The following is a 113,753-nucleotide window of genomic DNA, read 5'->3' on the forward strand; positions in this document are numbered from 1 at the left end:
GGGTAAAAGATGGTTTATTTGTCTCCACAACAGAACCAGTCACACACCACCAAGGCCTTCAGAATAAAGAGATACAGAGTACTAAGAGAGTCCTCTGGCCATGACTGAATCAAAGCTTTCCCTTAAATCCCTGTCAAGGTTAATCCTTTTCCTACTTAACAGTCACCTTTCAAATGCTCTCCTAGAAACAGAGGCAGAAACTGCACATGCCAAGTATTGATTCAACCAAAGACCTTGGTGGACTTTATCACTCCAGGCTGGAGTGAAGAAAACATGAAGGTGTGTTCATACATTTGAGCACTGCCCTAGCTGACCCAAATCAGGGTCGGCTAAACTCATGTTACCTAAAGGAAAAGAAGAAAATTGGCTTGACTGATTTGCAAAAAAGGGGGCTGCTCCTCTCTGGAGAAGGAAGGGCCAAGAGAGATGGAAGTGACAGAAGCTGAGAGCTCCTTTCTGATGTGTGCCCCAGCAAAAAGCAGGAAAAAGCTCACACTGGGACAGGTAAAAAATAAAATAATCATCATTCAACTAACCTGCTGGGAGAGCAAAAAGTGCTGCTGGAGGAAATGGCAATACTGGAAATTTGTACATTGCTGCTGGAAATAAGGCAAAAGCAGTATATTCTGAGGGTTAAATCAAGGCAAGGGAAGCCATAAAGACACATGACAGTGACAGGAGAAAGCAAGAGGGCAGTGGGACCCGAAGTCTGAGAACACCCATAGTGCTAAGGGAAAGCCAGACAGCTTCTGCTAGTCCTTAAAAAAAAAAAAAAAAAAAAAGTCAATTTTGAGCAACTATATGCATGTCTGGGTTCATCCCCATTCTCACATCTCTCCAGACAAGAGAAGCTACTGTACCTTTAGAGAGAGTGGAAGAAAGACTCCACTTAAGTCTCCTGGGCAGCTGGATCACCAGTCCTGAGCTGTCTGGGACAGTCCTGGGGCTCAGAACATGGTAAAAAAGTTAGCAGACTTCCTGAGAGAGCTTCACAGCCCTGTACCACAAATGAACTCACCTGATGCTTCCAAGTGACCCTTTTTCCTCCTGGAGCACATCCCTCTGACACCTCGCTCAGTTTCACAGGTTCCAGGGGGGATTTACCCTGCCAGTGCTTGGCCCCACTGTTCCCACAGCAGTGGGAGCAGTGAGCACACGGTCCTGGGGTTGCCCTGGGGCAAGGGAGTCCAACTCCCGCTGTGGCTATGGCAATCCAAAGGGTGAAGGATGGGCAATCCCTGGGCTGCAGCAACAGCACCAGCAGGTCAAGGCAGGGGATTCTGCCCCTCTCCTCTGCTCCAGTGAGATCCCACCTGCAGCACTGCAGCCCTGGGGGTGCCCAACATAAAATGAATGTGGAACTGCTGGACCAGATCCAGAGGACGGTCATGAAGCAGGTGAAGAGGACTGGAGCAGCTCCCCTATGGACAGGACGGGAGAGTTGGGGTTTTTCAGTCTGGAGAAGAGGCTGCGTGCAAACCTCACAGCAGCCTTCCAGTACTGAAGGGGGCCTCCAGGGAAGCTGGAGAGGGACACTTTGCCAGGAGCTGTAGTGATAGGACAAGAATGGGTGCAAACAGAGATGGTGAGTTTAGGTTAGGTATTAGAAACAACTTCTTTGCTGTGAGAGTGGTGAGGCACTGGAACAGGCTCCCCAGGGAGGTTTTGGCTGCCCCATAACTGGAAGTGTTCAAGACCAGATTGGATGGGGCTCTGAGGTGTCCCTGCCCAAGGCAGGGGGTTAGAACTGGGTAATCTTTAATGTCCCTCTCAACACAGGCCATCCTGATTTTATGATTAATCCGACTGAGGACAATTTACCTAAAATAGCCTGTATAATTTATAGGAAGTAGAGAATCTTTAGCACCATAAGCACTAGAACTCTGAGCATTACGGCAAAACTGCAACACCGTCACCATTCCTCAACAAGAGAACTGGCGTACATGCCCATCCTCAGGAAACACCTTCAGCTCCAGTGAGTTCCACAGGCTCCCAGCGCCGCAGGAGCAGCTCCCAATTCCTTCCCGCTCGCCCGGGGCCGGCCGCGGGCGCCGCCTGCCGGCCGCTCCGCTCGGCGCACAGCGGCTGCTCGGGGCGCAGGGTCACTTCACCACGCAGCTGCACCCCGAGCGCTGCGCCGGCCCCTCCTCACCGCACCTCCGTATTCAGCCTCGCAACCGGCCGGAGGAATCCCGTTCTTCTGTGAAATCCAGGTCACACTAATTATGAGCTAGGAAGTAGCCACGACATTGTACAAAAATGACATGGCTTGGATCAATTTAGTAAACTTCTCAAGTAATGCACCCCCACTTAGAAACAAGTCAAAACAACTCACAGTAACTCCATTTAAAATTTTTCCTAGAAAAGAAAGAAGCTGTCAGTCTGTTTTAAGTGTTTCTTCAACAGAAAAATGACTTCAGGTTAAAGCTATTAGAAATCTGGAGGCACAACATTGGCAACAATGATGATATAATAGCTCCTGCTCTTTGGGTTAGGAAAAACTCTTTCAGTGAAGACACAACATCTGAAAGCAGCTAAAACTGCTGTCCACATTTACTCTCAAATCTCAGATTACTCTTAAAATTACACAGAAATGACAGCAAGTTAATGCCAGGACCTCAGCCAGCTCCTGGCTCTTGCTTAAGCTCTCTGCATAAGCAAGAACTCCACATGACCTGTGATGAATTAATTAACCTCTCCAATTCTGTTTTAACCCCTCACCTCCTGCATAACCCCTTCTGCAATTTTTGTATTTCTTCGTCTTTCTGCTGTCACTGCTTTCTCCACCAGTTCTGCAGGACACCAGAGGCACAGCCCCGTGTGAATAAAATGCATTTGCAGTGAATGAGTAGGGCACTTCACCAACTTGAGGCTCTCGGGTAAAAGAAAACCAAACCAGTTCAAGCACAGACACCAACATCCAGCTGGTGTACAACTGCAACAAGCATGACCCAGATTTGATAGTGCAGGACAGCAATACAGAAACCACAGCCACATGCCTGCTCCACCTGGAAAAGGTCCTGCTCCTAAAACAAGCAGAGGCTTCTAACGCACCATTTAAGAGACCACACAAACTCAGGTAACGAAAATTTATTCTTTCAGTTAGTCACAGCCAGCTCTTATGCGACCAGGGCAGAAGCTGTCGATGATTCACTAAAAAGAGAGGAGAGAAAAAAAGATAATTGCAGAGGCAGTTTTTCAAACTAGTTATCAAAAACAAAGCTTCACTTAAAAGTTTTAACTATCAGTCAACTACTACCAGCAGCTAAATCACTATTAAAAAATGTTCATGGCCTAAGACTTCACTCTTCCTTTTACAATAAAAATCCTAGGATGACAGCATAAACCCATGTATTTAAAAACCAGGCCAGCTGCACTTGGTCTCCTTAGATAAACAAGGCTAATCCTAACGTCTGTGGGAATTCTATGGTGGCTACCTCTCCTAGAGAAAAGCTACAAATTACTTTCCTTTTTGTCACAGCTACAAAGCTCACTAACTTTGAAAGTGACATGAACTATAAAGGTACCTGAGAACCCAGACCACAGTTTGGAAAGTGTTATAAAAATCACCTGGTAGTGATTTCATATAACACATGATTTTTATCCAAGAGTCATTTACAACAGTCATTTAACCCAAGTGCAATGGATTTTCATGGATTTTTCTGTTGATTATTTATGAAAATACTTGTTCTCTGCTGCCTATTGTGTGTACATACCTATCACAATGCACTCCTCACCCTCTGAGTAACAGCCCCAGCACAGTTTACAAGACCTTGCAGTATTCAGTGCCAAGAGGAATGCAGAAGACTTACTACTTCCAGTTGGGTGGCAGCACTCTCTTGGTTTTATAGTAGCGAGCCAACCTGTGGATCCTGCTCTCAATCAGAATCAGGCGGAACTTGGCATCTTTGTCCTGGAAAACAAAGTTACATTACAGCCCCAACATTACAACTACTTGGCACTTCTCAATACAGAATTCAGATGAGTTTTAGCAAAGCAAATAATCCACAGCTACTGCTAAAAACTTCACATTTCCATTACCAAACCTTCAGTGTAAGTCAGAGCAGGACCAGAAACACATGGTTTAAACACTGCTGTTAAAATCCTTTTCAAAGACCATTGTCCTTGATCAAAATGACTCCCCAACCTCAGGAGTTTACTCAAAGGGGGGCTAACATCACACAAAGAGTCTTTGCTTTGTTAAGCTGTACACAAACCACTCTGTAATTGAAAATCACAGACACTGAGTTATCTAATTCACCTTTCTGTTTCTCTCAAGATGCTTGCGAACAGCAACTGCTTTCTTGATCAAGTGATAAAGATCCTCTGGGAGGTCTGGAGCCAGTCCCTTCGATTTCAGGATTCTCAGAATCTTGTTGCCAGTAACAAAGCGCACCTGGGCAACACCATGGGAATCCCTCAGGATCACACCTGAAACAAATATGTACATCTTTCAATAAAAAGAAGAAACATACACCAACAACCCTGTGAAACTGACCCTACAGTTACAAGCTATCAAAAAAAAAAAAAAAAATCTTCTCCAAGTTAAAAGCCTTTCTAGTGGCAACTGAAGAAATGGCAGACAATGAGTGAGCAAAACACAGATTATAGAACTGAATCACTTTGGGAAACTTAAAGTAACACATGAGGTGCTCACTTTTTCCAATACTACTGGAAAATTTTCAACAGGACTCATTAAAGCAACGTATTCAATCATTCTATGGATCCCTCTAGAAGGATCTAATACTGCTTTCAGGATTACAATAACTAAAAAAACCTCATTTACACAGCACCTACTTACACTGCATACATAGCTCATGTCCAGTGTCTTGCAAACACTTCAGCTCTGGAAGGGTTCAAACCCCAGAACCAGTCCATGGTGCAGCTGTAATGCCTGTCTTAGCAAACCTCATAGAGCTGAGTGTATTGGAAAATTTCCTCCAGGAATCTGGGCACACCCTACTTTCCTATAACACCTATTAGTGGCCATTCCTAAGGACAGGCTATAAGATGAAACAGTTTTCCACTTGGAAAAGAAACAAACCAAAATAAAACAAAAAACCCCACTGCCTCAGTATATATGCTCCCTGCAAGAACAACACACAAAACATCTCAATGTTTGACTTGCTGATCCTTGTGGCAGGCTATTATCCTAGGACTCTCTGTGGTATCCACAGTGAACAGGTACACCAGAAATGCTGTGTTCTCTTACCACCTTATTTAATATAGGTTGAAGGAACAATTACAGTATTACAGTCAGAAAAAATGTGGGTTTGTCCCCATTCAGGAGTGGTTTATAATCCTTACCAATTTGAGAGGGAGTCAGGCCTTTTTTAGCCAACTTGTAGATCTGTTCCTTTACATCATCAGAAGTAAGTTTCAGCCACTAAAGAAAATTAGAAAAAAAAAGCCAAACTATTTAACAGCTGCTTAATACAGAGGCAAGCTACAGGAAAACTTATAATAGATGGTAGAAATAGATGCTTTGTAATGCTTGAAAAAACAATCAAGATCTGAAATTGCACTGACAATTTTCAGCATATAATAAACCCATAGTGCTAGTGAAATGTCTCTGGGGAAGGCAGAGGTAAAGAGGAGTCTCCATTTAAAAATCTCCATAAAGCCTCCAACTAACTGCTTTGTCATCATTTCACTTCAACTGCCACACCAGAAGCACAAATCCAATGTTACAGACAAAAAATATATAACTGTCCTTAGGAAGGAATTCTTCACCTAGGTCCTTTCATAAATACAAAATTGAGACCAATCTAGCCACCTCTCTGTAAAGGACCTACAGAGATAAGTAAAAAAATCAGACTTAAAATACACTAATTAATTAAAAAATTAAATTAACCTTCCAAGATAGGACTGTGCCTTTTCTATTAATTTCATGTTAAAGAGTACAGACAAAACCACTGCTACCATGATTATTAATGAGAAAACAACACCAACAAGCTATGTTATCCTGACTTGCCATGAGCTACAGAAGCTCCTGTTTTTTTTTATTTTACTACTGTCAGAGTATGAAATAGAAAAGCACAGCAAAAATAACATGAAAGTGCTCAAAAGATTACCATTTAAGACAAAATATAAATAAAACTAAGCAAAAAAATCCCCACAGGATTTTTTTAAAACCAATATAGTATTTTATCATCCTAACAGATACGTTTAACCATTAGTAGGACTGAAAGCAAGTTCATATTACTTTATTTTTAATTGCATCTATTTAATTACAGATTTTGTGTTTACGTTCTCATATCACTATTTTTTACTCCATGGTTTTCCACATGCACCACAAATTGTTCTTTCTGCCAACAAAGAGATCTTCCAAGAAATAATCTTGCAAAGGAGGACAGAGACAGCCTTTTAAAGTGGAAGTACCCTTGAAAGAACTAAGAGCCCACCGGAACTACCTTTTAGTCCCCTGACCTACAAACTGGTTGTATTTTTGAAGGCAATCTATTTATTCCGTAACTGCAAACTCAAGTCTGAAAACAATAATTTAATCTCCAGGAATTACCCAGCCTACAGACTCAAAGTATCGGAAGAAATACTTAAATAGAAGATGAAAAGGGACTTCTTTGCCAAATGAACCATCTGGCTAGGAAAAGACGCTTGCTTCCTTAGTATCCTAAGGATCATATCAGAATTACGGAATTTTTAGGGTCGAGGGACTTCTGGAGATCATCTAATCCAACCCCTCCCCAGGGCAGGGTTATCTAGAGCAAATTATAGAGGAGCGCAGCCAGGTGGGTTTCGAATGCTTCCACAGAGGCAGACGCCACGACCTCTGCAGGAAGCCTGCTCCATCACATGCCAAGGAACCATTTTCACAGGCCACAATTTGAAAGCGATGACGCGAAACACTCCAGATCTCGTTTTGTTCGCCTCCGTGGGCACTGCGAGCTGCGCTGCGGGTCCCGGGCAGGGAAGGCTCTGCGGAGGGTTCTGGGGAAGGTTCTGGGGAAAGTTCTGGGGAGGATTCTGAGGAAGGCTCTGGGGAAGGTACTCACCGTGGGCACGCTGCGCCTGTAGGGCAAGGCCGACTGGGACAGGCCCTTTCTGCGGGGAGAAGCACATCAGACACTCAGCGCCCCTCGGCCGCGCCTTCCCCACCCCGCCGCCATGTCCACACGGCCGGCCGCCTCCCCCGCCACCCCCCGCGCGCCGGAGCGCTCCCGCAGCGGCGCTCCCGCAGCATGGCTCCCGGCCCGGCCCGGCTGGCGGTGCCTCCCGGCCCCCGCTCGGCAGCCCCGGGCCGCCCCCCGGCGCGGCCCCGGCGCTCACCCCGGAGCGTGCATGCGGCCCATGATGGCGGCACGGCGGAGCGCCCAGAAGGAGCGGCCCCGCCCGCGCGCTTCCGCAGGAAGCGCCGGCCCCGCCCCGGCCCCGCCCCCCGCCCGCGGCAGCCAATCAACGGCGCCCGCGCCGCGCGCGCGCGCGCCCCCTCAGCCACCCCCCGCCCTCTCCCTCACAGAGCCGCCAGGCGTGGGGTTTATTCCAGAATAGTGTTTAATGCACGTACAGGGGTTACGGAGTCACAGCGAACGCGCCCGACGCGGGGCCACATTGTACATCTTTATTGTGGTTTAATGAAAGTATTTGGTTCTCAGGGAGGCGCCCCGCTCTCGCTGCCCGCCGGCCGCCCCAGCGAGCGCCCGGCGGGCCCCGGGGGAGCCCCGGCCTTAAGGCGGGTGCCGGCGGTTCTACACAACCCGACAGTTGTAAAAATAGAGAAAAGAGCGTTTACCAAAGATCGCACATGCGTCCAGGCAGCTGTCGTAGAAAGGCAGTAATAAAAAGTTCAGTGCAAAGTTGGAGGTTAGTAGAGGAAGAAGTCCTAGCGCAAGCTGCTGCTCTCTGATACCAACACAAGGTCTGGAGGGACAATTACACTTCTGGCTGCAGGTCAAACGGTGCATAAAAGAATTTTTTTTTCTTTTTCATTAAACAAGATATAAAAAGCTGTTAAAACTACATTTTCAAGCTACTTAGCATACTGGTAAATTCTGTCCCAATCAAATTTATTTCCCTCTTTCACATCCATCTTGGTTTTTCTATGTAGCACAGTAAAATTCTTATTGCAACAATCAGCTTTTTTGTAACTGAGAATAGTGCAAAGAGGTGCAAACTTGGTGCTGGTCCTCTACACGTGAGGAGAGGCCAAGGATAGATCCCATAGACAACATAAAATCCATGACCATAAAAAAAGCTCCAGCCAGTGACAATTTTGAAAAGGAAGGGAAAGGCACAAAATGAGTTAAGCTATGAAGAAGATTAAATCAGAAGTCAGGACATGTGCTAACAATAATACAGTACTATACTTTTTTTTTCTTCAGTCCAGACAACTGCTAAAACTGCAAATAATTTTTAAATGATCTTAGTTTAATTGTATTTTGTGCTGTAAGACACTGTGCTTTAATAGCAAACTGCAAAAAAGGCAGTCCATATTGCTTTCATTTTATTTCACAATGGAACGTTTCACAAAAACAGTAGTCTACTTTCCTGTGTTTAAGTGACTTGTGATTCTAATGATGGAATGGAGTAAGTCTCAAAAGCAACAAGTGAGCAGGAAATATATCTAGTTAGTTATATTGTTTATTATTTACAGGCTATATACTAAATGAAAAATATGCAGAGGATGCCTACTACAACTGTGATTTATTAGCGCCCATTAGTATTGGCCCAGTTTCTAACATTCAAGGTATCATTAGCTTTTTAATTGCAGTAATTCCTATGAAATTGGACCGTGAATCGTTTAGGCACCAGGAGATTCAAGTTTACTTCTCTCTTCTGTATTGAAGGGAGATTGGTCAGTAGCAGGGGAAGGACAATTGGATTATAAAATGGGTTTTAGTGTTGGGTAGATAGAAGGCTTTCCCTGTATTGTGTCCTCATTCATAGTTGCATATTTCACTTTAAAAGTTTGCTTCACGATTTTGTACTAAAGAAGTGTGCAACTTTAGAGCTTTGTTTACACAGAACATGAGCATCCTAAATCCCAAATAAGGTGAATAAAAAGGTGACACCTGTAGTGCAGAAAGGTCTAATTTAAGTTACCAGTGGTATTAACGGGAGATAGTGACATTTGCACTCCACTGTCACAATATATTCAAATCTAATGTTCCTTGGAATGAAGAATTTTAGTGGGAATAGCTCTTATTGGGAGTGAGAAACAGTACTGCTGTGAACTGCTGAAGGAAAAATAAAAACCAGCCATGCTCCTCTCTCAAAGCTATTGATATGAACTAATTTCCAGCCTGCAATCAGCCAGCAGTGGTGCTTTTCAACTAGAGGCCACCCTTTCCCTGGAAGCACAGATGCAAATGCCACTTAGGATTAGTGTTTAAATCTGTTCCACACTTAATCACTGCAGTATTGAAAAGTTCTAGAAAGTACAACAAAAATCCCCACTGAGAAGCTGGGTACATTTCCTACAGTACCACATACAGCCAGTCTTCGTTCAATTTTTGGAGACCATGGGTAGAAGATGAGAATAGGAAAAATTATTTCAGTTGAACAAATTGTGAAGATCAGTTAAAGTCATGCTATTTGTAAATAACACATTCTGGGGAAAGGCTTCCAGTAGGACCTGCAAGGTATCAAATATGAGAATGTTCCCCCCTTATAAGGAGCTGAAAGTTAATATGTATACATATTTAAATACCAGAAATGAGGTAAAAGAGAAGCATTTGAATTATAAGGCACCATTATTTACAACTTCACTATTGGCACTCACTCCAATAAGTCTCAGAGAAGTATGAATCTGGAATTAAATGTGTTTAAGGAATTTTTCCAGCCCTTCAACCTTCATTTCTACAGGTGTGTTTGCAGACACCAATATTTTACCTGTCACTGTTTCTGTGATGTCTCGTTAGCAGTGGGAATGTAATCTTAAAATATGCAATTTCTTTGATGTTCTCCAGCACTGTGTCATGGATGACACAACATAGGCAACAAATTAAAAGCAAAAATGCACTGCATCCACAGGCCTAATGATTGAGTTATGATTCAACCAACCAGTATGGTCAAACTGCTCATCTCACTTTCACTGATGGTTTAAAAACCCCTTCCTTTACCCACAACACTTAAAGGTTTACAAACAAGCCTTTGATAACATCACATGGGTATAAACCAGTTTTTTTTGCAATCCTCCAAATTAGGCTACCTGAACATTGGTCCAACATATCTGTTGAAATGGAGTCTCTTGTTTTAGGATGTACAGGTTATCTTCAAGTAGGAAGATGCACAAAGCACAAGTGAATACAACTGTTCTGGTCTACTGAGTTCACAGATAGGGTACAGCAGTCAGTCGATACCAGTTAACAGTCTCCTTGCTCAAGTTGAAGTCCTTTAGTGGGAGTGTAATTCCACCTAGGAAGAAGTTCTCACGTAACGATTCTGCGCTCAGCACGCTTAACTGGAGCTCCCTCTGTTTCAGAGTCTCCATGCTGTATCCGCTGTACACCAGCTAGGAAGCGAGAAGTCAAGAATTTTCTGGTTAGCCAGAAGAAATTACCCAGACTGCCCTTTCTTCTGCCTGCCCAGCCACTGACAGATGTCTGAACTACACACTGTGACCATTCAGCACATCCCTTTCTCACAGAATGGGCTGAAGGACATCCCTGTTTTATTTTGGGCTCCAAATGTTAACTGTTTAAAACTAGTGAAGTCCTATTTACACACCAGGACTTCTGAATTCATTTTTCTCCACAACATCAGTCAGTAAATCCAGGGCAAGGGCAGTTTTAGTTTAAGATTCCTTACCTTCTCCCCATCCCTCCTCACACTCAGTCTGTGAGACATTTCTGCTTCCTTGTAATAGTACACTGAACCACTAAGTTGCTTTATATTTAAACAGGGCACAAGGTTTTTGGAAACAGTTCCTTTTCCATTTATACATATTCACATATTTTTTTTAGACAACATTTTAATTACTGCTTAGAATAAGAGATTATAGTAAGCTATAGGAAGTTATCACATAAATTTTAACTTGCCATTTCATTGAAAGTGGGGTTTCTTGTCTTCCGGGAGATTTTGGTTTTGCGTTTGGATGTTTTGTGCGTGTCTGGAAGTAAATAGGTTTTCACATAGGGATTTGGATCTGCACCATCTTCTGTAACCTACAGCCAAAGAAACAAGACAAGTCAGAAAACTAATTAGTGCATAACTGCATATTTATTTTCAAGTGTGCAGACTCTGCAATCAAGCTAATCAAAAGCAGCAGTTAATTAAGCAGGCAGTTGGAAAATTTAGAAGAAAAGAGAGAGTTTCACCATTTCTGCATCAATCTAAGACAAGATGGTAATTGAGAAAATGGCAAGTTTTTGGCAGTAAGTGCAGTATCTCCACTTACCAGGTCTTTGATGTGCATCACCATGACAAACAGAGTGCTATTTCGATAGGATATGGAGAGCTTCACTTCTCCTCCCACTTTGCCTGAGGTAGGACTTGATGGACTTGTATCTGAAATAACAGACAATTATTGCTTCTGTGATACTGGTACGTTTTTATCACTACTACACTGACTTATCATATGGGAAAAAATACAAGCCTTAGACCAAGTTCACTTCCTGATTTTATTTCAAGTTCTCTAACAGGGGAAAGGCTACAGGCTTTAAAGGTTTTTGCATTCTCTTGCAAGAACCAGCTTGGAGGTTTGGAGTGAAAACATGAATAATTCAGTCAAGACATAAACAAGCCCAAGTCATCACACACATTTTTGCAATTTTTGGTATATATGTCCTTGAAATTGTATGTAGGCACAGTTGGAAAGACAGTGATGCAGTTTTCAATGAGAGAAAACTCCAGGTGAGTAAAAAACATTTCAAAAATTCACACTGTAAATGTGTCATACTATATCATCCAATTCACAAACATCCCTTACCTGCAGGTCTGGCTATTCCATCTATTCCTTCCACTTTGTCATCACGAAGTAATGGATGGAAAAAAGTATAAACAAGATCACACTAAATTTGGAAGAAATGTTACATGTTAGTTTAAGCATTAAAAAGTGCCAAAACTTGCATTTGATTTAAATTATGTGTACTCACTTCTGCCACCTCTGGAGAACTGTTCATCAGGCTCTGTATGTAGCTGTTGAGCTCCACTTTTCTTTTGGCTGCTACATCTTTGATATGTGTTCTTCCCAGAACCATCTTATTAGGAAAGCTACATGAGAAGAACAACACAGAGTTTTCAGTTACTTTATCAGAAGCACGTACAGTAGGATTCCATTGTAATTTCCATCCTGAAGTGCTGACATCTGTTGGTTTTTTTGTTTTATTATTATCAATCCAGAGTAGAAACACAGCATGCCAATAGCTATGACACTCCAGAAAGGCAAGGAAATATTTATAGGTATATTATTATATGTGATATGACACACAGATCACAACACTGAGATGCTCCTCTGGATCTCCTCCTTAAAACTGAGAGACAACTGTTTTCTCCCTTAATTGCCAAATTTGAGGTCTAGTTTGCCCCTCAGCAGTTTCGTCTCCACCCAGCTGGGAGCAGTTTTGTTGCTTTGGTAATAGGGATGAGTGAGGAACATACCCTGGTAACTTCCAAAGAGGAAAGAGAATGCCAAGTTTGTTGTGGAGCTCCTGGAACTCATCAAATGTTCGGAAGACAAATGTTGGCTCAACTTGCCCTTCTCTCAAAACTCTCACTACATAGATCTGCCCAAAACACAAAAATAAAAGTAGTTGATATAAAAACATTATAAAATGACTTTACAATATAATTTTCTTTACAATCAACTCTTTCTCCTATAGTAATCCTTCTCCTGAATACATATCCCATTATTATATCCCTTATTCCAACACTGGCATTTCATTGTAGTTAGAATTATAAGTAGCCCTTAATGCAAAGGAACATCACATGCTCTTCCCATAAGGTAGATCCAAAGCTGACAGATGAAGGATGATGATGAAGGCTGAGCTGTGCACACTCTCCCTTTGAAGCCTCATTGGCAGCTCATACCAGGTATATAAAATGTTAACACTGGTGCAGGATTACATTGAGACATGGATTTGTGGGGCCAGAACTACTACAGAACCTTTCAGGTGTATTTTTTACAAATTAATTCCTCCTGATTCTAAAGGATTCCACTTTTAAAGTGATAATTTGGTGGGAGGATGCAAGTGCACTGGATTATACAAAAATAATTTTTCAAAGTATTGCGAGTACAGTCACAGGATACATTCACATTATTCAAGGGAAATGAAGTTTGAGAGCTTCACAAAAAATTCAGTTCAGTGTCCTCATTTTATGGGTAGAGAAGTTAAACTTTTAACATATAATTTAACTTAATCTAGACAGAATCTAGACCATCCTAACAGTTTCCTGGAAGAAGCGAGGCTGTTTTGACTTAGACTAGAATACTCAAATACATTTAATTATACAGTGATTCAGTACAAAGCTCATCACCTCCAGCATTAGTCAGAATTGTTCTGTCTTCCCTTGCTGGTGTCTTTCCAGATTAAGACATTTACAGCAAACACAGCATGGAAAGATATGTACATTTACATCTCAAAGTGTAAACTAGGTCTACTAAAATCCTGAGGGCAAAATTGCAATGGTTGGTGTATCTAGTAAGGCTAAGAGTGTAACTGCATTAGTACAGGAAACAATGCCTTTACTTAGGAGGAACAAATCAAACTTCAGTAGAAGGTCAGACTAACACCAGAGTGTCTGATTTTACAACTCCTACTCAGGAAGGAGCCATTTTACAGAAGGCAGCTATATAAAAGCCCATCAACATGACTCAAATTTCTGTATTTTAAAATAATCTCCACCAACACTACTTCTGCCCTTTCTACTTCCTTCTAGATGCTTTTCAAGATGTGTTTTCATTTTGAAGGATATTATGGGATGCTAGAAATGCCAGTCTGTACTCTAGCAGTGCTGTTGCTGGTTTACCCTGGCCAGCAGCTCAGCACCCACACAGCTGCTTGCTCAGTCCCACCCCCTCGCCAGTGGGACGGTGGGGAGAACAAGAGCAGGAGTGAGAAGATCTGTGGGCTGAGACAAAGACACTTCTGGGGAGAGAAGGTGATGCAAGGCAATCACCACAGCCCACAGGCAGATCAGATCCATGCTCAGCCAGCTCCCAAACAGCCACCTTGGAAGACAAGGCTCTTCCATCTCCTGCTTTCTTCCTCTACGCCCGCTTTTTATTGCTGACAGTGATATTACACACTGTGGAATACCCCCGTGGCTGGTTTTGATCAGCTGGCCCTGTCCTTTCCCTGTGTCTTGTTGGAAGAAAAATACACCATTATCCTCCCTGAGTGGAAGCAGCTCCCACGTACTTACGTAGTGTTTATCTGGGTTGTATCTTTTCTGATACGTAAACACAGACACTTGTTTGATTCGGCCGTCTTGTTTGAGAGAATACGTTTTAGCAGAAAACGACAGGATGGGCTCATCATTAGAAGGCAGACCTGAGAAACGCAGCTGAGCCAAGTTGTGAATGAAGAAATTGAACTTTGTGGCAACACTCCCCAGACTGGATTCGATCAGCCTAGGAAAAGAAAACATCAAAACACACAAAAGTGGTTCTGTCAATGCATCAGACTCAAGCTGAAGAAAATTAAACCCTATTTCTTACTGACAAAGAAAAGATTTCTAAGAGTGATCACTGGGGTATATAAATAGTATCATACCAACATTTAATAGAAGACTCAGCATCCAAATGTGGAATAGGTTTTTAGTGAAGTCATGAAGGCATGCATCCAACTCTGGAGCCCTAGAAAGACATGGACCTGTTGGAGCAGGTCCAGAGGAGGGCCACAGAAATTATCAGAAGGATGAACACCTCTCCTGTGAGGTGCAACTGTTCAACTTGTACAGACACGTTTGTGACCATCCCTAGTATGTTTTTTCCTAACAGAAATCTCCCATTAAGAGGATGATACTGGCAGATATTTTAGTTTTCCCTAATCCAGTACCTCGTAAAGAAAATGGTGGCTTCTGCATCTGTTGTTTGGGGCTGGAGAGCATCCTGGACATACTTCAAGTCCTGAACTCCACTTAGTTCTGGTAGCCCAGAAGAAAGCATCTACAAGAAATTGAAATTGAATTTTAATTCAATAAACCAAATATGATTTTATACTGAAATGATTAAGACTTTGACCTTCAAATTAATTTGTAGCTGCACTAATTTGCTTAATACTAACAGCAATAGACACCAATATAAGCAGCTGTTATTCACTATTTCTGCTGAATTAAAAGCGGCTAAAAACTCTTTGCAGTGCCATTTGTGGTAGTATATTAGTTTTAAATTTTCAAGGAAGAGGTAGGCGGTAAAAAAGCGTAAAAGTTTCCAAATGAAGCTTTCCCAAAAAGTAGACAATATGTTTCTGGCTTTTAAAAAAAGCCTGCATTATGAATTTCTGCAGCATAAAAAGCATAGTTTTTAATACAACCCAGCATGACAGATCTATCAAGTTTCAACTGAATGTGAAAAATGATTACCAATGAAAGCAGGTTAAGGAAGAGGCTGGCATGTTTCCTTATCAAGTTGTAAGCTTGGCAACAGAGATCCACAAACAGCTGAAAGCGAATTGTGGGCTTTTCTCCACCATTAATGACATAAGCCATATCTGATGTCAGCACAAAAGGGGCTCGATCCCTGTTCAAAAAGCACAGAATTCACGAGTTCATTACAAGGTCTCTTCGTTGTCATGTGCTTCCTGCTGCCCTCCATCCCCACCCTAAGGTCATGATATTAAATATTCCATTAATGTCATTTCACATGTTTGGGATGGGTTCCTCTCCCAGGTGCTGGCCCAGGTTACACAGCACATTCACATGGTACCGGACCTACAGCAGATCTCCCAGAGCAACACTTGGAAAGAAAATCACTTAATTCTCTACACTGCTTAGGTACAGAAAATACCTTTTAAAGCTACCAAACATTTGTGCATGTCCCAAAAACTTTCCAAAGTCAATGTGGAACATATGCCCGGTGTTCCGGAGCATTATGTTATCATTGTGGCGGTCACAGATTCCCAGGACATAAGTGGCTACACAGCATCCTGCACAAGAGTAGATGAAGTTTTCTGAAGCCTGGGAGGGAGAGAAAAGAAGTGAATTGAGATCAAATATCAGAGGAAAAACATAATTCATGTATTCAACAGTAGGTTTCTATGAGTGCAAAATCCAACCCAGGCAAAAAAGCAGACCCTAAATTTGCTTTTTTTTTTCTCAAATAGTGTTCTTCAAACAGTTAGGCTTTGCCAAAATCTCTTGGCATCCCACTTTCCAGCAAAAATGGTTATTTTGTTTTTTACATAAATCAAAGAGAAAAGAGGAGTTGAAAACATATCACAAAACAATGTTAGCGAAGAAAAATACAAGACTTGTATTTGCAATGTATTGTAATGGCATTAAAGCCCAAAGAAACATTTTAATTTTTGAATTGCATGCGTACAAGAAAAGGCCACTGCTCCTAAACTACAATTAAGAGCAACCACTATTCCCCTGTCTTAAAGTACATTTTTTCTATATCCAATAAAAACTCTTAATGAGAATCTTGAGAATCCATCTGGCTCCTTTTTATAGGGAGATTTTAATTTGCTCTTTTTCAAGTATAGAAAAAAAATTAAGTTTCTTAAATACACAAACCAAAAATTTCAGTGGAAGACCTGGAATATGATTTCATTCTTTCATCAGATTGTACTTAGCCCTTTTAAAAGATCTAAAAAAAAAAAAAAAAACCAAAAAAAACCCCCCAAAAAAACAGTGCTGAAAAGTTACCTTTTCATACTCTTCCTCTGTAGGATTATACTTCCGCAACCATTCAGCCAGAGGCTTGTCTTTAAAAGAACCTGTCACTCCATATTCCACTTGAATTTTCCTAAGTGTGTCTGAAGCAGGAACAAGCTCTACCATGCCTGGATATAGAATAAAGTGTATTTAGCCACCTCCTTTAAGTTATGCTGCATTTTTCTTATTCATTCCTATCAATGGTGAATCTTACAGTATTAGATCAACCTCCTTGAAAACCTGGTCAGGTGTAAAAATAATTCTTTTAGTCCTCTAAGCATTTCCTCTTCCATTTCCACTTTCCATTTCTGTATTACAAAGTAAATCATAAAACAAGTACCAATGCAACTTAGCTTACTTTACTACAACTTGTTACAGTTGCTAGAATGCACACTTAAGTTAAACTTTGAATAGTTAGTTTCTACCTCATAAACTTCTTTTACTCTAAATTTGGCAAAATACTTTGATGCTGACAATTCCCACACACTAACAGTGAATTAATCTAGTAACTTTATCTGCTGTCAGTGTTGAGACAGACCAGACAGTGGGCTTTATATGTGGCCTTACTTTGGAGATATAATTTACTAAAAATATTTGTACAGCTAAATCATAGAAGGAAAACATTTAGTTGATTAACTGAGTTTTACTTCTATTTTGGCAAGAGCTAATAAAGGTGCATCTGTAATTTACATCCATTTGACTTTTCCCCTTCAATCTTTAAGGACACTAATATTAGCAGCAAGAAAAAAAAAGCTACATAAATCAAGTCATCATTCAGAGTAGGAGGAAAAGCCATCTGTTTCTCTAAAAAGCCAGTCTTACATAAATAGAAGCTTTTTGCCTAGTTTTGCCAAACTAAATGTCCATCTTTTCCATGTATTTAAGAGTTTTGGTCATGCTGTTCATCTGACTAAAGATATATTTCAGTTATTGTTTATCCTCTTAAATATATTTGGGTTCCATTGGCAACCTCTACAGAATTAGCTAAAACTAGCAAAAAGCATGCTCAAGGTGCAGGGCACAGTATTTGCACTCAGCGCTCTGTGACCTACTTTCAAACCCCAGAGACAGCTTCATATTGCCAAGGAACTTTCACCAGAATATGACACAAATTCTGGGGGACAGTGTGTGTGTATGTCAAGGGCTGGTTCAAATTTTTCTTATTTTCACATGTTTCAGTACCATTATGATACTCCCTGACTCAACTGCAGCAGATTCCAAATACTTCACCATTTCGGTTTGCATTGGAATACTTTCACCATAATTAAACTTTCAGAATAAGAATTGCTGTAGCAACATTATTTTCCTGTGTTGCACTACGAGCATGAAAATCAACCTTGATTTTTATCACTGTATTTGTCCCATTGTTCACTGACAACAGAACACTCAAGAGAACAAACACATTTGGATGCCACTCAGCCATCAGGAAATTCAGAACAATCTAACTTATTATACTGTCAAGTACTGAAGTGCCTTGCAGTGGAACTGTTCCTTGGCACCATCTGCCCAGAGGTTTTTCAACATCAGTGTGACAAGAAATTGAAGAGGGGAAGCAAAGATTAAAGGCAGCATCTGGTTTAGCACCTCGGTCTTTTCCTGTTGAGAGACACTTGAAGATAACCATCCTTAGATCCAGTCTCTCCTGCAGCCAGATCTTGTCCATGATCTTAATCATTTGTAAAGCCAACATATCTTGCCTCAGATCTTCTCCAACCTTAAATAGAAAAATAAAAGTTAACCAGTGACACAGTAAACTTCAAAGAGAAACAGACTACAATTCAATTTTCACATGTGGTGGATTTTTATATTTTATTTTTATGTTTTACATGTTGCTTTCCAGATACAAAGGAGCAAACTCACGGAATAACTAAGCTTATTGGTCTATGCTAAAATTAATTTATACCAATGAAACAGTGATTATCATTCAACTTCTTTTCTCCAAAACACATGTAAGGCCTACCTTAAACATCACATTAATTTCTTCTCCCAGGGGGTCTGCATTTATCAGTGCAACTTTCAGTGGTACTGCATTGGAGCTGAAGAAAGAACAGGCCTGCAAGTAGATTTAGTGTCAATGGGCAGAAAGGACTATTCCTGCTAGCCCAGAAAACAAGACATTCTGACAGCAAGCAGGTTTGACACACAATGTGTCTATTCAGACTTTAAACATTTCAATTGTGGTGAATACGTGCTTCCTTTGAATAACAAGCCCTTTGGCTGTTATTTGTTGAATTCTTGTACAAAAGCCAACAGTGCTGCACAGTGATGTTTCAAACATTCTGAAGGGAAGAGTGAATAAAACATTAATAAATATTTTATCAGCAGCTTTTTCTTGAAACCTAGAAGATGTATTAAAAATGTGTATTTGTGTGTTTCACAGTATCTTCTCATTTATCTGCTTTCAAGTCCCTGCTCATGATATAACAGTTACAATAGTGAAGGAAAGTGAGATGAGCTCTCAAACACAGGATTAGTTCAAGCATTAACAAACCTTTAGGTTTTCAGTCATGCATGATTATATAATCAAGACCGTGGTTGAGCAGATATTGTCAAACCTTGCAAAGTTCTGGAAAAATAATGAACCTGCTTCTCCTACATTATTACTTGCCGGAACTTCACAGTAAAATAAAGCTACTGCCTACCTCCCCAGCGTATCTGGACACAATCAGTATCAGGTAGTTTCAAGTGTTTGACAGTATTTACTCACTGCTTGAACTTTATATTCTTGGTCAATTTCCTCTTTTGATTACTAAAGCACACAGGACTTTTTCATGCACTTTCAGGATTGCTGGTCTCGGGAGACAGGGTCTGATGATGTAGTAAGTTATTACAGATATATATCTATTTTTTAACACAAGCGCCCTTGGTTTTACACTGTATTTGTACACATTTTATCTTTGCTCACTGAATTTTGCTGCCTTATTCCATTAGCATTTTTGATTAATCCCCATCTCCACAGTATGAAGAGCTTTCAAGCACTTGAAGTGGTTTTTTTTTCCATTTGTAAAAGCTTTACCTAGACGTAAGTTTTACAAAAAGGTTTTGAAACCCTTCATGTGTAGTACCTTAATATTTAGCTCCTTTGCCACAAGACTGGGATTGAGAGGCAAACGGCATTTGTTCTTCAAGAAGAATAACTGCACACGCTCCATGCCATTTGTCAAGGCAACCTGCAGACAAAAAGAAAATTCAGCTGACATTTTGAAGCATCTACAGAAAGCTTCTGGACAAAGTTACCCTTAAGGCACTATTTTAACTCCTCAATGTCAAAGGAATGCTAGAAACTAGAGCTGCTGGCTAAGCTATGAAAAATACCTAAGCCTAGCAATGTAACACTCATCACACATGTTTGTGGGGTTTTTTTTGACTGAACCTGATGACAGCATCCCACTCCATCAAGTTCTATCATCAGCACAAAAACAGATATCCCATTCTTTTGCATGATGAGATAATTCTTCAGCAGTAATAGGTTTAAATTAATTTCCAGTTGATCATATACAGAAACCATCCTATACCTTCTTGCCCTATCACCTCACCACCACATGTTTCAGGTGACAAACTTGACAAAAGCATCAGCTTCATTAAACTTTGCAAAGCAATGGGTTCATAAAACTTCCTATACATTTACATAACCTTTTGAATTTAGACTAAAAAGACAATTAAGTGGATTAGTTTTAAATTAAAGTAATATACACACCTGCCGAGCAGATCCACTTGTTTGCTTTACTCTTTCTGCTACCATTCCAAAGAGCTGCACTAGCCGGGTCTGCTTCTCCAGTTCTTCCCTGAGCCTTTTTCCACAGACTGAAAGAAAAGCTCCAAGAATTTGCTCATACCTTACACCAAACTTTGTATCATACAGTGTATCCTTAAGAAGCCTGAAATAAAAGATATAAGTTAAATTTTCCTATGGAAAATACAGCAAACAATGCAATATTAAGATGTTAAAATACATATGTCTGAAGTTACTGATAGACAGAATAGAAAAGACAAGAAATTTGTGCTTTGTAGAGGCACTATCTTTCATTAAAATAACCTAACCAACAACCAGGATCTACACTCTGTATAATCACCATTCATCCCAGTCATTGTTATGTTATTGAATGGTGATGTTAAGGAGGATTTTTTTTATCTGAAATATTAATCTGGTGGCGCACACAGTACATAAGAAATGGAACAAAGAAACCCTCACCAGTACAGGTAGTGTGCAATCCGAATGCTTCCCAGTGCCCGAGCCAAAAGAAATTTCACAAGAGCACTGTCAAGGTAGGTTTCATACTTCAATGCCTAAATAAAATGGAAATTACATAAATCAGGTCTGCATTTAATTCTTGATGAAGATATATTTTGTGACTAATGCACACACAGAGTTACCATGAATACTTCTGATGGTCACAAAGTGGTTATTTATTCAAATTGTTTCCCCTACTGTGCCTTACAGTTAGAGGCACACAACTGCATTTTTGCTACTAGTCAGAAGCAATTCCTCTGGGTTTTCAAGAGCCAGAAAAATTCCAACTTCTGTGTAGGCTGAAAGTCTTACCTGTACAAACTGAGGGAGGAAATCTGTTAACTCATCATCACTCAATGTCTCTATCCAGTTCACAGCTGTATTTCGTACTTCCTGATCAGCAAACCTAGAAAATCACCACAAATCCACATTAAGTTTTCTCTGTTCATGTAGGATTTTTTTCTTATTCTTTTTTTGAGATCAGCTAGATAGAAAAGCAACCATACAAAGTCTTTAAAAGCTCAATAAGGGACCTAACAAGTCCCTTCATCACATAAGATGCAACCACATGTGCATGTTTAGGACAAGCACATTCAAAACCTCTCAAAACTCTGGCTGTATTAATTCCTGTCCTGCTGCATGTTAAACTTCAGAACCCTAACCACAGTTGCTGTGCTTTTGCTACATGACTTGGTTAAGCCTACATCAATAAAGTAAGCATGGGGTTCTTTAAAATTTTTAAAACATTTAATTTTTTCTGCAGAAATTCAGCAGTACTTTCCCACAGAACACCATTCCAGAATCTTCTACCAAAGAAGAACAATTTAATGTTGAACAAAACACAAGAGAGTCTATTTGCAGTTTTCTTACTTTGAATCAAGTAGTTCCAGGGCAGCTAAGGGTGATAAAGGAGGCCAGCTCTGAAGTAATGAATATATTTCTGGAAGACTTGCCCAGTCCCAGTGAGGGGCACTAACCAGTATTTTTGGTAGGCTATTAGGATGGCTATGACAATAATGTCTCTTCTCCCACAAAAATTCTTTATCTTCTTTTGACAGCCTGCAGACAAAAGCATTTCAGTTTATAATGCTGTTTATACATTCAGTTTATACATGACAAACCATCACCTGAATAACTCCAGTGCACTGATTGTTGTATTCAGACATATAATTTAACACATAGAATAGAATGACATTGAAATTACTCTTTCCTCCAGGAAAGTCAAAACGAAAAGCCAAATAAAGCCTCAAACATTAAGGAAACATTTGTTCAAATTTATAATTTGGGCAGGACAAAATTAAGTTTAAGTATAATCTGAAATAAACCAAAATCATCAATGTTTGTTTGGTGCAGATGAGTACGAGAGGCTGCCAGAAAAGCTCCCATGGCACATGAACCTCCACTGCTGGAACTCCCTAGAACTGAAAAACTGCCAAGCAGGAACAGGTGAATATAACAGGCAGGCAAAGGGACAGCAATCTTGTAGCAAGAAACTAATAGCACCAGCCAAATAAAACAGAAGGAAACTCATTAAGTATAATGATTTCACATGCTTAATTCAATCTCTTGTTTAAGTCCCTATAGGTCTTCAAGATACATTTTTAAAAGAATTACAGAAACTTAAGAGTATGTAAGCATTCCATGCCCTAGTTACAAAATTGTCACATGCAAAAAGAGCCCAGCTGGAAAGATGGACGTACCCAATGGTGCTATCCTTGGAGAGAATGGCAAGGAGACGTTCTCTCACTGGTTTTTCTAATGTTTCTACAGAATGATGCACAGTAGTCTTTGCAGCTTGAGGAATTTTATATTCAATATCAAAAGCATGGGATGGGAAGTCAATCTGAAAAAAAAAAAAAAGAAAAAAGATAAAAGATGATGTAAGTCCTTAAGTAGAGACAGCTCTCACCCTTCCAGCAATCTCAGATGTTTAGGAATCTGAACTCTTCAGTTCTATAAGTGCAACAGTCCCCAGATACTGCTTGCTGAGTATTTTTTTCCATCTCAATTCTTCTACATGACGACAGCTCCTAAATGTACAGCTGTGTTATTGCACAATGCAGTGGCTGGAGCACTCCTCAGCAGAGAAGTGAGAATGCTTGGAGCAAAGATAATCACAGAGCTGTTCAAACCCACACCAGTGGTTTCCACCCAGCCACCCACTCAGGCTATGTTTTGGGACTGCTGAGCCATGCCTAGTAAGGCATCCTCTCATTGGAGAGAAAACTGAATTGAGAAAGAGAGGTACTTATGTTCTGTAAAGGAGCTGGAGTTGCTACTGCTTGTGTCCAGACAACTCCCATCTCAGCACATTTCTAAGGATTGCTTTCAAAAACATTCTCTCCCAGTACTGACCACATGTCATGCAAAGCACTTCTGATTTCTCTTACTTCCAGACAGTTATTTAATAACAGATTTGTAGACATTTCCAGGAGCTTCCCATTCTTTGCCCTTACAGTTTAGTAATCACTATTCTATAATGACTTTCAAATATTACTTAGCTGTACTTTTCCCCTCTCCAAAACATTCACCTAATATGACTTACAAATCACAACATTCAAACAAAGCACAGAGTAAAACAGAACTATGTATAACCTGCAATACTATTCTTTCCATATTTCCTTTCTTACTGGCCACCCCTGACACATGATGTGGATGTGATGATGTCCACAGTTGCAAAAGTTTCGTCCCACAAGTTAACAATCTGAGAAAAGAACACGTACAGGTTATTAATATCACAGTCTGATTACTTCACCAAGATATTAGTTGTCAAATTAATTTGCTGATTTTCACTGGCTGTTGTCTGTTCTTTAAGTGCTTTAAAGTGATGCACACAACTTTTAGGTGGAAAAGGCAAAAGAAAAAGTTCAGTGTTCATTTAGTTGATACAGATTAATTAGGTGCTCCCTGTTCTTTAAGTCAGAAAAGGAGTACTTTTGCCTCTGAGAAAAAAACTGAACACAAACACACATGCACATTCTTCTTAGCTTCTAGAAAAAAGGCCCAGGCATATGAATCTTACAGGCATCACCATTTGCTTGGACTTCTCCCATTACCAGATTCTGCAAGGGCATATCAAATGACATTTCCATTTGCCGGTGTATTCCCAATATTAATACCATTTCCAGCTGTAGTAAGGCACAACTGAAGACACTTCATAAATCAATAAAGTGTTGAATGTTAGGTACAGAAAACTTCCATCAGTCTTTTGGAATCAAAATGTTGCTCAAAAGGCTGCTTGAAGTCCAAGCCTTAAGTATATTTTGAAAGACATTTTAGGGTTTATAAGTATTTCAAATAAAGAACAGGTTGTTATATGTAAATATTGATTAACTAGGAGCTTGTCATGCCAATAAAGATTACCATATCGTATCACTAAAGCACACCTGAAAAGCTCATTCTTTTTAATAATTCTCCATTTAATACAGTTGCCACAGCCTTCTGTCCCATCCACATGTAATGATGATTTAAGCCACTCCACATGCACTTCAACAAAAGGAGTTCTAACTTTGTCATGGACTCTCTTCCAAAACACATTCATGACCAGTTTTGTTCTCCCTATATTTCAGTTCGTTTCAGGTTGTAGCTCCTGCCTGCCATTGATGCTATTTTCAATCGTAACTGGAGTATTTGACTAGCAGCTTTAATTACCTAGGTCTGGATTTAATTTGTGTGGACTGCAAGTGGGTTAGACCACTAAGCATCTCTAGAGCTTCTACATACAGGCCACTCAGTAAGCTCTGGCACAGCACATACCATTGTAGTGCTCTGCATGAACAGAAAACACAGTTTTCACCCCAAACTCCTGTGAGAACACCATGAAAACAAGATAAATTTGCAATTCAAATCAGAAGCTGTATTTTCAAATACTGTGAAATGTGGTATTTAGATAGGAGACTGAAATGCAGCATTTAAATAGAAGGCTAAAATAATCATCGTTTATGAAAAGAAATCCAGGCTTTGGTAGAGACTGAAAGCAGCTGCAGGCCACCTTTGCAATGCAGGAAATCCTAAACTCTGTGACATCCTCAAGCTGTTGGAATCATCACCAGACAACAGAGAAACAAGAACAATTAAAAGTCAAATCCAGAACCAGAGGACACAAAGCATAAGAAACAGCCACAAGCAACACACAGCAGTAACTGGCCAGGAAAGATCTGGCTGCCTTTTTGCAGCCTTGCTTGACAATTTAAACTCCCAGTAAGACCTAGAAATCAGCAGCACACATAAAGAGGAAACCTTAAGCATGAATACAAAAACTGTTTCACAGTGGTGTGATCACTTCTGCAGCATGATGTCTAATTTGAGCACTGTGGGTCAAGCCTACTGGTTAATGTCTCACTGAGTAGCTGCCCCAGTGATAAGTGTTTTGGAATGAGCTTCGTAATCAAACTTGGAAGAACAAAGCAACTTGAACCAATCCAGAAACACTCAGCTTAGGGAACTTACAGCAGGCTTTTCATTCTTTGTGAAAAACATATAATAGCATCCAGAAGCTGTATTTGAAGGAAAGCCAGTTCACACTAGAAACATGCCTCAAGTTTAACACACTGGCTAATTATCTCTTTATTGTAATTGTTTTAAATAAACCCATCTCTGAATCAAAAGGAATAATTTTAGAATATTCTAGGGTATAATAATTCAAACAATATTCAACTTCCTCCAGCAGTGAAGTTTTTTTAGCCAGTTAGATAGAAATCTTACAACACAAGATCACATTTTATCCTCTATTTAATGAAATGTATTTTTTTCTGTATCAGAAGAGTTTACAGTTCCTACCTTTATCATGGCCTACTGTATTCAGTATCAGAGAGGCAATTTCTATAGTTATGGGTGTGGAGGAAGCTCTAGACAGAGCAAATCATATTGATAATCTTACCCATGTTTTGGACACTTACCTCCTAAAATCAAATAGAGGTAGAGAAACCTGACCCAAATTTTCTGGGCCCTTTCTCTGCTTATTTGAGTCAGGAGAACTCCCACTACTTTGATTTAGGATTCCAAACAAAGTCAGACGTAAGACTGATTCCAAAGGCAACTGTGAAATCTGGATGGGGAAAATTATTCTATAAAATAAAAGTATTAAAAATAAGTCAGTTAGAAAAAAGGCAGCAGTTAGTAAGTTACAGGCTTATCCATGTAATCCATTTATGCCTTTTGCTTTCAAAAAGTCAATTAACATTGAAGAACAAGTGTTAAATATCCATGCAATCATATTTCACTCTACTTCATCTCCCACACCAATGGTTTGTAAAACCTGCTAATTACACTTCTGTACTATAGTCAGATGTGGAACAACCCTTTTAATCTCTGTCTATAAATCACATTCCTTGCACAGAATTGACTGTCCAGCATAACCAGTTTTCCCACTCCACTCACTAGGAAGGGCACACAGAATGTTCCATGTTAGCCACCTCCTAATTTTTCAGATTGAAAGGGTCAGCAGACAATAGTTCCCCATCCAAATGAAAGAATCTATTAAGTAATACTGCAAGTTGAATTCTAAATGGTACAAAATCTATAAAGGAAGCAGCTGAGGAGTATACACTTCACTGAGCTATTCAAGCTTCCACTTTTGTTTACACTGTTTTTACTGCTTAAAAATGTTCTTTTAGTTTGATTTATCTTTAAAACAATTGCACTATAAAGGACCACACTGTTGACAGCAGCTTTTAGCAGACTTTTCACTGTAATACACTAGTACTTGCCAGCAAAAGATCTAACAATTAATCCCATGCATCACCAGAAAAAAAAAGGTAGCTGGAGTACTCTCTGAAGGCAGGTGTTCTAAAAACTCTCAATGCTGATCTGAAATAATTTGTTCACCGGAAACTTTCAGGGAATTCTTTCGGGTCTATCTCTGACCTTTAAAAACAGTCAGGAGAATAGATATAGGGCACCATGGAGCTCAGATGATGCTTTAGCTATGACAGGCTGCCTGATAACTCAAGTGGCAGAGCTTAAGCTGTGCAGGGATACTGAAAAATGTTCCCCTTTCAGCTAGCAGATACCACCTGCCATTATCTCCCTGTCTTTTCTCTGTATGCTCTTCCTTTCTATCCTCTATATTTGGGATAAAAACTGATTAAACACTCATGTTAGTAAAAGTGAGACACTGCTTTTCCTCTCCATTTACATCAATTTAGCAGTACATACAAGCAAGCTTTATTCTTTAATCCCTCTTACAGCAGCACAAGCCATTCCCATTGCAAGCAATGTTATGACCTTCCCAAGTCCCAGTAATTGTATGCTACAAACACATTAGCACAGGGCACTTGTCCAGCATTTTCATTCCCCTTTTTACAATGAGTACTGAAATTCCATTTGGAAAAATATTTCTGATTTTGATCAGTAAATTGTTTTTTGGATGCTTGAAATGGAATTAGAACCACAAGTTGCTTGAATGACTGCATTCAGCAGCTAGATGAAACACAGCATTTTATTGAGTTTTAACAGACTAAAGTCACTTACAGTTCATCCCATTTGATCAAGTAGAAGAAGTTCTTGTATGTGCCAACCTTCTTGGACTGAACAGGTTTGAAGAGATCTTTTCCATTATGAGTCAGAGAACAAATCAAGTAGTATTTTTCATAACTGGACAAGGAAGTTAAACAAAAAAACATAAAAAAAACCATTAAAATATTTTAAAAAATATATAAAAGGGGGAATTTTACAATAAGTCACTTACTTTGACACCCAACCAGAAGAAATTCCATGAGCAGCAAATATTGTGAATTGGAGATGTTCTGTGGCAGTCCAAGCTTCCTTGGTACTCTTACTGTCTTCTGGAGAAATTGCTGCTGAACTGCTACAGGAATTCGTGTGGAGCTGCAGAAGGGCCTCAACTGCTCTTGTTAACTGGTCTATACTCACTTTCAGAGGGTTTAAAGGCTTCAGTGAACCTAAATGATAATTTATTTTAATGCATTTCTTTCTAAATTAGCCACCTCAAAACAGTTTTTGAATAAAAATTTAAGAACTTTACTCACCAGAGGGGCTCTTGCTATTATCATCACCACATTTTAAGGATACCTACAGAAAGAAAGAGGAAATTTCAATACTGAAAATCCGTATTAATTTTTCATGGCTATTAAGTATCTTCTACAGAAATTATCATCTATCTGAATGAGGCTTATATTTAAGTTTATGTAAACACATTTTCTCTCAAAGTTCCTCAAGAGTTAACAGTATCACAATTTCCATATAATGCAGCAACTATTCACCATGTTCAAAAGCTCATTTTTTGTCAAGTCAACTGCTTTGACGTTCTTTATATGAAGTCCAGAAAGACACAGTACGTTGGAATATTGCTCAGAATAATCTAACTTCTCTAGGTAGAGACAAAACTTGCTCAGGGCTGTTATAGATGAAAGCAGAGGTCATTAGCTTTTTGGCCAGTAATCTAAATCTAAACAGCTGCTTTTTTTTTTTTTTTTTTTTTCTTTTGTTTGTGGCATTTGGTAAGATACCTTTTGCTGGCAGTTATAAATTTACTGAATAAAAAAACATTAAACAACTGAGAAAATGAACAGTAAGGACTGTTACTTTGTACTATCTTTGTTTGCTTCTTGGTCTGCTAAAATGGAAGTCTCAACATGTTGCAACATCACAGCAATGTCTAGTCTCAACAAAGACAATGTTGAAACCAAGAGGTGACAAACAAATCATGGAAATTTACTCCCTTCTAATCAGGAAGGGTTTCATGCCAAATTCAAGTCCTGATAAAACTAAAATTTTTAAAGAAAAGTAAGCTTGTGGCTTAAAATCAAACCCCAGTGAATTTGTAACTTCTTAAGAAATTTGCCACAAGTGCTGCAGAAGAATGAAAGCTCTCCTTACACTTTTAGTGTACTAATTGAGCATCTTCAACTTAAAAGTTTGAATATTAAGAAATTTCACATTCTTACAAAAACACGCCCACTTTGTCCAACCACAAAGAATTACTTTGGAAAAAAATAAAATCAAATAATGTCTTACCAAAGATTACAATGCAACAGTCTCCAATATTTACAGCATTTTTGTTTCTGAAAGCAGTCCTACATGTCTTCATACACAATACTGTGTAAGCCAATGTCCATCATAAAATAATCAGAGGGTTTTATTCATAAAATCCCACCTTTTTCAAATTCTGCTGGAGCAATGTTATTTTTGGGAGCTATTTGTAGACTGTAATCTAGTTATTTCTACAGCTTTCTCCTATCAAAAACAAACACTGAAAAAAATATTTATATGCTGTATTTCATGATGTTGTCTTAATGTCTTCTGCACTTCCCTGTAGAATTTTAGTACTTGTGACAACTACATTTATCTGTCTTCTGCTCAGTATTACAAATATATCACTGAAATGATGAAGCTAAAAGCAAAGAGACCATCACGTGAGTTGCCACTGTAATAAGGACAACGAAAATAGCATGTTATTTAGCTTTTTTATTTGCACACTTCTCCACTTAATGACTGTTTTCGACAACATGACTTGAGACTGTCCTGCTCAAGTGAACCATTTATTATAAGGCAGTTGCATCATGAAATTCTGTGCTGTTTGAGAGATTTTGGGTTTGTCCTTATGCTCAGGAATGCAGGAGCATGAACAGTTAAGAGTTTTAAGATGCTATTGCTAGTCACAAACACTACTGGGAAAATACATGATGTCAATTCCTCCTTTAAAACATAACTGCATTAATTTTAGACAGCATGAGCTCCTGTCAGTTCCCCTCAGTCAGATTTAGTGGCATCTGCTGTGACACAACTTTCTAGTTACAGAACCAGAAAACAGTACTTTAAAACCAGTTTTTAAACAGTGACTATTTAGAAAAGGAAAATATTCCCAAAGCAAGCGATTAATGCATTAACAGCAGAGAGATGTCAAAATAAATGGAAGGTGTCAAGTAAAATAAATAAGTAAAACGCAACCAAAAAAATCCCAACAGAACCCTGACGAAACTGTTGCTGGTATTTCCAGCTACTAAAGAATGAAAGAAGATTTATCAGTTAAAACATGCAATTTATAGAGTGAAAGTTTACCTCAGCATGTTTAATCCTTGGGAGATTAACAGCCCTCCTGAGCCTCTTCACTGATTCCGTTACCGCAGGAGTCTCTACACAATCCAATGTGGAACAGATTTTTCTGACAGTCTTAATTACATGATCTACTGCTTTATGCTGGTTCTAATAAGGAATGTATGAGAGAACAGATTGATCCAATCACAATTGTGAAAACCAGTATTGCTTTAATGTTTTTTAATGAATTGCCAAGAAATTGTCACTATTAGATGCACATCTCCTTTACATGAAACTGTGGTCTAATGACAGGAATAAAGAAAAACCTCAATATTGAAAACTTCCTTATGAATGCCAAAAACAGTAGTACAGATCCTAGAATGGGGTGCCAGGAAACATTAGGATGTTCCCAACCATTTTTCTATTAAACTGTTGACAAATAATTATTTTCTGATGAGATACTAAGCTCAGTTTCCCTCATGGCCTAAAAAGTAAATGCAGTTCAAAGAAGAACTGTGAATTACACTGACACTTCTATTACTTACACTACAGTACTGCTTCCATGATGGAACTAATCTTTTTTATTTCACTTTAATTTACTTTCGTAGGCTACTTAAGACAAACTTGAGCTGCTCCTAATATTCTTTTCTCTCTACTCTTCCAACAGAAGAAAAGCCACTCAAGTGAAATCTGAATTATCCTAGGTTTCCTGGGGTTTGTTTTTTAATATAAGGAAAGTCTTCACCCAATTTTAAAGAGCATATGTAGAAAATTAAAATATCTTCTTAAAAATAAGTTTACTTTTTAAATGTCTAATGTATAGGTTTCTTTCACAATAACTTCTGAGTACTTACAACTAAATAAGAGGAATAATTACTGCAATATTCTCTCACTAAGATGTAAATTGATTCCCAACCACCACTCTCCCAGACTTATACTCATGGTCTTCCTACAAATGGTAGCAAAGAAGCCATTTAAATCAGGTTTTTAAATTGAGATTTACCTGGCAACAATTAACTATTCTGGTAACAAAATAACCACAGAAATCAGAAGACACTGTAAATATTTAAGCCATTCTTCCAAAGCTAACAAATTGAAAGTAACAGCTTCTTTCTGACATGGAAACAGACATTTCCACTGCTATTTTCCTCACAGGCTCTCAAATCCCAATAAAAAGACAATTGATAACTTCCAAAGTGTGAACAATGTGAAATCAAAGCCTAAGTACAAATGATTTATGGATTATCGTTCTTCACTTGGATTAGCAATCTTCAACTACTGAATATGTAAAGAAATTCACTTCATGAAGTAAAAAAATTCAGATGCAGAACTGCTGCTATTTGGACCTAATAATCACCATCTAAGAACTACATCTCCCAATCTCAAAAAGCTTAATTTCCTACAAGCTCAACAAAGACTAGAACACAAATCTGAATCGAGATGTTTTGCATTCCTCATCTCAGTCTGTGAAATCACTGCTCAACAAAGAAGTTGAAGCAGCTGCAAGAGGAAATCAACAACTCCACCACCATGGCAGGGAGCAGTAACAGCTCAATCTTCTACAAAAAGGTTGTGTTCAAAACTACCCTTGAGAACATGGTGAATCACCACCAAGGGAATTAAATAATATTAAGGGAGTATGGAAATAGTAGACAGCAGCTTGTTCAGACCTGCATTCCTGAAGAGGCAAACAAACATAGTGGAAATGCAAAGTATTGCAATTAAGTAATTAATTTTGAGACTGGTTAAGAAAAACAGTTATCTAATGTTGATACATTTAAGACTCCAAGTTACATTACTATCAGCAGTTAAATGCAGCTTCTCCTTTGAGAAATGAGCAATGCAGATTATATCCTTAAGCTTTTGCAGATGGAATATTACTCATAACTATTCAACATTCAAGCTGCTTTAAGCTACCTATCATACACTGAAAGAGACAATTTTTTTGACAGGGTATTTTAAATTAATTAAATAATGCAGAATAAAACATTATTATGCTTTTGTAGAACTTACTTGCATGTTCCAAACACGCTTCAGTTCCAATTTCCATTGTACACAACTTTTCCTGCTTTTTATTATGCAGATTTATTTCTGCTAGTATTTTTCTGCTAGCCATTGGTCATGGCTGTCAACAACAGCCATAGTCAGAATTCAGACTTCTTCCCTGTTCTCCTGAATGTATGAGGTAGAGGCTATTTTGCACCCCAGGACTTGGAAGATACATTTCTAGTTGTGATAATCAGGTAATAACTGGTTTGCAAGAAAATCCAGGAAGAAGAACATCAATCTAAATACCCATGATTATAATTTCCCATTTGACAGCTTGCTCAGATTCTCAGTTTCCCTGAGAAAACCTGCAAGTCTTTTTGCCAGCTACCTTACCAGTGACTTTGGTCATGCTACTTTTGGTTCAGCAATAAACCTTACCTCATTCTTAAGGGCTATGTTAACTTGCTTGTGATACACCTCAAGAAGCTCTTCAATGGAAGACCTGCAAGAAATAAAAGCTCTTGAACACAAGAACAAGAACAGAACAGAACCTTGGTCAGGAATTCAGCAGTGATCAGCACTTGATTATTAAAATAAGCACAAAATATTACCTTATGATAGGTTCTCTGAAAGGCTTTTCTACTTTGTAGAGGTGTTTGGTTAGATGTACAGGTGTCCTGTCATCATCTTCCTGCAATAAAATATTAGGTACTAAATCCAGTTCTCATTTTTATGTAATATGCATAACGTTTAGAAAATTAATTACTAACACCTGGGGTGTTGAAGGGGAAACATATAATGTGATCTCTTCAGAGGGGAAAAGAAACTACTATTTAATAGCCTGTGAAATGTGTACACATGGGGACAGAGAGAAGAAACAGCCATCAAGTGCCCAACTATGCAGATACCAGATACTCCTTCCTTCTTCCTTGATGGTCTGATACATATTTAATTAAACTCAAAAACTGTTCCCAACTTCTGTTTAACTCTGAAATTTGTTCCTTCTTTTTCAAGCCTCAAGTTTAGTCCAACTGCTAGCATACCTTTTCTAGGTATAAAATGCTTGGTTCTAGTAAGAGGCATTATCCACATTTATGTAATTTGCTTTGAAAAGATCAGTTAGGTATTTCACTTCCTCGCAGGATAAGAGGATAGCACTCCCAACAGCAGGCAGGCATGCTCATGTGTCAGTCACACAAGGAGGTCACAGCCTGGGCCCAGCCCTCTCCTGCAGCCCAGCAGTACTCACTGTCCGAGCCAGGTCGCTGCACATCCCGCTGTGGGTCAGCAGCTGCAGGCTGATGTCCGTGTCCCACTTCCGGCAGCTCTGGATGTACTCGTGACTTCCTATGCAGTGCTTGCTGAGAAACAAAAGCAAGCACGGTCACAACTTGCCCAAAAACTCACACCAAATATTCCAGGCAACCTGTTGCCATGAAGTAAAGAAATGGTGAATCAACCTCCACGCCAACCTTGATCTGATTTTTTACTTCTGCACAAGTTTTTATACACTGCTGCAGACACCTGTACTTGTGCTAAAGCTCTTAACCACAGTGGTTAACACTGCAACCAAATATTCTAACCCAGAATGGGACTTTCTTAACCTCTGGTTTAGGAAAAAAATTACAACAAAAAAAAACAGATCAAAAATGAAACCAAGAAACAAACAAAACCCTACCAAACCACAACTCCCTCAGTTTATTAGAAAACAGTTGATCTTTATTTTTTTTCAGTTTCTGAGATTTGAAGAGTGCTCAAAAGCTACAATATGGAAATGCTCTAGAAAATATGCATCTATATTAGAACAGAGGTGATGACAACTTACTTTGCTATGTCCCAGAGCCAATTCCAAAAACTTCTGATCTTTGTGCAAAGAGTGACTCCCTTACATTTTAAAGGTTTCTTTCACACATTTAATCACTAGAGATGCACTTTCCAGTAACTGTGTCACAAAAAACCATGAAATTAAGTATTAATGAAAAAGAGTTTGCTTACTTCTGTAAAACTTCTTCTTGGCCACAGACTTTGAGTATATAGCTGCCAATGTCCACTTCATTCAAGTCATCATGCACCCAGCAAAGTGCCTGCATTATTATAAGCTCAACAGGGGAACTCACTGTTTAAAGAAATTATATCTCAAAGTTAAATACAAATCTATAGCGAGTGATATTAACTACTGCTCACTTACAAATTGTAGGTATTTAATGAAATTGATTTTTGTACTTGTAGAGACTTTTACACTTCTATTATCACCTAAATTTTATTGTTTGAGATCTTCACTTCTCTCATGAAGAAAGGTATCTCATGAAACCTGACTGCCATTATAAAAAGCTCCAAAAAATTAAAAATTAGGATACAGTGGAGTCACTGAACCAGAAGCACAAACACTGTCTGCAGAACTGAAAATAGCATTTTTCTTTTTTTTTTTATTTTATTACAAATTTGCCCTATTTAACAAGGACTTCAAACAGGTAAGTGATCCCAGAAGCACTTTCAGTTTAAAAAACACCATCTGAAGAGTTGGAGATTGAACTACTCTATTTGTTTGGCTTTTGAGGAACTGAGTATCAGCTGTTGCTGAGATAAATCCTGCTGAAAGCCCTTTTCCCCTTTTTTTTTCCACTTAGGGAAGTTTGTACTTAGTACAGACCAGATCTCAGTGATCTCAGTAAGCATCACCAAGCCTTTGCAAAATGCAACTCTTAGCTAGCAGTACTTCTGCATCAGGCTCTCAATGCTTTTTGGAAAATAGTCTCTCTTCCATCCTGTATCTACAGACCAAAAATATAATCCCAGTCAAACCCAAAATCCATTCCCCCAGAGCCACCAGCTGTCACTGTCTAAAAATACAGATAAGTTTGAATGACACAAATGTTTAAATACAAAATGCTCTCTTAGCCCTCCCTACCTAGTTTCAGGTGATCTCCTTCAAATCATTTGCAAATAATATCCAAGTGCCTCAAAAATTTGTAAAAAAGCTACTATATAAAAGCAATTTTATATTTTGTCATTACCTTCAGAGTGGGGTTTTTCCCCACTCCAGGGACCTTCCTGATTTTATCCTTTTTTTTTTTAAGAAAGAAATATTACCTCTATGGCAGATACAGAGGTAATGCCACAATATTTTCCAAAAGATAACACATGTGCTTGACCTTAACAAATGATTAATTATTACAAGCAGAGATGTATACAAGCACATGTGAAGAATGACTGTGTGAAATTCAAGAACAGGGAATGATGGGAAGTATTAATTCAGAAACACTTTAAGTCATTAAGACTGTTTAACTTATTATTGGGTGGAAAGACTGTACTACTTTCAGCAGAGAATATATGTGGCAGTTGATGAAGAGAAAAGATGTAGTGATATTTCACACAGGGATAGTTTCTGTGCTGTAGCCACAGGCTGCCTTGCCAAAGGTCTGCCAGCCCTGCAAAGATGTTACCACCTTTTCCCTGCCCTACATCTTATTCAAAGACATTAATTTCTTGCTGACAAACAATGTTTGCTCAGATAGAGCAAGCTTCGATGCAAAGTCTAATAAATGAATGCAGAATTAATCCAAATAAGCCCTAAAGTTCATCCATTTCCCTCCTGGGCCCTTTCTACAAACAGTTGTCAGAGCACTGAAAGCCTGCAGCTCCTTCCGAGCAAGACTGAAAGCCACAGCAGCTCTAACATCAGGATGCCAAGGAATGTAACAATCTGACCAAGAAGAGAAGGAATTAAAGGTAGAGAATAACTTTCAATACCTCCATTACAAGTCACATACCCACCTTTCACCAGCTATGGAAGACAAGTAGTTTTAACTAAGATCAGTTTCAGCCTCATAAAAAAGGAAGGGAGTAGAAAGTGCAAAGGAGAAAGTATGTCGGGTTAGAATGCAAAATGCATTCCAAGCGAGTCACAAAAAATACCAGAAATAAAGGGCTGAAGCCCTAGCATTTTAGTTACCCTGCCAAAGCCTTCTGTAGGAAAGGATTAAGCCTGTAATACTAGCAAAGTATAGTCTTAAGGATTAAGTGCAGAAACCCTTCCTAGGCTATATTTACAATCCACCTCATTTCTTAACAAAAAGATTCAGTTACCACAGAATAAAATGTAAGGCCCAGCTACTTAATATAGAATGAAAACACTGATGCACTGAGAGCTTGTTTTTCCAAGAGAGCAGCAAGTTCATGTGAGCAACAGAATAACTCCAGATCTTTGGAGAACCAGCTCTGAAGCATCTATGCTGTTAGAAGTTAAGATCCAAATAATAACCCTCACAAGTGACAAGAGACTACAGAAGTATAGAGGCAAAAAAATTTATTACCAGTGACTTCATCAGCCAGAACTGCCAGAAGTTGACAGCATGCAGTTACAAATACAACCACTGTGCAGTCAAGACTGCACAGAGAATATGAATGTATGTAGTACAGCCAGGCAAACCTCAAAGGTCCACCCCAAACCAATATCCTTGGTTACCCACAAAACTGGGACAGCCAGTTGTGGCACATCCGACAGTATTATTTTAGTGTTTGTGTTCATAAGCATGTATTAAGGCAAGTAATACATAGTTTTAGTGTTTATTCCTATTCTCCAGCAGCAGTTTGCCTGAATTTTTAGACAGCCTACAAAAATTTATTTTAAAATATGTTAGACTGTTGAAATTAAAAATTAAACACTAAAAATCTCAGTCCTGGTGTCATTATCCCCTCAATAACTATGAAGTAAAAAGTCTTGGAAAACTGTTTTATTCTATCCAGCTATGGACAGAATAGTGCTTCTGGTTTGCTGGACTTTTCTTTTTTTACAGACAATATTTCAATTTGTCAACTTCTAAATATTTTCTGATGGAGGCACTGACCCAGAACTAGTCCTTTCCTCAGTTACCTCTTCCACATTTCCCATAAACAACTCATGCCCCAGAGACCCAGGAATTACAAAAACTGAAATTTTCCAGGGCTGAGTGTACAGTCTTTCAAAAGCAAACTCCAACTCAAGAAGCAGGAACATACCATCACATGTGAAAGTTACTGGTTGCTGGAATTCTTCGATTTCTATTGAAACTTTGATACTGGCACTCTCCCCACTTATATTTCTCTGCAGCATGATTGGACTCAGCACAAAACCTGGGTTTGTTTGCTGATCAGTATAAGGAAACTTGGTCCTCAATCTGGAAGAAGAGAAGGTTTATGAAACATTGCAATGGAGAAGAACAAGATGAAAGCAAAATAACATGGTAATAACCACAAGGCAGAACAGTAAAGACTACCTTTGGCTCTCTACCTAAATTGCATGTGCAAAGCACCATTTAATTTTTCTACTCTCAACAGAACATTGCCCACAATAATTACCCAACCAGTAGTTAGACAGGAGAAAAATCTTAAGTGTATAATTAGGCAGGTTTTCCACATAGCTTAAAATATTTAATAGGTCAATTCTTACAGGACATATACAACTTCTGCAGAAGTAAAGCTCTAAAAAGAAAAAAAAAAAAAAAAACAAAAACCAAAGAAACCAGAAACCAACAAGCCTCTTCACATGTTTCAACTTTTAGAAGTCTAATCTCTAATCTGAATTTAGATACCATTCAGAAGGTAAGCTATTCCAAGCTATGGAAGTTGAGGAAGAGGCCTTAATTGAGGTAAAGGCTTTTATTTAGGACATAAGCAGTATAGAACTGTTTACCTACAAGTGAATAAACCATACTTGGAAAGCTGCTTTTAATCTCCTGCTATTTAACATGTATAAAATAATTTAACCTTAAAATTCTGCTAATATTAAAGTAATATTATAGGAGATTAAGAACATAACTACTCTGTAAAGATCATTTATTTCATCATCTTGATTCTGGACAATAGCAAGATCCTCCAGCAAGAGTTATCCAGTTGAAAGCATATCAGTATTTTAAACACTGGGTCTTGAAAGAAAGGGTAACAATTAGATTTAACCAGAAAGTGTTTCAACAAGCCTATCCTATATGAGCTTTGTACTAATCATCATCAGTAAGTTTCCCATATATATGAATTTTCACTATTTTTGTGGAGTTTCCTTTTCCTTTCACAAACATTCCTGCTTTAAAAAAACAGATGCTATCATTGAGATTCAAAGATCTGTATTTACTCCATTATTTCTTGAATTTTGATATCAAATGGAAAAAAGGCAACAGTAGTTTGTTTCCTCTAAGAGCACAAAAAAATAATCTCTCATTAAATTGTGGCAGTAAGAAAAAAATCCCACATGATCTTTAAGAAACTTTACTTGATCTTTAGGGATCAAAGGAGAGAGACAAGTTTAAAGACTTTATGCTACAGAATTCCAGTTGTGGAAGCAACAAAATAAAAAGCATTTAAAGGCTGGAAATCCACAGAGTGTAGGACTTCGTGAGGTGTCTCAGCTAACAAGAAAAAAAAAGACTTACAACTCTTTCTACAGAAATTGCAATAAAAAATTGAGACAAAGAAAAATACTTTGAGGATAAAAAGGTTATCACAAAAACAAGGAAAAGTGAAAGCCACAGAACCAAAATAAGAAGGAGGACATAAGATAACAATAATCTTAGTACTGAAGATCTTAACAATTCTGTTGCATTCTTGAAAAAAAATAAACAAACCAGGACAAAACCAGGAAAATCTGAGATAAGAAAAGGAAAAAGGATACATACTGAAATTTGTCCCATCAAGCAAAAAAAATATAGGACTGTTCCTGTCAAGCTAACAGAAAATGAATCATTTAGCTTTTTTTTTTCTCTTCTGAAAGTTAATTAATATTTAGTCATTCCTTACTTTGTAACTGCTTCAGAAAAAGCTGAGAGCTCTTGATTCTGCCCTTCAATTGCTTGGAGAAGCACGTTTTCTGTCAGCGTGCCAGTGGTCCCATTGTCTTTCTGCAACTCAAAGATAACACAGGATTTAAATAGCTGCAAACATATTCCTAATGCCAGCAAAGCCACATGCAGCTGACAGATTTTCATGAGTTCAAGTTTTACATCTACTGCTACATGGAGATAACCATGTATCAGTACTAACTTGAAAAGTATAGATTCACTGGAGCAGTGACTACTTGAGAGCAGGTCATTCATTTGCCAGTATCAGTTATTATCAATACTATCAGTTATTATCAATATTATCAGTTAATATTAAGTTGCAAGCAGTTCCTGAGCTCTCAGCAGTGACCTGTTGTATTCGGATTTGACTAAATTCAGCTGAACCACAGATGGAAGAAAAATGTACTTTTTCTCCAGTTCTGCAATTCAAATTCAGTGTAGTTCCAGAAACATCCACTACATATCACTGGTGCCCACAATTATCTCTTCCTACAAAGCACGAAAATACAAGTTGAACACTGGAAGGAAATAGCATTCAGAACATGAAACTTACAACTAACCCCATGGAATCAACTTAATTTTAATTCCTTATGCCAAATGTTCCCATCATGTCCCAAAACTGTAAACCACAATCCAAATCAAAGAACAACTGCTAAAAGAGACCTGTAGTTTCAAACAGCAAAATCTAATAAACTTTAAAAACCAGCAAAATCAAAATAATAAACACAGAACTGCAGCAGATTTTAAATTCATATCTGTTTTCTGATCCAATTCACAATACATCCATGCAAATGCTGGAGTGAGGAAAAAGCAGAGAAAAGTTGGAATAACCAGTGGAACTCAGTTGACCATAGTATAATAGCCACCACTAGCCTGAAGGATTCATGAAGCTCCTACCAGATCCTCCCTGGAATAAGTTACATGACCAGTTTTCATCCAAAGCTTTTCCAATGCTTATAGAAATCTTTAATCCAACCACAAGGCCAGGAACAAAGCAGACTGCACTACAGTTTTTCTGAAAATCACCACAATTTATTAATATTTGAAGTAGTGAGTAACCACTTAACAAGTATGTGGGTTATTTATTATTAGCCAAAGCAGTCGCCTAATTTCATTAGAGTGTATCAAACAATATAGTTCAATTAGACTCTCAGAAAAGGGGTCAAATCTCAGAGCCACATACTATCATTTCTTTTAAGCACTTTTTTCCCTTCAAATTAACTTCTTTAAGTAGTACAGCATAAACTTGGAAGAGATACAACCTATAATTGCCGCTTGATTTGTACTTAAACCTAATTATTTCAGCTGAAATATTGGTTGCATGAACACTGATCAGTCAAAAGGACAAATTCTGTGTAATTGGGGATTAGCCATACTACAGGAGACAAAAAAGCCACAAACCTAGAAAATGAGCTGCAGGAGCATGCATAATATCTTAAATTTAAATAGGTTCTTCTATTATAACATCTCAGACAAGTTTTATTACATAAAAATACTGGGCAACCTCACAAGACCTGCCAACCTGTGCAACTGTGTCTAGTAAACACACTCTCTAAGCAATTGCAGAACACCACCACCAAAAATCCCAAGGAAGAAGGCAGGGAACACACCCAGGGAAGGCAAGCACCTCTGATGAAGGTTCATCACCTGCTGGTTGGCACTCAACACAAGACTCAGCCACTGCAAATCAAGAAGCTCCTCTACAAATGCTAAATTCAATTTAAAAACTCTTTAAGGAATGCTACAAATAAGTACACAAAGCACTATGCAACCATAGGATAAAAGCACTAAACAAGGGGCCTCCTTCAAGTAAAGTCACACCAATGATGAAACACCACTTTATGCCACTATGTGACACTTTTGAATTCTTTACAGAAAAATTTGCAGGTTGTTCTACTGTTAAATTCAAAGTTTGGGGAACTAACAAGGCATGTCAACACATGCAAGCTTAGCCAGGGTAAATAACAAATTCTAATCTAATGAGCAAAGAAAAAAGATTTGGTTATCCATGGTTCACCTCGGGGTCACACTAGGCTAAGGAAAGAAACCTCATGTTATTACAAATACGTAATAATTGAAAAGACCTCCTGGTGGAAAATTAAGAACAATCACCTCTTTATTTTTAGCTGAACTTCAATATTAATTTTTGATCACTTTTGGGAAAATAATGTCAGGACAATAAGCTCTGAAAAACTAAGAATTCTATTAAGAATTCTATTTAAACCCACTGGATTCAGATGGGTTTTGTGCAACAAGTAGAATTTTCCTTTAACTTCCACTTGGGTCAATCTAGGAGGTGCAAAAGCTATCAGTCAAACAGGAAATAACTCAAAAGAAAGGACTTCAGGCCAAATGAGATAAATAGTTCATGTCATCACAGGCTGCAAAAATAGAAGTGATCTGTAAATACAATTAATCTGAACAATGAAACACAAAACCAAACCCCAATAAATTAACAAAAGTAAAGTTAAATCAATTTCCATGAGTATACAAATACTCAGAAGCTCTGGAAAGCAAGAGAAAACAACACATAAAAGAGGACAAAATTATGCCTTATGCTTCTGCTTTAAGAAATGAGTGACAAACACAATTATTTAAAGGAGAATACTAAACTTAGTATTACTTCAAATATTAATATATACACAAAATAGGCAATCATAAGAATAGATACAAATACATACTTCACCAAAACAAAGCAATCTATTGATTCAGGGATTAAACAGATAGTCATAACTTTTGACAGAATCAAAATATTAGTATTTTTTCTAAAGGGCAGCAAGACCGAGTTTTTCAAGAAGGGTTTGGGGGGAATGATCCTGACTTGTTAAGATGCAAGACTTAAAAGTATACTTTGAAGAACATATAAACCTGGGTAAATTGGGTAAAATGCAAGAGAACTGCCAAAAATAGAGGCTACGTAACTCAGCTTCCTATCATACTGAGTGGAAAATTATTTAAAGTAGAAAATAAAGTAGAGGCACGGGACAGGCAAAAGAGAGACTATCCAGGTTATATTTAAAGGACATCCAATTGAGAGATTCGTCTTTAAATCTATTTATTTTCTCCTTTAATAACTCAGCAGAAACAACCCTGCTAACTCAATCATCACCTACCTTCGTAACACAGGCTAGAACTGGAGTGTTCTGCCAAAACAACTCTGCAGGAGCACAAGTGGAAAGTAAATCTCAAACCTGCAATTGGGCATTCACTGCAGAAGTTGGCTACAAATTAAGAACTTGTTTGAAAAAGATGGTGACTTAATAAAAATTAATTGCCTACAGAATTGATGTTGTGATGCTATCACACATAGAGCAAATGCAATAAAAGAGTACTAAGCAGGATGGTCCTGCCTGTAATGAGGGTTTATTCATGCTGATGTACAAGGTATGTGGTGCACTGTGCTCTCACACAGAGAGCTAAAATTCTCGTAAGTCATCTTCAAAAAAAAAAAAAAAAAGGAAAGAGAAGCTCTCACACAGAGCTTGCAATGAAAGCTGACAGAAAGTCACCATCTCTTGTGACATGTTGAAGTAAATATCAAAATTATTCTTTCATCTTAAGCACCTGCTGTTCCATCCTGAAAGAAGAACATTTCCTAAGAACTAGTTACAAATGTGTTCTGCTGAAAATCAGATCACTGATGAGGAGGAGCTAGAGCAGCCTTTAAATCAAAAGTGGCAGGAAGAAGAGACCACATGTGAAGGCAGAGCTTGAACTTAATTTATGAATCAGTAGTCAGTACATGACATGCAAACAGCAGGAGACTGGACCTTATCAACAGGAAAGACCCTTTGAAATCCTACATTCTTGAAAAACCTGGAATGTATAAAGCCAGATTTGATTCAGTAACAGTCAAACATTACTTCCTACAGACACTACCTGAGAAGCACTGATCCTGTGTAGCCCAGTAATTAGTCAGAAGTTAATTACAGCCAACCAAGCACCATTCAAAAACCGACAAACACATCACCAGGTGACATAGCAAACCGAGCAGCAAATTGCTGTAGAGCCCAAATTTACATGTCTCTCCAAATACTAGGAAATAACAGAGCTAATGTATCACAGCTCAACAGCAAGTAGGGAAAAAAATGTTAAATCAGACCCAAGATCTGCACACATGGCACAAAACCAGAGATAAATCGATTTTTTGGGTTTCAGGGTGGTTTTTGCCTTCTATTGAACTTTTGCCAGAATACTGACACCTAACCCAGAAAAAACAGGAAATCCTTCAAATGAGGGGCCAAAAAATTCACTTCAGTGGAAATTTAGACAGCCTTTTAGGCCACAGTCTAGTAAATATTCCTATTTATGAGGAAAAAGCCATCCTCCAGTTTGGGGGTGGAGAGGGAAGATATAAGGAATTATTTAGAAAATATCCTTGAGTGATAACAGTTGGGTTTTTATGGCATGTCCTAGCCTATTAAAAACACCTAGAAAGACAACACCTAAGATTTAAAACATCTGTAAACCAAAGCCTCCAAAGCAAACAAATAGTTTACTTTCCATTCTCCAACCGGTTCCTACAAATACAATTTTTTTTTGGCTATTATCACCCTTGCCAGGGTGATAGTGGCTTTTCCACTGAAAACTTCTCCACTTCTCTTTTAGTCTTTGTACTCCTCCAAAAAACCCCAAAACCCAGAAGTATTCATATCCACTTTCTAGTGAGCTGACTAATATTTTAAAACACAATGTGGGTTTTCTTGTGGTGGAATTATCACAGAAAGAACTAAAAATATAGAAAAAGTTAAATAACCTACAGTTCTTTTACTGGGCTTGGGAGAAAGTAGGATGCCCTAATGGGGCATAATTAAGCAGGTGAGACTATGACACTATTGATCACCTGCTGCACAGTTTGCTTTTGACACAAACTGCATGTGCTCCATGTTCAAAGATAGGAGTGCCATAAATAAAGCCCCTGTTGAGAGTTTGGTCTTGAATGTTTTGTTAAAGTGATCCTAGAGAAGAACCTCTCAAACATGTTTTTGCCCTGTCTGATAAAAGTAACACCACACAAAGATGTTCTGCCTTCTTCTAGAGCAGAAGTACAGTGTTTCTGACCCAACAACCACTACACCACCCAGCACAAAACCAAAAGTTCTGTCTTGCATTCCTACACAGAAGAAAAGCTTTCTACCCACAAAAGAGAATTACTGTGGTCTTGTAAAAGGCAAGATAAAACTTTCAGTGCTTAGCTTGACACTTTTTTATTTCACAGTATCATGTGAATTGCTCATAAAATTGAAATATTTATCAATATGATTTAGACAATTAAGCTGAGTATTACTGCGATTTCTTACTGGAGTGTTGAGTGGAAAACCAGCAATTTCCTCAGTAAATGTGGAAGGATTACACAGAGGCAGAGGTATTTTGGGAGATAATTCAGTAGTAATGTTCAATTTTCTGAATAGCACTAATACATATGCCATAACATCACATTATTTGGACACTGCTCGAGCCAAGTAATACAAAATAAATAACAGACCTTAAAGTGTCTTTAAATACTGTCATTAATCTTTTCTGTTATACTGCAATTTCAAGATACTGATTTACATACCTGTGATGTTTGGCCCTGTAACTTTGCAATCTGAGTTGTTCTCATGTTTAAGGACTGACTCCTTGTGACTGTGGCTCCAGAAGATTTCCCATTAACCTTTCTTTCTAGATGACAAGTTAGTAACAGCTTTTCTTCTAACAGAACAGCATCCCACGGATCTTCAGCAGTCATACTTGAAGCCCTCTCTCCATCATCCTCTGCCATGTTTAGAGTCTCCACAGTGTCCACTTTTGGTTTACTCAGAGGATCCAAATCCAGCCAGTCGAATTTACTGACATCCCCACAGCTCCCTGAGGCCGGCAGGTTGGACACTGCAGACTTTATGGAAGTCATTTCTAGGTCCGTGCTCGACTTCCCGTTTCTCAGGAATTCTGAAGTGCTTGCAATTTTGTCAAATACTTTTGCCATTTCAGGTGTGAGTATTGGAGGGTAGAAAGGTAGGGCACCATGTGGATGGAAAGGTGTGGTAGCTGCCACGGGGTAGGAAATGTATTGTGACTGTCTAGGAAGACCAAGATAAATAGGCTCTCTAGGGGGATAGGATGACATACTTGGATGGAATCCATTCTGAAATACACCAGTCTGTTTTGTGTAAGAAGCTGAGGTGTAAATAGGAGGTAAAGTGCATGTCACAGGTGCTGGTATTCCAGGTGTCCACTGTCTCCTCTGACCCGCAGGCCCAAGATAAAATTGTGAAGACACAGATGGGCTCAAAATAGGACTTGCTGGTAACACAGGTACTTTACTAGATTCAAAATTGTCATCCAGCAGCAGTTTCTCTAGTTCAGCATGAGTAAGCTTCTCGATGTCAATGGTACTTAGTTTATCTTCCATGCTCTTGGCATCAGACTCTGGAAACACCATGAGATCATGGTCCTGCTTGTTATGAACCTGTGCTTTTTGTCTGGGGCTGCTTAAAGAATGAAAGGTTTGTTTATTACCAGCTACACCTCTTTCTTTCTGCATCTTGGCTAATGCCTCAGCTTCCATCTGCAGTGCCTCCTCTTTGTCCACATCTTTTGACCTTGGGGCTGACAGAGAAGGTGAGGAGCGCTGTTTGAATCCATTGCTGCTGGATATCTGGGCCATGCCGCAAGAGCAGATGTCCATGTAAAGCAGCAACACTTCCCTTGGACTGGTTATCTCCCCTTGGCTTCAGAGTGGATTTAGCAGACCTGAAAAGGAAATGAAACATTAGAAACACACACAACAAATCACATGTGGACAACTACTAAGTCCCACACCACCGGCTGACAAAGTTGCACGTGTCCTTCAGAAACCCAGGATGTTAAATTCTGAAGAGGCCAATTTTTGTTTATTTGGGGGGAGGGAGTGTCAAACTTAAAAAGAAGCCACACAAATTCATGGCTTTTGAATTACTCTGCCACTTGGTTTCTTTTTGCACCACTAGACCCAAGACACACAAAAGACACCTTCAGGTACGTATCGGTTTTCAGACTTGAGCAACTACACAGGTGCAATCTTGGGAGTAGAAGTCATTCTAAAGACTATACAAATATAGCATTGATAAAGCACATTATCAAGAGGACTTCCATCTTACCTCACTAGATTACAAAACCAGACCTTTCAAACTGCTGTACCATGATTGTAAAGGCCATAATGACACTGAAGGACCTCTCTTCCTTTGGAAAATATTGTACTTAACCTTCTTAACAAGATAAATAATGCTTATGAAATGATATTTCTTGGACAAGCAAAATAAGCTATTTAAATACAGCTGCTCATTGACTAATCTCTTTAACAGCCCTTTACAGGATGTGTCAGTCACTACTAGGTAAGAAAAGAAACTCCAAAAGGGCATTTCTGCTTAAGGCCACCACCAAGAAAATGGTATTTTGCACTTTCTCCAATTCCAGTCTTGTGTTTAGGACTATGATACAACTTCCCATATTCACCACAATCTCTATGCAGACTCTTTATTAAAATAATCTTTCAAGAGATTACTACAAGAACTGTGTTATTTTTCAGCATTACTTCTACTTTATTCTGCAGCTTTTTGCACACAGCTGGGTCTGAGCCCAGGAGATAAGATGTCTTCCAGCAACAGCCAGTATGCACACCCCAGCAGCAAGATAAAAATCATGAATAATGAGTTTCTGCTAGGAGGGTTACATAATCAGCAATCCTCATTAAAACCCAGTTTCACTGAACTAGATGAGCCTTATAAATGGAAATCATTCTGAGTTTAAGTAATGCAAATATCTACAAAGTAAGAATTCTCTGCAGCAAATAAGGCAGGTAATTCAAAATTATTTATACTCTCTTTCAATTCATACCCATTGGAAGGGTTTGGATTTTAGACAGGTTTTTTTTTTTTCCCTCCTTGAATCAAACCAGCAAGATGTGCTTCAAACAAAGTGATTGTATTTCTCTGGACTCCTCACATAGACAGCAAGACTCTTAGTAGATTTATAACAGATTCTTTAAATTCTTTAAGTCTGGCCAAGCTCTTGTTTTATCTACTTCATTTCAATGGCCTACAGTGTGAAGGACAGACATCTTTATAAGTGGTTCTATACATTTCAGCTCAGTCTGAAGACAAATCCAAGTGAAACCCTTCACAAAGCAAAATTAAATCAGAAATGATGTTACAGTTACCAAGACAAGATTTAAACAAAAGAGGATGTCTGCAATTATTTACTGTGCTCCTGTTAGCAGGACAACCATATTAAAACTTCTGCTGAAGATGTACTGAGTATTTTGTAGACAGCCTAAGCCTACCAGCCACAGATAACATCCTAATGAGAAGTCTCATATATTTGACACCACCTTCTCAGACTGTCTAGAAAGCTAAGCTGGCTTTAATCTCTTCATTAATTTACAGCTGGTTTAAACTGCTATGTCAGATTTTTAGATGCAAGAACACCCTGACTTACAAAGTCCTATCAAGAATTCTTACTTAGCTTTTCCAAGAAGCAGCAGCCTGAGGTAAGTGCAGTTTTCAGAGTCTTGCTGTTGCCTAAGAATTCTAAAGAGCAGTTGGGCATTTTCTGAACTTTATTAAAAAAAAAATAAAATAGAATCATGCTTTCTGAGACTATTCAGAACTGCTTGGGCTACAACTTACAAGATTATGAATCCATTCAGGTGCTGCTTGATAATTGCAAGTTATTTTTTCTTTAGCAGATGAAAAAAAAATTTATATGGTCTTCAAAGTATTTATATATAACAACAGCCAGCTCTTTAAAAAAAAAAAAAAAAGCCTTATTTGTCTGCTGAAATCGACGGCCTTGATCTCCCTATCACCAAGTAGTCTCCTGTTGACAAGGAGAGCCACTGTTCCACGAAGTCACAACTGCAGACAAACACACATTGCTCAGCTCTCAGAAACACGGTACACAGCTACCACAGCACCTCCATTCACAACATCTAGAGAATCCCAGACACGCCGTAACTGCTTATTTCACAATTTCACATTACAGTACTGCATTTTGGTCAGTTTATGACAGCACACTTGCACTGACAAATCCAGTGACTTCCAGCATTCAAGATAAAAGGTTAGTGATTATCTGAAAAATTGAATTTCAGCCTTATTCTTTGTAAGACAGCCTCAACAGCATACATACATGTAATACGATTGCTGTATTTAAGTCCTGTCCTTGGGAAACTTCTAAAGTCAGTGTACAAACTTCTATCAAATTTCAAAAGCAGACTGCTGGTTTTTTAAATAGTTTGACATAAAAAAAGTGATACAAAATATTTTTTGAAATTGCAATAGTTTTGATGAAACTTTATACTGCATGCCAGTTCTAAGCAGTACATTCATATAACACATCAGAAGAAAAGCTCCCTAGGCATAAGCATGATTGAAATACTGATAGACCTTCTTTTAAATGTTAACCATGCAGCATCAGTTAACTTTTTCACTTAAGTTTTGCTTCTCTTTGAACCTCTCACTTTGCAGTCATTTAAGTTCAAAGGCAGAGAGTGAGCAGAATTTAAACTTCTCCAACATTTACAAAGAGAAGAGCAAATTCCATTAGGATCATTTATCAGTAGGAAATTCCTCAAACACTCAGAAAAACAAGTTCCAATTCAAATCCTAGAATCCTGAACCATTAGTGACCAAGCTATAGGAACTCACCAGAAGTTTGTAACAACTGGAGGTCATTGAAGACCCAGAAGTGATCTTTACAGAGCTAGGACTGCTCTCATCTGAACTGCTGCACACTATTTTAAGTAACAGTAATAATCAGTTTTCAGCTGTCAATCTGTTCACCTTCAAGAGTGCTCCTCTTGCCAAGCACTCAAAAAACGTGAGAAACATTTTATTTTATTTTTAAAGGAAAGCCAGAAGCAATTGAAGAGATTGTAACAGAAATTCAGAAGTGATAAAACAATCCCCTACACCACTTACTTGTCCCCTAATTTTGAAATTAAACAGACACATTCATATTTGGGTGAAGTCACCATATTTCCACTGCTCCAGCAGAACCTCACCTGCTTCCTTTAAAAGTGGGTCTTAAGCACAACATTTATCTACAGCCCTCACCAAGGGAAATGTGTCTCTTGCAGTCAGATTTTGCAGTATTTTCCTTCTCAACCAGCTGTGATCAGACAGGAGTATGCAGACCTCTTTGGCTCTGGTCTAGCCTTGGTAACAATCACACATAAATGTGTTTAGAGTCTAAAGTTAATATGACCACTCAAGTACCTGTGCATTGTTATATAATTTTGAGTCTTGCACATCATTCATTCTTTCAGATTAGTAAAATACTCTTAAAAAAAAAACCAAAAAAAACCCAGCAAGAAAACGTCTTAATAATCAAGAACCAAGACACTTCAAGATGCCTGACCATCTCCTTCAGATCAAAGCCTCTACACAGAATGGAAATTAAATCAGCTTTTCACTTAGGCTTAATTAAAAAAAAAATTATAACTAGCCTAGCAAATACATAAAATGGAACCAGGAAAAAAATTTCTTTCCAATAAAGAATTTATAGTTTTCTGGTAAGAAGCTTTGAGGAACCAATAAAGGACATAATAACATCTCCACCAGGACGAAGACTCCCAAAATCCAAATTAGTTTCCTATCTTAATGAGCAAGGGATGACTGCATCAGACATAGATTGTTTTACCTTAAACAGAGGTACTCTCACCATCTGCTCACATCCATGTCAACGTTCTTCTCTATTTCAGATGAGTTGCACAGCTTTCTTTTCAAAAACACCCAAGGATTGTAATACCCTATTTATAATTTGTTCTACGCAAGCACAGAACATATTATTTGGTAATTTCTTTACAAGAAGTACTTAATAGCTATCAGAAATCAGTGCACATGAACTCCCTGGAGTCCAAGCACTAAATACAGAAGCAATGATAACAAGTCAGGCCATTTCCTGCATTCCTTATAAAGCAAGGCCCTGGCATACAGTAGCCAGTGCTTCCTCAAAACAAGTGCAATTTTCAAAGCAACTTTGAGGTTATTTTGCCATTAAAGAAAACAAAAATGAAAATACTCTAAGTATTTGCCTCACATTGGATCATAGCTAACTTATGAATTAACAAATCTTGCCTGCATACCAGAGACAGTTGCAGTTTTATGGGAAACCAGGGAAAACTTAGCAAAATATAGCAGTAATATACTGTGGAAAATACTAATCATCTGCAAAGGAATTCATAGCCAGACATTTGCCACAGCAGGAAAACTCCTTAGCAAAAAAAGAAAGAAAAAAGTCACAAGAACTTTGATGTTCAGAAGCCCTCTCTGCCAGATGCATTCAGATTGCTACAAACTGAGAAAAAAAAACTGAGTACATACTCATGACATGTTATTCTTTTTAAATAATGTTAGGTTTAAAGTGGAGGTTTTCTCAAAAACAAACAGTTCTGAAAAGTCAGTGTTAAAGCTATACAGTTCTATCACACTATCTTTCCACTAAAAACTTAGTAGCTTCTCTAATCCAGTAATTTTATTAAAATTAGCAAGTGCCTCCTTACAAATGAGATAAAGACAGTTAGCCAGAAAAGTGAATCCATTTTGTTTCAGCTTGTATCTACAGAACCTTCAAAGACAATTTCTCTAGCTCAAATACAGCTGCAATTTTTAACTGGGCACAAACCCTGAACCAACACTCATCTGCTGGTGAACCAGAACCTGAACCAGAACTTCATCTGTTTTGCTCAAATAATTCAGATCATAAATACCTAAGCAGGAACTGCATCTCTTCACTCTGATTTTGAAATTTCATTTATGCCTAAAAAGTACAATTTCATCACAAAACCTTTGATCTCAAGGGCTAGACAAGAATAGGACATTTCTAGCACTAGAACAGGAAGTCTCAGCCTTTAACATCTTTCAACATCAGCAACAAATCCCTTGAAAAATCCAAACTCAGCTGTTTCGGTGCTTATAAAAATTTATGAACTACTGAAATCAATTTTCACCCAGGACACTGTGCAGAGGATCATTAGTAGACATTGCACACTTTGTAGCTGTTGTTAAATTTGAATTTTCAGGTTTTGATCAATGTTTCAAGAGAGACAAAGCAAGGATGCATCTGTCAAGATGTTCCACTCAGATCTCAGTGAGGGCAGCTACAGATACCTACAGATCATGTGTTTCCCATGATCTTCCCTGCAATGGTCTGCACCACTGGCCACTGCAAGCCCATCCATCAGTAGATGTGGGTACATGCAAATTTGGTACAGCAGGTTTGCAAGCTTACTCAGCACATTTCTGCTATTATACTCCTCCCCCTCGAATTTTGAACCTAGCCACCACTCCATTTAGCTCTGTAAAGAGTTGGGGGTCATGAAGATAATTGAATTCCATTTAAGTTTCATAAAAACAAAAACCCTGACCCTGCCAAGAACACTGGGTGTCACAGCTAGATGAAAACTGTAGCATGAGCTCATACAACTGGACACTGCAGATTTATCATTAGGATAAACTTTACAAATTATTGAATCATGGCAAGAAGTCCTTAAAGCCCATCAGTGGAAGACACAAATCAACAGGAAGCTTGGCATCCGTTTCATCAGCTGCAGAACTACTCACCACACTTTGCACCCCTGTGTTTCTCCCAGCCTGTTCTCAGCTCTCTAACAGCATTCTGTCCCTGCCCAGTATTTTCTGGATGCAGGTACCAGAAAAGAGCAAGAATGAAACTGATGGCATCCCAGGCTGTTTCCCTCCGATGCACTTGGCCAAGATAGTTTTTTTCCATGCCTTACAGCCAAGCTTATTACCCTCATTGTTTGACAAAGGCTAGGAATTCTAGTTCTGTTGCAATGTTTCTCCTTACAGAATAATCCTTTCAATTCCTATCCTCCTGTTTCAAAAGTTTGCTTTTAAAACCTCCTTTGCTCTACAGACACCTCTTAGTTAAGTGGTGCTTTTCTCCAGGTCAGCCTGACGTGCACAGTCCCTCCACCAATCTCACTTTTCAATGGTTACTTGAAAACACTCAGGCAACACAAACTTTCACACAGAATCACCATTAGCTGCTGGCTTAAGGGGAGCCTTTTTCCTATTCCTTAAGTGACGTCATTGTCCCAAATATTTTGATTTGCCAGCTGAATAATTGGTGCAGTAATTCCTGACTTGCAAAGTAATTTTATTCTGGAATACCACTTTCATGGAACAATTAAGGCTGGAAGGGACCTTAGTTATTCATGCAGTGTGGGGCCTGACCCCAGCAGAGCATGACAAATTACCTGAAGCATGTAGCTAAACTAGTACTTGCATTAATCCCAATCCCAGTAGTACTAAACAGAAGACAGACAACATTTTAAACTACATATCCAATTTTATCAAAACCATATAAAGTGTCTAGTGTAGGTAGAACAGAGAAAGGGGAAAGAAACATCTGTGCTGTCTGCTTTAATTACCACAACAGAGATGCCCAAACACCTTCCATATAGTTCTATAATATTCTGCAGCATAGATAGAGAACCATGTTAAAATCCCAGCTTTTCCTAAATTATGTGCCTGAAGTAAGCCCTGAAGATGTCACAAAACATTGAAAACACAGCAAAATGCAGGAGGCTCATGATGTAAGGTACAGAGGCTGTTAGCACAGGGAGATGAAAACAACCCTCCCCCACAGAGATCCTATTTTACTCCCTGTGCAGCAGGGCACAACATACACCTTCTACAAAGCATCATCAAAAACATGCATGAGGAGGAAACACTGACACCTCAGCTCAGGCCCACACTTAACTTTCTATCACTGTATTAGTATCACCCTACCAGTCTAACCTAATGCAATTCTGCTGCAGTAGCCAAATTATTTCCACCACTTGCTTCAGCAGCTGAGTTTCCCCTCAGGCAGGAAACTTGCACAGTTTCAGATATAACCAGCAGATGCCTCTTAGTCACACACTTCATATTCATAGGAGATCGAGCAGAATTGCTTATTACTAATTGACAGAAGAAATGCACCGTTCACATGTACCTCTGTGCTTTATCCATTAGAAAATATTAATGCTTATCATACGTATTGATTCAACAATTGTGGAGTTTGTTTGGGTTTGGTTTTCTTACAGTACACAGGTAGAGAACTGAACACGGTGGCTACCCTCAGACCAAAGGTTCATCTCACCCTTATCTTGTCTCTAAAGGTGGCTTTGGAAATGCAAATAGGAAAAAGCTAAACCAACACAAATACTTCCTCAAAATACACTTCTAGTCTCCACTAATTTGGCACTCAAGTACTTCCTGAATCCTGAGGTAACTTCTCTAAGATTAAGACTCTTGATGAACTTTTTTATCAGGAATTTGTTTTCAGGTGGATGCTGAACTCGGGTAAACTTCCAGCTCTTGCCTTGTAACAACACTGTCACCACGCTCTGCTCCTCTGCTGTGACTACAACCTAAGATCAGATCAGATCAGAAGATGAGATCAGTTACTGATGACCTGTTCTTGATCAGTCCCTTACAAACATCAACTACAACACTGATGCTTATTTCCTCTGGGTCATGATGCACTAAACAACCTCCAGATCTGAACCACTGACATTCCCTTAGCACAAACACCACAAGGTCCTCACACACTACACACTGTAAGTTCCGGTTGGGTTTTTGTAACTGATGTTTTGTTTGTAACTCCAAATTACAAGTTACATGAAACATGCACACATACCTTCTCCTTCTCACTTCCATTTCTTCCCTCTGAAGTGACCATCACTTGGACAGCTTAATCTAAGGAAATACTTTCAGGCTGCATTTCTACAAAGTTACAGATTGAAGTAATACTTCTCATAACTTCTTTTTATGTGAGCATTGACGAAAGCATTTCATTCTAAAACTTTATAGCTTAAGTGAGGTTTATCATTACTGGCATGCTTCGGAACATTTCCTTCTTCCCTTCCCTGTCCAATCTGGAAATAACTTCACCATTCTTCTCACAAACTTACATCACACCAACCTCCTCACCTACTAAGGGGCTGTATTAGATGACTAATTTTATTGATGATAAAGACTGAACCCTGGTTCTGGTAATTACACATCCACATCTTCTACTTAAAATAGAATGATATGTTTACACAGTCACACATCCATAAAGCAAACAACTTACATTTGTGTAGCACTCTCTCATTTTTAAGCTTGTTGTATTATCCTAAAAACAAATAAACACCAAATAATTTCTGTACTGATTGCAGTCACTAAAAGGCAATACTTCTAAACAAAAAAAAAAAAAAAACAAAAAAAAAAAAAAAAAAGGAAATAAGGGAAGATCTTTACCTGAATGTCTTTAAGGCTTGATGTTCTATTTTATGAATTTTAGTCATGTCAGTTTTGGACTTAAACTGGCCTACCCACCGGTGCTACTTCACTGCAATTTTTGAAGCTCTCATAAGGCAGCCTTAAGAGCTGTTCAAGAGTTTAGAAGACAAACAACATGCAATCCTGCTCTAATAAAATTCAAATCTAGCATTCATTTTTCTAAATAACACCATGCTGTCTGGTTTTGGTCCCACATCAAAGCCTAAGACAACAAAATAAAAAGCCCTCCAAAACATCACCTCAGCATTTTTATTCCTTAAACAACATTCTAATCCAAGTGTCTCCAGCTAGGCAGCAAATACAACAGCAACACTGAGTAAGAAATATCACCAGTTTCAATTTAGTTTGAAAAGCAAGAAACAAAGGAACACAGAATCAGAAAGTAATTTTTTTTTTTACTTGACATTTTGAAATGCATCACTTTCCATTTAAGGCATTCAATTTTCTTTGTTAGTACACAGAGAGCTACTCAAATTGGATAAAAATCACTAATTCATCAATTTCAATACAATGATTATATGTCCTGATGAACCTTTGAGTTCTAAGGGATGACAGCAACAACCCACAGGAAAGAGAAACCTCAAGTACATAAATCAGGGTTACTAATGCACTGAAATAAAAACAAATCTATTTTATTAAATCAATCAAAATATTAAATATTTCCTGAGATCTCCTTTGTATTTTTCATAAACAAGCATCTCTAAGAAACATAAAATAATATTCAAATACAGCAGACCATTTAAGAAGATGAGACTCTAAATAACCTATTACTTGTCCGATTTGAGATCCTCTCCCCAAAAGATCATTTAACTTCCAGTATTTGCCATTTCTGCCTGTGTTCTCTCCCTCTGCCTTTATCTCCTATGCAGCTTTCTTTCGTTGTCCCCTTACTCTTACTAGTTTTGCTCCAACTTGCTTTTACAAAAGAACACAATCCCAAAAAACAAACAGAACTTGGTGGGAATTATAATCCCTTTCTCCCCCTCCCATAAATGTGCTAAGTGAGGCCAATTTAAGCACTTCTATCCCAGATACATAAAGTTTTTTACAGGCCCACTCTCAGTGTTGGGAGAACGAAGCACACAACTGCCTTCAAAGCAAACAAAGCCATATAAAAAAATACTTTTGTCTGTCTGATTTCATTTCCCCTGCCCCATTTCTGCTTCCCCTTCGGATTCTTCATAAATCATCCATCACTACTACTCCAGAATACAGCTTATATTCAAAGCAAGTATTGCACAACATCTTGTACAAACATTAGACATTCTTTCTTACATTTTCAGTTCCCTTTGGGAAGAGATCTGCATTAAGCATGCAATGTTATCAGTTAAAACCTCTGCATCTCTCCTCTACCCCAAATCAGTTTAACTGTGCTATGCTCTGCAGTACTACAAGTATCAGGCATGTAATAAGTAATACAATAAGCAAAAAGACTACCAGAATCTCCTTTTCTTACAAATGTTTTTCTTTTGACTACATCTTGCTACCACATCCTTCCCCCGACAACAGCATAGCTGAAGTGGCAGGTTACTTGTGCTAACAAAGGTGCAGGAATACCTTTTTTATTGCGTTGATACAGAATGATAAACTAGATCGAGTCAAGAACAGCAGGGCGGTCACAAACTTCCATGCATCACTAGAAATACCGGCAAAGCTCCCGGAGGAAACAGCAGAGCTGTTTAGGGATCAGCTTTGTAAACATCCTACTTTTCTGGATCCACAGCAACGCGGGGCGAAGGAACCCCGTCCAAAGCCAACAAGGTGATGAACAAAAAGGAAACGTAAACCTGGTGGGTCTCTGCAGCGACCGCCAAGGTGCCCCCTACGCCGGGCACCTCCCGAGCGGGTGACAGCTCCCCGCCGCCGCGGAGACTTCATCCCCGGTGCAAAAAGCACCTCCGGCACCTGCGGAGCGCGGCAGCGGCTCCGGACACGCAGCTCCCGGCTGGCAGCGCCGCCGCCGCCCGGCTCGGGGAGCGGGACGGGCCGTGCGGACGGCGCTGCCCGGGCCCGCCGCCCGCAGCACCGGGGCAGCCGCGGGGCCGCGCCGAGGCCGCGCCGGCGGCGGGCAGCGCCCCGAGGCCGAGGGTCGCGGCGACCCGCGGGGCGGGCGGGCGAAGCGGGGCACGGAGGGGAGCGGAGCGAGCGGCCCCCCCGGCAGGGCAGGGCCGGGCCGGCGCGGGGCCCGCAGCTCGCCCCGACCCCCGCAGCTCCCCGTGCCTACCTCGGCCATTTCCCCTCGTCCCTGCTGCTCCCGGCGGGAGCGCTCCAGGCTGCGGGCAGCTCCCCCCGCTCCGCCGCGCTGCGCTCACTTCCGCCCGGCCGCGCGGGGCGGGGCGGGGCGGGGCGGGCGCTGCGCCGGGCCCGGCCCCGGCGCCGCCTCACCTGAGCCCGCCCGGGCCACCGCCCCCGGCCGCGCACGGAGCCCGTCCCGCCGGGGCGGCCGTGGGGGGGCCGCGGGGCTGGGGCGACTCGCCGTCATTTCCTCCCCTTATCGCCCGATCTTCCCAAGAATGCTCGGCATGACTGGGAGCTTGCCCGGCGCGCCAGAAACGTCCGTCGGGGGGGCCGGAGCCGCGCGGCGGACACAATGGACTTCCTCCGCCCGGCAGCGGGGGAAGGGCCGGGAGCGGCGGGGACGGGGCATGGGCAGCACCGGCGCTTGCCGGCGACCCCGGGGCTTTGGAACAACAGGTTCCACTGCACAGAGTTGTGCTTAACTAACTTCAGAAACTCCTTGGCCGGCAAGGGCAGATTCCTGTTGTCAACTCCAACCTTCCTGACATACCAAGACGTTTCAGAACGACCAAATATTTTGGTTTGGCCTTCACAATAGCTTCAAAAGAACGAAATGCTTTGGGTATGCCCTAAAGTATTGAGTGTGCGATTTCATGCAAAGTTTAGACAATAGGCCTTTCATAACATCGCATTAAAAGCTGTCATGGACATTTAAACGTAGCAGTATTATTTTTAATGTAGATGTAAAAGAATTCCAGACAGAATAACTATATTCCATCCACTGAGGGATTACTTAAAATAAGCAAAATATCCCGTTTATGCCTGTTGGTACTTTATTCTGCGCTTTTAGCACACTGATATTCTGAAAAATACAAAACACTTAATGAAGCACAGAAGACATGAAAAGAAGACACATCTGTTTAGAAGCTACAATATAAATGAATTATCAAAAATTAGTCGGGAATACATTGATGGCAGTCACATTTTTACTGTAGATATATATAACCATCAATTTAGCATCTAAGCATTTTCTACCGGATAGATCTTGACACCATTAAGGTCAATGAAAGCCTTTTCAGGTGATTTCAACATGAGCAAGATGGGAACTTGTAAGACTGACACAAAATGTGTTCCTGGAGAATCATCACAGACATGACTGTAATTACATAGATTTAAAAAAATTACCAGTGTTCTTACTACCCTTGTGATCTAAGCCATCAGGAATTTATCAGGCTGACAGTTATTAGGAGTAGAAATCAATCCTTTCAATGCCATTTCAGTTTTGACAATCAATAAGCAAATTCTGCTCCAATTTTGAACACAGAGTGGGGCATCGGTAGAAGAAATCTACTCAAAAAAAGAAAGCTTCAGGCTCCTTTCTAGACAGCCTGTCCAAATACACCTTATTTTTAGATTGCATTTTAGACTTTTTGTCCTGGCAGTCGTGTCTCCTGGCCACCTCCTCTGCTGGGCTCCTGTGGTGATCCCGGCCAAGGAGAGCTCTGTACTTGGAGCAATTAGTGACCCACATAAATGATGCTTTACAGAGGCACGGCGGCTTTCTGCCTGGATCCTGCTGCAAACCAGTTCCTTGGTGTTTGTGCTGCTTTCCCCTTCACCTACACGTCATGCAAACTGCTCCCAATTGCACCTATGACTCACTGGCCACAGGGTTTAGTCCTGGGATAACCATTTGTCGATGTTTCATCCATTGCTAAGTAAAGGAACATTAACCTGCTCAGTCCGAACAAAAGGCAGTTGCCACACCCAACAGTTTCAACAAGATCATGTTGGAATGAGATATCTTTAAGGTCCCTTCCAACCCAAGCTATCATGTTATTACATAATATGTGACAGTAGGTCAAATATGAAACTTACTAGTTGAGATAGGAAAGATGATTTGGTTTATTCTGTGGATTAGTGAAGATTTTTAGACCATTATTAAGCCTGCCTATCAGTGTCACTATAACTGTAAGAACTGTCTATGCCTTTACTTGGAAATTATTTCCTTCATGTAAAAAAAGAATTCTTGCTATTCCACATTTTAAAAAAATTAAGCCCATCCTTTTTAGCACTATCTCATTTTTGAAAGGTATTCTGAATTTATTTCAAGTTAAATAGGCACTGATTTCAAATTATTATCACACGGGATATAAACTGAGTGTGCTATTCCTTCCTTTGCTTTCCCAGAGTCACAGAATCATTACAGTTGGAAAATACTTCCAAGATCACTGAGCTCAACCTTTGACTGAACACTGTGCTGTCAAATAGACCATGGCACTCAGTGCCATACCCAGTCATTTCTTTAACACCTCCAGGGATGGTGATTCCACCACCTCCCTGGGCACTCTGTTCCAGTGCTTGACAACACTTTCAGTGAAGAAATTATTCCTGATATCCAGCCTGAACCTCTCCTGGCACAACTCCAGACCATTTCCTCTCATCCTGTTGCTGAGAAAAGAGGGCCACCCTCACCTGGATATTACCTCCTTTCAGCATTGTAGAGAGCAATGAGGCCTCCCCTGAGCCTCCTTTTCTCCAGGTTAAACAACCCCACTCCCTCAGCTGTTCCTCATTCCCTTCACCAACATTGTTGCCCTTCTCTAGACTAGCTGCAGCACTTCAATGTCTTTCCTGAATTGAGGGGCTCAGTACACAGGATTCGAGGTGCCATTTCACCCATGTGGGCTCCAGGGGGACAGTCACTGCCCTAGTCCTGCTGGCCACACTGTTTGTGATACAGGCCAGCATTTCCACTGAAGAGCAACTCCAACACAAGCACTTTTGCCTCTGCTTTCATTGTTTTTCAGCTACATCCACATTACCCAAGTACCAATTATCAGGTGCACTCTGGAAGTGGTAACAGCCAGTTTTAGAAACACCCTTTGTATGTCACAGCAGTTCTTCTACAAGAAAGACAACTGGTTGTTAAAATTACACTATTCCCTAGAGAGCTGAGTCAAGAAGAGAACAATGGCATAGCCTGCAGACCTGCTTAGGAATGGAGGATTACAAGTTAGCCATTCCCACATGCAGAAATGATGCCAGCTTTAAAGTATCTCTCATACAGGAAGTTACTAATGTGCCCATGTAAAAGCACTGCACAAGGTGTGTGTCTCACAGCCTCACTGTCTTGTTCCTGTGTGTCTTTGTGATACACATATCAAATGCCACAGTTGCCCTGATGGTTTTCAGGAGATAAAACTATGATAAAAATAATGATATTTTCACTTGATAAAACTATGTCTTGTAAAAAACACTACAATTTATTAACTAACATTTTAATGACAATTTAAATTGCATACCACAGACAGAATAAATGAGAGAATTCAGTCAAATATTTGGAGAGAGTAAGTCCTGTGCTTGCTATGCTGATAGTCAAACATTCCAAAAGAACTGACACACAGCATATGCAAAGACCAAATCAGTTTGAGCAACTAACAATATTGACACTGGTACTAACTGGAAATATGACAAGCTGTCACTGGTAGATGCTTTTCTAAACAATATCTTGGATACAAGGAAGTCTGAAATATACCTAGATCAAAAGGACGCCTACACATAACAAAGCTTAACAAATGTGTTGTGGTGACTACAACACATGGGAAGTAAAAAACAAAACAAAACCAAAACACACAAAACCCAAAAAACCAAACACCCCTATCAAAAAAAAAAACCTAAAAACACCCACAAAAACAGAACACAAAAAACACAAAAAACCCAACAAATTAAAAACAATCACTTTAAAGCCAAAATTTCCTTGATTTTCTTCTCAGCATAAAATGAATTTATGTGCCCCCCAAATTTAACAGGTTTTGAGCTACTGGAACTGCTGCTTGCCTTTAACTAACTGGAAGGAATAAACTTGATGTCTTGATGTCTATTGTTAGAGTATTCTTTCTGTAAATGACAAATTGTTAGTAGGAGTACAGGGATTATTAAAGGACAAATGCACTTCCTGTGACAATAGGAAGACAGAGCATATCCTACCAAGGACAAAGACCTCTTCAGAGAATCCATGCCATGTACCAGAACGTGGTAAAAACCCCACACCCATAAAAACCCCGCACCCACTTTGTGCAGCGTGGAAATTCCCAGGATTTTGTTCACTGGGGTGTGGTCTGCAACACAAATTTTGGATTTGAAAGGAGACCAACTCAGACTATTCAGGAAAAGAAAATCATGCAACTCCATCTACAACTCCAGTATGAAGCTGCTCTTAGCATAGCAGCTAGATTCAGTGATGTTTGAATTAAAGACAAAGCAGCTTTTATCTTGTTATATTTATATTTATCTTCTTACATTTTCTTAAAGAAATAATGTTAAATATACTGAGAAACTAAGCCTAAACAGATTAAACACTAAAAGATCTACCAATCCTTAGCTAATCAAGACACTGACAGCCTCAAGGTGACCTCATATATTTAAAGTCAACAAGTTTTGAGAGCTAATTTTGGAACAACTGGTAATTTGTAGCAAAATTGTAGCCGGGGGTTTTTAAGTATCTATAAACTTTTTTTTTTTTTTTCCTCTGAAGACCAGCAGAGGGAGACAGGTTCTGTTTTACTCTGCAAGAAAACAGAAGATAGTATTACTTCAAAAATAACACCTTCTGAAAATTCACTATCATTTCCTAGTTTAGGCTTGCAATGCCTTTTGTTGGTCATTTTGAACTCTATTATTAATATTCACTTTTCTTTCTTTTTAGTGCTTATCCAAACATAAAAAGCTATTGCTTACATCTGAAGATGTTTGGTCAACAGCATTTTCCTTTTTAATACTTCCCTATGGATTTCTCTCAGGGAGAAAGGGTATATCAGTATTTGTAATGACTGAAAGAAAAAATAGGCTGTGGTTTTGTTTTTGTTGTTTCACTCTCATGCAACAGCTTGCATGTGTTTGTAGCATGTCTGAAGTCTGGCATATGGATCTCAAAATCTAAATAATTTCAGCTGGCTTTACATATGAGTTACATATTTAAGGACTAAATAGAAGAAGAAAGTTCTGTTCTAAAGTAAAAACCACAAAAACAACTCCTGGTGGTTTCAAGTGCAAGTGAAATGTTCTCTTGGGCTAATTTCTTAGGACCCAGGGCTCACTTCAGGAAATGGGAATTAAGGTATTACAAGCCAAAATATTCCTACAGATCTTGGCACAGAAGCTTAGGTATGTCTCATATGGTTTAAGCAGTATTCTCTACAAAATGGCATAACAGGACATACATTTGAAATTAATAAAATATTTTTCATATTTACCCATAGTGTTGCAGATAAGTTATGTCCAGAAGCACTACTTGAACATGGACCTGAACAGAAATAATTTTACACGTCACTACTTGTTCCACTGTAAATAGTTTGTGATAGTCTATTTTTTTTTATAAACTCACTTCTGCAGATGGTTGATTTACTCAGAAAAGAAACTGTAAGAAATGCTTTTTGGATAGAATGTGTTCTAAGCAATATGCATGACTGCTATAATTTTAAATAAATCTTAAATAAAATTAAATTTCTGAATATTCCTAAAATAGAGTGAAAACAGAAGAGTTAGAAGATGCATGCAGAAAGTGTGTCAGTGCTGCAGTGTATTCAGGAGGTACTATGGGATAGTTTTTAGTCTGCAGTGTGCTGTGCTAAGGGCTACTACTGTAGGAAAGGTGCCAGAAAAGCCTGTGGGCAACAGGATGCGTGCCTGGAAATAGCAATCATTCCTGGGGCAACGATAATTGAGGTAATGGGAAGCCTGCTAGTATTTAAAATCTCAATCACAACCAGTCATGCTTAATCAGACATCCAAAGGCAGGGGATGATAAAACTGCATATTGAGTACTCACTTGAATTATGCCATATCAAGAAGTTCAGAAAACCAACCAGCTCTACCAGTAGGAGTCCAACACAGGAGAAAAATTCCCAAAGGCTAAGAAAGGGATTCTAAGGTCTTCTCCCAGATGCCCATGTTTGTGTAGCTCCATGGAAGATCAAAGCCCTTCCCAGCAAAATCTGGTTTGTCCTTTCTGGTACAAGCTAATTGTAATTAAGCTTCTTCTAGCTACCTTATGTTCCTCAGTAAAAAAAACTTCACAGTTCTTTAAGCATTGCAAGCCCGTGGAAATATGCTACTATTAAAAAGGTATTGAACAGTTACTTATGTCATGCTTTTACTTGTAGTCACACACTGTATATGGTAAAATGAAATTATCCTGTCAATTACATTCAGCTGAGGTGTTTTCATATCCCTGTCCAAGTCTATATGCCATGGCTTTGACTCTTAATCCTTGTATTTTGGTATACAATTTTTTTGTAGTTTTCCTAGGGGAAGTTAAGTACACAATGTGTTCCCTGGATGACATTTGTTAAGCCAGTTTTCAGGTTAAGGGTCAATGATCCAAATTCTGGAAGCAGCAAAATTATTTTTAAATGCCTTAAATCCTTGCCAATATTCTCTAGTTGGTAAATAGGCATCTTAGGATGATAGTTATGTAACAGTAGAGCACTGGCACATTATTCAAAGGGATTTATTGCTTTCCTTTGCTGCTTGCATTCATGAGTAGAAAGACACTCATGCTTGAGGGACTAAACTGGAGAGAGCTTTAATGAAAATTATCTCAGAGTTTGGTGAAAAACTTTTCAGATAGGATTGCTGTGGTCAGCCCCAGAAAAAGGAACCAAATAAGATTAGAGGCCAACAACTTTTAATACGTGTCACAACTCACTGAACAGCTTACCACAGAGTTTGTGTGCGTGGGAGGGAAAAAAAGCAGCGTGTGGTCATGTGTGCACAGCTCACTGAGAAACTTCATGGGGGGAGGAGAGCTGATGGACTTACCACAGAGTTCTGGCCTTGTTACAAGCCCCATCTTTGTGGATACACCATCCAACAGAACAACTCCACCAAACATAGCAGGAACTCTGTCTGCATTGAGTTGGTACACCCAAGTGTGGGTGTGCAGAGCACACTGGGAATGTCCCTTCTGATCTTCTAGGGTGCCAGAGAAATCACCTGTCAGATCACCTTCTTGGGCCCCATAGTCATCCTCCTGCAATGTAGCAGTGACACATCAGGCTGTGGAGAAATATAGCCCTTGTCTTAAGAATACAGGCAGTAGTGAAGCATTCGGAAATATTAATATTAAAAAGATTACTTATTTTCCAAACATAAATGCAGTGTTAAGCCTTAAATAGTAATGGCCCTTTGCTTGAGATATTTGCTGAAGAGTTGCTGAAGGATGTGGAAGGATAGGGATAATGGAATGACACCACAGTATTGGCTAATTCTGCCTATGATACTATACCTTCAAACTAAAACCTTCAAGCTGAAAGAGAGTAGGTTTAGATCAGGTACTAGGAAAAAGTTCTTTACTGTGAGGGTGGTGAGGCACTGGCAGAGGCTGCCCAGAGAAGCTGTGGATGCCCCATCCCTGGAAATATTTAAGGCCAGGTGGGATAGAGCTTTGAGCTGCCTGGTCTGATGGAAAGTGTCTCGGCTCACTGCAGGAGGTTGGAGTTAGATGATCTTTAAGATCCATTCCAACCCAAACCATTCTATGATTCTATGGTACCTAGTGTGACACAGTGAAGCAAGTATTCAAGATTATGTGTGTGTGTGCTGAAAGTATAGAGTGGTCTAACAACTCTTAGAAACCTCTAAATCAAATCAGTTTTATCTACCTTGTTTTAACTAAATCCCAGGCCTTTTAGAAAAAAAATAATTAAATTGTGTATATGTCACCTACAAATGTTACTTCTACTAGAATATTGCATAGTGTTTTGGGAGAGCAGAAATTCATTATCCAAGTCAGGAATCACATCATCAAGCATGATCTTGGTTTTGTGTTTAAATCAATGGAAGTTGTGCTCTTTTTTTTTTTTTTTTTTTCTTCACTGAAAGAATAGCATAAAAAGAACAAAACTATCTTTGCTTTATTCCACAAAAAACAGTGGATGGATCCACTTGCAGTATTCTGGCATCCCCAAAGAAACCTGTCTGAATAGTTAACCCATGGAAGGTACATATTAAAATACCACACTAATGAAAAGTTACATCTTCCAGCTATTCATTCTCTATTAGCAAGGGCATCCTGTCCTCCATCATTAAAAACAAGTCCAACTCCTGGTCATTAGGTTATGATATAAAATGCCCACCTCCCATGTAATATTTAAAACCTTTGAAAATCCATAAGGTTTAAGCCAGAAAAGCCAGAATTTTTCTAAAACCTGGTAGCGTTTGTGAGATTTAAAACCTGAATATAGATTAACTACATTTTCCTGAAGTAGCAGAGAATACACTGATCACCCCTCACCTCTCTCTTAGGTTGAGAGATAATTTAACAGCTTGTTCTAAGGACAGACAGAAGTATACTTTTTTCAACTCTGAAAATATATGAAACATTCCTAGCCTCTTAGAGAATTCCCTGGATATGTTTGAGGATGCACACAGCTTTCACTAAAGGGGGAAAGTACAGATTGGAAACAGATGGGGCTCTTTTTTTTTTTTTTTTTAAATAAATTGATTGCTACCACAAATCCTACAATTTAGAACAATCAGGCTAAAAATCCTATTCTCAATTATACCACTTCTACATCCTTATTTTTTAATAATATCACAGTTTCATGAGTTCTGCAGCCACTGCACAGTTTTCTGAGGAAATGGACAGAAAGCCTGACAGCTGTAGAGGGCTTACACTGAAAGCATTTAAAGAATCCTTCTTTAATCTGATTTTGGTGGAAATTAAGCTTTACTCATGTTCTATTTGCACTGAAATTAACAGGATTGATCTCAAGGATGACTAAAACATCCCTGGGAACTTGGAATCTGAGGGAAAGGAAAGGAAAGGAAAGGAAAGGAAAGGAAAGGAAAGGAAAGGAAAGGAAAGGAAAGGAAAGGAAAGGAAAGGAAAGGAAAGGAAAGGAAAGGAAAGGAAAGGAAAGGAAAGGAAAGGAAAGGAAAGGAAAGGAAAGGAAAGGAAAGGAAAGGAAAGGAAAGGAAAGGAAAGGAAAGGAAAGGAAAGGAAAGGAAAGGAAAGGAAAGGAAAGGAAAGGAAAGGAAAGGAAAGGAAAGGAAAGGAAAGGAAAGGAAAGGAAAGGAAAAAGGAAAAAGGAAAAAGGAAAAAGGAAAAAGGAAAAAGGGAGGAAAGGACTATCTGTTTCTGTGACTGTGTATCACAATACAATTTGTTGAGATTCCATCCAATCCCTAAATAAATGGGGTTTCCAGCAAGCCCTGGAGTATTTTCAGCCACTGAAAATCAGACCACATGGTGGGATGTGGTTAAGACCAGAACTGGAGTGTCCAGCTTACCACAGGCTTTACCATAATTACGAGATTGTTTCCAAAAAGTCCCTTTTAACACTAAGTTACTTTAGAAATACTAATAAAGGTTTAATTTTATTTCAGATATCAAAATTCAGAGAATTCGCTAACCTTTTGGAGTTAGTGAATAACAGTCTTCCACTGCTGCCCTTTCCCCCCCTTTCTTAAATAAGCATATAGGTTAAGGAAACTCAAATAAGCCTGATAGATTATGCCACCAGATACAGTTTCAGTGACACAGCCCAAGGTGTTTAGGGCAAAAACAGACTAAGACCCTGGAACTCATTAGAAACGACAAATTTAAAATTAAAGAACAAATATTGTGCTACACTCTCAGCTAAGTGCACACATGGAGATTAGAGAGGACTAATAGAGCATGACTGGCACTTTTACAAACACAGGACTTCAAAGATAAATACACTGCCTACTAATGGCAAAAGGCAGACAGATGTGATGACAGAGGTAAAGCTTGTATTAAAAGCTTTTTTTTTTAAACCCATGTTTAAAGTGGATATTCCTCTGTAATCATTAGCACTGGAAATGTTTCAGACTGTTGTAGTAAGGCAAGATTTAAAAGAATCTGACACCAATATCTTTGCTTGCTTTTAAAACTCTGAAATCATTAAATAACTTGACTGCTGTCTACTACTCTCCAATAGTGGTACATAAATCAGAATATTTTGATGCAAGACATCAGTTCTGGCCCCAAATTTGAGTCCTATGAGGGACCCAGTGTCTGCAGTTGTTATTGTGAAGGGAGTTTTGCCTTGACCAGATGATAAAACCTTAAGACTGTGAATATCTGAGAAAAATTTGTGCAGTCATTTCAGTGTGTAAAGTTCCTTAAAAGCTCAGAAAATTGTATCAATTTTAAGATATCATGGGTAGCATTATTTGTTTCCATCTGTGCAAGTAAAGCAATCCATTCAACTTGGAGACCACATGCTTTGTTGGGTAGGCTGGGGAAGGCTGACTCTTCAGGGAGGACTTGCAGGGTGTCCATGTGTTCCTTTGGACAAGAAGTTTTGGGAAGAGGCTTAGATGGAGAGATGAAAAGGGACTGTTGTGAGACAGGCCTTCCAGTTCCTTCATAATGAGACAACAGAGCTTGCCCTATTTCTAAAATGCAATTATACACCTGCAGCCTGAGGCTCATATAAAGACTCTGATAACACTTATACTACAAGGAACAATTGCAGAGCACTTTCAGATAGCCTGATAAAAGCTTTTACTTCGTATATTACACTTTTATTGGAGGAGGATATAAAATATGGAAGGATGTGGGAATTAGGCCAGGAGGTAACATTACCAAAGAAATAAGGTCCAGAAGAACTGTTAGGAATGGAAGAATAAGGAACAGAAGAACTGTTGCTGTCCTGATCTGTTTTATAACTCAGTTTGTCCCTCATTTTCATCTCCACTACGTTCCATGACTGCAAACACTGCAGCAATTGCAGCAAACACCATAAATAAAGGCAGCATTAGCTACCTTTCATCCAACATCAACACCAGAAAAGTAGGCAGCAAGTGGCTAACCAGTTCTAGAAAGCTCTTAGCTGCTGGCTCACAGGGCAGTTTTTCACTTCTAACTTGTATCAACATGTTGAAATTTGACTGGCTTTTTATTTCCAGTGTTGTTGCTGCTCCACAATCTGGAAGAACTTCTCTGCTTCCCAATCTATGGAAACCTTGGCTTAGTATTTCCCTATTTCACAGAATTAGTATGAACACCAACCCCCATAAAATATTTAATATTAAAACTGCTTTTAAGAAAGAGTGTCTGAATGATTATAATGTGATGATAATTTAGTTGCACAATTGATTTGATGCTGGGCTTCCAAAATTATTTCAAAGGTATTACTTTGCCTTTCATCCTGCTTCTGCAAAAAACATATTCTTGAGAATAATTAATCATAGGATTATGTGGCAATCTTGGTCTTCTTCCTGCACAAGGTTTACTGTTTCCTTTGCTTCAAACTGTCCTTTCCCTGCTTCCCCTCCATTGATCATGGCATGAATCAACCACATAACTTTTCATCCAAATCAGACACATTCAGTAAAATAACTAGTTAAGATACAAAAGCGAGTATCTGTATAGAGTCAATATTTTGAAATAAAACTCAAGCTGTGCAACAAAATGTTTTCCTGATCTGAGATACTCCAGGATATATAATTTTTTTTTGAAAGAGTTTGCATTATAATTTATTTCCATTCCTCTGCAGCACAGAGAAGCCTATGTTTCCAGTTTCTAGACACACAGCTGTGCAGAGGCAAGAAAATTACAAACAATGCTCTTTCAAATATTCTCACCCAGCCTTATTTTTATGAATACTTTAGGATGTGAGGAAAATTATTTGCAATGCTGCATTAAACATATGTGAATTAACAAAGAATAAAGATCAGTGGTTGATAAAGTACAAAGGGTGACAGAAGCAGAGTGAAACAACTTTTAATCTGCTTTTATGTTCAACTAGGGTTTATGTAGGTCAATGCAAACCTTGCAAATTCCCCTCTGGCACATCGTTTGTAGAAATCTCTCTTTAAAATTTCATCAAAGAAAGGAAAAGTTGGGATGGTGTCCCTTTCTGTAACAAAGTCACTGCTTGCCACAGATTATTTACACATCTTGCTCATAATACTACTTCTGAAGAGAAAGTGTTTCATCTCTGAGATAGACTAAATGTTTCCTGATGGCCAGGGTCCAAAACAACACAGGATGGAGCAGAGCTTACAACCATATCCTCCCATTCTTGTAACATTCAAATTTCCTCAGCAAGTTTTTCAGGAATAAGATAATGTTAGGGTCCAGCAGGGACACCAACAATACTTTTGACTAAATATTGCTCTTTTGTTCAGTGTGAGAAACAAAAACACATTCAGTCTAGAACTCATTGTTCCAATGAGCACACAGATATATTTTGGGTGTTTTGTTTTCAATTTCCAAAATTGTCAATATTGTCTACAGATGTTCACAAACATCAATGTTTCATTTCAGCACAATGGGATGAAACACTGGACATAAGGATGCTTCATGCTGGGGACAGTCTAGAAAGGCTGGGGAAATGGCTTCCAGACCAAAAGACTCTTATTACCCTCTGAATCAAAGATTCAGTCTTTAGCACTTCATTCCCCACGGAAGCACAGCAGCGGAAAATGACTCAGACTGGGGAGTGAGATCCACTTCTCAAACAGCTCTGTGGGGCAGAAAAATGAAAGGCCATGAATCCTGGTTTAAATCCTCCATTCTCTTATTTTACAGAATGTGCACATTAAAGAATCTAAAGGGAAAGGCAGACCTTTGGCTTGTAGAATTCATGATAACATAAGGCAATGTCAATTTTCATCCACATTATTTAAAGAGCAGAACTCTACCTTTTACAACACACATAGGAAAGGTAAAAGTGTGCCCTGAACTTTAATCTCTTAAAGATACATCAGATTCCACCTCATCTTTCCCCACATAGCAGTTAATAAACTTGTATTTTAACTCTGATTTGCAATCCAGCCCAAAAGGGGGGATAACTCTTTACAGAGCAGAAAAGAGTTGAGAAATTTCAACATGTAATACCAAGGAAAGACAGGCAGCAATGTTCAGCATGTACCACTGAACTGGCCACAGGATTTCATTGCTTTTTTCTTGTTACGAACAATAGTGACCATTTCTCTTTACTTCCAGCATGTCACTCTTCATGGGAATAGACCTGCATGTCATACTTACCATACAGATATACAATGGATTTATGCTGCAATGTAACAATTCCTTTCATTACATTCTATTATTGTCCTAGCAATTCCATTATTCCTAGCACTTGCTATTTTAATCTGCACTAAGCTTTGCACTAACAATACCAGTGAACCTTCTCATTACACATCCACAATCTGAGCAAAAAGATAAATAGATTTAAAAAGCCAAGGCTGCCTTTTCTTCAAGGCAAGTCAGTCTACATTACTGACATATCATTCACTGCTTCACCAGCCAGCTACTGAATATCACAAGATATTCTGCAGATATGAAGTAAAATGTTTACTTTCTGTATTGTAACTCTAAGTAATTCCTTAGTTCTAAGTCATCAGCAAACTTTCTCACATCATTTTGTACCCCCATTTGGGAATTTTATGATAATATTGAAATACATAGGCCAGGTACAAGTTCCTAGGAAATACCACTGCTCAATCTCCCTGCCATTAGTCCAAAGTTTATAAACAATAATAGTAAATAGACTTAGCCAAACCCCTAAACATCACAAGAATAAGCCCCCCATGCTGACTGCCCATTTTTGCCCATCAATAACTGGCTGATAATCATGTGCATACAGATATGACAAGAAAGAAGATGGTATAATTTTAAAAGACAGACATTTTAAAAAATTACTACCACGATCTCATAAATATTGGCGGATGTTTAGCCTCTGCCTAATATTTAGATGCTATTTGTCTGCTTTTTGATGAAAGGGGCATTTATAAACTGTAGAGAAGTTGAAAAAAAGATGTAATAAAGTATTGATTTGCATGAGAAATCACATGAAAACTGCATCAGGAATCAAGTGCTACATTCTCCTTTAATGAGACCTTTATGTTATTTCTTGTTGTCTGTGAGATTTGTGTGATATAGATGCACTGTATGCCTGTTACCACAAGCCTTTTTGTTCTACTTCTAAGAAATAGTTCCATTAATGGAAATGGGAGGGCAAAAAAATGCTGTGATACACTTCCTGCTACAACCACAGGAAAAACTTCCTGTTTTTCTTGCTGTTTGTTACTATCTCATTTTCAATGCATCCTCTCTTCAGTTAAAAGTACCAAAATAGATCAAAACAACTTTGATGTCTTACCTCCTTCTTACACAAGGTATCACTCCTGTGTTCTTTTTGTGACTTTTTCATGTGGCTTCAAGTCTGAAATTATCCTTGTGTCCTGTACCAGTATTAATACTATTCTATGCCTTCAGAACACTTCTCCCTCAACTTTACTCTTTACTTCCAAATATATTATGGGTCCCACCTCAGTTCTAACTCTAACTCTCAGTTTCCTCTTATTTTGGAGGGAACATCATACCTGTTTCTCTGGACATCTTCTATGTTTCTAAAGCAAAATCTTCAGGCATGCTCTGGCGAAGCCAGGTTTGGCCATCACCAATCACTTCCTTATCTTCCATGTGCTTTAGCATAGTTTAAGAATTCCCACTGTCAGAGGGGTCATTGAAATGGCCCCAGAGAGCTGGGGATGTACTTACCCAGAGGTTTTCCACCCTTCAGTTAAAGGAGTTTCCAACCTGACATGAAACAACTGTGTAAGTATCTGGAGAGAGAAAAATAAATAGCACAACTAACTAAGCTACCGTACTTATCAGGTTGTGATTGAGAGAGGGTCAAAACAACCCTGAAACAGTCAAAGCTATGATGGAAACCTTCTCCACTCCAAGCAGCAGGCTTGACAACAGCATGGGGCCTTTGAGAAGAGAACAAAAATTATAATCTTCCAGCTGTTGTTTATTTGTTTCTGAAGTTACAAAATCATAGAATTAAAAAAAAAAAAAAAAACCAAAACCCTTACACATTCTTTCAAATCCATATTGACCCTCCTCCAGCTTAAAACAAATATCCCTTGTATTATGACTACCTGCACTTGTAAAAAATCCCTCTTCAGATTTCCAGTATGCCCTTTAGGTACCTGAAGGTATGCTGAAATCTCCATGGAGCCTTCTCTTCTCCAGGCTGAGCAGTAACAGCCATTTTAGAGGAGACAGCTAGGTGGAAAACAGTTGCAGCTTCAGGAAAACCAACTCACAGCTGCCCTGATCCTCAGCTGTCCCACCCTCTGCCTCGACATGAATACATGTGCACCACACCAACCCTTTGGACACCTGCACTGCAGTGGCCATGTATGCTTGTTGAAAATGACACAAGTTTTCTAATCAGTTTTTAATTAATTGTTTTAATCAGTCATAATCAGTATATTAATTATGAGCAGCATGCTAGTCTTAAATCACTTTTAGTCAGCATGTGTTTCCTACTGTAGTGTAGGAAAAGGGTTTTCTAATCTGGAGCAGTATCTCTGTGAGAGAAAGGGAAAGCTCCAAGTAGTGTCAGCCCTATTGCTTTAACAGCTTTGTAACCACAGCTGTCACCATAGAAAGCTTACATCCCCATTTTATTTTCACCTGCAGAAGCTGCAGTTTCAACCACCACTTTGCCCTCATTATAATTAACCCTCAGCCCCGTGGCGGTTTTGAATTTCTTCCCTTGGCTGAGAAAATCCCTCAACAATTTATTTTTATCTCCGATTTGCTTAAACTACTGCAAGTTTCTTAAAACAAACAAACAAACAAACAAAAAAAACCCAAAAAACAAACCTTACCTTATACACACTTATCTTGTAAATCAGAATAACAGAAATACAACGCACAGTGTTAAAAGTTTTTCAGTGATCTGCACACGTTAGTACATCTCTTTAGATAGGAGTACAGGCTTACAGTATTGGAACATCGTAAGAGGTTACAAGTAGAATTTACGCTCATTCCAGAAATCACTATTTTGTACGAAGTGCAGTGCATTTGCTGTAACAGCTAGTGCTTACCTGTCCACTAAAAATAAATTGTACTTTTTGAGCCCTTTTAGTGATGAATAACTGCCTAATGCCCAGAGAAAACAATAGCCAAAAACCCGCCAGGTACCGCACTTTTAAACTGAGAATGGAAATCCACAGATCAAACCCCGATCTTACGCCAAGCATTAACAAACACGAAGGTAGAATAGAGAATATGATTTCCTAAGCTGTTAAATCTGCACTGGGGCCAAGATTTTGTCCTCTAAGGGGACGGGAAAACCAGGTCTGAACACAGCTAAAGCTCAAACAAGCGAAAACAATTAGGAACGAGAAGGAGCAACCCTGGGGGAGGACGAACACATTCTCACACTCCCACACGGCAGCTCACCGCCGGACACGGGGCAGTGCCGGGTGCAGCAAAGAGCTGCGCGGAGGATGCCGCGGGAGACAAGGAGCGAGTTGTGACCGGGGCACGGAGCGCAGGGCGGAGCAGCCGCAGCCGCTGCCGCCCTCACGCCGCGCCCGCCCCGCCCCGCGGGGCCGCCACGTTCCCCGCTCGGCGGCGCGCGCGTCACGGCGGGGCGTGGCCCGCGCCGCCCAATCGGAGCGCTCCGCGACGGCCGCCGCGGGTCGGCGCCGGCCAATGGGCGCGCGCCGCGGGGCGGGCGCTGTGCCCATGGCAACGGGCGCGGGGCTGTCGCACCGAGCCGCGCCGAGCGCCGCCGGAGCCGCAGCGCGCCCGCCTCGTCCCCGCCATCAGCGCCGCGGCTTGAGCTGCCCTTGAGAAGCAGCGGCGGCTCCTCTCCTGCCGCAGCGGGACCCAAAGGTAGCGCGCCCGTGCCGGTGCCCCCGGCGGCGGGGCTGGCGGAGGCCTGGCCGCGGGGCAGCCGCCGTCAGGGTCGCGGCGGGACGCGGGGGTCGCAGCGCGCTGCCGCCGGCCAGGCTGGGGCGCGGGGGGTGGCGGGGGAATGGCGGGGCCGGGGCCGCCGGGCAGAGCGGGCGCAGCTGAAGTTTTCCCGGAGCGCCCCGGCGGCCGCCGGGAAGGCGGCTCCGGTGTGGGGGTGTGTGGGTCCGTGTCCCCTCCATTGGCCCCCCTCGGGCCGCGGCTGTGCGGGGGGTGACGGCAGAAAGGAAAGCGGAGCTGGCAGCGGCGGCGGCTGCAGCAGCGGCAGAAATGTTGAGTGGCTCTAATTGCACAACCGCAGGGAAAACTTGGGCGGGAGACTCGACGGGTTTCACTAGAGAGGGCACAGCTCTTCAGCGTCGCTGTCTAGAGTCGAAGAACGCTTTGGGTTGGAAGGACCGTGGAGATCATCTCGTTCCAACCCTGTGCTATGAGCAGGGACACCTCCCACTATCCCAGGCAGAGCCCATCCAGCCTGGCCTTGGACACCGCCAGGGATGGGGCACCCACAGCTTCTCTGGGCAACCTGTGCCAGCGCCTCACCACCCTCACAGTAAAAAACAATTCCTACTATCTAATTAAACCTACTCTTTTTTAATTTAAAGCTAGTCCTTCCTGTGCTGTCACTACATGCTCTTTCAAATAGTCGCCCTTCATCTTTCCTGAAGGCTGCTTTTGGGTAGTAAAAAGCTGCCATTAGGTCACCCTGAAGCCTTCTCTTTTCCAAGCTGAACAATCCCAACTCTCCCAGCCTTTCCTTGTAGGAGAGGTGCTCTTATCAGCTTGGTGGCCTCCTCTGGACTGACTCCAGCAGGTTGCTGTCCTTCCTGTGCTGGGGTCCCAGAGCAGACCACATCTTGCCATGCTGTTACTCTGCCACCCCTGGAGGAGCTCTGGAAAGTATTCCAGTGCCAGGCTGGCCACTGCACTCAGATAATTCCAAAAGTGGAAAAGGTTGAGGTACAGCTGTAGAGAGGTAATGTTTTCTGCTGAAATGAACATGGCTAAGGCTTTCAAAAGAGTTTGCATTTTGCAACGTTATTTAGTAAGCCCACAGGAGAAAAAAAACAGTGCTTTGTTGTTTGACTTACAAGTATTTGCTATGGAAAGATAACATCCAGTAGTTTCAACATGAAACCATCACAGCATCAACAGTGGTGTGTCTGTGCACTTATGGTATCAAGTTCAGTGTGGAAGTTTGTGGTTTTGTGTCATATTGTTTTCTCTCAGTGTCAAGAAAAGTCCTGTAGCTGACTCAGTATTGATGTACCTCTACTCTGAATTCTGGTGACTGTCCCTTTTGACCAAGCAAAGCAGCACAGGGAAGATTCCTATTGTAGAGACTGGAAAGGAGCCACTCAAAGTCTTTGAAACCTTTGTGGACCTCAGCTTAAACTCACAGAAAGTTTATGGGAGAAGCCCACATTTCTGTGAGCACTTAAGATCCTGTTATGTTTCTCACTGTCATTTGCTACACAATAATCTTGCACAGTCACAGTCAGTGTTACATCCACTAACCTGGTTACATAAAGTGCCTCCTAAGTGTCATCATCTATTCTCCCCTTTACTTGCCTCTGAAGTCTCTAGGATGGTAGCAGTATTTTGTTTCAGAATAAGAAAGATAATTATGTTAAAAAAACAACATAGGTTTAAACAAATTGTGTTGATGTAGAGCAATGTGAATCTTACTCACTTCTAACCAAGACAAACAAAGAAAAGGGGGAAATAAAATTATAAATTTATACTGCTTGTTGGGTCTGCTTAAAACTTACATAACAATTGGATGCAAAGGCATGTGATATTAAGTTTGTTATTACACTGCCTGAGATACCATTATTTGGTGTCTGAAATAGTATTCAGAAAACCCCACTGGGCAAATAAAACCCAACAACAACAACAATAATTATTTTTTAATAGCACTAAGGCAGAGTTTTCATACCTTGGCTGTGCAGTACTGGTAGTGCTGCTGACATAAACTTTCTCTTCATACAAGCCAAATTAAAGATTTCCTGTCAAAACCTGCCTCCCTCCCGCCATACATACCTAACTGAAATTGCAGCCATGAAAGGGGAGAATAGTAGTTCTCTCAGGTAATAAAAAATGTAGAATATATTGACTTAACTGTCAGAGGTGTGGAAATATTGACGCAGTAGTTTCAGAGCTGTGCTGACTAAACAAATGCACTTTACATAAGAAAGATAAAATCATTTACTCTTAAGTTTGAAGCTGCTATCAGGGCTTTCTATGACTTGAACTCCTGTGCGGAGGTGCTTGATCTAGTGAGGTATTGTGCTCTCACTATTGATTGCTCAGTAAGCAGAAAAGATTCCTCTCAAGTTGCTGTCAGGTACCTGGCAGACAGGAGCCTTTTGCATAGGGGTGAGCTTTTATGTAGATAAAGGCATGACCAGGTGCTACTGCTAAACCAAATGAAATCAGTCAAAAGTCGTGTTACTTTCAATAGTTTTTGCTCTTCTATGTGTGATTTGACAGTTGGAAGAACAAAAAAAACCTGTATTTCATTGGAACCATTTTAATCATACTCAGTTGTAAATATTATTCTTCATCATAGGTAATTCAAGAGAAGTGTAGATCCTTTTCACGACTGCATTTCTCCTGCTAGTCATTATAAAAATAGAATGGGATGTTGATGTGTGTTTTTGTTTCTCAGCAAGTAGAAATCAATGGGAATTAGCAAACTGTGAACATAAATCTCCTTAGGCAGCGGTCTTTAAGTGCCTAAATATTTTTAAATCTGGCTCCACATCATTAGACCTAGATTTAGTCTAGATAACTATTTTGTATGTTTTTTTCAAAGGGGAAAAAAGTACCTTGGACGCCTGAGGCATTCAAGGCTTACTTTAGCATCATCACTTGTTGTTGACTAGAGCAAAATGCATATTGTTAGAATAATGGAAATACTTTTTGATTTGAGTTTAAGCTAATTCATTGCTTGTGTGCAGTAGTGCATTTGAAGTTGCTTTTTATGTCAACACTGGCAATACTGCGATTTGCATTTATGAAGAATGTATTTATGAGACTTCAAGTGTACTGTTGTATTATGTTCTGTGTGGGAACTGAAATTAGAGTGCAGGAAGCTATAGCTGTAGAGTAATTCTTTTTTAATTTCCTTTTGAACCTGATAAGATTTTTAGAAAGTACACATTGAATTCAGTACAAGTTTTTGCTTGACTATTGGCTTCATATATCTTTTTCTGAGGCAACCTTGTTGGAAAGAATTAATAAAACCAAGCAAGTTGTTTTGAAAAACAAGGCTAATATTTCAACATTCTTCAGTTAGTAAGGTAGCTTTGTAGACAGAGGTTTTTATTTTTTTGAAGCAAGGACAGGGAAGTTCCTTGGAGGCAGGTAATAATACAAATATGTATATGTATTTGTATGTGCAGACAGGTTTTTAAATTATGAACCATTAGCATTTCAACAAGAAGAAAAGTCTTCAGACTTCACTTAGGACACATCTAAGCACGTGTGTAGCTTCAGCCATACAATTTGTATCTATGCCATCTTTCTTTCTGGACATAGTTGTGTTGTATTATGATATTATCCTATACTGTGTGTGGTTTGAACATTAAATTGCTCTTTCCCACTCGAGCATTCATCGTTTGTGTTACTATTGGATGACTCATTTAATAAAACAGCTGAAGTGCATTTTTTAAAAGGAGGTTCTTTCAGCAAATGTTGTACTAGGCACAGTCGAGGCATGCTGTGTTTTCTGGGAAGCTGAAAAAAGCAGCTGCTCCATCAGCCAGCTTTTAGTTGTAAAGAAAATTAAGCAGCTCGAGTGCAGTTAAAAGGTAACGAATACAACTCAAAAGAATTTAAGGCAAGTAAACAGGATGGGGTAAAAGGATTCTGCTGCCTTTATGTACTCAAATAATACTGTTTAATAATTCCATGTAAGATTAAAATGCTTGAAAAAATACGGAAGGTCTGGTGCAGAGAACTGAGTGGGATGTGCTCTAACAAAAGATTAGGACAGCATGGCCAGTGTGAAACCTGTTGGATATTGGCCAGGAAAAAAAAGCAACATCTGAATCATACAGTTAGTCAACAGCATTGACAGAAAAGAAAACTACCTGAAGGATAATGAAACTTCATATATATATAATTATATAGCAATAATAGCTGGTTTATAATAGTTAATAGCTTGCACATTAACTTCTAAAGGGATCAGTTTTAATTTGTGAAGGGAAAGGTGTAGGTATTTTTGTGTTTGAAACATTAACTTGTATGGAGAAAACTATTGCAGCTTGTAGCCATTTCCCTTTGCATGTCATTTCCTGCCGGTGTCTTCAAGGGGCAAACCCAGTGTGGGGGACTGGTGGCCAAGTGTAGAGACAGCCTCACCACAGCCAGAGGTTAATAGCTTAACAGAGTGAGTGCAAACAGGTTTTTCCACTTGTTTCTCAAAATTGCTGCCACATGTCAGCTGCGCTTATGCCAGATTAACTCATTGGACTAACAGTGTGAAGAAGATGCATTAACTCTTGATTTATGGAATTTCATACCCTACTTAAGGTATGATAGCTTAAGGTGTCTTTGCAGCAAATGCTCCTGAAAAAGACTGGGAGGAACTAACAGTGGTCTTTCCAAACAGAATATGGGAGAATAATAATGTGCTTGTGCCTAATTTCAAACATTTAATGTAGTTTTTTAGGGTTCTGTAAGTGGATCAGTTAATAGATTTTCAAATAAATTTTAAAGAAATGGAAAAAGCTCATGGAATGAAACATTTCCTGTTTAAATAGTGATAGATGAACAGGTATAATGGTGTTTCAGAGAGGTGAAAACAGATTGAAGATGCTAGGTGACTGGAGCAGACTGATGAAGGAATACTTTACATCTCATTCCAGTACTGAGGGTGGAATATTCTTAGAAGAATAAAACAGTGGATATATTTTATCTGTTTCCTGGCTTTTTTTTTTTTTTTAAATTCAGCACTGCTTGTGAAGATTATTCATTTCTCCAGTGTACAGCATAAAAATAGAAAGTCCCATTGCAGTCATGACTGTAGAGAACATTGCTGTTATCCTGCACATCTGTACTGTGTCTCACACAGGTTTCATTACTTCCATATCAGATAGAGCAGGCATATGTGAAATCTGTGACTAGGTAGGTTTATTTAGTATTATGTGAGTCCAGATTTATGTTTTCATTGCCCATCACGGTACACATGGGTTTGGCAAGTGCAAATGTGTGATGTGACATTTACAGTGTTGTGCTGTCTTGCATTATAACCATTCACTGAGCTTCTACATGTGCAGACACTGCATCCTGACAGCACTTTATCTTTTTGCCTGTCTCACTTCTGAGAATTTTTTGGGTAATTATTATGATTTTTGGGTTTGTATTACAATACCTGGCATCTGTATAAAATAGGTGTTTAGCAGTTTGTGCTACAGTTGCTAGAACAAACTTTAAAAGTAGCATTTGAAGTTACCTCTCAAAGCCTGTAGCTCTTAATAATTCAAATGTTCAATCCTGTTTCACTGACATAGGAATTTGTGATTAACAAATAATCAAGATTGCTGACAGGCAGCCTGCAGCTTTTCTTTTCCAGTTTTATTTTTCTGTTCATGCAAGTAAATTGGTGGCTGTCTTCTGCTATCTCATTCTTTTGAGCTCTTGCTGTTTTTTGAAATACTTGAAGTTATTCTTCCTTTTCCCCGAAAACTTAGGATATTTGCTTTGTTTACAAACTACAGTATTTGTCAGTTCTAGAACACTTCTTTTATGATTAGTTCTCTTTATGTACTACAAGTGGGAATGTTTGTTTATCCCTCTTGTAAAGATAAGATTGATTTCTGATACCAGCAGATTACAGTTATGCTACATTTACATCTAGATGGGCTACCTGTCTTTGACTAAAATATCTTAATTTCCAGATGACAATTGTAACATTAGCTCTCTCCATCTGTCTTTGAAAAAGTAGTCAGCTGGGCAGATCCATAACAGTTTATATTTCTGTTAAAGCTTATAGAAGTAGGAATAACAACAACAACAATAATAATAATAAGCCACATGGCAAGACAGGGGGAGTATACTGTGCATGACATACTGCTGATGGCAGTGAGCAAAGTTACACTGTTCCTCTTCTGCAGCACACTGTGATTGTTCACTTGGTGGCTCTAGTACAGAAAAAAGCCACATTGCTGACATGGATGCACTCTAAATTCCTGGGAAGGGATGGGCATCCAGGAATGGGTTTTTAAAAGTGCAGAACTCTTAAAAGCAGCCGGTAGCGGGCTGAGAGTGAAATGAACTCGCTTGGTGGAACAAAAAGGGGAACCCGCACTTTTCTTCTCATCCAGCCTTTTCTCACTCTTCCCTACAGTTGCTGAATTTGAGAATTGTGCTGAGTTTTTCTGGCAGCTGATTAATGTTAGATTTTGAAATGGGCCTGGTTTCTCTCTTTTAGTACACGTCAGAGTAGAAGGTGCCCAGTGACTCAGGTGACACTGGCACACTCTAAAGGTTGACTCATGTCTTAGTCACCTGCTTTTTTAAAGGAAATTTTGGTGAGTATAATCTTGGACTAGTAGATACCTAAATACAGTAACTCTGTCTTCACTAGGTAATTTTTTATTCTAATAAATGTATTTCCAATTTACTTGTTACATCACAGTTGGGTTCCTCAGAATACTGTGGGAAATGCTGTGTTAGGCAAAGTTGTATGCAAAGTCAGCTGTGATGATAGAGATACTATTTACTTACCCATTTTGGACTCCTCTACTTTTTATTCTTCCTGGTATGTGTGAAATTTTGCTTGCTTTATCAAAAAAGCTACAATAAAAACATCCACTGCATAACCTGAAGCAAAACTGCCTGATAAAGTCTTCTGAGCAGCCTATTATATCAAATAGATATGAAGAACATACTGTGATATCATCCAGTCTTTCCCATTATGTATGACAGCATGTAATTACAAAGCTTATAAAAAACCTCATTGCCAATTCCACAGAACATCAGCAGAGCCAGTGGGACTTAGTTCGATTAGGCCTTTTGATAGATTAATTCTGCTGACTACTGCAGAGGTACTTCAGGATGATACAGCTCCGTTGCCCATCCCAAATCTGGAGGTGATTAGTGCTCCCTTGTATGGAGTTTGGCAAACCACCGTGGTTAGTAATATATCTCAGTTGTTTCAGCTCAGCTGAACTTTCTATGGACTTTTTATCTATCAGTGTTCCTCAGGAGCAAGAAAAAGTCTGAAAAATCTAAGTGTGCCCCTCTTCAACGTAAACTGGCAATCCTTGTCTCCATAATTGTTCATCTTGTTAGAAGCTGTAGGTTAGGAGCTTTAAGAGATGTCTTTAAAACGGATCAAAGACCAGTTGTCACTGTTGAAAGTGTTGGCTTTAGCACTTGCCCGTAGGCAAAGAATGAGTCAATGCCAGGCCAATGTGAGAAGCACCTGAGTTTCTGGCTTTCTGTGCTTCCTGCCATCACCTGATGGGCTTCAGCATGCTCATTTCCTAGCCTCATAATGATTTTCTAAAACACTGTTTACACACCTTGCATAACTAGAGCAGTGTATAATGATATTAAATTATTTTTATTACTATAATTTTGTATATATGAAAATATTTTGGTTGGAAAAGTATCCATCTTTCAGGTTCCAGATTTTTAGTATTATCAGAAGGCTACACTGTTCTAAAATGAATACTTCAAACGTTCATAACCTTTTAAAAAAATGTTTTGCAAAATGCTGATAGTGTATATGTACATAATTATTATATACTTGATAAGTATTTTGAGTTTTATTAGTTTTGTTTCACATGCATTTCCTAAACTTGAAGTGGGCTTATATCCTTTCACTTAGAAATTACTAGACAGCCCCATTCATTCTCTGCAAGAACTTCAACAAAGTGGGTTTTTGTTTTACTGGTAGTACCAAGAACTACTCTCAGTTTTGACATCTACATCAAGATTAGGAGAACTGAAGACCTGGTATTTGTTAGTTATTATAATCATCTCCTGTGATTAAATCCTGTTGAAATTACAAATCTAGGCACAGCATTTATACAACAATATTCTGTAATTAGAAACACTCAGCATACTGGAACTTTGGCATTTTTAAAAGCAGTGGTAAAAAACTAACCCTTTCACTCATCAGCTTTCTAAGTCCCTGCAAGCCAACAGTTTGTGTAGAGGTATAGGAATTAACTTACCAGTTCCAGCAAATCAGTCTGGTTTCTTTGTGTCTTTGTTTGCTTGTTTTAAAGGTATAACCTAGGCATGGGTAGTCAGATTTGTGAATCTGACAGTAATGCTGACATCCAATTTCAAATCCTCCATGTGGCAGCAACTCCTGCTATCTCATCTGGTAATGATCAGATACTATTTGTAAAAATACAAGTAACAGATATTTGCAGAGCATAATCCATTGACTCTGTTTGCTGAAGATGTGATTAAGAAGAAACAGTTTTAAAGAATTTACAGAACTTTTTTGTAATTTTTGAGCCTTTGACATATAAAACATATGGATAGGTGGATATACTTTTATTTCCAGCTATTTCCTCATCCCCAGCAAAAGAAATAATATCTCTACACATCTTGAATGCATTTTTTTAATGAATATGAGTGCTTTTGTTTCACTAGCAGTTGAATCGGGGGAATAAAAGGTGTCAACAATGCTTAATATTAAGTGTGTACTATTATCTACATTTATTGCCATAGTAAAGGCCAGTTTAACTCAAGCAAAAGCAATGTATCTCTGTCAAGTACCAGATCATGTAGTCAGGAAAACTGGCACTGCTACCATAATTAGTTTGTCCCTCTCTCCCCTCCCCCTAAAAAGAGATTTGGTGGTGGTAGACATAAATACTTTTGACAGAATTCTTCGCATGACTTGCTGAAGCACTTGTACAGAAATTCCTCCTGTAGCAGGTATACTTTTGATTTATTTGACTGCACGTTTCTGCAATATTATGTCTTTTTCTTTGGCATATCTAAGCTAATCTTAAACAGTCTTCAAGTGGCAACTTTCACCTTCTAGGAGGTGACTTATATTACCAATGTAACACTGGAGTTTGCTCAGACTTCCTATAGAATATCCATAGATAGTGGAGTCTGAACTGGTCAGATTGTCTCAAGAGCCTGACATTGCTGACAGATGCCGGATTGCCATCATTACTTTTTTTAGCTGGATTCCCTGTACTCCCTCTAATTATTCCATCTTACTAGTTTCTGAATGAATTATTTTCAACCAAGGTTGATAGAGGGGAAGAAGACAAAGTCAAGAGCTCAAATTGCTCAGTGCTCATCACATTATGTGTGAGTTAGCTTCACCTAAGACACTAAAGAAAGGGTGGGGAAAACCATCTTCATAAAGCCCTGTCCTCTACAACAATTTCAGGTCATGTGAATATCACTTTTCAGGAATCTCTACCCACCTGACACAGATTGTAAAATATTCTTCCTGCAAATCAATTTTGGAGGGGATCTTGACTCCAAATTAGGCAAAGTATTTCAGTGTTGGAATGTAAAATCCACTGGCATTACTACACTAAGATCTGATTCAATGTCCCTAAATGATCTTTAGGAGTTTGCCAATAAATTCAGCAAAGGCATGATCCAAGTAGGAATGTCAGTATTAATTATGTGAGATTTGAATATCCTAAATAGGTGTTGCTATCTGTTATTGATAATACCTCAGCAGGTTACAAAGCTTTCACCATTTACAGTTTAGTTATGGCACACAAGTGGAAGCCAATCTGTTTGCCTAAGAATAGCATTCAGAAATTAAGGCTGTGTTACTTCTTTGAGTTTTTGTGTTCCTTGAGAGCGGGACATTGTGAGGAAAGTGGGTTATTACAGGTATCTATGTAGGAATGTAAAAAAATTTTCTCAGTGCAGTAGGTTAACATGATGCTTGTTAATTTTTGTGACCTGGTCTCATTTCAGATGAAGAGGTTATCTGTCCTGTCCCAACAGTGTCTTGTGCTGATGACATGTCTCCTAATGGCCTTGGAAGCTGTACCTATAGACATAGATAAGACAAAAGTCAAAGCAGAAGGCCATGTAGAAGGAGAGAAGGTAGAAAATCCAGTAAGTATAAAGAAACTCATCTGATTAAGTGTTTATCCTAATTGTTAGTAAGCTGGATATAGCAAACTCCTTTAGAAAGAAACTAATATTCCCTAGCATTGTCAGTGTGTGTGCCATCTACTGTGGGGATGTTCTGTTTAAATTTGTTCTTTATTTATTTTCAATGAGCTGCTAAAGGTGAGCTGGCATATGGAAGGAATTCCCAGATTACAACAGGAAGAACATAACTGCTCCACAGAGACTTAATTCAAGTGATTGAGTGGTGCCTTAGGAAATTCCACTCACTGATTCCAGTTCAGTGTTTCAAATAGAACAGTAACAAATGAACTGCGTTGTTTTAAAAAAGTCACACACTATATTAACATGACAGATGCTTGTGTATTACAAGGATTCCTAATCACTTTTCATCTCTTCCTTGTCAGTTGCTGAAACAATGGATCATAAATTGCTATAGGACAATGATGCAAATCTGAAAACACAAAGATATGTAGGACAGCATAGTGTTGCTAAGATTAGAATGTCAGTTTAATAACTGTATTTAAACAAAACTAAATAACTAATTGTCAGTATATTCTTTCCTCAATTTCCCTTTTTTTTATTTTATTTTTATTTTAAGGATACAGGACTTTATTATGATGAATATCTCAGGCAAGTAATAGATGTCTTGGAAACTGATAAGCATTTCAGGGAGAAACTCCAGACTGCTGACATAGAAGAAATAAAGGTGGGTTCAAAAAAAAGAGTTAAACTGAAGTTAATTAAATCCATAATCATGAGCCATGTATGTTGTATTCTTTCTTCTCTGGCTGTTGTGCATTGCCCCTTCAGGAGCTGGAAACTTAGGAAGGGATGAGTAGAAAACAGTCTAAAGTGACAGACTTAAGGAGGAGATCCTGCCTTTTTTGTTTCCTTTAATCCCTCATGCTGCTGCTGGCAGCTTGTGGCATCTTTTCCTTCTGTGCTATATCTAGTGTCACCTTTGGAGATTCCTCTCCATTTTCAGGTTCTTGCAATACACATTGGTGTTTGCTGCTGCCTTGTACCTTTCCCCAAGCCTACGAGCCCTCCTAGAGAGCATGAGGCACTTTGTGTGCTTCTCACAGTTCTTTTGAACTCAGAATATTGAGAATATTTGATCAATAAATTTGTCACAATTTTTTTTAGGCATTGCTCCTTCAAGGTTATGGCCTTGCTCTTTGGAGGAGCAAGATCCTTAGAGATTCTCTTTTCTGAAGGCTTTTAGGCTTACTCTCTGTTTCCATAACCATAAAAATTTTGAATCTGCTCTTTGGGAAAATGTTGAGATTCTTAGAGTGTGGGCTACATCATTGCCAGAGACTGCCATTAATTTGCTGTCTTGCAGTTTGTGTCTAATGCGAATCCTAAAGGCATCTTTCTTCCAGTGTTTATGCGTGACTTTTTTGTTTTTTGACAGAGTGGAAAGCTAAGCAGAGAGCTTGATTTAGTAAGCCACCATGTGAGAACACGGCTGGATGAACTAAAAAGACAAGAGGTAGCAAGATTAAGAATGTTAATTAAAGCTAAAATGGATTCTGTTCAAGGTAAGAGTACAGAATTTATTCAGGTGAGTTAACAGATGGAATTGTGTTAGAGAAATGTCAAAGTCCAGCAGCTGTGCATTGTTTGTTGTCACTAGTAATGACTGAACTGAGAATGAGTGTCCTTTCAGAGCTGGCCTGGAGCCATTAAAGACCTGTCTTTATAGGAAACTGGGGAGCAGAGATTAGCCATCTCTGTTTTATAAATAGCTGAACTTGTTTCTGTCAGTGGATTTTTCAGATACTTCTACCTCTTATTGCATCAGTTCATAGATGGCACACAGAGAACCAGTAACATAGTAGGTCTGTGTTTAAGAGAAAAACCATGACACAGTATTTCATAACCTTAGGGGGTAGAAAATAATTTTTTTGTCAGTATTTTATTGTTGTAAAGATGTTAGCAAGTTTTCAAGAGGGATCCCAAGAAATTCAATACATAATGCATCAAATAAAATACTCCTAGAATAAGGATCTGTCTTGCAGGCTAAGCTAATTTAGATGTGGCAAAAAAATGTTTCTGGGGATGTTGTTCCTGTTGCAGACAAGCAGTCCAGTGACATCATGGTGACATTCACAGCTAGGTGCCAGCAGCTAATGATACCTGGGTGTGTACATAGTTGTTGTAGGTATTGTGAAGTTTAATGGACTGATTACTTCTACCCCCTCTGCTTTCATAAATCAATAGTAACTAACAGAGTGTGCTTTAGAAAAAGAATTACCATAACACCTCAGATCTTACTGTGTACATGTGAGATCTTACATTTGGGAACAGATAATTGCAGTTTGGAATATTCAGATGAGTACTAAGATGTAAAAACACTTTGCAAAGTTTATAGTCAGCTTTGCCCATGAGTGCTTCATATCATATACACGTATGGCCAGATTAACTATAAAATACAGCTGCCTTTACACACCTAGACAACATCTTGGAAAAGGCACAGGAAAAATTCTATAGCAGCAGCAGGCAGAGAGGTTTGACTTCCTTTTATTTGCTCTTGTAATCTTTTCCCTATAACACCACTTAGTATTTTAGTCTTCTGTCTGTTCTACAAAAAGAAAAAAAAAAGGCACACAGACCCCTCCTCTTTCTTTCCTCTCAGCTGAATCAGGTTTAAAGAACTTCAGACAACTAGATCTGAGATTCTATTCAGCATATATTCAGTCCTCATCCAGATGTGTTTTTAAACATTTTTAACAAGATCCTACTTGACTGAGCAGTGCAGGCCAGAAGAATGTTAGGAGTTGAGTCTCAGATCATTCAATAATGTGGCAAGTAAATAGTGTCCAATAGAAGTAGTCTTTTCCCCTAAATGTAAGACATGGAGAAAAACAGATTTGGGGTCTGGTTTTTTTAGTATTTGCTGGTTTTTCTTAAGTCTATTACTACACTTCTGAAAATGTTTCAAACATAGACAAAGGCACATATATTTAAACAGAAATTATGATCTCACCAGGGAGGAATGATGGCTGAAATCTGCTGTTTTGTATTAATACAAACACACCATTGATTGTAAAGCAGATAGTTTGTGAAAGAACAGTATATTCTGTTTATTCAGAATATTTTCCAATATTCTGAACATATATTCAGTATATTGGAAAATGTGCTTTCCAATTTTTTTAAAGAAAATATTTTTTGCTAAGCCATCTAGTAAAAGATTATCACAACTGTTGTACTTAACATACCAAAGCATAGGAGAGTAGCATTAGTGTTCAGAGACCATGGTAACAGCTAGAAAAGCTGTGGTAGAAACGTGTGTAGTTTTAGTGCATTGTGTGGTGATACTGGTGGATATCACTCCTGTCACAAGGAAGAGAAAATGTTTCCACCTTTTAGACACAAGACCTGACTCTCCACTGTCTTGCACTTCTAATTTTTTTTGTAAGTGAAGTTTAAATATCTGCTTATTTGATTTGACACAGTTTTACACAACTGTAAAACTGTACAAGATTTACAACTGTACAGTTGTACAAAAATCTTTGGCCAGATGTGTCATTTGCAAAATGTCCAGGGCAGTTGGATTTCTCCCAGTGCAGGAAAAATAAGCAAGTTATTGGTTTTGGTAGAGCACAGTGTCAATTATCTCATTTATATAAAAGAGATTTTTTTTTTTTTTTTTTTTTTACTTTGTAAAACTCAAATGGATCATACTTTCTCTTGCTGAAACAGAAGCTGTAATTTGTGCATATAAAATGATAGGGTGCAATGCACCCATCAGAAGGAATGTAGTGCCGTCAATGTAGTGATGGCACTACATCAAGTTTGTAGGAATGTAGTGCCATCAAATTGCCACCAAGTTTGTCAACTTGCTCCAGGAAAAGCAACTTCAGGTATGTTACTGTAGTTTCCTCCAACAATGAAAAAATTATTCAGTCCTCAGGGAACCTCAGGTACTTACAAGGCATAAGCTCCCGTGTGAGAGACTTCTTGATTTTTCTTGATTTCAAATTTATTTTAATGTTTTACATGTATACCTCATTCTTCCAGACACTGGTATAGACCATCAGGCTCTCCTTAAGCAGTTTGAGCACCTGAACCATCAGAATCCTGACACCTTTGAAGCTAAAGACTTGGATATGCTGATCAAAGCAGTGAGTGCCAGATGTGAACTGCTATGGGGGTCGGGGTTTTAATTATTATGCTTTTTACCTCTGGTAAAGGGAAGTCCTTTCCTATATACTACATTTTATAAATTACACACAGTTTTCATTTTCAGAGAAATATCAGTTGCCTCCATGCACACTTGAAAACTGGTGCCAGTGTGCATGATGCAAAAAAGTCTACAAATTTTGGGATGTCACCTTAACAGGACTTAACATTCATATGCCAGTACAAGCAACTTTGGGAATAAACCACACCTTTATAAGAGCCTTTAAATTAAACACAGGTGAGATAGGGGTGCCTTTTTCTGATTTCTCTTTCTATATGATAGAAGACTCTCAGAATGATGTAAATAATCACCCCTAGCCTAGCCACATGAATTTTGGGATATCCTATATATGCATCAAGCTGCAGAACTACAGCAGAGTAGAATTTGAGATAGCAATATTAGAAATTGCTTATACTGGGCATGGCATTCAGTGTCTGTTCAGCAGATTCAGTATTAGTCACAGGTGTGTGGGGTTTATTCAGGGGATGCAGTTAAGCTAAGCAGGGCATGGCTTTTTTTTCAACTGCTAGAGAAAAATAGACTTCCCAGAAGGAAAAATGTCTCAGATATATTCTAGAGAGCACTGCATGTCTGATATGAGAATTTGAAGAGTTTTAAATACTTCCAAAACAAATTGAAAGATAAAATCTTCCAAGGGTAAAAAAATTGCACAGAAATTATCTCCATTTTCTGTAGAATTATTTTTATAGAGATACTATAATTTTTCTGAACATTTCTGAACATGTCTTCTGGGAAAATTCTGGTTGGCTTGGAGAAGCATACCCTTAACAGGGCAATTCTTTTTTAATTATATATTTTATTGTTTTGTCTTCTTGTTTCTCAGTCAAGATGTTGACAGGGTATAATGCATACTTAAGGGATCTTAGCTTTGGAATTGTTTTTTAAAACATACAGTGAATCTGAAAAGTAAAATGTAAATAACGGAGAGACAATATCAGGTGTAAGCATGTTACTTTGAAAACCACTACCAAAACATCCTTTAATACTTTGGCCTGTGTGAAAATGACACAACTTTAAACTCTATACAAGAACTTGTCAGAAATTCTCCTCTCATATCCTTTCTCTTAATTATTTGGGGCTTTTTAATTTGATTTGTATTAAGCTGCTGCAAATGAATTCCAATTATTAATGAAAGCACTTTTGTCATTAATCTGAAGTATAAACTACAAATGTTCTTATTCTGAAATGATCAAGGAGTTAATGGTACTGTTAGTGTAGGACTTCATTGAGTTCGTTTATTACTCACTGATGAGAAAGGACACCTTGAAGCCTTCTTACTGCACCATGTAATTGCAAAAATTGTCCAACAGATGAACCATTATAAATTAACTTCTGTGGAAGGGAGGAGAGATGTTTCTGCATCACTGTCATGTGAAAGGAAGCCCTGAATGGCAACACGGCCAGCTTTGCCCACAGATCTGAACAATACAGTGGTTTTAATGTCAGATTATGTTACGTAATCATCTGTCTGCATATATCCCTATTTTTAGGCTACAAGTGACCTGGAAAATTATGATAAGACTCGCCATGAGGAGTTCAAGAAATACGAGATGATGAAAGAACATGAGAGGAGAGAGTATTTAAAAACACTGGATGAAGAAAAGAGGAAGAAAGAAGAATCCAAATTTGAGGAGATGAAGAAAAAACATGGAGATCACCCTAAAGTTCACCATCCTGTAAGGCCACAGCCTGTTCTTAGGTGACTGAGTGTGAGCTTTCCAGAGAGAAAAAGCTAATACACAGAAAGGTGTATTTTGTTTGTTCTCATCATTTGTCTCCTCTTACTGATATGGGAGAAGAGAGTGGGCACACTGCTGAGAGCATGACAAACCCCGCTGTATAAACTCCCATTTTTTCTGTACAGATGTGTTATTTGCTGCCAAGATTCTTATACAGACACTGAAATTCCTAAGGAAGGAGCCAGAACAGTATTTAAAACTGTAGGGATGCCTGCATGGTATGCCTAGCCTGCAGGGAACTGCATCACAGTACCATTTGTTCTAGGAAAGGCAAAATAATTCAGCTCTCTTCAGTCGTTGTTTCTGGATGGGGCTTTGGGGCCATGGCTGATTATTACAGGTGCTCCTTTCTACAGAATATGCATTTCCTTTACACTCCCCCTTTCCCTGGACCTTTAGTCTAATGAAAGTATTAGACTTGACCAAAAGGGAAGGAAAGAAAATGCCACTGATTCCTTTTGCCACATGACTAGTCAGCAAATAAAGAAGGCCTTTCAGAGAAACCATAATGCAAAGGTAATGCAGAGAAATGACACTAAATTGTCTTTTGAACAGTTTTTCTTTGTAACCAATCTATAGGGAAGCAAAGATCAACTGAAAGAGGTGTGGGAAGAAGCAGATGGACTAGATCCTAATGAATTTGACCCCAAAACATTTTTCAAATTGCACGGTAAGAGGTTTAGTTTTAATTTACTGAACAAGTGACTTTGTTACATTCTGCTGAGGACAAGTTTGTCATATGTTAGGATAAAGTCTTACACCTCAAGCAACTTGGGTGAATCTGAACAGTACAGAGGAGAAAATATTTGTTACTGTTTGTAAATTTCATGCAATGTTTTAAATGGAGTTTAAAAATTAAAAACATTCAGAGTTTTGTTGAACGACTCCTAAAATCATGCAGGCAAAACCCAGTAGTGATTTCTTAGGGAAGTATGGGTACTTAGAGGGCTGTCCATAGGTATACCTTTGGTTGCACAGTAGGTACTGGGAATAAATGTTCAGAAATTTGTGTAGGGGCAAAACCTGTTTTCTCATCATCTCTGCAGATACACTTACCAAATACCCCTAAATCTTTGGAGTGGTCATAGAAGGGCCAAACTTCTTCAGAAGTTGAAATATTCCCTTGATAAAACAAAACCCCTCTAATCCTGCCTCTAGATTTCTGAGGAATGGGCAGCTAGAAACAAGCAGTAGCAGAGATAAGGATGCATATCAATGAATGCCTTGCTTTACATATGATGGTGTCATCAAGAAACTTTATGTTCTGATATTGTTAAATGCTTCATCATAAAGTGCCCCTGAGTAGATCCTGCCTGGCACTAGGCTGCAAAGGGTTGTATAGTATACAGAATTTCACTAATCTTAAAGATGATGATTTAGATAAAGAAAAGTGTTCTAGTTTGAGCTTGAACTTTTATCTCAGTTTATAATACATAATAAGCATGTATTATGACAGAAGCATAGAATGGCTTGGGTTCTTAATGATCATCTTAATGATCATCTGATTTTAGTTACTAAAACTTATCTCTTCTTTCTAGAAAGAGATTTTGAAAGATAGCTTTCTGAAATTTTTTGGTAGCTTGTTTGTGCAAAACCTACCAAAACAGAAAGAGCTGAAATCACCTGTTGCCTTAGAGCTTAGTATATAGAAGACTTCAAAGCAATTACACAAAAATACTGGGAAATAATTTGAAATGGATTGTTTCTTTTCATTTCAGAGGTAGTGTAACAGTATTCAGAGCACAATGTAGGATAAAAGATGGATCATTAATTATCAAGTATTCTCCTCTCTGCATTTGTTATGACAAGTCATCTTACGCTTATCTCAAGTGCTCCATATTTTTGTAGATTTTCATATCGTTCTATAAGTTTTTAAGGAGTCATGTTGTCAGTTAAAGTTTTTATGCAGAATCTTGTTGCTTGCTCCTGAGTCTAATTACAAATCTAGTGGTTAAATGGGGACAACTTGTTCTCAGCAATATTTTTTGGCAGTTGCAGTCTGCGCAATCCTGCGGTGACCTATTTCAGTTTGCTAATCTAAGAAGTAGAGAGATTGCTCCAGACTTGTCCAACCAACCAAAAGTGACACTCCAGCCAATGCCTGATAAAAACCTAAACAGAAGAAACAACCTATGTAACCAGCTTTTTGCTAGATGTGTACACTGATCCTTACTTAACTCTTACAGATCTATTATGTGTATGATTTTCTATATGTACTCAACTTGTATTTTTAAAACTTCTTTTTGTAGATGTCAATAATGATGGTTTCCTGGATGAGCAAGAATTAGAAGCTCTATTTACTAAAGAGGTAAAAAAAACCACTGAGAATCTTAACTTCTGTCAGTAAATGGTTACAGGGATGTCTGTTTTTCCCAAGTATATTTGGGGGGCTTTGGACTACAAAATAGAGTATTCATGCCAAGTTTCATGCATCCTTAATATTTCTACAAAAATGTAAAACCTATCAGCAGGCAAAATAAAGTAGTTGAAGCATAGGAGTCAGACATCAGAAATCATGTATTTTTCTGTCCCAGGCTTGCTGGAGATTCTATAACTACTCTGCAGGATAGGTATTAGCTGTGTAAATTACAATGTAGAGAGCTGCTCTGCCTAGATGCAGCCTCATAAAGGTTCTGAAGCTTGGCACCTGTGCTCAATCAGTGTTCACCAACAAGTCTGATGAGAAAAAAGCTCACACTTGTGTGCCTCGGCTCAGGGACAGCACTGTGGAAGTGGCTACAGAAATTTAATATATTTTATGTCTGGCTAGTTTCAAGCACATCTGATAAAATAGACAGGCTCTTAGTTTCTTTAAGCCTTGGTTGGTTGTCTAAAAATTTAACTCTGGTACAATAATTTGCCATAATCTCCTTCACTACAATGAAGACACAATGCAGTCTTTTTGACAGATGTCTCACTGTTTTATAGTTTTGTAGTGTAAAAACTAGGGCCTTAAAATTACCTGTGGCTGGGCAAGTGCAGCTCAGTGCCTGAGAAAGCCAAGTAGAAGCATATAAGCATGAACTCTCCAGAAAGGCATTGTACAAGAAGAGAAGTGAACCGTTACATTTGGCCCTGAATTTGTCTTGTGATACCCTGAATGCTTACCGGGGTCAGCTGCATGCCCTGGTGACAAAGCCACTCTCTCCCATTCCAGAAACCACGTGGAACTTCTGCCTGCTTTGAATCAAATGTAGGATCAGACTTTGCACACTGAGGTCAACTTGACTGTGACATCCACAGCACTGAATTGTAACAGACCACATGAATTAACTGAAAACTTCATTCTTAGGGAAGAAAGGCTCACTTGTTGCTTAAATACTGTGCTGAAAAGGGAAAATTGCACACAGAGAGATCATCTCACACCACTTTTCCAGATATGCTCTGCCATTTGAATGATAAGCCTTTTCTTCAAACTAACATGTACTAATTTTCAATTTCAGTTAGAAAAAGTTTATGATCCCAAGAATGAAGAGGATGACATGGTTGAAATGGAAGAAGAAAGGTTGAGAATGAGAGAACACGTAATGAATGAGGTGGGGCTGATTCTCTTCTGTGTTCAAAAGATACAGTTCTCCTAACATGAAGTGTTGTCCAAGTGCAGCAGAAGGGGATGGCCTGTCTCACTGAGTGCTGCTTATGCTGGGATTATGCCAAGTTACAATTCTCAAGCCCTGTCCCTGTAGTCTGATGTAATGCCTGCTGACTAGTTTTTATATAAGGAGTTCCAGAGAAGGAGTTGTTTTATAGCCTTGGTTGTTTGCAGATACTGAGATAAAACAGAAATTCCTTGTGAGTTGTGGGTCAAACAAGGAAGACTCTAAGAGTGCTTTGGACCTTGGCAAATGGGTCACATTAGGTGTGAGAAGAGGGAGTAGAGCAATGTCCTCTTTCATATAGCTCAGCTTTGTGCCTTTAAGAGGGGGCTCAGAGCTCAAGCTATCACCTGTGACAGTGAAAACCTTCACTGGCTCTGATGGGTTTTCAGCTCAGGAGATACAGGGGTGTTTTGAACCATTGTGTTTTTCATCCATAATATTTCTGTATTCATCTGTATTCCTTAAACTTGAGGAACAGGACAAGTCTGGTCATCTATTAGTCATAAAGGGAAGTATTTCCTCCCTTCCCCTTAAAGGATTCCAACACAATTCAGTTGGGTGGGATTTTTGTTTTTCAAAACCTCCTCCTCCAATGGCAGAGATAATTTTGTAACTGTGAGTCAGAGTAGTTACCAGAAAGCTACAAAACTTCTTTTCTCAAAAAAAATCATACATTCCACTATTAGTGTTTGGACTGTAAGCACAAGTGTTTCCAATAAAGCCAGAGAATTTTGAAGTAAAATGTCAGGATTTACTTTGTAGTTCTGTTTTTGTTAAGCTACATAAGCTTGGGAGAGGAATTTTCAGAAAATGTGGGCACTCCCTTGAAAATGTGACATAAAAAAATTGAAAATGGTTGTATTTGACTGATTAAATAAAAACATTGGCTCCTCCAAAACCTGTCCTTTAACTTGAGCTTGATTTTTTATTTCAAATAGGTTGACATCAACAAGGACCGGCTAGTGACTTTGGAAGAGTTCCTGCGAGCTACAGAGAAAAAGGAATTTTTGGAGCCAGACAGCTGGGAGGTAATGAAAGTGTGTTCCAAGTACAACATGCAACACCATTACCAGCACTTGGAGCAGGAAACCAAACGGCGTGTCTGTAACCTTTGGTTTTTTTCAGCTCTGCTTTGGTATGTGTGTCCTTAAGCCCCTCAGCTGAAGGTAGCATTCAGCTGCCTAAATATAATGCAGATGTGAATTCCACAAGCGGAAAAGGTCTGGCGCCACCCCGGGGATTCGGGAAGAGGTTTTCACACGTGCCTTTCAAATGGAAATGGACGTTTTGTTTATCAATCACTTCAAAGGGAAGATAAGATCTGGAAGAAAGAGGATATTTTCTCCTACATCTAAATCCATAATAGCGTTCTGTTGAGAAAACAGATGAGAAATTACTATTTTGCTGTTTTTGTTGAGTGTACACAGTGTCATGTCTCACTGTTTTGTTGTGAGGGTATTTTAGTGAACTGTGCAAGAATTTCAGTAAGAAAATAATAAAACCCATGCTTTCCTGGCTAAGTATTCATGCTTGTATGTATTTTCTTGCAGACACTAGATCAACAGCAGCTCTTCACTGAGGACGAGCTGAAGGAATTTGAAAATCACATTTCCCAGCAGGAAGATGAACTTAGAAAGAAGGCAGAAGAACTTCAGAAACAGAAGGAAGAGCTACAGAGGCAGCATGATCAGCTTCAGGCTCAGAAACAAGAGCTTCAGCAGGTACATGTGTGAGGACAGCATATATCTGTTCTCTTTTTTCTATCCTTGTGTGTGTAATGGCTCTTCACAATTCCCAGTGCTGGAGATTTATTTTTATTTCTCATATGAGTCTCAGCTGAATTCCAAACTAATGGTACCACAGCAAATAATAGTCTGGTGTTCTAAATTAAAACAACTCAGCACTATACCCACTAAGAAAGACCTTACATAACTGCAAAATTCGGTTTAGGTGTATTCATTTATGTCACATCAGAGAAAACTGACAAATTCAAGTTTTTCAACTATTGTATTTTATTTTTCGCCAGGTTGTAAAACAGATGGAGCAAAAGAAACTACAGCAAGGAAGTCCTCCTGCAGGACCAGGTGGAGAACTGAAAATCCAACCCCGTATGTGTCTTTCTGTGTAGATACACAAGCTTTAAAATAAGATTTGCAATGTAAAAGTCATTACCTCCATATTTTCTGTTAAAACTATTAAGCTTTAATGACTTCTGAAGAGAGGTTCACTAACCTATTTTTCAGAGGGAAGTGAGTACTAAGTACTCCTGAAATCTCACTGCTTTTAAGTCCATAGTAAGAAACCAGAGTCCTAGCACAAGGCATCCAATGGACAGAGAAGGAGGATTATGTTGTATTAATCTGAAATACTGAGATCTAGAGCATCCAGGGAAGAACAGGGACATAGAAAAGGTCCCATGATCTATGGCTGCACTGCAGCCTCAGACTGCAGAACAAATCAAAGCATTTAAAATCCTCAGTGGCAAATTTACCAGCAATTGGATGTAGAATGACACAAGAAGTTAGCCTTGGGCAGTATGAATGACCAATTGCTTCAACACCCTCAGGAAAAGGCAGTGGCATAATAAATCACTGCATTTCATCACTAGTGGCAGCAAAAGTCAGGTATATATTAGCAGTTCCTATCCATAGCAAATTGCCCAGGTTTCCTTTCTGCTTTTTGTCCATTGGGCTCTGCTGCCCCATGCATCCTAAATTAGACTTTTCATGTCTCTAGAAAGATTGAAACTATGCTGGCTTTATTGGCTTCATGTGGTGATATGATCAGTGAAGCTCAAGAACTTCTTGACACTGATGTCAAATATAAGCTTCAGACCTATCTAGGCAGCCTTTTGAGTGCTAGGAGCTCTTAACTGCTCCTGCAGGGCCAACAGTGGGATTTCAAACCTCAGGAGCTGTGATTACAGCTTACCTTGTTGGAGACTCTGAAATTCTGCCCACTCAGTTCTGTGAAGGGATGAGATTTCAGAATCTATTGAACTCTGCCTTTTACTTGCTTTGAAACTCTCTGTAGGTAACTTCATTTGATGATCCTTCATTCCAAGAGCCTAATTTCTCCTCACCCTCAGTAAAACCATTGTGTGTAATTGCCAATGATACATCTTTCAATACTGTCAATATTGTAGCAGAGACTGTTCTTAACACATGTATTGTTTTATGTAAAATTATTCTGTAAAGTCATTCAATTAGGTGTCATGAGAATTCATTATATTAGTCAGAACTGGTCACTACTCATTCACTGAATCAAGGATGTCCAAGTAGACACTACTTTAAATCTGTAGGCCACTGGAGCTACTAACAGTATGGGGAAAAAAAATCCAGAAATGGAGCTGCACGCTCTGAAATCTTCATCAAACTATGAAAATTAGTATTACTTAAATGTATGCAAAGAGAGAACATTGGAAGTACTGATGCAGTGAGGAGTAACATACAGGAGCAAGTTGTTAATTATTTCTTTTTCACGCTTCCCATATTGGGATTAAAGGCCTCATAAAATCATGATTTATTTCAGAAAGAACAATGTGTTTAGTGAGGCTATTTCACAGAAAGCAGAAACAACTTATAATCTAAGATGTAACACTGACTAATAGTGCAGTCTGTTGGGTCTCAATCCAATTTCATTGTTAGGCACACAGAAAACTCTTGATTCCACTTACAAACCAGAAAATAGATTTTCTTTGAGCGTCCCTGTGCTAGAAACTTTCATTTGGAGAATTTTCACATTTGGGGCCAGTTTACTGAGAAGTTACAAAGTGTTCTTTACTTGTTTTCCAGCTGCTGAACACAAAGCTGCAGATGCACCACAACACCCAGCAGGAGGAGATCAGCCTTTACCACCAGGACATGTCCAAGAACCAGCTGTCAGAACTGATCAAGTTCACCCTTAACCACTTGTGCCTCGACTTTATAGCATCTTTATAATTTGGGGTGGGAGGGGTGGGGGGGACAGGAAATCAGAGTGAAACATGAACTTTCTCCCTCAGACTGTAAAATCATCGGGAATGTTAGAGATGAAGTATCAGTCAGATTGGATTTTTTAAGTTAAATTCATTTTCTCTCAAGTGCATCGGTAAGAAACACAAGGGGATCAAGTAGAGGCTATAACAGAGAAGGGAATTAAGAAAACCATTAATACTAAAGGTTTTTATGGCCAGGGGTCTGAGCAGTTGAACTCTCCCCTCATAAAGAAGGGGGAGATGTCTGCCATTCTGTGTTTAGGCATGAATCAGAATCTTCTCAGAGAGGAAACAGGGAACAGGCCTGGATGTTAAGTTAGCTCTAGTTGGATGTAGAAACTCCAGAAATGCTGAAAAGCAAAAGATGGGGAAACAACGACCATAGATAAAGGCCTATTTCCAGTACTACCAAACCCTTTCTTCTTTGAGACCAAATAAAAATGAAATTTCTTAATCACAGAAAATTTTGCACTTTCTAAAATTTAAACACAGCAAAGAATTATGTGGAACAGTGAACATTTTTCATGTTTACAGAAACCTAAGAATTTCACTGAAAGCCTTCAAAAGGAATACTGTGCTTGTGTACTGATCTGAACCGTCCTCCTTGTTGAGATGAATTCTGTGTAGCAGCTGAAAGCTCAACTGGCCCTTGGGACAACACTTTTGTCCCCATTTCTTTTATCAGATGCCAGCTGATCTCAAAATTTTGCATGTTATTTAGTAAGCTTTTTATGTTGATGGAAATATTGTGCAAAACAGAACAAGACTCACTGTCTTTTTCTGTGCAATTGTCCTACCTCCTACAATAAAACCAGATTTTTCCAAGTGCACCATGTGCTTCAGAGAGCTCTTCTCAGACATGAATCTGGGATTTGTGAAAGGTCTCACTGTTGACTCTTATGAGTCTTTCAGCAGTTGGTCTAAGGTTAAGAAGTGTCCTAAGCCAGGGGTGCTACTTGATTGTATTATTTTGGTCTTGAACCAGGATAGGTCCCTAGTATTGCAAGCCAAGATTTTACAAGAGTAAGTTGATTTTCATGTCAGTTTTATTATAATGCTAAAAAGTTGTGCCAGTGTCCCTGCTTCTCATTAACTTCAAACTGAAACTATCCTAAAGTGTAAACCTTGTGTGGATTTCCTTGTTTGCTTGGGTTTTAGTGGTTGTTTTTTTGTTTGTTTTGTTTTTTAAACATGGATTGTTCTGATTGTATAATACTGGCTTTGGACGGATACACACACCTCTGCTAGCATCCTTTACATTTCCTTCCTGTTCTGTGGCTAACTGCTGACAGTGGCATTAAAAGAGATATTCTGGGGCTTGAGCAAAGAAACAGAAGCATGCCTCTGTTAGAGAAATTTGTTCCTTTCAGAATAAGACTTGAATATTTTAGGCAAACTCAAAAAACCAGAGGGAAATTGCTAACATTTTGTGTTGATTTTGGGAAGTTTCTCACTCTGATGAACTTTGGTTGATGGAAGCCAGGCACATTCCTTCCATGCTCAAGGCTTCTTTCATCTGACTTGGGCATATTCATGTTCTCCACACAATGCAGCAGAACTCGGTGCCAGAACAGATTAGGTTTCCTTATCTATTTTATCCTGTTGTCATGTTACATTTCCTTCATTTATACCACTCAATTTGACTTATTTCACCCTTTCATTTTGTTCTTTATGCAAGTAGCTGACATTTTTAGTTTCCAAAACCAATGTCTCCACTGTTTGTCATTTCTATGCAGTTCTAAAACAGTTTGGTTTTGTCTTTGTCTGGAGATTAAAATATCTTTCAACAGCCTCATCTGTTTGCAAAGAGGCCCAGACATAGTTCCAGCTCCATGAACTTTCTCTGGGCACAGCCCTGGCTTTGGGGTTGTAGCCTCATAATGGGTAACAGGGTGAGGAGGGAAACAGAGGGAATTATTCAAATGTCATGGTAAAGGCAAGGGGAAATCTTAGTGCGTTTTCCCCATCTCACATGAAAGTTTACAGAGGACAAGTGGTACAGCCACAGATGTTTGTAGAGATTCAAGGACCGAAACCTTCAGTATGAAGGCATTTTACCATATAAATCATTCCTTCAGGCTACTTCTGCCTCCTAAGATGCCATTAAATGTCATGATGGCTTTGTAATGCAATGCTCAAGCTTCAGTTTCAGTGCAGCCTCTTACATTTGATTGCAAGGTCCTGACTCTGCTGTTGGCAATTGTCCCCCTTATCCCATTTGCTTGGAAACATCCAGAGTTTTGTAAAAAATTGTTGTAACTTGGAAAGTGGAAAGGTATAACCACAGAGAAATAAGGGACTGGAATATCGTGGGCACAAGTGCTTCTGCCTATATTGTTCTGCTTTTCATTTAGGAGGTGATTACAACAAAACTGTATCTAACTTTATACAGACACCAATTCCACCACAAAGATGCAGAGATTTGGTTTTGTACTTGGCTGGGATTTTGGTAGGAGATGAAGGGGTAAAATTTGGTTAATGTTGTACAAATTCATATCTCTGGTGCAATATATGTAAAAAAAAAATAAAAGCCCCACTCTGTACTTTGTATAGATTAGTTTTTAACTGGATTAAACTGAAACTCAGCACAGTGACAGAGGTTTAGTGTTTTATTTTTAGTTTTGTTTTATTTTTAGTGGGTGGGCAAGAGCTGGGTTTGTCATCATAGAATCAGAATGGGCTGGGTTGGAAGGACCTTAAAGTTCATCTTGTTCCAAGCCCCTGCCATGGGCAGGGACACCTCCCACTATCCCAGGCTGCTCAGAGCCCATCCAGCCTGGCCTTGGACACTGCCAGGGATGGGGCACCCACAGCTTCTCTGGGCAACCTGTGCCAGGGCCTCACCACCCTCACAGTAAAGAATTTTTCTCAGTATTTAACATCTAACCTAATATCTAATCTAATCCTGTCCTCTTTAGTTTGAAGCCATTTCCCCCTTGTCCTGTCACTACATGTCCTTGTAAAAGTCTCTCTCCATCTTTCTCACAGGCTCCCTTCAGGCAGTGAAAGGCCACAGCTGGGTCACCCTGAAGCCTCCTTAGGAGTCCTTCCTGTTTGCCCTCTACTTCTTGCCTTCTGGAAAGATGTGAATTTAAAATAAGATGTAAGAGGTTGTGTGTTCTTCCCTGGCACCAGCTGTCTCACTGTGGTAGATATTCACTAATTAGGTACTCAGTGCTCAATTTTCTATATTCATAAAAATACAACCAGACTAATTAAAATCCTACTGTGCCACAGCATTGCAAACCCTTAACAACACCCCACACTTCCCTGACTTGTTCACATTCAAACCAGAAATTCCAGAGAAGGTGAAGCACCCATGGGCTTGGTAAAACATTCTTCTATAGGTTGCATTCTGCACCTAGATTTTGCATTCCTAGTCAGGTGTTGGCCTCTTCAGGATGTAAGAATGGTTGGGACAAGGTGTCTCTTGACATCCAGAGGATGTGGTGCTATACCCAGCCACATTAGAATTTTCCATCTCGTGATTTTATCTGAACTAGGGAGAATATGATGCATGGTAGGGTTTTGTGAAGAAATGAAGCTTTGAACTAGGGCTTGTCCTTTGGTGATTTATGCAAAAGCAGGCAGCAGGTACCAAGAGCTGTCCCAAAGGTTGGTCCCAGTTGTACCAAGGCTGTGAAATGAGAGTTCAATCTGAAAACACCAACACTGACTATAGTTTAGTTACATTTCTAAAAACGAAGTCTTTTTACATAATGAGAAAGAAGGGAGTGAATTAGAGTCCTATTATTTATGCATTCACAGACAGCAAATATCAAAACCATCTAGTTACCCTAACGCCACCTAATGCCTTAAAAGCTACACTTGCCAGAATCAGGTTGTATCCAATAGTAACAGTTTTTAGAATTATACTATCAAAAAACAGTGCTAAATATCACCCTGCCTACTTGCTTGTATGGTAAAGTGCAATATAATTGAGGGAAAATGAATTTTTCAGAGATAACTTAGTTTCTAAACCCAGTGTATTTTTCAGTGACAAAGAGAGCAGCACACCAGAGCTGACCTTTCCTTTCTTTGCCCCTTTTCCATCCATTCAAGCAGCTGTTAGTCCAAGTGACTGCACAGCATTCCCCATGCAAACAATTTCTATTTACTCAAACGTGTATTTCCTTAAACACATAACGGCTCACAGCTGTTCTCTCCAAGAAACTGCCCACAGAGCCATTTCTGTGTTACAGAAGGTGCATACAATGAATGCACAGTTTCCCCTCCAATATCTCATTTCACACCCTCTCTCTCTATCTTATCATTGCTGTTAATAATGCACTGAGAAGAAGGCTTCCATTTCTGAGCTCCCTGTCACCAGGGACATGGCAGAAGGTGGGATGGAGGCACAGGCAGCTCTCCAACACCCCTGTGCTCATTCCAGGCTACCCCAATCCACACATGCAGGGCCCACCGAGGAGGAGAGGATGAGCTGCTCAGCCAGGGAGAGGTCTCAGCAAACTCCTGAGCCTGGAATGTCCATTGACAGGAAGGCAGTGCTCACTGCAGCAGCCCTAAGTGGGGTTCCTGAGCCCAGGCCAGCCCCACAGGCTCTGCAGACCTTGCCAGTGCTCTCAGTAGTGCAGAGGAGTGACCCCAACATCTACAACACAACCAGGGTGTCCCAGCTCACCAGGGTGTCCCAGCTCACCAGGGCGTCCCAGCTCAGAGCTGCTCACCATTCCCTCACTAGAGGGAGTCTCAAGACAAGGATTGCTGAACCCTCTCCGGGGATAATTAAGAAGCAGAGCGGTGGCATAGTTGAAAATGGAATGATCCCTCAAAAACCAAACGACAGCAGCTGCCGTGTTTCAAAAGGGCTTTTGCTTTTTCTTTCTGCAGAAGGCATTTCTTAATTATGCTGTTTCCTTTTGAAAGACATCCTGAAAGTGCAAACGAGCACTAAGCTAATGATGTTCTTGCTGAACAGACACACCTCTGTACCTGGCTTCATCTCCGAGTGTAGCACACCACAACTGGGGAACAACATGAGGATAGATGGTATTTAAAACCTCAGATACTGACCATGAAAAGCTCCTGTTTACAGCTTTAAACCACAGTTCTAGAGTAGGATCTTATATGTTAGTGAAACAAAAAATCTGTACTTTTTCTGGAGGAAACAAGATTATGCAGGCACCAGCTCATGGTCGGTCCTGAGGCTGCTCAAGCTCCTTTGGAGTCAGATGCAAGGTGGTATTTTTTCCCCCTCAGGAGTTCTAAAGGTAAAAATTGCATATATTGAAGACAGCTTAGGGATGCTGTTTCACTTGGTCTCTGAAGCTCCCAGAGAAGTGTGATCACCAAGGAGCAGCCAAGAAAACTCATAAAAACCATCCTGTTCTGTGAGAACTCGGATCAAAGAATAAGGAGTTGCCATCCAGGCACACCTTAAATTTATGAGCAGTTTCCCTTTATGCCTAGTTTAATTTCCATGTTCAGTGTCATGTTGCTCATTGCATATAAAGCCACAACTCAATTTCAGCTACAATAGCTTTATAATTCTTAGCCTAAAAACCCTCTTTCTATGCATTTTACTTTTTAACAAGAGGAAAGTTAAGTGCTGTAGTTATTAATTTGTGTTTCCTGAATATTATAAAATATGAAGGAACTTAAGGAATCACATATAGTCTCTCTGTATTTTAACTTTCTACTTTGTTTCCAGATGAGAAAAATGACCAGCCAGTTACCCATCCTGAGGAGTAGATTTAGTTCAATCCACAGGCAATGATGTATCACCATAATAGTCTTTATTAATTTATGTATTAATTATTTACAGGTCCCAAGCTGCACTTCAGTTGGCTCAGTCTTTGGATTAACAGCTGCTTGTCTTCCTCTTGGGCTGAGCTCCCCTGTACATTCAGCACTATCAACCACATCAGTGGCTGCCAGAGTCTAAGTTTCAATTCTGACTGTATTACAATTTCTACACTGGAAACTGTTCCTGTAGATGATTTTATTCTGAGGCTAATGGGAAGGATGAACAACTGCAGCCAGCACTGGAATGCTCCTTACCATTGCTGGGATTTTACCCCAGCTCCCAAAAGCAACACTCACACACTTTTGCTCCCGTTTGCTTAAAAGCAAAAAGTTTTCCTTTGGCCCCCTGGCAGCTGCAGTTGGGCTGGAGATTGCTAAACCATCTGTGCCTGACGTGGCACTGCAGACCTGGGCTCTGGCAGCTCATGCATGTTTCATCACAGCTCAGCTTTCAGTCTAGACGTGTCCTAAATGTTTCAGATGTCTCTTGGGCCCCTCAGGACAAAGCCAGGGGGGCACCAAGTGTGCACAGAGCATTTTTTAAATTTTAAAAACAAAACAAAGCCCCTCAAAACCAAATTGCAACAGAGTTGTTATGAAACGTGGGAAAAATAGTGTTGGGACTATAGGCAGAGCATTCACATCCTGCCATAAATGACTAGCTAAATAGATGCAGCTTGACCCAAAAAACAGCTAATGCACATCCTCCTGCTCATGCCTGATTTCAGGTTTCATCAGTAGAACTTCAAAGTGATAACTCCCAACTGCTTGATGACATGGTTTCTTTATTATTAAACTGTGACAAACTCATGCATCTAAACAAGCCTTTCACAAACAAATTCACAGAGAACAAACTTTGGAGGCTGCCTGGCTGTAGCTGCTCTCAGCCACATCTGGCACCACCGGTGGACTAAAGGCTATTTAAATAATTGCAGCTTTTCAATTAAGAGATTGTAATTGCACTTTTTAAAGCAATGAGGCAATAAAATACCTTAATGCACTATCACAGTCCAGTAGCTAAACCTTTGTAAAGTGAAGAACTGACTCACATTTATGAGCTGGGGAAAAAAAAGAAGCAAACTCCAGTTTATTTTAGGCAGGCACTGGCAGTGTGTAAATGCAGCTCACTTCCCACATAGCTCCCCAAGGCTGCCCAGAAGCTGAGCAGGCTGTCTGCTCTTGGGGTAAGTGTGCATCCCCAGACAAGAGTTTTTTTTTTTTCTTCATTACAGCTCCTCAAAAAGTAGCATTGGTCAAAGGAAGCCCAGGAGAGAAGCATTTCGAAGGAGAAGTTCTGAATCACGAGCTTGTGGGCTTTCATCCAAACCATTACTACTACAACTTTTTTTTTACCTGAGGTATCCACAAGAAAGGAAGGTACACTTTTTCCTCTGACATGCAAAGTACTGCTGTGGGAGAAGACAAAGCAATTCTGCTAAAGAACCAGGGGAGCTGAAAGTGTTTCAGGCACTCCTAGAGAACAATGAGACTTTTGTGCACTGTTGGTCACAGCCACTGGATCTCCCTACAGACACAGCCAGCTCATTGCTGATGCTGCACGCCCAAAGGGCTCTGCAAGGAAATCCTCTCTGTTTGCAAGGTGATTCTCTTATCCCGTGTCCTTTGGGCAAGGTGTTTGTGGCTTTCCCTTTGGCCCACTTGGAAACATCTGGAGAGGACACAGTCCTTCAAAGCCATGCTGGCTCTGCCATCAGCCAAACTGGCTGCAAGTGTGCGCTGGAGGGAGGTCAGTGCATGGCATCTTCACAAGCACTGACACACCAAAACAGAGAGTTTTGAGAGGGCTGCACTTAAGGAGCAACACGAGTATTGCTCCTGATATCACAGGATTTATCACCAGCTATCTTAATAAAGTATCTAGAAAAAAACCAGAAGCCCACAATGACCTGTCCCACTGTGACAGAACACTGCACTTGCAAACCAATGCATAAAAAAGGAAGAAAAATATAGATGTAGATCTAATTTTAACCCGAGGATTAATTTAAGCTTAAAAAACAGAGCTAGCCTGAGAATTTCAGAGTGTCCATGGCATCCGTATTCCTGTCTACCCTACTGAAAACTACAGAGCCTTATCCACTGAGCATTGGTCTACTTATCTTTGAAGGCTTCAAGAAACTCTACAAGGAAAAAAAAAAACAACACAAGGAAAGAATAGCTCTTGGAGTTTGTGAAGTGTTTTCTTGAGAAAGCATGTTTTAATAGCATGACACTGACCCTTTAAGAGAAAATAAATAGATTATTCCTCCTGCAGCAAGGAAGCCACTTGTACTTTGTAATTCCTAAGTTTTTAAATTGTGCTGGCATAGCTGATCCAGGGACACAAGAAGGACTAGCAAGGAGAAGCTGGGAATTTCATAAGGCAGGGAAAATAAAATATGTAATTACATGGTACATTTGTTACAGAAGGCTTGTAGTTGGATGAGTACTAAATTAATATAAATATATTCATTTTCATAGCCAGAGGACTAAAGGTGAGCTGTATTTAAGCTGTCAAAAGAACATTATTTTTCATATTTTTTCCTGAAACTGGATTCCTTTTCCTTCCTTTATAAATGACCAAATATACAAATACCAAGAGATAAATAATCAAGTTTCTCTGACCTCCTTTTCACACCTTTCTCTGCTTATCTAGCAGTAGGAAATACTCTATAGTCTCTGTGTGCAGAGAATAAGTGGTTTCTGACCTAAAAAGAGGAAAATTCAGTGGTTATTGGAGGGGGATAATCAATGTCAGACAAGAGCTACTGGGCCACCCAGGCAACTTCCTGTACATTTATGCTGTGCTTCAGATTACACTACAGCTTTCATATTTGTCAAAATATAAAGTTGTTTTCAAAATAATATACAAAGCCTGGAGAAACCTATAAAAAGAAAAAAAAAGAGAGACATTTCTAAGGTTCTTCTCAGGCATGTAAAAAAAGTCCCTGCTCTCTCACTGGAAGGGCAGCACAGAGGATGCAATTTGCAGGGGACAGTAATTTTGTTTCAGCTGTACAGAGTCATTTGGGCCAGGAAGGTGTGACTCATGTGCAAGCACAGTCCAGCCCAGCAGACCCTGCCTGCAGCTTTATAGCAAATTATTCCATGCACTGCTCCACAAGATGTAGTCACTTGGCATGTTATTTTTGCTATTGAGAGTCTCTACAAAAGCTCCATCAAACTGGTATAAACAAAGGCTGAATTTTACTAGAGTTTTTGCTTTGCTTGTTTTCTTTCAAGTGACTGAAGAATTCCCCACTATGAAATGCTGAAAGTGGTTAGGGGAAAAAAATAAAAGCCACAAATTGAAGCTCTGTTATCTTTAATCCAGCCATTCCACCACCAATTTGCTTTCTGTGAGATCACATCTGACAGGAACAATTTCTCTTTCCTTCTCCCCTCTCAACCACAAGATGTATTTTCATATTTACCCAGCTGTAAAATCCTAGAGGCTAGAAAGCAGTATAGATTTTGCATTACATACTTGAGGACCGTTAGCATCAAACTACTTGGGTTTTTTAACCAAATAAACCACTTTACTTCTTAACTAGTTTGTCCTCAAACTATAACTCTTCTCCTTTTTCTGTAGCAAAGTAACAGAAAGTTTTAGTTGGTGGATGATGGTGCCTGGGCTGAAAACAGCCTGCTCTAGTCAAGTGCTGCATTGCTATTATGATGATAGGAGTCATTGTTTGATCTTATTCCTGCTGCCAGGAAAAAAAAACTTACAGCCTTTTCAGAAGGAGCAACATTTCTTCCTTTTAATGTACCAGTATGACACACTTTGTAAGTGCAGTGTCTCACTGAGCTCAGGTACAGAGCACCCAAACCCCAACACACACATTACTTTGCTCTGGGACAACTCCTTCCTCTGCAATAAATCACTTTTGGCTCAGTGTCCCAGGAGTCTTTTACTGCAGCAGCTTTTTTTAAAGGAAGACTTCCTCTCTTGCTTTAGCAAAGTCTTCTGCTGTCCCTGTGAGATGAGAAATTTCTACACAAACCACAGTCAACAGGACTCTGTGCCTTACACTTCCCACGTCCAGCTTAGTATCTGATAACATCAAACATGCTTAGGACAAGCCTATCAACTCACTCTTGCAGGCAAACTGTATTATTTTATAATTATTTGTTACCTCTTAGAAATTAAATTTGAGTACTAGTTTTGCAAACACTCAAGCTTCTTTTAGTGTGGCTGGATAAAGGAATAAGAGACCCCACAAAGTTGTTAAAGGTATTGGGGTCTTACCTAAAGAACATCATGTCTATAAACAAGTATTTCTCTATGTCAGAAAACTGGGGAAATTTTCAAAATATTCCACCCCCCTGCAGCAATGAATGAGCTGTAGCCACAAAGCAAACTCCAAAAACAAACTAACAAAACTTTCCACCTCTAGCTCACTAAGGATCAAGTGAAACCTCCCAACAGTTGCTGCTCAATATTTTTTCATTTATTTAAACCAATTTCAGGAAAATGAATGAAATGTGAGCACCAGCACACCATTTTAGCCAGGCACTCTCTGAAACACATCCAGGCTTTTTTGAGGCAGTGGGATGACATCTGTTGAATTTAGCACACTCTGGAGCAGCTTCCCTGAGAGTCAATGTGAAAAGCAGCGAGCACTAGACAGTGAGTAATGAGAACAATACTACTAAAAATCTTTGTGGACTGGTGTAAATTGGGAAATACTTTTAAATGTGAGATTGTGGATTTTTCTATGGATATAAAAAGTCCCGTTACAACAGTTCAGTATAAGAACATTGCTATTACAATAAACTTAATTCCTACCTGCTTTATAGAAGAAGCTAACAGGGCTGATAATAAACTGCATCTCCTACACAGCAAATCAAGGGCACACAAAATCTTTACAGTTTTAGAAGAGAACGAAACTGTAAAGGCCATTCTGATAATATCACCCCTGAGCATGATCCTCACCTCAGAAGGCAAACATCTGGAACATCAGAGAAGTGAGAGGATTCAGCAGCTGCTTGGCCCTATATTGGCTACAGAACTCCAGGTTTGGGATCATGTGGAATGGGAGGAAAGAGGCAGAATCTGCATTATCCATCACCACAAATTGCCTCCAGGTTAATATAATAGTTTTTAAACCAAGCTTTTTTTTTTTTTTTTTTTTTCATATGAAAGTCAGCTGAATGTAAGGGATCTCTGGCAGTCAGGTGCAGAGATGAAGAGAAGGGTTTTGAGCACACAAATTTCACACAAGGCCTGCTCAAGGCCAAGTCCAAATAATGGGAACAAGGTAGCAGAGAGTCTCATATTTAGAGTTGTCTCTTCAAGTAATTATTTAACATTACAGGACATCAGTGAAATGTAGAAATTACAGTTCTATTAGTAAAACAGAAACCACTCAGCCATAACATGACACATTTATGGAGTGGCTTTGCTGCCAAAACATTTATTCACTTCCCTCTGAAAAAAAGAAAATGAACAGTCCTCGTCCATCCAGCCAAGAGACAGTTCTCACCTTAGAGATAAAAGCGCATTGCTGCACATCCAAAGGCTACTGTGACAAACACTTCAGTTCTGGGTGTGTGGAAGGAATAGAAAATGGTAAGTTTAGTTGTCCACTTTAAGGGGCTGCTCCCCTTTGGGAAAAAAGATGGAAAATAAGGACTGGATAGGGATAGGTCTGGTTTAATCTATATAGCTTGCAAAAAGAAAATAGAGTGAAGAATGTAGGCTCATATGTGAGTTCCCACTGAAAATGATACTTTTGAAGATACACAAATTTTAAAATTTGACGTAGCTCCACTTAGAAAAGAAAATGGATGCTTCAGTGAACACAGGGTTACACCTAAGAGTAGAAACACTTGTGATACCATTGAAATACCTTGAGTAGTGGTATTGTAATTCAAGAGTTCTGACCATGGATCCCAGGGCTATGGCATCCTGGGGAACTTTTAATTCTATTTTTCTCCTTAAACAAGAACACAACAGAAGTGGCATGCTTTTTAGGCTACATACAATAATGAGCAAAGAAAGCAGGAAAAAGAGTAAATTAAATTAATAGCAACTTGGGTATAATTTAAAAAAGGAAACATGAAAGAACAACCTTTCAAACCAAATAATTAAATATCAATGTCAAAATCATCCATTTAGTGAAGCAGGTGGCTTCTAAATGTAGAATATCCAGGCAACACCTGATAGAATAAAATCTGTGAGAAACTAACAGCTACTGCCTACAAATTCACTTCTAAAGACAGATACTGTCTTTGGAAAAATATTTGTTTACTGCTTATAATTTAGATAAGAATTTGCCACCATTTTACACAAAGAAGCTGCTCTCTGTGCACTCTGCTCCACTAAAACCCATACAATTTGTAAGAAGATCACTGTGATCTTCCTGCTCATCTCACTGCATCTTTTCTCCACCTATCCCATGAAAGAAACAGCACATTGCTAGTTTTTATTCCTCAGGTTGTAAAGCCAAAGTAGAACTAACAACTTTATTGAGGTCATTACTGTAAGCACATATTCAAAAGGAGACAGTGAGAAATTATGATCAAAGAAGAGTTTAGGTTGGAAAAGAACCTCAAGATCAGCAAGTCCAATTGCCAGCCCAGCACTGCCAGGTCCAACACTAAACCAGCAACACATCCACACAGCTCTTAAACACTTCCCTGGGCAGCCTGCTCAAATGCCTGAGCACCCTGCCAGGGAAGAAATTTTCCCTCATATCCAACCTAAACCACCTCTGGCATAACCTGACCCCGTTTTCTCTTTCCTGCTACTTGGAAAAATGACCAACACCCACCTCACTACAACCTTTGACACATGTGGCAAGACCATGACAAAAACATCCAACAAAGACAAATGCCTTAGCAAAATGATTATAAAATATGCACAAAGGCCACATACTCTCAACCTTGAGAAAAGGCAATAAAGCAAGATTTTTACTCACAGGGCAGAAGAACAAATTCTCAGGAGATGCTGAAGCTGAGAAACAACATCACAGCTGCAGCAAAGGCCCCCAAAGGCTATTTGAGTCAGCTGCCCACCCCATTAACCTATTAGTGCCCAGCCCTAAGAGGGAAATCCTGGTGCTAATTAACTCCTTGGCAATCCTTCTTGGATTTGAAGGCCCAGGATTCAAAATGGGAGCTGGAGTTCATTGAAGTTAAAGGTTCCTGTTTCTGACACTGATGCTCACTGCCAATTTCAGTGCTTCAACTCCACTCAGGAATAACATTATAGTGAATATAACAACAATAATGGTATTTACATCCTGTGCTTCCCCTCTCCTGGGCAGAGAGTGATGCCAAAACTTAAAAGCAAATATTAACCACTTGAATGAACAAGGAACAGCTAGAGGAGGAAAAGGCAGCCCCACTCCCAGTGAGGGAAGGAAAGAGGGAACAAGTTTCTGTGTGGGGCCATTGCCACGAGGCACCCCTAGACCCCTCCAGTCTTGATGGGATTGCCACTTAATGCTGCTCAGCCCTGCAGGGAAGGGGCTGCTTAGGTCATCTAAGGTGGTGTCATCTGCATTTCAACTCCTGAGTGAGGCCAGCACAAAGGTCAACAGGGGCAAGAGGCAGAGAGAGGCTGCAGGTTCTGATTTCTGAAAATTCTGTCCAAACGGAGTCATTGCCCTGTGATAACTCATTAAAGTCATGCTATAAATTAAAACAGGAGTGTAAGCTAGAAGAACATGCACATTCTGCAGGCACCCTGCAGTGCTCAGAGCAGGACAGAGCAGTATCTGCAGGCTCTCAAGAATGTCTTCTGCTCTTTTAATAGTTCTCCTTAGTGGGGTGTGGAGGTTTGTATCACGTATCTTTCTCCCCTTGCTGAATCAAAAATAGTGCACTGAGTCAGTGGTTACAGGCAGTCCCTGGCCATGCTGAGCACGTGTCCCCCAGCTCCCCCAGGCTCCTTCTCACCTCCAGCAGCACTTCTGCTCCAGGAAGAACTGCAGGGAGGAGAGAATCCCTCTCTCTGCCTCAGCACATGCTTCCAGCAGCTTGGCAGATGATCTCTATGGATCCAAAAATACACTGAAATGGGTGGGAATTTTTCTGCTGCCTTCCAGGATGCCTGGATCAGGGCTGTCAGGTTGGAGATGTCCACCTTGGAATGGGGCAGCGGGCCTTGGGTGAATGAAGTTCCACATGGGAGCGTGCCCTGCAAAGAGCACTTATCCTTATTTAGTGGGAACGCCAGTATGACACTGAGCACAGGGAGAGGGAAAATGTCTAACCAGGGAGCCTTAAATGCAGTGATTTTAAACCTTAATCTCTTCTCCTTAATGCTATTTTGAAGAGCTAAAACATTTCCCCTTCTATTCAGACCTGCAAAATGAACAACAGGGAGCAAAACCCATGGTGGTTTATCAATATCCTGTTCCTGGGAATAGGTATTTCTATGCTTTGTACAAGTAATCACTGTGAAAGCTGCAAGCTGGGCAATTTCACAGAAGTTTTTGGGTTTTCTAGTATCTATTTTAAGTTTGTATTTTACTCCCCAAAACATACTTGTGCTTTGTCCCAAATCAAAAGAAGCTGTGCTAGCACACCTACAATTATTACCTTCAGGGCTGACTGAGGTACAAAGAGTGGAAAAGGAAGGACAAAACCACAGAGACAAATTCAGTTTTCCAAGAGCTGTTAATTACTCGTTAGTTTGATGTTTTTAACTATTAATACATAACTAACCACAAGGGTCAGACCCCTAAAAGTCCTCCTAGCACTGGTCCAGCAGGGCTCTGTTGTGGCTCATACCTTGCTCAACAAGCAGCAATATTTACCCACTGGGTTGAGCAATGCTGGCCATGCCCAGCCCCTGTCTCGCTTTTCAGGGCAGCCTGAATTTTGACATTGACCCTGCTGCTAATCTGTGCTAGCATGCAGAGCTTGGCCTTGTTAAAGACTCTCATTCCAGCCTCTCATGTCTGCTTTTTAGGGCTCTGATGTCTCATCTCAGCATCATCACCAGCACTTTGCTGGTGCTTCAAAATAAAATTGTTTATTACTGCTTGCCATTGTCTTCACACTGTGTAACTTTTGGATTTTAAAGGTATTTCTTTTGTATCCCTGACTCTCTTTTCCCTTATAATGCCATCTCTTCAGTTCACTTCTGGCTTGTATCTATTTTACAGGGACATTTCCCACCGAGGTACTCTGCTATGACATTGTACTTATCATGTGCCCTGAGGGACAAAAAAAGAAATGTTATCATCTGATTTTGTATACATATGTTTGGATTTCATTAGGAAACGCAACATGAACTGAGATGCCCAGTGGCCCACCAGCAGTCACTACAAGTATTTTAAAACTGACATGTAAGTGTTCTGCAGTCTCCCTTGCTGATTAACCATCTCTGTGATCCTTCTTCCTATTCAAGCAGCTCCAAAAACTCCAATTGGAAAGCACTGAACAGGGAGAACAAACTGACAATGGTCTCCTGAAGCAAACAAAAGGCAACTCCACGCACTCAAGTTGGTTCTGCCATGTCCAAAACTCATCACTGGGCTTCCTGCTTGCATCCATGTCCACACCTCAGCCAGGGCAAGCCCTGAGCAGCCTCCAGCTCCCCTCGCTGTGCTAGGGACACGTGGGAGCCACAGCTCTCCCGCTGCTCAGCAGCATCCAAACTGTGACACCACCTCCTGAAAAGCAGATGTAGGCTGAGAAAGAAAGTTCAAAAGCCCACTCACTTCTGAGTTCAACTATGGAAAATGCAGTGCTTGCTCACTGCTAAGAACAAGGACTTTTCTGTGTAAAAATCCTAGCACTGATGTCTTCTTCAGAGCCTTCCCACGGAGAATGGGGGTGGGCAGCAGAAGGAGAAATCTAAGCTCAATTTCAGATACCTGTGTTCCCAAATACTTCATAAATGACAAATTGAAAGGATTCCCAAAAAGAGGTAATATCCTTAGTCCAAAATAAATACACTCATCCTCCATTGCTCTGCCCCCAAAATGCTTCTGAGTATTTTAAAAGGTGAAAGAACATCACAATAATCCCGAGTCAAAATCACCAGCACTCTGATCCAAATGATTCACTATGGTGATTTTAACAGCACAAATCCTGCCTTCCTCATATTATTAAGACTCCTTTTTGTTTGCAAGACTTCAGAAAAATTAGGCAGATTTTTGAAAAAGATATGACATAAAAGATGGTCCTGACAGCAGCCCAGTCACCAGAAGCTGTTTGTTCCCATCCTTCTCCTCCTATCTCACAGGGAACAAAGACAATTTTCCACCTCTCAGCTTCACAGATTTCCCCGGGGCAAAAAGAAGCTTGCATCAGTTCCTGAAAATAGTCGCATGGTATTTCTGCTGAAACTGCTTCACATTTAGGTCAAATCTTGAGAAGATCTGCAACCAGAGCTGAAGTGGATTTATGAGAGAACCTTAAGGTGCATCTTACACACTGAAATAAGGCACTAAAGAGACTCATGGGCAGGCCAAGATTCCAAGTCACTGGAAAGCCAACTAACATTTTGTGTACGACTCTTGTGAGAACAGAGCAGTGATTTTGTGGCAAGTGATAAAGAACAATGAACTTTCAGAGGAGCAAAGGTGCCTGGGAAATGCAGGGAGCTCTACTGTGAGTGCCCTCTGACAGGCAGTGGGAGACAGGGGCAGTAAAAAAGGGAAAGCCAGAAAATAATGTGACAAATCAACTCGGTCTTACAGAAGAAATTTAATCATGTAAGGCATTTAATCATGCCCTATTTTAAAAAAACAGGGGGAGGGGTATGATTATAATATAAAATGTGCCTTTCCAAATTCTCTTTGCTGACTACGTGCTAATGCTAATTTTACTGTCATTTTGTTGTTAAATTCATTTCACATTTTCAGAGCTGTTCACAGAATAATATAGGTGTATTGGGGATTTGGAAACTGAGCAGGCATTTATTCCTGTAACTGGCAGTCTGATAATGCTTCATAAACCCAAAATACATAAACATCAAAAGCATAACAAATATTTTTTTTCACTTTAACCCAATACTTGATTTCACCCAAGCATTGATTATTTTATTATAGATGCCTGAGAATGTTCCATAGTCACTGTGGAAGTTTTCTTAGCCTTTTGAATGAGTTTGTCATAGTTACATTGCCAAGGCATCAGAAATTTGCCATATTATTGCCAACACAAACAATTTTAGGCGTCTCTTGTGAACTACAGAACACACAAGTCTTGATACCAGATCCTCCTTGAATAATTATGTTTAAAAGAAGTTGGTGCCTCTCTGCACAGCCTGTATAACCAGGTGTGGCATCAGTTCTGTGATGCTTCTTTAG

At 39.4% G+C, this 113,753-nt stretch overlaps 3 protein-coding genes and 1 long non-coding RNA gene across 8 annotated transcripts; 1 reads left to right on the top strand and 3 right to left on the bottom strand.

Annotated features, from left to right (window-relative positions):
* Positions 1-3,075: 3,075 nt before the first annotated feature.
* Positions 3,076-7,342, bottom strand: RPS13 (ribosomal protein S13). Its single transcript, XM_021525611.4, has 6 exons — positions 7,288-7,342; positions 7,014-7,062; positions 5,308-5,386; positions 4,262-4,431; positions 3,813-3,913; positions 3,076-3,153 (listed from the first exon to the last, which is right to left on the bottom strand). Exons 1-6 carry the CDS (start codon positions 7,308-7,310, stop codon positions 3,120-3,122), a joined length of 456 nt encoding a protein of 151 aa, XP_021381286.1. The 5' UTR covers positions 7,311-7,342; the 3' UTR covers positions 3,076-3,119.
* Positions 7,343-7,489: 147 nt separating this feature from the next.
* PIK3C2A (phosphatidylinositol-4-phosphate 3-kinase catalytic subunit type 2 alpha) lies at positions 7,490-56,462 on the bottom strand. 4 transcript variants are annotated; one of them, XM_021525616.3, is made up of 33 exons: positions 56,335-56,462; positions 44,360-45,534; positions 38,762-38,862; positions 36,992-37,149; positions 33,989-34,109; positions 33,243-33,354; positions 32,605-32,684; positions 32,432-32,495; positions 30,029-30,172; positions 27,997-28,039; positions 27,696-27,909; positions 27,479-27,601; positions 25,906-26,073; positions 23,603-23,711; positions 22,708-22,850; positions 21,878-22,066; positions 21,320-21,413; positions 20,969-21,063; positions 20,474-20,654; positions 19,842-19,946; positions 18,737-18,829; positions 18,361-18,490; positions 16,768-16,904; positions 15,908-16,077; positions 15,484-15,640; positions 14,958-15,067; positions 14,323-14,530; positions 12,559-12,683; positions 12,054-12,171; positions 11,888-11,969; positions 11,357-11,466; positions 10,998-11,123; positions 7,490-10,471 (listed from the first exon to the last, which is right to left on the bottom strand). In XM_021525616.3, the coding sequence occupies exons 2-33, from the start codon at positions 45,467-45,469 to the stop codon at positions 10,289-10,291; spliced, it is 5,103 nt and encodes a 1,700-aa protein (XP_021381291.3). In that variant the 5' UTR covers positions 45,470-45,534; positions 56,335-56,462; the 3' UTR covers positions 7,490-10,288. The 4 variants fall into 4 exon arrangements, with proteins under 4 accessions (XP_021381291.3, XP_021381288.3, XP_021381290.3 ...); XM_021525613.3 differs by having other exon boundaries at positions 38,762-38,868; XM_021525615.3 differs by lacking the exon at positions 56,335-56,462 and adding an exon at positions 55,668-55,793 and having other exon boundaries at positions 38,762-38,868.
* A 69-nt stretch (positions 56,463-56,531) lies between these two features.
* Positions 56,532-72,704, bottom strand: LOC146767305 (uncharacterized). Its single transcript, XR_014955558.1, has 3 exons — positions 63,171-72,704; positions 61,604-61,653; positions 56,532-60,916 (listed from the first exon to the last, which is right to left on the bottom strand). It is a non-coding gene; the product is annotated as an uncharacterized LOC146767305 (long non-coding RNA).
* A 200-nt stretch (positions 72,705-72,904) lies between these two features.
* NUCB2 (nucleobindin 2) lies at positions 72,905-99,307 on the top strand. 2 transcript variants are annotated; one of them, XM_021525617.3, is made up of 13 exons: positions 72,905-73,026; positions 83,032-83,175; positions 83,792-83,899; positions 84,611-84,737; positions 87,220-87,323; positions 88,894-89,079; positions 89,722-89,812; positions 91,392-91,450; positions 92,586-92,678; positions 93,680-93,769; positions 94,292-94,462; positions 94,768-94,849; positions 96,536-99,307. In XM_021525617.3, the coding sequence occupies exons 2-13, from the start codon at positions 83,032-83,034 to the stop codon at positions 96,646-96,648; spliced, it is 1,368 nt and encodes a 455-aa protein (XP_021381292.1). In that variant the 5' UTR covers positions 72,905-73,026; the 3' UTR covers positions 96,649-99,307. The 2 variants fall into 2 exon arrangements, with proteins under 2 accessions (XP_021381292.1, XP_085436270.1); XM_085580144.1 differs by lacking the exon at positions 72,905-73,026 and having other exon boundaries at positions 82,978-83,175.
* Positions 99,308-113,753: the final 14,446 nt, after the last annotated feature.

The sequence above is a fragment of the Lonchura striata genome, chromosome 5 (assembly GCF_050655825.1).
Source record: "Lonchura striata isolate lonStrDom1 chromosome 5, ASM5065582v1, whole genome shotgun sequence".
In the NCBI taxonomy this organism is placed as follows: domain Eukaryota; kingdom Metazoa; phylum Chordata; class Aves; order Passeriformes; family Estrildidae; genus Lonchura; species Lonchura striata.

Coding starts and splice junctions, on each gene's coding strand:
- RPS13 (XM_021525611.4), bottom strand. CDS start 7,310: ATGGGCCGCATGCACGCTCCGGG. Junction 7,063..7,287: donor GGCCGCATGCACGCTCCGGG/GTGAGCGCCGGG, acceptor TTCTCCCCGCAG/AAAGGGCCTGTCCCAGTCGG. Junction 3,154..3,812: donor CTGCCACCCAACTGGAAGTA/GTAAGTCTTCTG, acceptor CTCTCTTTTTAG/TGAATCATCGACAGCTTCTG.
- PIK3C2A (XM_021525613.3), bottom strand. CDS start 45,469: ATGGACATCTGCTCTTGCGGCATGGCCCAGATATCCAGCAGCAATGGA. Junction 28,040..30,028: donor CAAGGATTAAACATGCTGAG/GTAAACTTTCAC, acceptor TTCTTTCTGTAG/GTATCCTTAAAATGTGGTGA. Junction 12,684..14,322: donor ACAACCCAGATAAACACTAC/GTAAGTACGTGG, acceptor TGTTTTGGGCAG/ATCTATGTAGTGAGAGTTTT.
- NUCB2 (XM_085580144.1), top strand. CDS start 82,993: ATGATGCTTGTTAATTTTTGTGACCTGGTCTCATTTCAGATGAAGAGG. Junction 83,900..84,610: donor CTGACATAGAAGAAATAAAG/GTGGGTTCAAAA, acceptor GTTTTTTGACAG/AGTGGAAAGCTAAGCAGAGA. Junction 92,679..93,679: donor GAGAACACGTAATGAATGAG/GTGGGGCTGATT, acceptor TATTTCAAATAG/GTTGACATCAACAAGGACCG.